This window comes from Phascolarctos cinereus, unplaced genomic scaffold, assembly GCF_003287225.1.
Source record: "Phascolarctos cinereus isolate Bilbo 61053 unplaced genomic scaffold, phaCin_HiC Scaffold_3;HRSCAF=262, whole genome shotgun sequence".
In the NCBI taxonomy this organism is placed as follows: Eukaryota; Metazoa; Chordata; class Mammalia; order Diprotodontia; family Phascolarctidae; genus Phascolarctos; species Phascolarctos cinereus.
Genome location: NW_027555736.1, coordinates 84,722,040 through 84,844,484, shown reverse-complemented (window position 1 = coordinate 84,844,484; position 122,445 = coordinate 84,722,040). Strand labels below are relative to the sequence as shown.

Below are 122,445 nucleotides of genomic sequence, written 5' to 3'. Positions count from 1 at the left end.
TTGTATTTCAGTGCGGGGTCTTTCCGGGTTAATGAGCTGACATCATGATTAAAGCTGACCATTTGTAATGTGTCTCGACCCTGATGCAGAGCCTTGAAAAGGTTAATGTGGTAAAACAGGACAGCACCTGCCCCTCACTGGCCAAAGTCTGGCCTGCACAGACCCCAAAACCCTCATCCCTTCTCCTCCTGCTTCCTTTTCCCAACTCCTAATCAATTAGTCCATTAATGAGTCTATCAAGGAGTTAAGTAGTTAAAGATTATGCCTCTGGTCCAGGCAGCCATCGTCATTTCACTCTGGTAATTATATTATAAGTACTTTATTCAATATCCTAGGCATAACATGGTGGATGGAGTTAATGAAAATGTCATTTTAAAACGTCTTGACATTTGTCTGTATTGATTTGTATTTTTCTCCCCACCCTTGATTTGATTTGGGGGAGTAGGGAGAGTTGTTGGGGAGGTGGTGGAGGGGGAGAGAATCACATTGTTATATGCATAAAAAAAAAGAAACGATGGGCTCTGTTTGGTTTCTACTTGGTTGACTAAGTGATCACATTTTAGCAAATCTCCCTTCTTGCTCGTGGAAGGTATTCTGGTATTCTGATGTCTTCTCTCACTGTCATATTTAAAAAGTAACTCCCCTCCACGGGCCTCAGTTTCCTCTCTGTAAAATGAGGGTGTTGGACTGAATGATCTCTATTCTAAGACCATAGTTCCTTGGGTTGAATTGGGCAGTTAATGTTACTAGGCACAGAGGTGCCTGAAAGAAAATGTTACTGGGATCCTGGGGCACATCTGGAATCCTCTGGGAATGATGCAGATAGCTGCAGGGTTTGCTCTTTGGAACCCTCACTTCTCTATTTTCCAGAAAATTCTTACAAAACTGCAATGCCCTAACAGACCTATTGCTAGTCACTGACTTGGAATTGAGCCTTGGGTATTACAGAAATCAAGTGAATTCACAATAGAATACAGTCTCCTTGGAGAGTGTCTTGTCAAACTCCTTCATTTCGTGAAGAGAAAAACTGAGGCCAAGACAGGGGAAGTCAGAGCCAGGAGAAGTCATATGTAGTTCATAGGAAAAACTTGAAGCTTCTGACCTCTTGTGTTTATCTTGGTATGGAGCCTTTGCTGTTATGAATTCAATTTATATACTTTCATAGGATTAAAGGCCAGAGAGGACTTTAGAGGTCATTTAGTTCAACCCTCTTATTTTACCAAGAAAGAAACTGAGGCCCAGAAACAGAAAACAGACTTAAAGAATCACAGGTAGTAAATGTAAAAACTGAGATAAGAATCCAAAGTTTCTTTCTCCGCATCCAATGAACATTTCCAATATATCATACTAACCCTGCCCAGTGCCAATGAGAGTGGAATTTTCTGACATTAAATGTAGGAGCAGTTTCTAAAGAATAATACCCCCGCCCCCCCCAAAAGCGAATCTGATCTTTTAGCCCACTGTATGTGCTTTAGGCAAATAGCTACCATGTTTACTCTAACAGAATGAAGTGACTAGCCCAAATGGGCCCAGCTAGTTAAGGACAGAGCAGGAACTGGAGCACTGTTCTAATATCCAGCTTACTGTTCTCTCTCTCCCTCTCTCTCTCTCTCTCTCTCTCTCTCTCTCTCTCTCTCTCTCTCTCTCTCTCTCTCTCTCTCTCTTTTTTCTCTCTGTCTCCCTCCCTCCCTATGTCCATCTCTTCATCCCTCCCTCTGACTCTTGGCTTGTCTGTCTCTTTTTTTCTCTTCCTATGTGGCTGCACCCAAGTGAATCCTGTCTGCTTTATGCACCTACCTAGTTCTCTTTCAAGAAAGTTAGGGAAGTGGGCTTTTTTTTTTTTTAAGAGAGGGCAAGAAATAAGGCAGCTAGGTGGTGCAGTGCATAGAACACCAGCCCTGGAGTCAGAAGGAACTGAGTTCAAATCCTGCCTTAGACCGGACACTTGACACTTACTAGCTGTGTGATCATGGGCAAGTCACTTAACCCCAACTGCCGAGAGAGAAAGAGAGAGAGAGAGACAGAGAGACAGAGAGAGACAGAGAGAGAGACAGACAGACAGAGAGAGACAGAGAAACAAAGAGAGACAGAGAGCATGAGCAAGAAAGAGACATTGTGCTCCAAGACCCAGGGGAAACTCCGAAAGTATTTATTAAATATGTTTGGCCTCAATTCAGTGATCATAATGGAAGGAAGGATCCAAGGAGGACATGAGATATGATGATGATAAGGGCAGAGCCTGAAAGACCTGGGTTTGAATCTTGCCTCTGCCATTCCCTGCCATGACCCTTGATACTGTAAAAGACACCAAAATAGTCAATCAACAAACATTTATTAAGGACCTATTTTGGGCTAGGCACAGTGCTAAGCACCAAGGGTACAAAGCAAGGCAAAAATAGTCCCTGCCCTCCAAAAGCTCACATTCTAGTGGGGGTAGACAATATATAAACAACTATATACATTTGTTATTATTGTTGTTGAGTAGTGTCTGACTCTTCATGACCCCATTTGGGGTTTTCTTGGCAAAGGTAGTGAAGTGGTTTGCCATTTCCTTCTCCAGCTCATTGCGCAGTTGAAGAAATGCAGCAAACAGAGCTAAATGACTTGCCCAGGGTCACACAGCTAGTAAGTGTCTGAGGTCATATTTGAACTTAGGTCTTTTGACTCTAGGGCCAGTGCTGTGTTCACTGTGCCATCTAGCTGCCTTTGCTATATACATACAAGATATTTTATATATATATATGAATATGGAATTGGAGGTAATCTCAGTGGAAGGGTACTAGCATTCAAAGGGAAGGCTTCTCAAAATAGATAGGAGTTAGTTGAGCCTTGGAGGAAGCCAAGAGGGAGATGAGGAAGGAGAGAATTCCAGGCATGAGGGACAGCCAGGTGAACAAGAAGGGCTATCCTCTATGACACTCTCATTCACCCCATATATCCAATTCATTGCCCAACGTTTTCACTTCTACCTTCACAACATCTCTCTAATACATTTCTTCTCTCCGCTCTCACAGCCACAACTTTGGCTCTGGCCTTCATCACTTCTTCAGCTCAAGCCTTTTAATTGTCTTCCTTTCTCCACTCTTTCCTCACTCCAATCCATCCTCCATTAAGCTGCTAAGATGATTTTTCTAAGGTACAGGTCTGATTATGTCACCACCCTCACCCAAAAAGAAAAAAACCTCAATGAGCTCTAATGACTTCCTATTAGCCCCAGAATAAAATATAATCTTCTTTGGCATTGTTTGGCATTTAGAGCTCCTCAGAACCTGACTGCTTTCCAGTCTTATTACACTTTCCTCTTCTTCACACACTTCACATTTTAGCAACACTGGCCTATTTGCAATTCCTCAAATGAGACAATCTATTTACTGCTCTCTGGTGCTTTACCCTTTTATTTTTTCTTCGTTTTACTGGTTTGCTTCAGGTCTCAGCTCAAATCCTCTCTATTTTAGCAGGCCTTTCTTAGTCTCCTCCCCCAATTACTCAATGCCATTTTCTCTCAGATTACTTTATGTTGGTTTGTATCTTGTATCTATCTAGTTGTTTACATGTTTTCTTCCTAATGGAATGTAAACTCTTTGAGGTCAGGGACTTTTTTTTTTTGCCTTTTGTTTAGCACAGTGCTTGGCGCAGAGGAAACACCTTAAAAATGCTTGTTGACAAACTCCCTGGCCTTTTGTCCCCTGCAAAATGAAGGGTTGGATTTCATGATTCCTCAGGTCTCTAGAAACTCTAACTCTATTATACTATGACCTGGGTTCAAATCCTGACTCTGATACCCTGGGCAAGTTCCTTAACCTTTTTAACATCCCAAACAACTTTCTAAGACTATAAATTGCATCTTAGGTGCAGAACTGCATTGATAGAGGGAGGTTTCTCAACAGGAATTTACTGCATAAATGAAATCACTGGTACATTTTTTAAAAACGATCATAACACATTCTATAGAGCTTTATGGTTTTTTAAGCTAAACTCTGTGAGGTAAGTTATACAATACTATTTTTCTGTCTCAGTGTTGTGAGGATAGTGTTTTGGAAAAATTAAAATGCTATATAAATGTGATGGTGGCTTTCAATTTATTGATGTGAAAACTGAGGCTCAACTAGGTTAAGGAACTTCTCTCTGCCAGATTCCTAGCTAACACGTCTCAGAGTTGATACTTGTACTTAGATAATGCCAAAGACTAGCTCCAAAGTATACCCCGGTGGTTAGGTCTCCCAGCATGCATGGCAGCATTTCCAATGCCCCCAGCACAACCCTTGTTTTACCTTTTGACACATATCTCAGGAACCAAATAACAAGTCCCTTTTACTAGTTCTCCTTGAAGGAGGAACTGTCTCCTCCAAATTCATGATGAAGGACTGATATTTGAGAAGGAAGAATGGGAAAGGGGTAATTCAAAGGGGTCTCAATGAAGAGCGGTTTTATATCTTTATCTCCTGCTTCCCTCTCCCCATGGTTCCCCTCTCAATACACACACAAATCTACGTGGGCTGAATTGCTTTCAGACTATCCAGACTTCACTCTATGGAGAAGGACTAGCATGCAGGACTGTGAGCTCCCATGCTTTCGCCTCCTCCTCTGGAAGATTACTTTCTTCTCTGCAGAGTCCTGGCCAGGATTTTTGGCACCAGAGAAGACAATTCCCTTTTGCCTTCTTGGCTGCTCCCTGTAATCTGAGTGATTTCTCTGGTCAAGGTGGGACAGACATATTTGCCTAAAGATTGAAACCAACGATTAGGAGCAGTAAGGGGAATTGGTAACTAGGGGAAACCTGGAGGGAACTCCCTTTCCAGCCAAAGCCGGGTTTTCCAGTCTAACTTTCCTTGATCACTTTTTTCCCTCTCCCACTTTAAATCAAGCAAAGAGAAGAGTTTGTTTGCTGGCTGACCTTACAGGCTCCTGCACTCCGGTGGTTCTGAAAAGGGCATGTCATTGTGAAGGCTGGAGATACCATAGGCCATTTAATGAAATCAAGGATGTTTAATTAAGAGCTAGCAGAGCCTGGGGCATCCTCTGGCAGAGGTGATGTCTTTGGTGGGTGGGGGCATCCCAATATATTCTAACCCAGACTGAGCAAAGAAGCAAACTGTTGAGGGTTAGCCCAAATAGAGCACATTATTTTAAAACACTGAACCTTTATAGAAGGTGCTTAATAAATTATTGGTGAATTTGGATTAAATTAATTTCCATTTTCCTTCTGGTTTGAAAGCAAACTCACCCTAAAAGAGACTGTTTGTAAGTTGTAAAAAGTTAGGATAGGTTGGGGTTTTAAAATTCTCCCCCCCCTTTAGATTCATAAATGAACAGAGCTGGAAGGAACCTTAAGACTATCTAGTTCAGGGTTTCAACTTGTTTTGTTCATGAACCCTTTTGGTAAGTCTGTGAAGTCTATGGACTTCTTTTTACAATTTTAAATGCATAAATAAAATATATAGGATTAGAAAGGAAGCCAACTATATTGAAATAGAATTATCAAAATAGTAATAAAACAAGTTCACAGACGCTGATTAAGAATCTCTTATCTAGTTCAACATCTTTATTTTTTTACACACTAGGAAACAGAAATCCAAAGAGGTTCAGGGCAATGTCCAAGGTCATACAGCCAGTAACAGAACGTGAACTAAATCCAGGTTTACAAGCTTCCTACCACATCACATCGACTCCTGGTCATTAGAATTAGGAAATCATGGGGTTTCTTGAGGAGGTGCCGTTTAAGACCATGACCGTGATCTAGTCTGCTCACTCTGTGATCTCCCACTCGCGGGTTTCCTCTTTTTCTTTTCCCGGGATCCCGAGTTCAGTAGTTGTGCCAATACGACAAGGGAGCACGACAGGAACTTTATTTAAAGCCCATTGACTTTCAAGTCTGCACCAGGGTCGAAGATGGGGCAGGGAAAAGGTACAGGGCCTCCGGCTGACTCAGAAATCTGAGTGATACTGGGTACTGTTTTCCGAAAGGAAAGGAAAAAAAACACCTAGAAGATTATGATGCAAGAATTAGTTCAAACCCTCCTTTGCTCTCCCTGCTCCAGATCTGCTGCCCTAGTTAGGAGCAACCCAAGCTGGCCTTCTGAACATACAGTTCCCCCTCCGCCCTACCCCGCCCCCGTTCCCCCCCCCCCCGCCCCTGCCTCCAGAGCCCGAAGATTCGAAAAAGCGGAATAAGGCGGCGCTCAGGACCAAGCAGAAGTGTCCAGCATCCTCTTGGTTCCTATCAGCAACAAGGTTTGGAAACCCAGCTCTTCTGTCACTGAAGGCAAAGAGCCGATTTCTCTGACTCCCTCTATTAGTTGGAAGATTTTCCCCACCTTTCTCTGCCCAGGTCCCAGATTGGAAAGTTGGCAAGGGAAAGATATGGGGGTACATAGGGGGTCTAGAATTTTTTGAAAATTTCCAGGACTTGCTTGCAGCACTGTGATTGGTCACAATAGATGTAACCTTCATGCAAATGAAGCCGCGACGCCACCCAGCTGCCTGGAAATCAATAGAGACTGGAGAGAAGGGGGCATTCGGACTGGGGCAAGCCCAGGGAAAACGTTCGCCAGAACAGAAACGCAAACAACCACGTCTGCCCCTCCCTGCCCCCTTCCCCTTCACCCACCCCACCCCAGCATAGAAAAAGACAGCGTTAACCGACTCCCCCGCCCCCACCCCTTCCCCTCTCCCCCTCCCTTCCCTCCCTCCCTTTCTCCCTCCTTCCCTCCAATACATTCCACCTAGACCATCTCTAAAGGGACTTCTTGATTTCCTGCTATTTCTTATGAACCCAGGATGGGCAGCAAAGAAGACCCTGGCAAATGTTGTCCAGCCACCGCCCCCATCTCCAGCTTCACTATCCAGTCCATCCTGGGCAGCGGGCCCTCTGAGGAGTCCAGGGAGATCGGGGCCAAGGGCGCCGCGGGCTGGGCGAACAGGAAAAGAAGTCTGTCGGTATCCTCGGAGGAAGAGGAGGCAGATGACGGCTGGAAACACTCCGGCTGTTACTGCCCGGACTCGCATGGCCCGAAGGAGTCGGGCCACAAGCACCATCAGCCCCTCACACTAACTTGTCTCAGTAAGTAGCTCTCTGACACCAGCTCTCTTCTGCACAGCAGGAAAGAAAGCCGAGCAGTGGGCGCCTAGGAGAGAGAGGCTGGCAGAATCTCTTTCTTTTCTCTAGGGCTAGGGTTGGCGGTTCCCAGACAGAGTTGGAGGGCGGGGATTGGTCTCGGCAGCCTTTCCCAGTCTTTAACCCTAGCTCTCTCCACCTGTACTGGGCTCTCTGTTCCCACCATCCGAGAGATGGATAAAGAGACAAAAGTGAACACGCTGTGTGACATTTCTGGGAGTTACTTCAAAAGGGGTTGGGGAGGGAAAGGAAGGTCAGGGTAGTAAGATTGATGAGAGGTAAGGGAATGTCTTCTAGAAACAGTTTTCTTTCCTTTATTTTTCCTTTTAGAAAATTAGAACATTCCCCCCCCCCTCGTTCTGGACAGTCATAGACAAAGCCAGCTGAATTCTTTATAGAAAAAGGAGTGTTGCTCTCCTTCCCCTGGTTCTTCGGAGCTATTAGCAATTTGAGGTGATTGACAAGGGTGCGTTTCAAAGATTGGTCTTTACCACGACTGTGTGTGTGTGTGTGTGTGTGGGACAATTGTGAGGAGGCGTCCGTTTTTAGCCTGGCTTCTGAACAAATGCTCTATGAAATGCTGATCTGGACAGAGCCGCAAATCCAGTTATCTTAGAGAAGAAATCTTATTATTAGTATTATCATTATCGTTATTAATAAATTCCATCAGCTGCTCATCTGCCTTAATTGTGGAGTACAGCTGCTACAAATCGTTTAACAAAGACCAGAACAGAGACAGGGAATGTCTTTGGGACCAAGAACCACTGAAAGGAATTTTGTTTTTTCTTTGAATTTTCTTGGGCGTCACATCAAAAATGTTTCTTCACTAGATGCTTATTTCAAAGTAAGAAACCTCCTCGGTTCAGGGCCGCGTGCGTTGTTTAGAAGTGAGTGCTAGAGGAAGAGACGATGTGCTGAAGTGTGAGAAACCTTAGGTAGTCTTGCAAACTCGTAGGCCCATTTTCTATTCCTTGTGCTCTTTGAAGGTCTTTATGGATTTAATGTCCTGAACTTCTTCACAATCGTCATTGTTATTATTGTATTAAAGGTAACTCAAAGGCCGGCGGAGGAGCTGGATCAGTGAGTTCGGACAGGACGCCTTTTCTCTCCCAACCCCAACAAGACTTTAAGGAAGAGAAAGAGAAACACTTCCACTCCGGGTCACCCTCGCCTGGAGCAGAGCGGTCGCGGGATTCTGGAGGAGATCGGCAGGCTGGATCCGCCAAGAAGAAGACCCGCACCGTCTTCTCGCGAAGTCAGGTGTACCAGCTGGAGTCTACATTCGACATGAAGCGCTACCTGAGCAGTTCGGAACGCGCTTGCCTTGCTTCCAGCCTGCAGCTCACCGAAACGCAGGTGAAGACTTGGTTCCAGAACCGGAGGAACAAATGGAAGAGGCAGCTCTCTGCAGAACTGGAGGCGGCCAATATGGCCCACGCCTCGGCCCAGACTCTGGTGGGGATGCCGCTGGTGTTCAGAGACAATTCCCTCTTGCGGGTCCCCGTGCCCCGATCGATAGCCTTCCCGGCCCCTTTGTACTATCCGGGGAGCAACCTGTCAGCCTTACCTCTCTATAATCTGTACAACAAGATTGACTACTGACCAAACGGAACCCCAACGGACCTGACCGCCCCCTTGTAGATTTCAAACCCTTTCTCCATCCCATTTCCTTTCTTTTTTGCTGTTGAAACAGACCTCTGAAATTGACGCATTTCCCCATTTGTATAGGAATGAAGGCAATGTGCTTCTCTAAATATTAATACACCATGTGTATTAATTATTTCTTATTTATGGATTCCTTTCCTTATTTTTATTTGATTATTATAGGGTATTTAAAGGTGCTTCTTATGGCGGATCGCCTGCTTTCTACCCAACCTAATTTTCTTTTAAAATATTGGGGTTTTCTTTGGGAGGGGAGGGAAGAAACTTCCATAGTCTGGGGCAAAGAATCTTGTCCAGATCTACTTCGGCAGAGCAAAAAATTGGAAAGGGAAAAATTAAAGATTTTATATACATATATATCTATAGTCTATATATAAACTTGCATATAGATATATAGATATAGATAATATTTCCAATCAGGATACTTGTTGCCATTTGCCTATTGTATAGATTCCCTTCCTAGTCCCTCTCATCCAGGAATGAGTAGGTACGAAAGGGGGATTTCAAATCTGTAAATATTTTTAAAAGAAAAAAGAAGGCGAAGACAAATAAAACATTTTAAACGTCGTTTGCTAACTTTGGTTTGATTCTAAATGTCACCTTCCTTTATGTTATAAAACTGTGTTGCCTCACACTTCAGGTCCTCTCCCCTCCGTCTCCCCACCAAGAGTAATCCCTCTCCACCTGGAGAAAGACAAAGGTCTCCCGAGCAGATATCCTTCAGAGAGCTGGAAAGGGTATATGCATTATAAACTGCTGCTGGACTGGATCAGAAAACAAACAAGTCAGAAGCTTTATTTTCAACACGTGTGTTGGTGTTTGTAGAGGAATTAGCTGTTTGTATAAACGTGGTGGTGGTGGTGGGGAGAGTGGAAGCGTGGAGGTGCGTTAAGAGAAACAAAACCCATAATTTTACAACCGAACCCGTACAAAGCTGGGAAAAAAATGGAGATAGGGATTTCTGGGCTGAAAGAAGCCAGGTCTCGAGCCGTACGTAGGGGGAGCCAGGATGCTAAGGATTGGGCTACAGGACTTGTAACATCTTCTCAGGGACTTTGAAACCGTGGCATCTCATTTGAATAATAAAAAAAGAAAGAAAGAAAGCTAATTGTCTCTAGCTGAGTTGCCAATTTCATTTCCAAAGCTGGTCTTGTTTTGTCTTGTTTTCAGGGATAAGTTGAACAAGAAGTAGTTTAGCGGAGAGGCAGCTTGCTGTGACTAAGTTTAGCTTTCCGTTTTTCCCTTAGCCCAAAGGATCTCCTTCCCTCTTTGCTATCTTTCTACTCCCCCAGTTCCACCCGAAGTTGCTGGGCTAGCCACCCCACTGCTTCCTTCCTTCTTTACTCACCGCACCTTGACCATATAGCCTTTGAGGGTGAGCGCGGAAGACCCCCCGAGTCTTAGACCGTACCGCCTTACTTCTCTGGACACGGAAAGAGCCCCAGCAAACTCCTCATTGAGTGGCTCAGAATCCCGAGGACTGGCTCAGGGGATAGACAAGAAGGGGAGAGGTGCTTTTTGTTTTTTTAATAGTTTACATTGTGTTCTGTTAAATGCCAAGATGACATGCAAAGCTCTCGGCAACTTGGGTTTAATAGAAATGTGACGTGCGAACTGCGGTTGTGATTGATTTTAGCGCCAAAGCAGCAGCCTGATTTTTCCTCCAGAGTAGGGGACACCTGCAGCCTCCGCCTGGGCAGCCGGGGAGGGGGGTTATGGTGGTGGTGGTGGTGGGGAGGAATCGTTGAAACAAAAAGTAAATACTTCAGTGAATGTTATTCAAACCTCAGACACTCGGGGAGTGTTTTATCACAGCCACCTGTTCCCTGCTTAACACTGAAATCGCCAAACTAGAAGCAGAAGGAGGTGGGGTGAGGTGGGGTGGGGGGTGGAATATTTTTGAAAATGAGCCCCAGCAAACAAGATGAATATTTATACTGGTTTCTTGCTACGGAGTGGGTCTAGGTTTTAAGCAATACTGGCTGGACCAAGGGAAAAATAGGCCAGTGTGAACTGTAGTGGGTGATAATCTGCTTAGATTTCTGGACAGAAAACACAAATGCGACTAATAGGCCTTTGCAAACTGAAACAAATCAGATTTATCTTCCTGATAAATATGGGACAACTTTATGGAACAATAATATTAAACTACATAATATTTGTAAACCTTTTAGTTTTCTGATATTCCTTTTCTAGCACAAGTTCAATAGCTGCCATCTGACACCCCTTCCCTTAAGTCATAGTTCATTTTCCTCTACCAAGTTTTGTAAGATCATAGACTATAGATTTAAGGCTAAAAGAGACCTTAATAGTTCATGTAGTAGTACAACTCCTTCTTTTAAGAGTTAATTAATGAAATGGATCAAAAGGGAGTTTTAAGTAAAGTGTTCAAAAGTGCTATTATACAATAATCAGATCTTAATTAGGGAATTTGGTAGTACACTGGAGAATGTAAATAGGGTTCTTGAACTATACACAAAATCAAACTTCTAGTTAACATTAGGTTTTTCCTTCCTGACTTCTATGGGCCCACAACAAATCAAGATCCAGGAAAATATGGATTTAAGTTTTTCAATTAGATACTCCATCTTTCTTTATTAATCAAGAACTCATCATTCTTTATGCACAAAACTTAAAAATAAATTAATTTTCTGAATATTCCATTGTGTAACAACCAGATGAATAGAAGTAAGCACCCAAATGGTCACCAGCTGCTATTTAATGCTGCATAATATAGCCACCTAATATTTTAGGGTTTTGAGATTATGGAGGGAACCAGACAGATATTAGCATCAATTTATCTTTCCATATGTTTCCCTACCACTCCTTTGGGAAATAACTTTTTACTAAAGGGAAACTATAAAGACATCCGTACTAATAATAACTAGGCTTTTAAATGTAAAGAACTCTTTAAATTTTCCTTTTACATTAAAATTTTAAAACTTGCGCCTAACTATTAATCATGAAACTGGAAGCCCAAGGTGATCTAACAGTGTAAAACTGGTGGAACATTTCTGGGAACACTTGAGTGTTGATCTTACTAAACTTGGATAGTTATGGATTGTCAATTAGTCAATCATCAATGAAAAAAAGCCTAGATTTTTAATAAGTGGTTGGAATTTTTTCTTCAAAATTTTATTATTTCTAAGTTCCCCAACCATCTGTTTATCAGAATATTTGAATAGTCAAAATAATCATCCTCCTCCTAGTTCCAAGTTCTATTCTGAGTTTAAAGGATTTTTAGAGGATTGACATTTCTTAAAACTAAAGTGAAATTCAATTGAAATCCCATTCTCAGAAATAACTGAACAATGTATATACAGTTTAATGAAATTATGCAGTTGCAGCTGAAAAAAATTTATAGTGTCATTCATTCCAAGAATTGCAAAGCAAAGATAGAGCCAAATAAAGAAAAGTGGGGAAAGGACAAAATATCAGGAAATGGAATGATGTAGCCAGAGCCAGTGTAGAGGAAGAGGATTGAAATTTTTTATTCTGCAGTTACCCTCCAGCACACTTGGAGTAAAGAGAAGTAGAGAATCACTGTCCCCCCAGATTTTGTTAGTAATAATTATAATGATAATAATATTAATAAGGATAATGACAGTTGACATTTATTGAACTTTGAATTTTAAAAAGCACTGTAATGCATTATCTCATTTTGATCCTCACAACAGTATTGTGAGATAGGCACTTCACTGTAATGAACAGAAAGGTCTTTTTTAAAAAAAATCTATTTATAGCATGAATTAAAAAAAAGTAAGAGTACCTAACACTATGTGTTTGAATGTAGTATAAACATTACATTTCATTGAATACCCTCGTTCATTTTGACCTCAAACCTTCCCTCCTCCAATAGCTGTTTCTTTGGGTAAGTCTCTTAACTCTTCTAGACCCCAGCTGAATCACTTTGAAAATAAATGGGTGGGACTAGGTGATTTGTAAATACTCTTTCAGCTGTCAGTCCTATGATCTTCATACTACCTTTTGATTAATGATCAGGGGTTAGGAGCCAGGAGATGTGGGATGAATTTTCCCTTTACTAGTCCTGTGTCCTTAGAGGCCAATTCACTTCATTGAGCCTCAGTTTCCTCATCTGTAAAAGGAAAAGACTGAACTAGATGATGTCTATGATTTGATTTGGTCTATCATTCTGATCAATGAAAATAATAAAGCCATCTCCTCAAATCCCTTCCTGACAAACAGAAAAATGGGAAAACCAAGATTGAGATATTGAGGGGAATAAAAATGTTTGTGTTTGTGGAGAAAAGTTTGTTGTTGTTTTTGGTCTTTCATTTTTGAAGAGGACCAATGACATCAACTGTGATGTCTTGACTTTCCTGTGAATTGGATTTAAGCAAGGCAGAGTTGCATAAAGCCTCATTCTTTCTTCCGGAGTCATCAAAGTCTAGTGGCAAGACAAAGGTCAGGATGATTTGCCACAGCCTGGGATGCAGTGGACAACCATGACGCCTTTGATGTATGACTAAGCTCTAAGCCAGAGGTGGGGAACCTGCCACCTTGAAGCCACATGTGGGACCTCTAGGTCCCTTAATAAAAAGTTTTGTTCTGTGAATTTTGGATTCAGTGGAAGGGCCAGACTTGAGGATGTAGAGGGCCACATGTGGCCTTGAAGTTGCACGTTCCCCACCCCTGCAGTCTAAGCCCTCTGCAGTGCCTGCTTCAGCTGCCTTCTTGGCCATTTTGACAAATCATCCTCATCCATCCGTTCTACTGGGGGAAGTCTTCACATGCTTCGGCTAGAAACCCCTTTAACTCACTGATGGGTTTGAGCCTGTCACTTACTCTCAACCTGGTTTAGCTTATCTGCTGAGAAGGTTTACTGGGGAATGGTTGCTGTTCATGCTATAGCTTCTTGGAGCCACAGGTGAGAGTTGGGTGAATCAGATGGACACCAAAGGAGGATGAACAGCCCTGAAAAGGGTCTGGCAAGTCCTCACACCAAATGTGCTAGTCCTCTTGGAAAATCCCATACAGAGAAACAAAAAGAGATACGAGACATGTAGACAGACAGAGGAAAGACAGAGACATAGGAGAAGAGAGAGAGAAGGGGAAGGGGAGAGAGAAAATAAAGCAAGACAGGAGAAGAAAGAGAGGGAGAGAGAGTCTGAATGTAGTGCTGTATGTTCAGGACAAGTTCCAGTGGGATGAAACCAGTTTAATTTAGGCCCAACACAAGAGCTCTGTGAGTTCAGTTTAATGGGGAAGTGGAGACTTCAGAGAATCAATGCAGACCAAAAAGGAGTCTTTCTTAAAATATCCAGGCAGTTGGAATTGGTGGTCTCTCTTCTCTTTACCCACTCCCCCTTCATAAAATAGGATTTATAAATCTAGCAGATTCACACAATCAACAAATATTTATTTTACATTATGTACCAGGCACTGGGAAGACAAAGATAAAAATGAAACAGTCCTTGAATTCATGGAGCTGACATCCTATCACTAAGATATTGTGTTCTTGTATAAGTACACAAACACATGACATATTAAGTGATTTGGGGGAAAGGTGGGCACTAGCAGCTGAGAAGATCAGGCAGGACTATGTAGAAGGTGGCAAGGGCTGAGTTTTAAAGGAAACAAGGGATTCTAAAAGAAGGTGGTGAGGAGGGAGTGCATATCAGGCAAGGTGGACATCTAGGGCAAAGGCAAGGAAACTGTAGAAGAGCAATGTGCTAGAGATTATACTAATTATACTAATATATAATGAAGCATGAAAGATAGCTTGTAGATAGATTATAAAAGGCTTTCAAAATGTCAGACACAGGAGTATACATTTGATCCTAGAAGCAGTAGGGAAAAACTGGAATTTATTGAGTGGGAGAACAGCATGGGAAGATCTGTAGTTTACAGGGGCAGGGAACAAATGTTCTTTGAAGTCTGGTGTCAGTCAAAGGGTCAAACTTGAGGACCTAGAGGGCCACATGTAGGTCCCCATCCCTGGTTAGGATAATCATTTTGGAAGCTGTGTCAACCATAGATTGGAGAAGGGAGTGATTTGGGGAAGAAACACAAAGCTGAAGGCTATTATCATTGTTCAGGGAGAGATGATGAAAGCCTGATCTGAGGTGGTAATCTTGTGAGTAGAGAGAAGACAGACATGAGAAATATTTCAGAAGTAGACATGAGAGGATTTGGCAACCAATCAGTAATATGGAGTGAGAGAGAGAGTGGAGTCAAGGAGAATGAAGCTGGTGATTGGTAAAATGGTGCTGCACTCAAAAGAGATTGTGAAATTTGGAAGAGGATGTGTTTGATGGGAAGGATCCTTGACATGTTTTTGACACAATTGAGATGCCTGTGGGGCATCCATGTCCTATGAGCAGTTGGAGATGTGTGAAAGAAGTTCAGGAGGAAGCTTAGGGCAGGATATATAACTCTGGGAGAGATGATATTTAAAATTAATGACGAGGTCACCTAGTTAAGAGTGTGGAGAGAAGAAAGCCCTTGACAGAGGCTGGTGGGTGCGGGGTGCCTACCTACAGATAAGGGGCATAAAATGGCTGAAAAACCAGCAAAGAAGTCTGAGTGATAATAGTAGCAAGTGAACCAAGAGAAGTGTTACGAAAGAGAGAAAATCGAGAAGGCAGAGAGTTAGAAAACATTGAAGTTTGAAAAAAGGCTGTCATATTTGGTAGTGAAGAGATAACTTGACAATTAAGAAATTAAGTGTGGTTTTCTGGATATTAACAAGGGAAAGGGGGAACCTACAGTAATTTCCACACTTTCACATTTAAGTCCGCGGACAAAACAAGTTGTCTCCACCATCCAAAGACTACATTTCCCAATATGCAACACGCCAAGGGCTGGGGCGCGTGCGCCTGAGATACAATACTGCCTATTGAACGGTGGGAATTGTAGTTTCGACAGCACAGTAGGCGGCGGTTGGGAGCCAGTTTCCTCAACTGTTGTGAATATGAAACCCTGTGACCTGGGGATATTGTGCTTCCTTCTGACCCGGAACAGGATGGTGTTGGTTGAAGGCCATGAGACAGCCTCCCCGGCCAATCGGCGACTTGGAACTAGAAGTTGGCATTTGAAACCGCCCAATCAGAGGCGCACGTTGAGGATTGTTACTTGAAGGGAACGCTGAGGAAGAAGGAGGCGAGGAGCAGCGGACGGTGGCCTGCGAGCGGAAGACAAGGTAGCCGGGGGAGGCGAGGTGGCGGGGCGCCGAGGGGCTACGGTTACGGTCTTTTGGGAGACTTTCGGGGCTTGGAGCTGGTTGAGCCGTCCAGAGGGGAGCCAGTTGGATTCCCACCGCCATCTCTGTGTAGGAGCGGACGAGGAGACGGGCCGCGAGGGGAGAGGGCTGGGGTGAGAGCCCGGGGCTGGATGGTGTCAGAGGAGGCGAGGGGGCGCGAGCTGGGTGCTGGCTGAGGCGGTTTGGATGGTCCCTGGGGTTCGAGGTTCGGCGCAGACTTTGGGGTGGGTGTGTGGAGGGGGAGGGGGCCAAGGCGTGCCTGGCTCCAGCTTTGCGCAGGCGCAGTGGTCTCGCCGCCCGAATCTTTGAAGTTGCCCCAGCGCCCCGGCCCTGCGTTTTCGTCCTCCCTCTTCAGTCCCCCTGCCCTGCTGGGCCCGGATTCGGAGCTGTTACCCCCACCCTCTCCCCGTTAGCTGGGACCCCGTTTGACCTTCCACTGTCTGATTCCACAGATGACTGGGTCTAATGAGTTCAAGCTGAACCAGCCTCCAGAAGATGGCATCTCCTCGGTGAAGTTCAGCCCCAACACATCCCAGTTCCTGCTGGTCTCCTCCTGGGACACTTCGGTCCGGCTCTACGATGTCCCTGCCAACACCATGCGCCTCAAATACCAACACACTGGCGCCGTCCTCGACTGCGCTTTCTATGTAGGTTTTTTAGATAAAGATACTATTTTAAGGGACCCTTTCTGACTCCCTCATCACGGTGAAAATAAGTATCTTTGGGGTTAGTTGATTTAATCTCAAAGATATCATTGTAGAAATTGGGTGTGGGTGTCCACCTTTCTTTCTGTTATTTAATACTGTTTAAGAGTCTCTTAATGCTTTTGGATTAAGGAGACAACCATAAAAACAAAGCAGGTTTGGCTTTGTTTTTTCTTTTTTTGATCATGGACCTCTCTTGCTATCTGGTGAAAATTATATATTCCTCAGAATAGTATTTTTGAATGCATGTAGTAAAATATATAGAATTATAAATAAAATGTATCATATCAAATTGCAGTTATTGAAATATTTCTCTAGAAAAGTTCAGCTATCCCACCATTAGAAACCTTGGTTTTAGTTTTTTAACATGTAAAGTAAAATAATAGGCATATAAATGAAATACATTATATCAAATCATGGTTATCAAAAGATATAAAAAAAGTTTAGAGATCCCACCATAAGAAACCTAGGTTTAGAGTAAGATTTTGGAAGTATTTGTATTTTTCCATTACCCACCCCCCACCCCTAGCCATTTGTAAATAAAGTAAACTATTTTGTTTTATAGTTGACCATATGCTTTCCCATTTGTTTGCTTTGTTACCTTCCATTTTAAAAAAATGGTCAGTTGACAAAGTTTATCTTAATAACATGGTTGATCCTAAAGTTTATAGATTTTAAAACTTGTTGGAAGTGTTATACATTCAAAACTAAAACACAACAAAACATTTTTCAGGATCCAACACATGCTTGGAGTGGGGGATTGGATCATCAGTTGAAAATGCATGATTTGAATACTGATCAAGGTAAGCTGGCAAAATTTTTCATTTTCAGGTACTTGATTTTATAAGCTTTTTAGGATGTAGATGGTTCTTTATTGTAGCAAAATAGCATCCCAAGTAACATGTATTTGTAAAAATAGAATAGCTACAATTAAAGATTATTTTTAAAAAGTTTAAATGGCTTTTAAATTATTGACCATCTTCTGCTTTTTTTCTTCAGTAATAAAATTTGAGTGCCAGCCTAAGTGTTACGTGACTTGCCAAGTATTTGTCTTTGACTCTGTAGTTAGATGGATCTGGATCATTTTTATTGCCTTTCATCCTATTAGAATTTTGAGAAACTTTGCAAATTTTATTTTATTTTCACTAATTCTGATAAAAAAAAGATTTTTGAAATCTTTGAAATGAAAATGTCTTATTCCTTTCCCTATTCTTGATACTTACAGCTTTTTAGAAGCCTAATGTGCCTTAATTATATCTGAGTCACTAAGTGGATAATGCACTAAATTTTACTCTTAAGTGAATAACATAATCTTTTACTTTAGGAAGCTAGGTGGTGCTGTGGATGGAGCTCTGGGCTTGGAGTCAGGATGACTTGAGTTCATATCTTGCCTTAAACACCAGCTGTTTGACCCTGAGGAAGTCATGTCACCTCAGCCTCAGTTTTCTCATCTGTAAAATGAGGATAAAAATAGCAACTACCTTTCAGAGTTGTTTTGAGGATCAAGTGAAATAATATATGTAAAGTGATTTGCAAACCTTAAAAGTGATAATATATGTGATAGTTATTATTAGGAAAACTTAATTTGAGGTCTCTATTTTGAAATATTTGTCTTAAACTTTTAGTGTTGTTAGTAGCAGAGCTTGGCAAGTGCCCCAAAGCTTTTCAGCTTGATGCTTTTTAGAATGTTCTTTGTTTCATACAAATGTACGTATATGTGTGTGTGTGTACATGTACACACACATATATACACACATGCTTACGTGCATAGGTACATGTAATTAAATAGGAAAGATTTTTTGGGTACTTCAAAGAAGGTCCTGGAATAGATAAATGGGAGAGGAGAATAGAGATAGAGACAGTATTTTGACAGAGTAAAATATGAGTAAATACATTATATTTCATGAGTAAATACAAATACATTATGCTTTCTACAAGCATGTGTTGTTGTTGTTTTTCTTTTGGTAGCACTTGATGCTATAGATTATATGTATTCTAGCATATAGCCATACAGATTTGCTTAGACAAGTCTGTGGTCTCAAGATTTGAAAACAATTTAGAAAATATCTAAAGGTTTCAGCCTATGATAAAATGGTATTTTGGGGGGAGTAGGAAAGAAGCTTTCAGTTCATTTAGGATTCATTTCATTTAGAATCAGGAAATTATTGAAACTGATAGCAGCTTTTCTGTTCCCCCTAATTACTTTTGATGTATGATTTGCAAAGCTTACAACTGGAACGGAAGTATATCTTCCAAAGTTGAGCTGTTTTGAAAGCCAAATAAAATCATAGAATGCTGATGACCCAGGCCCCAAAACTTCAAAACTAATAACCACAAAAAATTTAGGTAGAAAACAAAGGATTTTTAAAAAATAGTATTAGTTTAGTATTTGAAACTTCCTTGTGAGAGCCCAGGGGAACCAAGTTATTTCATCCAACAAATATTTGTTGAGAACCAAGTATTTGGTTGGTGTACCTACAGAAGAACACAAAGATAGCCCATTATAGTGTTTATGATTTATAGTTATCGTCTACTGCCATATAGACTGGTGGTGGTGTCACATCAGTAATACAAATTAAATGCTATAGGATTATAGGGAGAGGGAAACAGAGGGAGTTACTTCTGGGCTGGTCTCTGGATTGTAGCAAAATTTACTCTTGAATTCAGACTTCAATGAAATGGTTTTTGCAGCTGATTTATTGGGTACTGTAAATAGCACATTTTATTGTTCTTATGAGAAATCTGTTTAGTGGAGGCAATAAAGCTAGATGTTTCTCCACACCCCCCCCTTTTTTTTTTTAAAAGAAAACCTTGTTGGAACCCATGATGCACCTATTAGATGTGTTGAATATTGTCCAGAAGTGAATGTTATGGTTACTGGAAGTTGGGATCAAACAGTTAAGTTGTGGGATCCTAGAACTCCTTGTAATGCAGGAACCTTTTCTCAGCCAGAAAAGGTAGGTATTTTTTATAGTAATAGAAATTATGATATTTAACTAGGTTAAATTGATTTGATATGTATTTCTTGAAAATGACTTTATATTTAGAGGTTTAATATGTTGTATCTTTTAAAACCCAATTAAACACATTTTTAAATTGATCAGACGACTTTTTATCTCTTGTCTTAGTTTTGTGCTTAAAAAAAAAACCTTGACTTAAACATGCTTCCATATGTTCTTGACATAGCAGCTCAGGGTTGGGATGCAACATGCTGCCATTTGAGTAGAAGCCATTTAGCAAAGACTGCCGATTGTCCTAAATTGAGTTCGACATGCCCAAAGCAGAAAATGAGATGAAACATCACTCATTTTCCTTTATGACCTGAGGTTTCGTTTGAGTTGACTGTTAAAAGGGTAAAATGGGCTACCATTGCAATTTCTGATAAAGGTGTGCTACTGTTCTTGTTCTTTTTTAAATAGTAAAAGATATACTTAGGAAACTAAGGTGTAAGGCTTCTTTAAAATCAAAACTTTTTGTGTAAAATTTAACCCTTTGATGAGGAAGTGAAGCCTGATGAAGAGGATGATTGAACATTCTCTCTACATCCCTGTTAGACTTTATCAGTTAGTAGTTAATTTTAAAGACAGATTGTTTTTAGCAATATAAAGGTATTCTTGAATTGAATCTATTTCCTTAGTGTAAATATACTATTCAGACCATGTTGGCCATCATTATATACTATATTGCATCCAAAGAGCCATTATTTTTGCCACATTGCAGTCAAATCTACTTCTGGCAAGACCTTTGTTCAGAATAAAATAATTGCATTGTTTCTAGTTTTGATTTATAGTTGTATGTAGCATGTTAAGAGCTGTGATAAATTGCTGACAGAATATCATATAATGGACAGCCACACTGAATCAAGCTGCTTATTGGTTCAGCAAGGTTCATTATGTCACTTTTTTTTAATACTTTCTTTGATAAATGTATACACCTATTCAATAGTATGACAGTGGTTTCACTTGATTTATGATCACTGGGGATAGGAAACATAGTTAGAAATGTATGTCACCTGTGTAGTAAAGATTTAAGATAAGATTCCTGATAAGATTTTACCGTTATAAATTGAGCTCTTACTGGATTCTGGATTCATAAACTTTGATATTTCACAGAACTTACTAGATGTTCTGTTATATGTATAACTTTTTTGTTTTAATTTTCTATTGATAAGTCTATGGTAAATTTCTTTTACTAAGGAAATATGAAAACCTCATAGTTCAGCTTTTTAATTTTAAAATTTTTAAATCATATAACTGCTTCAGCTATTTTGACCGAGGTACAAATATTAAGATGCCATTTTAGAGGACCACTGAATTGTTGAACATAGCTTGTTACATATGGCTGATTCATTGACAAGTTATTACCAAGTAATTTTGAACATGGAGTATCCAGAAATATCCATGATTTTTTGGTTCCTTTTTAAAATTATAAATACTGAAGGTTCAAACAGTTGTCATATTAAACTGTATTGACCTGTGAAGTGAGTTTTTGGAAAGAACAGCTAAGTGGCTGAATTCTGTATTTAAAAATAATTTGATTTTACAGAATTATTTATTTCTGTTTGATGTTTGACTTTCGTATAATATTTTAAAATGTGCTACATATTTGCTTTTAGGAAATAAAACATATACAAAACCATCTTAATTAAGGTGGATAGCTTGGGAAGTCCAGGTTTTTAGTAACTTTGTGGAAGAAAATTTCAGATCCAAAGAAAAGTTCATAGAAAAACTTCTGGTTCCTTAAAAAAAATTCAAGCCATCATGAGGCATTTCTGAGCCTGAATTAATGTTTTTTTTTTAAACTATCTTTCCTGGGATATTAGCTTGCATAACTTTCTGTTTTTATGTGTAGAATAATCTGGATGTGAAGGATTTTTTGGGAAGGCAATGTTAGATCAATTAGTTTTAATTTTAAGTGATTTGGTTTTAGTAAATGGTACTTGCTTGGCAAGAGCATATTATATATACTTTATAAGATTACAATAAAGATATGCTATTTTATGAGAATTACTTGCTTTGAAAAGCCAAGAACTGTTGTATGTATGATGTGTTTCATAACTGACTGAAAGCACTTTGCCTCAATTCTTTCAAAATTTGGGGCCTGGTCAGCTGATTTTTAACACTCCGATTAAACGTGTTTAGCTTTGGGATAAAAATATCATGTGCAAAATAACAGCATTTGTAGTAATTTTTGATATCCTTTAAAAGGTTTACACGCTCTCTGTGTCTGGAGACAGATTAATTGTGGGGACAGCTGGTCGGAGAGTGCTGGTATGGGACTTGAGGAATATGGGCTATGTGCAGCAGAGAAGAGAGTCTAGTCTGAAATACCAGACTCGTTGCATACGAGCGTTTCCAAATAAGCAGGTACTGATTTTTTAAATGTCATTAAATATTAAAAATATGTGCATTCTCTTTTAAAATAACATTTTAAAGCAAATACATTGCTTAAACACTTAAAATTTGAGTGTACCTAATAGTGAAATTTCTATAATATTTGAGCTGCAACTCAGGTATTTGGTTTTATTTTATTAGAATTTATGAGTCAGAACTCAGATTGAAACTTGGAATTTTGATTTGTTGGAATTTTGCACGATCTTGCCATCTTAGACTACTTTTGCACTGAAACTGCCTTGACTACTTTCCCTGTACAGTCTTCAAAAGTTTTTGATAAAAAACAAAGGTTGATAACAGGATAGACAAAAACTGTTACTCCTTCCCAACATATACTTCTTATAACATTGCTACAGTTACTGCTATGTGGTACAACCTCCTTCCATTGTTGTTTCTAAGATTGGCTCATTTAATTCATGAAGTCTGGGACTTTAAAATCTTTAGCTTTAGAACTACATGTATGCCAACTAAAAATGTAGCCATAAAGTTTTAAGAGGAATTAGTAATGTGATGAACTTTTTTGGCAATTAGATTGGTCCACTTATTGGAAACTTTTTTTAAGAAGAGTAGCTAGTATAAACCAGCCATCTTTGGATAGACTTTTTAACCAACGGTCCATGACTGTGTCTTTGGTGATGGAGTCTAGAGTTCCCGTATTGTGTCATACACTGGTAGAGTAGACCATGTACCTTCAAATAATGTTTGCCTTCCTTTTTTTAATCAGAAAATGATCATTTTTGATTTTTAAGTATTTGTTCCTTTAACCCAGGATTTTTCTGTAGGAAAATCTCCAGTTTTAGAATTGAAAGCAATAGGAAAACGGATCCACTAAATTTAATTTTTACATTAAACTTTAATTTAGATTAGAATATAACTATATTTTAAAAGATCATTTTGAAAAGCAAAACTTCTTTTTTCTTTCATCTTTGATATTTCCTAATTTGAAAAGGAAGTAGAGGGAAAATTTTGAAAAATGGGACCAACTTTCTTAAGTTTTAAACAAAAAGTTTAAATTTCATGCCATGTTTGGAATTTTGATTGATTATGTACAGAGCTGGATCCCTTGTTAGGGAAAAGGGAATGGGGAAAGAGAAGGGAACAAGCATTTGTTAGCACCTACTGTGTATCATTTAATAAGTGTCTACTATGAGCTCAGTGCCATTTTACAGTTATCACTGGGAAAATCTGTTATATCCAAAATTTTATTCTTTGTATAGGCATTGATGTGATATTACCACTAAAGAAGATTCTCCTACTAATTGAGACTGGTAATATGTGTGTGTTTTCTCAGAAGTGAAGCATTGAGCTTGAAAGATGCTTTCTTTATCAGATTTGAATCTTTGTATCAGTCTGGCTGGCCTTTCCAAGTATCGCAAAGAAGTACTATTAAAGCACTTAATCAGAATTTATATTTGCCTGAGAAATCAACACAGTTGTTGTGTTTACTATGTACAAGGCACTGATGACTGCTCAAATATGTAGAAACCTAATTTTGCTTTGAGCAGAAAGCATTGATATTTAACTTCAGGAATTACATTAACTGGATCACTAGCCTTTCTCAGCATTCCATTTATATCTTTAAATATCTACCTTTTGTTTGTGTTGGATTCAGAAAATAACACTAAGTAAACTAACTAGTTTTTTACACTTTCTCTGTTCTTATTGGCAGGGTTATGTGTTAAGTTCTATTGAAGGCCGAGTGGCAGTTGAATACTTGGACCCAAGTCCTGAGGTGCAGAAGAAGAAATATGCATTCAAATGTCACAGACTAAAAGAAAATAATATTGAGCAGATTTATCCTGTCAATGCCATTTCCTTTCACAACATTCACAACACATTTGCTACAGGTAAGTTACTTATTAAAATATAGTTTGTAATACTGTTATTGTTGTCTTAAGAAATAATTTTCCATTTTTAAAAATATTTTTGATAATTATAGAACATTGAGTATTTAATATTTAAATTTCATTTCTTTGCATTTTATATTATGAAAAGTATTCTGAGACCAAAAAAGCGAAGATAGGAATATTTTCTTGGTTAATTAACTTTTATTCAATAAGTATACTGATCACAAGGAGCATTTCTGTGGTTGACATTCAGAAATAATTTATTTTGAAACTGCTCACAGGTGGATCTGATGGATTTGTTAATATTTGGGATCCATTCAATAAGAAACGATTGTGCCAGTTCCATCGGTATCCCACTAGCATAGCATCACTTGCCTTCAGTAATGATGGGACCACACTTGCAATAGCATCATCATATATGTATGAAATGGATGACACCGAACATCCTGAAGATGGTATCTTCATTCGCCAAGTGACAGATGCAGAAACAAAACCCAAGTGAGTATGCTTCACCTGTGTTTGAGCCTTTTCTTGCATTCATCCTAGAATTTATTAATTTTTCCAAATTCATGAATAGCGTTGTTGATGCCTGATAGATAGTACAGCTGACTGTAGGGTTGAAGTTGATTTTATCTTGTTCTCCCAAGCTTTCAATATCCGTAGGTTGATAGACGTATGATGGATAAAATTGTGCCTAGTTGTTTTGTAGAGAAGAATGTCAAACTCTCATTCTTCTTGAAAAGGCACTATTATTTGAATCTCTGGAGTTAATACTTAGCTCATTGCTGCAAAATTAAGTTGAAGAATTCAAGAATAATTTAGTTAAGTACGTTCTTCTATTTAAGAGACTTAAGAATGTGAAGTGTTAAATCTTTCCTCTCTAGCGATGATTTCCCTATAATATTTATAGAAATTGAATGAATATAGGGCTTACTGAAAATCAGAAAGGTTATTTTCCCTTTCCTGAAATAGTTAATTTTCCTAGTTTTGAAAATCTGACAAAAAAATGCCTTAGTCTTTTCATGATGTCTTAGAGACTGCGTATATTTCAGTGGAGAAAAGCTTTTTATTTGGAATAATTCGATTAGATTAAAAAAGGAAACAACACTTAAGTATGAAATATTAAGTTTAGATATGTGAAACATAGTTCAGTGTGATGCATCTTTGTATTTCCCATAGTACCTAATGTGGGGGCCTGGCTGCATGTAGTAGGTGCTCCACAGATAGTTGTTGAAGTTAATTTTACAGTTTGATTTTTAGTAATTTTATAAATTTTAGTTCTGTCAGGTAAAGTTTATTCTGGCAAGTGGCAAAATAAACACTCTGTGCTTTATTGGGCATGATTTAAAAGCGATAGAATTTGAGGCTTGTTGAGTAAAAGCTGTGTTCTTGCTTAATCAAAACCTGTTCTAATTCTTTTGTTGTGGTTGGCCATTTTGATTTCACAACGTTCTTTCCCTTTTTCAGCTTATAGGAAATTATGTATATAACAGAATTTGACTTTAAATGTCACATTGCTGATGGCAAAACACTTGGCTGCCTCGATTAACAAAGAAGCGAATATCTACTTAAAAATTACAAGAAATTTAAATGGCAAAAAAGCTTTTTTGGTTTGCTATCTAAAGGTCATGAAATTATTTGCTATAGTAAAGGTATTTTGAAGAGCAGAGTTAGAATGGCTGTGCTTTTGATTATATTCCTGTTTGAATTTTGCAAACTGTATGAAATTTGAGTTTTGTGGCACTGTTTGGACAGAAATGTAAACATATAGAAAACTTCCCCACATTTTTAATAGACGTTAAATAATAAAGAGATAGCCTCCTGTGCTATTTGTTTTCCTTGTTACTTATAGTTGCTAATTCTGAAGCTGCTTCACTCTGCCTCATGAGGAGGTTAATCTACAATTAAACAATATTTCCTCTTAGCTCTCCATTATTTTCTGAAGCAGATGGTTCATCATTTCCTGGGCTTTTAAACAAAGCGAGGTTAAGGTTAGACTCTTGGGAATCAGCTAGTTTTCAATCTTATTAGGGTGCAGAAGGAAAACTAATAAGAACCTCATAACATCATTTTGTGACTGTAAACAATTATTTATTAGCAAACAATTGATCCCAGAAGGGCAAATTGTTTGAGTCAGTAATGAGCTGAGAAAAGACAGAGCATATCTGTGTATTTGGAAAATAATTGTAACGTAATTGCAGTACATTTAGACAGGCATCTATTTGGACCTGTTTCTATCTCTAAGTGAATTTTTGAAAACATTAATGAGTTTTGCGTACTGTTCTGACATTTATATGATTCTTATGCCCGTTTCAGTTGCCTAGCCTCTGGTGATTAAGAATTTTTTAAATTGTAGTGAGAATGAAATTCATTTAATTATAATTTTGTTCAAAAATAGGTACTAATTTTGGCTTATTTCTGCTGCCTTCATCTAGTAGCATTTTCATTTATTAAGTTTAGAAGCCAGTTTGGCTTTATTTATTTTTTTAATGTGGGCAAAAAGAATATCTTTTTGAATAGTATTTGGTTCTAACCAAAAATCTACTTGACTCTTGATACATTTTTTTCCTCATAACTTTTTATTAACAGAGAGGTAGTATTCTTTTACTTTACAAGTATTAATTTCAATGGAAAGTTAGTGTAAGCCTTCAAACCATCTATTGAAATGTATTTTCTTCATTGCAGGTCTACCTAATCTAATCATCTTGTGGAAGTGTGGCTTCTCTGTGGAAAGTTTTTGTGTACTTCCTACAAAAGATACTTATCCTTAAGGGATAATTTATAGTAAATACGGATATGAACTCTTTTGTCATTGGATTTGTTTCTTTTCCCTTGTCTTAAAAGAAACCTGTATATGTACTATTTAGTGCTTTTAAAAAAATTTTAGAATCAGGACTCTTGTGTTCTTGTGTTGTAACCTGAAAAGAAATTTCTATTTGGAAATTTTTATCCTCCCCTTTTTCTCTCCCCCTACCCCCCCCCCAGCAGCTTGACTATTTGTAACATGAACTGTGCATCTATTTCCTCTTTAATAAATCAGTTTCAGAAACTATTTTAAAATGTTGCATATTTTAAAATTTTGAAATTAGTGGAATCTACATTATGAGGCTACTAGAAAACAAAATTGCCCTTTTCAAGAGCATGATAGGGCTATATTTTACCCCTTTTTAGAGCTACAATTAATTCCATCTTAATTACGTTTACTTCTGATATACATTTGGGACTTAGTCCTGGAAAAAATAATCCCTTGAAGCTCTACTACTACTACCATCCATGTCTCTTGAACTTTGATATCCTTGTTGTGCAGGTCAGGTGTTCTGCTTTGTACACAGCTGAGCTCTGCAGCCAACTGTTCAGCTTCTGAAACTGGGCTTTGGAACTTGTGGAATCAGTGACCTTTTTATTCACTTCTTTAGTATCTCCAGTGTAGTATGCAAGTAGTAACATAAATCCTTGCATTTGCCTAAAGAGACATATACCTAGCCATCAAATTTTAAGTAAAAAACCTTCAGGGATGGCAAATGTTATAACACATTGATGGGTCTAATTTAATTATATTAATCTTTTGCTGTAATTTAAAATATTTTTGAAACCATTTGAGTAAATATAAAATATAAAACATATATAGGATCTTAGAGTTAACTTTTTTAATCAGCATTTTTTTATCTGTTCCAATTTGAATTTTCTTCTATTTTTGTATGTTTCCTACAGTGATTAGCACAGTGATGTGTCATAGTATAGGTGGTCAATAAATATTGTGAAATTAAAGGTAAATGGCTGTTCCCCTCTGTTCGAAGTCAATAATGTGATGTATAGTTTGAAATACTGGATAATTATATTAACCAAGATGTAATCTACTTCAGGAAAATTCTTTTTTGGAGAGGTTTATAATATCAGCAATATGTTTGGTTGGCCTCCATTGTTATGGTTATTGTTTGGTTTAGTTTTTGTTTTTTGAGTGTAAGAGGTGTGGGTAGGAAGCTGTTTGGAGTGACCGTGGTAAGTCACAACCTCAGAGTCTTTTTCCTAATTTTTAAAATAAAGGGATGAAAGTATTTAATCAGATTAATGAATTATGATATCCCTTCCCTCTATGAGATGCTGAATAATACAGATAATTATATAATTGAAGTGGACATTGTACAGAATTGTGACCCTTAATATAGTGGTGTTTGATACTTTGTAATATTTCATTATCGGTGTACATCGTAAAATGCATTGTAGAAATGCTTTGTATTTCCATGTAGCTGTTTTGCTTTCAAAGGGTTCAGATCTTGAATCTGACACTTATGAACTTGTGGGGGTGTCGTCTGATCTTTCTAGATATTGGTTTTCTTTTTTGGCAAAATGAAGTATTAGACTAGATGATATCTTAAGTTTTCTTCTAACTCTAAATTATTACTATATGAATTCATTATACTTCAACCAGATTTCTTCTCTTCCATAAGTGATATCATTCAGGTCTAGAATCAAAGGATTTTAGACCATGGAGCCATCTTTCATTCTTTGCTGTTTTCCTGTTTCCAGTCAGTCATCAAGTCTTGTTAGTTCTACCCTAAAAACTCATAATATCTTTTCTTCTATTCCTTTTAACCTTGTCAAAGGGTTTATCACTTTTTACCTGGACTATTACAGTATTTTTCTGACTGGTCATCTTTGCCTTTATGTCTCCCAGTCCATTTTACGTATTACATCTGGAGATTGTATGTGGCTACAGCAACTTTTTTTTGGAACTGAGTAAGGGAATCTTTGGACTAGAGAGTTTGCTTCTCTGTTCTAAAACTTTCTAAACTCCAGTTTAGGTTCCTTGAGTTAACTTCCTTAACCATCTTATCTTGTTTCCCTGAGTTCAGAGATCTGTTGTAATTTACTGTGCTCTTGTGTGCTACTGTCACCCACTCTTCTCCAGTATTACCCCTTTCACCACGTACTCTAGAAGAGTATTTTCACACAAGAAAGGAGCATTATATACAAATAACAAGGTTAGGGTTGCTAGGTACTTAAAAATGTCTACAAATATTGCTCATAGACTGGGTGGTATCTGGAACTTGCAAATTTATTTTCTAGCTGAAGTTTCCCAGGCCTAACTTTTCCTTATAATTCTCTTTAGGGTCGCAGGGCTGTATGCTGATCTTTTCTCTCTTTCTGGCCTGCTATGAGATTAATAGACTCTCTCATGTTGAAGATAGATATTTCTTATCTTGGTGCTCTGGACTGAATTTATTTGCTTATTCTAAAATCTTAGGCTCAATTAAGGAGCTTCCTGATAGCTGTACAAATTTTGGTGTTCCATTCCACTCTCCCCCTCCCCCCATTCCTACTTTATCTCTGGCTCAACTAGGTTTCTCTACCTCTCCATACCACGTTAATGCTTCAGATGGAGGAGAAGGTAAAAAACTAAAAAAAATTATGGTTGTGTGTTAATGTCTGGAAATATAATTCAGCCTCCCAAAATGCAGAAGGTAATTCCTTTTCCTTAAACCACATGATTAATCTTTATTATAATAGTTAATAGTAATAACTAACTCTTAGGCTTTATGGCTCAATTATTTTGCTGATCTGTTAGAAATCCTCAAAATGGGCTCTCTTGCCTATCTATATTAGGAGCACCTAACCCTGTTATGGTAAATTCTTTTAATTCCCTCAGAGCTTGAAGATCTGTAGGAGAAGGGAGGGGTTAAAACAGACAGTTCCAGAATAGAAAGGGAAAATAGAGTGTCACTGGGAGCAAAGCATAGTTAAATAGGAAACTGAGCAAACTAAGGCAGAGGACATTGAAATGACATTTGATTTAGAATCTACTGGTATATTCCCTCCCCACTTCTTAGCTCCCTAGTCCATTGAGTAAGGACTCATGGACTATACTATACTTAGCCATTTATGGCTGTCTAAGTATCTTCCACAACTCCCAATATTAAATACTGTTTTTTACTCTTGCTTGAACCATGTCTTCATTCATGAATCTTTAAGTCTTTGCTCAAATTTTTCTTCCTGCCTGGAATATCATTTCCTTCTGTTTCTGTTTATCTCTGCCCATTTTTCAGTGTCTAATTTTATATGAGGCAATAAATAGTAAGTTAGAATATGTTCTTTATTATTAGCAAATCCATAATAAGTTATATACTACTTGACAATTCACCAGGGCACTTCACATAAATTATCTCATTTGATGGTTACCTGTCTCCACAAGGTCATGTTATTATTTCCGTTTTACAGATGTGGAAATTGAGACCCAAGTTTGAATCATAGCCCTTCCACTTAATATCTTTGTCACCTTGGGCAATTCACTTAGCCTCTGTGTCTCACTATCGCTTAGGAATTGTAGGAAGCTGAATAGGATATAGCAGTATCATTAAACCATGTTTTGCAGAACTTTTTTCTGTGTGAGACAATTTTTCATCATGAAAACTGAATTCCCTTTTATCTCAGGAGTATTCCTTATATCTAAGCCTCCTGGACCAGCATTAATGAGTACCCTGAAAATATTTCAAGCCTAAAAGTATTTGGCCAAATTTGTTAGGGAACTCTCATGCTTAACGTTTCTTAGCTCAGCGACCTAGTACTAATAAAGATGAGAAAGCTATGTAGGAAGTATAGTTCTCATTTTGTACTGTTCATTTCTTGCCCTCTTTGTAAGAAAGTTTACTGTTAACTTCTTCCTCCCATACTTTGGTGCTTTTGATTTTCATAAACATTTTTTCTCTAGCCTTTATGGATATTTAATGCTTAAATGTTTGTAGTGTGTTTTCTCTGTAAAAGTAGTAAACAGTGTAGGAAAAGGAAACCAAAGAAGCTAGAGAGTCATTTATTGGGAAAAAAAGATTAAGAATCCTCAAGGCTTTAGAGGAGGCATTGGTTAGATGAGCTACCATTGTTTTCTTCTCGCAAAACTAGCTATCATTAAAAAGATAAAGGTGGAGTTGGGGGTGAAGATTTGATGTTACCCTTTGACATACCAGTTATACCTTGTCTTCAAACCCCCCACAACTTAAATTTTTTTAAGATTTCAAACTTAGTAGCCATCCACAAAGTAAACATTCAAATACACATTACTTCTGGAACGTTACAAGCTTGAAGTTATTCAAAATGTTTTAAAACAGGCATATCAGTTTTAACAAAATAGTGTTCTACTTGCTTATATGTCTACTGTTATTTTTCTTGTAAACATTTTTTTGCTGCTGTTAGTCTTACATATTCTTAGCCTGTTTGTATATTACTTTGTTTTCTTCTGTATTATTTCATAGGTCTTCCTACAGTTATTTGTGTTCTTTATATTTATCATTTATTTTGCTTCAAATTATTGGGGATTCAGATTTGTAGTATTTTGCTATTATAAATAACAGGTCTTCTGTGCTTGTCTTGAAACATAAAATTTGCATAATCCAACAGGTTGTATCCTGTCAGGATAGAAAGGCTTGTCACCAATTCTCAAATGAAATAGCCATATGAGAATATATCTATATTGTCATCTAATATAAACTGGCATCATGGTCCTTCTCTCCCTTGACTTCCCCACCTTATCCTTTGAAATGTCTTTGGGTAGCCAATCTGTTGCTTTGGAAAGTACTAATTTAAGCTGTTAGGGCTAGTTACTGCAGTTTCCTTTAAAAATGACATCATGCAACATTGCTTTGATTGGTACCAGTGCCAAAAGAAATGAAAGCTGCAGAGTTTAGTGGCCACAGGATACCAATTTGCCCATTATGTACAAAGGCCCCTTTTCCTTGATCAGTGGCATGCTTTAACAATGCTTTCATTTTAGAAGGATACCCACAGAACTTGTCCTAGGGTTGTGGCAAAGTACCTGCTTCATTGGGAAGCATTTTGTATACTGGTGGAAAAAGTTTTTGAGGTAGCAACTTTACCGCGATGTATATGTGCAGTAATTGGTGTGGGAGAAGTGGCTCGACTTAGCTTGCTCATTTAATTATTATAACTCATACTTGGAAACAAAAGCTTTGGTACTAAACTTTTTAGTATACAAGGATTTATTTTACTGCAAATCAAATGCACTATTCTATCACGACTTTTAAATGACCTGGATGAAATAACAATAGAGAAGGAAAATTACACTTTGTAGAGGAGACTGTTTCATATTTCTTTCCCCTACCCTTGACCATGGGTACACTAAGCACTATAGTTATCCAGTAATGTGGAGTCCAGGTTGAATATGTGAGAGAATTTATTTTCTTTAATTTTATTTTACTATGTTATTTTATTTCATTATTTCCAAGAAGTATTTTTTCACCTCTAACCATACTTGGCTGTGCAAATTCACAACTTTATATGCAGTTTACACAAGTTGGAGAAGCTGTGTTAATCGTACTTATTGGTCTCAAAACACCTCAGTTTGCTTTTTCAGTGTAACAAAGTGCCTTTCATCTGCTTTATAGGACTTTATTGTAGCCTATTACAGTAATTTAAAACCTGTGTACCTAGACTTCTGACCTTGTTATAACATCACTTTATAATTCTTGAAATAACTTGGCTCATGAAGATTTTCTTGCTGCCAGCTATATGTTCTTAAGGAGCTCAGGGATGATTTGTTTTCATTGTTTCCTTACCCCTATCTCCTGAGCCTGAGAAGAACAACATTCCTTTTGAAGTTTTGGATGATCCATTCATTATTTCACACTGTAATATGGTATCCAAGGTTACTGTTCTTTGCCTAAAGAAAATCCCTTGCACAAGCTAACCTCATAGGCTTGTGAGGGGAGTGCTTTGTAAACCTTCCTCATTTCAACCATGCAGATTATAACCCTCACAAGACAGTTAGGACCCTTATCCCTGTCTTCCTGTCCACCCAGTGTCTAGACTCTTAATGATGTGATGGCCCAACCTCTTCTAGAAGTACACCTCTGGCCTCTTTGCAAACACTCAGGTGCCACATATATGTGAATGGTGGTTTGATAGGTCAAGAGGCAGTGTTGTACAAGAGAAAACACTGGACTTGGAACCGTACGAGCCAGTTCCAATATTGGCTTTGCTTCTGTGTGATATGGGGCAACGAATTTGCCTCCCTGGGCCTCCCTTTCTTTATCTGTAAAATATCAGACTAAGTGATTTTTAAAGATTCTTTCACTCTCCAAATCCTGAGGAACATGGATGATAGAGGTAGAAAAGGGTTTTTTTAGTGGGCATGTGTTTCATCTAGCTTGCTGGTTGAATTTTGGCTGGTTGTGATTTTCTTTCCTGCAAATAGGCAACAATGGAGGTGTCTGTATGGACAGTGAGTTGACACCTAGTCCATGTGCTAGATGACAGAAAATTCAGTGTGTTGCTAGTTTTTTGCTTTTTATCAAATATAAATCAACTTTTTGTTTGCCAGTAGGAATCAAAGGTGCTGTACTTTCGATACATAGTTATCTTTACTGTTAAATCTGCTCAAGGTGGCATGTTAAATTTATTAAATCCGAAACTCTGAATCTGCTTGGCTAGTTTTGTAATATGGCTCATAAGTACTTAATTCAATTAACAAAATTATTAAGTGATGACTATGGGTGAGGCACTGTGGTAGTGCTGGGAATACAAAGACAAAAGCAAAATTGTCCCTGCCTTTAAGGAGTTTTTATTTTACTGGGTGGTCCAACATAGATTCAGTTAAATACAAGGTAATTGAAGAAGGGAGAGAACATTAATGATCAGTGCAGTAGGGAAGGGAGGACTTCATTCATGCAAGTTGGTGGTAGATTTATTCTGCCTAGTCTGAGAAAACAGAATTATAAGAAGTTGTTGGAAATTGCAGAGGTAGATTTCAGCTTGTTGTAATGAATGACTTTCTGATGAGTAGCACTGCCATTACCAGAATGAGCTACTTGAGAGATTACTCCTCAGTGGAAGTCTTATGAGAAGAATAGATGGCCCCTTGTTGGGGATGTTACAGATGGTCTTAACCTTTTTTGTGGTATGGACTCTTGTGGCAGTGTCTGGTAAAACCTCTGGGCCCCTTCTCATAGTAATATTTTTAAATGCATAAAATACATAGGATTATAGTAGAAACCAGTTACATTGAAATAAAATTATCAAAATATTTTTTCAAAAAACCTTGTTCACAGATCCTAGGTTAAGAATCCCTGTTATAGAAAGATTCTTGTTAAGAGATCACAAGCTTCTGAGTTATCTTCCAACTCTGACATTTCTGTGAATAGGTTTAAGAGTAAAACAGAGAGAGAAGGAAGAACACAAAACTATGATCTCAGAAGACATTTTTTCTTCTTTAAAGTATTACTGATGTATTTTTTATACCAATATCTTCCCCCATCATTCTCACTTTCCCCTCCCAACTCTCTTATAAAAAAATAGTTATGCAAAACCAGACATAATAACTTTATATTACTGTATACATGTAACATTTCAACTTCCAAGAGGAAGAACTTGTTTCATTACTAGTTTTCGGACACTAAGATTGACCATTGAATTTAATGACTCCTTATGTCTTCTCGTGTTGTTCAAATTTATATTATTAATAGTCATTATGTATAAATACATCTTCCTGATTCTGCTTTGTTTGCTCTGAATTATTTCATGTCTTCCCATGATTTTCTGAATTTGTAATTGTTTCTTACAGTGCAATAATACTCCATTACATTCCTATACTATAACCTGTTCAATCATTCCCCATTTGATAGGGCCTCAATTTTGTTCCAGTTTTTTGCTCAGATAAAAAGTGCTGCTTTGAATATTTAGTATTTATAGAATCTTTTTTTTTTGGGGGGGTGAGATTGTGTGGTGGAAAGAGCACAGAATTTGGAGCCCAGTTAAAATCTTGACTCCACTACTTATTCTTTCTGTGTGAGATTAGGCATATTACTTCTCTGGGCCTCAGTTTCTTCATCTGTCAAATGAAGGAGTTTGACTAGGTGACTTCTCCATTCTAGCTTTAGATCTATAAGATCCTGTGGCTTTGATGCCCTTGAAGTACATGGCCAGTAATGGGTCAAACATTCCCTAAATAGTTTAACTAGCAGACTTTCATCAGCTCTTTGAATTTTTTTCCTCATTTAATTTACACTAGCTGCATTGATTTTTTTTCTAGTTTTTGTAAAAACTAATTGAAATGAGCTATTTTTACTATTTCGATTGCCTTTGAGCTTCATTTGATAATGAATTCTCTAATCATAGTTGTGAAAGTTATTTCCTAATATCTTCTAATTTTTTTGGTATCAACCTTTTCTATTTAAGTGACTTATCCTTTGGAACTTACATGGTGTGTGGGTAGGTGTGTCTATAGACAGACCATTTTATAACATGTATGAAATGCTAATTGAAATGTAATATTTTGGCACAATTTCCAGTTTTTCCAGCAGTTCTTAAATAGGGAAGTCTTTCTCCTTAGTAGTTTATGTTTTAGGGTTTATTGATCTTTGGGCTACCATGTACCATGAGTCAAGTCAAGTCAGCAAGCATTTTTAAAGCTCTTATGATGTGTCAGGAACTGTAGTGGGTGCTGGGGATAAAAGGGCAAAAAACAGCCATCACATCCAATCCCTCTACATCCCAGTTCTTTCTCAGTCTGTTCCTTCCTTGGCTACATTCTCCTGCCTTCCCCATTTTGACTTCTTAGTCAATTAGTACAATTCTATATTGTCTTCTTCTCTCAAACCCCTTGCTCCCTTATTGTATCACTGATCTTGCCCTACCAAATCTCACCCTTCTATTCATATGCTGTTGAATGAAGGTGAAGAAAATTATGAAACTCTACTGACTGGGTCCACTACAAATTTATGTTAAGTAATCTCAACTGGGCCCTTACTGTATCAGAACAATCCTTTTATACCTCCCTAATCCACTAACCCACTCATCAGCTTTTGGAAACCTATTCCTTCTTGTATCTCCCATCCCTCCTCTTCTCACCCTCTTATCTGAGAATCTTGCTTCATATTTCTTTAAAAATAATGATTTTATTGATATTTTCTGTTTGTTACATTACCATAATTATCCCAAACCCACCCCGTCCTGAAGAGACATCCCATATAACAATTAGTAATTTTTAGAGAGTAAAAAATAACCCAGCAAAACTTATTGATGCATTGAAAAAGTCTGAAAAACATGCAATGTGTAGCACTTGTGGGTCTTCCACCTTCATGAAGGGGTAGATTGAAGCTGTCTTTTCATATCTCTTTGTTTGAGTCCTGCTTGATCTTTATAATCTTGTTATATTTACTTTCAATTTTTTTTTTGGCAGCTTTCCTCAATATTTCCCTGAAAAAAATTGAGGGCATTAATTGAGTTTCTTCTCTTCTCCTCCTCATCTCACATCATTCATATGCTCTCTGCCACTATTTCACCTGTCTCATGTGAAGAAGTGACCATTCTTGACAAGGCAAGCCCCTCTACGTGCACAAATGATCCCATTCCATGTCTTCTCCAGCAGATTGCTCCTTCTGTCATCCCCACTCTTTCACTCATTTTCTGTCTCTTTCTTTGTACTGGTTGCTTCCCTGATGCCTACTGACATGCCTATGTGTTCTATCCCCCATGCTTGAAAAACCCTCACTCGATCGGTCCATTCCTGCTAATTATAGTCCCATCTTTCTTCCCTTTTGTGTCTAAACTTCTTGAGAAAGCTTCCTTCTCAATGCTTCATACATCCATTCCCCCTCTCTTAACTCTGTAGTCTGGTTTCCAACTTCATCATTTAACTTAAATTGCTCTCCCCAAAGTTACCTATGATCCGTGGCATTTTCTCAAACTTTACCAAACTTCTCTGCAACTTTTGATTGTCAGTGAACCTCTTTATTTTTTTTTCCCTCTAGGTTTTCGTGACACTCCTGTCTCCTGAATCTCCTTCTGTCTCTGTTCCTTCTCAGTTTTATTTGCTGGATCTTCTTCCCAGTCACACCCATGGTGGGTGTGCCTCTGGACTTCTGTATTATAGAGCAGTGGCGACAAACTCGGATGGAAACAGAAGCTACTAATCCATACATAAGGATTCCTATAGGCAGTAGATTTACTTAATTTCAAAATGTAATATGAGTAATGTTTTGTTGTATTTTGTTAAATGTTTCCCAATTACATTTTAATCTGGTTTAGGTCATATTGGGGAGTGTTGTGGGCAGTGTGTTTGATATTTCTACTATAGGTGATCCCATCAGTTCCCATGGATTGTTATCATATCTTTGTATTCTCAGATCTAGTTATCTAACCCTAGTTTCTATCCTAGCCTCCAGCCTCTCATTTTCTGCTGCCTGTTATATATCTTGAACTGGCTATATCCCATAGGCATCTTAAACTCAACGTTTCCAAAACTGAACTCATCTTTCCAAACCTTCCAGTCTTCTGAACTTAATTATTGTCAGGGGTGCTACCATCATCTCAGTCACCAAAGTGAAACTTAGGTGCTATCTTTGACTCTGCACTCTTCTCTCGTTTTCTCCATATCCAAACCATTACCATGTTCTGTCGATTTTATCTTTGTATCATCTTTTCTATGTGTTCCTTCTCTCTTCTGACATTGTCAGCACCCTGGTGCAAGTTGTCATCACTTCATGCTTGGACTATTGCAGTAGCCTGCAGATCTCCATGACACAAGTCTCTCCCCTCTGTAGTCCATTTATCACTTAGGTGTCAGATTAATTTTCTTAAAGTGCAAATCTGACCATGTCATCCCTGCGCCCCCCTCAGTAAGCTCCATCGATTATCACCTTTAGGATCAAAAATAAAATCATCTAGTGTTCAATGCCGTTTATAACCTAACCACTTTCTAGTTTTCCTGTCTTCTTACGCCTTACTCCCCATTACCAACTCTGCCATCATGTGACATTGATCTTGTTATTCTTTATACGAGACACTCCATCTCCCAACTATGGGTATTTTCACTGGCTGTCCACCATACCTGGAATACTCTACATCCTTATCTCTGTCTCTTAGATTCCTTGACTTTCTTTAGGTCTCAGCTAAGATGCCATCTTCTGCAAGGAGCCTTTCCTGATGATCTCTGTTAGTGCTAGTGCTTTCTCATTGTTGATTACATACAGTTTATCTTATTTGTATTTTGTTTATACATAGTTGTTTGCATATTGTGTCTTCCCCTCCATTAGACTGATCTCTTTGAGGTCAGGGACTGATTCTCCCCCTGTCCTTCCCAACCCCTTTCTTTGTATCTCCCGGTCTTAGCACAGAGTTGGACACATAATGATGCTTCCTAAATGCTTGTTGAATTCATTTGTCTACAGTATTCATTTGTTTCTTGGTTTTGCTTTTCTGTTTTTTCTTTAATCAGCACAAAATAATTTTGATTACTTTTTTATAAAATGGTTTTATGTCTGGAAATTTTTTCAAACTTTTAAATATTATTTCTCTTGGGATTTTTCAGTTTGGTCCTCCAAACAAATATTGTTATTATTTTGTCTAGTTCTATATAGTAATCTCATAGTAGTGTAGTATAGCACTAAAGCTGTGAATTAATTTAGGTAGTATAATTTTTGATATATTGGCCCATTTACTGTTGCCATATGATTCTATTTACTTTTCCTTGTACATATCTAAAATTGTTTTGTAGTTTTTTTTAGTCTTTGTTTTAAGAGTATATTTGGGGATATTTTTGCATTTTGCTATTACTTTGAATGAAATTTCCTTATTTTTCTTAGCATCATTAACACTATTCTGAAATGCCAATTTTTTTTGTGTGTGTGTGGAGAAATATTGTTCCACTGCTTGATTAAAGCTATTAAGGAAGACTTCTGGTATTCATTAGTTGATTGACCGTGGGTAAGTTACTTAACCTTTCAGTGCTTCAGTTTATTCATTTATAAAATGAGGAAATGATGCTTGTAGTTATATCTTACAGGGTTGTTTTGAGGTACAAATGATAGGGCATATAGAAATTCTTTTGCATATATATATATGTACTTACACATAATTCTTTTAAGACTTTAAGGAGCTACATAAATATTAGTTATTGTTTCAATTTTTGGTTGATTTTAAAATTATTAAACACAGATAATTTTGTTTCCTTTTCACCTGTGCATAATGTATGATGTATATTTCTTTTTTTTTTTTCCTTTTTGGTGAGGTGATTGGGGTTAAGTGACTTTCCCGGGGTCACACAGCTAGTAAGTGTTAAGTGTCTGAGGCTGGATTTGAACTCAGGTCCTCCTAACTCCAAAGCTAGAGCTCTATTCACTGCGCCACCTGGTTGCCACATATGATATATACTTCAGCAGCATTTATCAGATAATACCAGAAGCATTGGGCATCCTTACTTTGCCCTTAACTTTATTGGAAAGTGTTCTGTGCTGTCTGTATTACAAATAGTGTTGGTTCTTTATTTCAGGTAGATAACTTTTGATCTTATTAGGGAAAAAAATTCTTTTATCAAGTGTTCTTGGTTCATTGCGTTTTCTGTATTGATAAAATTATGATTTTATTATTTTTGTTATTAATCTGATTTATAGTCTCCTCATGTTGATCTATCCTTCCATTCTTTGTATGACTCCAAGCTAGTCATACTAAAATTTAAAAAAATATATTGCTGTAGTCCCCTTGTTAATATTTTATTTAATATTTTTGTATTAGTATTCATAAGTGATATTAAATTATAGTTTATTTTTCTCTGTCTCATTCCTCCTGAATTAGGAGAATTTTGGTAATGTTCATTCCTTGTTTTTGCAGTTTGTGTGGCATATGGGCTTTGATACCAAATACCAAATATTTCTGTATTTGTTAGAATTCTTTTATAAGTCCAATAGGCCAGGGCTTTTATGCCTTGCTTCATTTCTTTCTGAGATTATATTTAGATTTTCTGTTTCATTAATTTGGATATTATATTTTTTTGGGAAAATATTCATCCAATCCATTTGTTTTCTTTTTTGTTAGTATATAATTCAGTAAAGCAGTTTCTGATGATTTTCTTTATTTTTTTCTCCATTTGTTGTGAATTCTTTCTCATTTTAATGATTTGGTGAATTTGTTTTTTTTCTGTGGGGGCGTTTGGAATATTACATTTGCTAGTGGCTTGTATATTTTAATGATTAAAAACTGCCCTTAGTTTAATTTTTCAGCTTTTAATATTTTTTCCCCCTTTTTTTCTCCTGTTTTCACCCAAATTTTTAGGGGTTTTGTTTCTGTGCTTACTTTAGGATTATGTCTTCATTTTTACTTTTTCTTTCCAGATATATTCTTAATTTTTTAAAATTTTGTTTTTTAATGTAGATGTTCAGAGATTTTCCTCCCCATAAGTCTACTATTGCTGCATCCCTCAAATTTTGGTGTTTTCTCATTGTCCTTTTTGTTTTTATCATTATATGATTTTTTCTTTTATCTGTTCATTCTTTAAGCTTATTGTTTGTATTTCCTTTATTAATTACAATTTTAATTTCATCATCTATAAAGCATAGTTAATTTTTTCACCTTTCTGCCTTTAGGCACTTGTGTGATCGATTTTATAGAAGTACTGCATGATGTTGAAGATATTTGTGCTTCTTAAAGTTCCTAAGTAGTAATTTCCAAAGACCTGTGTAATTTTTCTAATCTGTACAGATTCTCTTTTGTCATTCTGTTAAATTTGTCTAAATCAGGAAGAAGCAAATCGAAATCTTCAACTATCATTGTATATGCACTATAATTCAGTTTTTCTTTGAAAATAACTATGCCAATTGGTGCATGTGTATATAATATTGATGTTTTGTTAGCTACATACCATTAAGCCTAGTGAAGTTTTCCCATTTGTCTGCTACGTGCATGTGTTTGTCATTGTCTTGTTTGAGATTATGACTATTATTCCTATTTTATTGGATTCATCTGAGGTATAACAAATCCTATTTCAGTAACTCATTTTAACTTTTAATTAATCTTTATGCTTTAATTGTGTTTCCTATATGCAGAAAATGTTGAAGTTTGTTTTTTTACTTGTTTTGCCACTCTCAGTCTTAGGAGCAAGCTATCCTGTTAATATTTATGGTGGTGATGATCATTTATTTTTCCTGTCATTGAATATATGCTAAGATTTTTTCTCTCCTCCCACTTTTGCCCTTTTTTCTTATGTGCCAGTTCATTTTCATCACAGTGGTGAACATACCTTTGGCGAGTACACATTTCTGTTTTATGCCTCATTTTGACTTTTTTGTTAGTAGAGGGCTTATTTCTTGTGTTAAATCTTCCAAGGAATAACGAATGATTTTGATATGTGGGTGGAAGACACTTTGTTGTTGCCTGTAAGAGTGTTTTGTTCATAGTTTTATACAGTTTTGCCCTCGTTTTTATAAAATAATTAACAAACTGTAGCTGCAGTCAGTCTTATAATCTTTACCTCTTTCATTTAAGGATGCCTTCTCATAAAAATTTTGTGTAGATGGGAAAGTATGCATATGCTTTGTTATGTTCTCTTTGTCACCTCTTTTCGTTATTAATAAGGTCTATGACTTTTTCCACAGCTTTAATATTTTGTCTTTTAGATAATTTATATCAGTCCTTTAACGCCCTCACAGTTTTTGGTTCCAGCATGGAGCTTCTTTGTATGCATTTGGTACAGTCTTGCTGCTGTTCCTGTTTTTGATCTCTTTAGTTCCATTTCCACTAGGACTGGTGTTAGGGTCCAGCCGGGGTGATTTCACTGTGCGTTGTGCCTGGACTTTTTTCTATAGCAGTGGCCTGTGGATTCCATTGAACTGCACTTTGCCTTCTGTTTCCAATATTTGTCAATTTTGTTTTGTGATTTAAAAAAAAATGATATTCATGCTTACTTGCTTCATCATGTCTTTTGGGGCTTGATGATTCTTGGCCTGTCTCTCCATATCTTGTTTCCTGGATCAGTTGTTTTTGAAAATAAATAGCTCATTGACTCTTCAGTTTTTCTGAGTTTTTGCTTTGCTGTAGCATGTCTTTTTTTTTTGTGAGGCAGTTGGGGTTAAGTGACTGGCCCACAGTCACACTAGTGAGTGTTATGTTCTGAGGCCGCATTTGAACTCGGGTCCTCCTGACTCCAGGGCCAGTGCTCTATCCGCTGCACCTCCTAGCTGCCCCCATAACATATCTTTTTGTATCATTTAGTTTTTGAGTTCCATTTCCCTCTTCCTTATTTTTTTTTTTTGGTCCTCCAGGGTACCTACTCTTTTGCTAAGTTTTTCCAAATTCTATTGTCATGTTTTCTTCTTGTGATTTTCATTAATAGCTTGAACTTTATTTCTCTCTCTTTTTGGTTCTCTTAGTAGAACTGCCAGTTACTCTGAAAGTTTCAGTGGTCATTATATTTTCCTTTCTTTGGTTCTGATTATAGTTATTCTTGAATCAGCCTCTTCTTCCCTACTTTTATCCCTATAATGTTTGTTCATTGTATTTGGGGTGGTGTGGTGTATAGAGCCTTGTTGCTGGGGTAAAGAAGACCTGAGTTCAAATCCCTTCTCAAAAACTAGCTGTGTAATCTTTGGCAAGTCACTTAACTTACATTTGCTTCAGTTTCCTTATTTATAAAATGAGGGTAATAATAGCACATATTTCCCAGAGTGGCTGTGAGAATCAAAAGAAAATATTTGTAAAGTGCTTTGCAAACCTTAAAGTACTACATAAATGCCAGTTGTCGTTATTGCTTGTTAATATCTCTTTGCTGCCTTTTCTTACCCCCTATGGCATCTTAGCTCCTCAATTTCTGCCTCTTGAGGGACAGAATCTGATTGGTTTGTTGCTGAGAGGAGGCTCCTCTAGATTTACGCTACATTTTGGGGTGGCTTTTGGTGGGAATTTACCTCAACCAGCTGTCTGTTTCTGTAGCTGTTGAGGCTACCATCAGTATTTGGATTGGGGTCCAAAATAAGGTGAGGGCTAGAGCACAGGACTGAAAGAAGTTGAGATATGCAAAAAAAAAAATTCCCTAATAGACAAATAATCACCCTTAATCCAGTATAGCCCCTTTCTGCATCTGTTGTAATGGTGACAGAGTGGTGAAAAGGGGGACAGGGAATCATGATTTTTGGACCTTTTCTGATCATGTAAACAAAATAAAACCCTTATAAACATTAATTTTTCTATTCTACGTGAGATCTTTTTCAAGTAATAGTGAATTGTCATCCTTCTGGAGGAGCTGAATCATATCAGTTTTGATATCTTCTTATAAATGAAACCAGAAGACAAGAAGAAGTTACAGCTAAATGAAAGGATGGATCACAGGTTCTTTTTGAAGAGGCAAATAAAGAATATGGCAGATTTGTACAGATGATTAGGTGTGTTCAAAGGTGACAGGAAGCATTTCTCATAAGTCCCTTGGTAATCTTAGGTTGAAATACTCATGATAAAACACTACCATGAAGATCACTATATCTTATTCACCAGCATAGGTAATGTAGTATGAAGAGGAATGAAAGTTTAATGAAGGATAACATAAAATACTTCAAATTAAATCAATTTATACTTTAGTACTTAGTGATTTCAATGATAAGGTAGGTATGTAGGGGAAAATAATGAAAAATACAGTTTAGGAATGAGAAATGGGAAATGCCAAAGGTTTCTAGAACATTTAGAAATCTCATATGTCATCTATACTCTTTTTAGAGAAGAGGTTTAGGAGAGGCAGGACATAAATATTAAATAAAATAATAAAAAAATGAAATTGATTATTTTAACAGATAAGAAAATATGCATATGGAAATCATTTATAAGTCAGTTGTCTATATTAGTGGTTCTCAAACTTTTTGGCCTTAAGACCCCTTTATACTCTTGAAAATTATTGAGGATTCCTCCAGAGCTTTTGTTTATGTGGTTTCTAGCAATATTTACTGTATTAGGAATGAAAGCATCTTAGTATTGTTATGAAAGTAGTTTTGACTGTGTGGATTTGCTGAGAGAGTCTCAGGAACCCTATGGGTTCCTAAACCACACACTGCAAAAATCTAGCAAAGATAAAAAAGCAGTAACAAAATGAGAGGGAAGGGTGGAGAGTGTGTAATTAAAACCACTCCAACCTGATGCATTAAAATATGTAATTTGTTTGTGGCACTTTTTAGAAAGTGGAAAATGGATGAAAGAACAGATATCATTTTTGACTCTTACCATGTAAATAAATCACCATAACGAAAGGGGCTTAAGAATTGCCTGAGCCAGTGAACATATAATCACTTTTCTAAGCAGAGTGATATGACAGAGGTAACAGCTTGTTTATAAAGTCTAATAGAAGAAAATTGTGGAAGATGGTGGGCAACACTACTTCAAAAACAGTAGAAGGAATTTGAGATTATGGAAAGCTTGATGAAACACCCAATTAGATTAGTTTTTCCAAGAGTTTTAATGTTGACATTGAAGGAGGATAACATCCTGTTGAAAAATGGATAGATTTGTCAGGATTTCTGTGATAAATTCTTCTCTCCAAAAATGAACTATCCTGTAATAGCTGAATAAGCTTCAACTATTCAAGATTCAAGATTCAACTAAGATTCAGTAAGATTTAATTGAATAAGATTCAGCTAAAAATTAATTGAAACAAGTGACAGGATTTAAAATAAACCTACAAAAATAACCAGCCTTGTTGTATATTAACAGTGAAACCCAGGAAGAAAAGATAGAAGAAGAAATTCCATTGAAAATAACAAAATGTCATTATCTAAGAGTCTACATTCAGGTAATACTCAGAAATGATTTGAATAAAACTATAAAACACTATAGAAATAAAGGAAGAGGAGTAATGGAGACATATTTAATTCTTCATGTTTATGTTGTGTTAATATAATAAAAATGTCAAATTTTATAAAACTAGATAAAATATAACAAAATTAACCCAAGAGGAACAAAGTCAAGAATCTCAAAAGAAATAATGAGGAGGGAAAAAAGGTAAGAAGGGAAGGGGCTTAGGAATTTCAGATCTCAAACTGTACAATAAAGTAGTAATCATCAAAATAATTTAATACTGGTTAAAAAGAAAAAACCCAAACGATTTTTAGAACATGTTAGGTAGGCAAGACCCAGAAACAATTAAACAAATGATTAGTATGCAGTAAAGATAATAAGGACATCAACAACTGGAGTAAGACCACCTGTGTAACAAAAACTGAAAAGCATCCTGGTAGAAATTATGTTTAGAGCAATACCTAATACTGTATACCACTGTAAGTTTCAGATTATGTAAATATGAAAGATCATATAAATTTAAGGCAGGTAACCAGTTAATAGGCTATTGACATAATCTAGGTGGAAGGTGATAAAATCCTGAAAGGAAGATTGTGGCTATGAGGATACAGAGAAGCTATTGGAGGCAAAAGGGTGGGGGTGGGGTGTAGAAAGAGCAAGATTTAGCAACTGACTGGATTTATAGGGTAAGAGAGTATAAGTAGTCAAGAATGGGACCAGAAGAATGATGGTGGTTTTGACAGAAATAGGGAAGTTTGAAAGCAGGATGGATTTTGGTGTAAAATAGAGTTCTGTTTTGGACATATTGAATTTGATATGTTTCTTGGACATCCAATTTGAAATATCCAATAGGCAGTTGGCATTGTGGGACTGGAACTCGGTAGAGAGACTGGAGCTGAATCTATAAAGCTACATGTTATTTGAATAGCGATGATGATTGGAATCTGCTGAATGGGATGGAATCTGATAAAGTTATGAAGATAAGAGGGCCCGAGAGAATCATAGCCACGATTCAAAAGGATTCATCCTTACTGTCTTATATAGGAAAATCAGGTGGATGAAGAATATCTGTTGTCGTATGCAGTTGGATGGACAACTACTAGATCTGTTTCCGTTAGTGCATATCTCCTGGACTAACACTTTTGATGAACAGTGAACTAGGTCTAAAGGTGAATAAGAAAGGAAGAGAGAAGCAGACTTTGGAAATAGCTGTCAGAATTATAATATGCATATGTAATATTTCAATAGGTACATTGATGGCTTAACGGAGAAACTGTGAATATCCCACAAACTTAAATTCTGGATTCTTATGCCAAAATAAAAAAAAATAAATTTCAAATAACCTTTGCTTGCTAAATGATAGAAGAATTAGATTTATTTTGCATGGCATTAAAGGGCAGGAATAGGACCAGCATATACAACTTTAGGTTGGCAGATCCATCTTCAATATAAGAAAGAGCTTCACAACAATATTAGCAATCCAAAACTGGAATGAGCAGTCTTGATAAGATAGTAAATTCATTGTCAGTAGAGAAGCATTCAGAATCATAGGATTGCACAATTGGAAGTGACCTCAGAGGCTGTCCAATCACTGTCCAAATAAGAATCCTTTCAGCTTCATCCCACAGTGTTCATCCTGCCTTTTCTTGAAGACCTCCAATAAAAGGAAACCTATAACCTGCCAAACAACACATTGCACTTGAATAGTTCTAATTTTTAGGAATCTTTTTCTTAGTCCTAGACTAAATCTGCTTTATTTACTTCTTAACTTCCATCCATTGTTCCCAGTTCTATCCTTTGAGACTAGGCAGAACAAATCCAATCCTTCTTTCAATGGCAGCCCTCTACACACTTGCAGACAGCTGTGCTATCTTCTCTTCGGGTTAAATCCCTATTTCCTTCGACCAGTTCTCATATGGCAAAAGTTCTAAGCCCTTTCACTATCCTGGTTGCTGTCCTCTTAGATATTCCATCCCAGGCCAAAAACCTGGTCTCCCTTATTTTAAGTTGTAGTCCAAAATACAAATGCCATCCTTAGATAGCTTATTAACCAGCTGTTTATTTCCCAAGTTGTCTTCTCCCTTCTTAAACCTTTCACTTGACTTCACAGCAGAGTTGAAAACAACCTCTGTCCCTTGGACCTTCATTTTCTTGTTCAAGATTTGGTAATACTTAGTAATGCTTTCTAGCATCTTTCTGGTAGTATGGTCTGTGCCCATGCACATCATCAGAAGTAGGTAGTAGTTATCAAATTTGAGAAATCTTTGGAGCATCATTGTTGCATCTCACATATGTGTCTGAAGAAGAAAACAAACCTGTCTATTGTTAATGTGTTTAGTGTGGTCAACTGGTTAACCACTTTTTCAGGGATGTTGAAGAGTTAATTCACACTTGAGGGAATGGATTAGATGACTTTTCAGGTTCCTATTCATTCTCTATTATTTTGATTTCATTATTTGTATCTTCTGCTAATTTCAGAATAAACACATTCCTGGAGGAGAAAGTATTTAGAGCCTGCTTGACTATCACTGTTTCCTTAAGTACAAACTCCAGAATTTCTTTTTCTTTGTTTTTTAATCAGAACTAGTTTCTCTCTTATCAGCACAGGGAATAAGCTTTTACTAGGATGTCAGAACTAGTCTGATGAAGGTGGAGTGTGTTCCTTTGAATATTAGCAATTTTGGAATAACAGACTCTTATGTTGTTTCAGTTAGTAGCTTATGTTCACCTCTAAGGTTCTTCTGTTACTATTTAACAGCTTTACATTTTGAGGGAAATAGGTTCAACAGAAAGATAATTTAGTTGAAACCAGGAAGTAGCTGTGTTAGTATTTGAAACTGAAATATTTGCAAGTAGAATACAGACCTTGCTTTTATGAAAAGATTAATCTTTCTTTTGCGAGCTTTATAGAAATATAGATAAAGGCAAGAGGATTAGAAACTGAAGAAATTATATGAAGCAGGCCTCCTAATCTGTATGAGGACCAACTGAACAAAGGCTATACTGACTTCTCATCAGGAATTGAGATCTAAAAAAGCTTCTTAAGTCATTGCCTTTTACTGAATGTTGAGGCCCTTACAGAAAACATGGAGCCATAGCTGCCTTTCTAATAGAATCATCCATCATTGTTGACTGCTTGTAGGAAAAAAAAATCTCAAGTTGTCCCTCATAGGTGGCTGATAACACTATGGTGTTAGAAGCCAAGTGGCATCGGTGCCCTGAATATTACAATAGTATGCCATTGAGTGGACCTTTTCTCTTGGTCACTGCTTACTGATAATCATGCAGTCTTTATAGTACTGGGACATAGCTTTTTCTTTTTGTCAGTCTCCAAACAATATAGGGTATTTCCCCCATTTTCATTCTTTTCAGATAAAATTCAACTGTTATGGTTCTAACAAAGCATAATGAAAGTTTTGCTTTTTAGTGGTCCGTTTTTACATGTATGCTGCTGCTCTATTGTGTTGTTTGGCATAAAACAGTCCAGTTGTAACCCTGCAGCAATTATTAAACCAGTCTGTTGCATGTGGACAAGGGACAGCTCTGGTTCTGATGCAGTTTGAGTGTACTGTGAAGTAATTGGGCTTTTTGAGTACATGATAAAATAGCGCACTTTAATGTCAGTACATTAAAAAATTAAAATCTGCTCATTTTCGAGTGACTCAGCCAGCCAATTGCTTAGGAAATTGCTCTTAGTCCTGGTATTATTGCACAATTCTGTCCACAGTTTGGCTTGAACTGAATATGCCTCTGGGATTTCAGAGGACTGTGTACATTCAGAATAAGTGTTTTTGTTTTGGCCACACTGGACAATTAAATACATACATATTAATAAGATGATTATAGCAGACTGTTTGGTGTAATAGGTTTTCTAGGTCTTTGGCAAATTTTGAAGAAAAAAAAAGTTTGGAGAAATAAGATCTTATCTCTGCAATAAAAATCAAACCTAATTCATAGCATGACTCAGAATCAGAAAACTTAGGTTCAATATTGGGTTTGTTACCAACTAATGTGATCTTAAGCAGATCACAGGAGGTTTCTGGACCTTAGTTTATTCATGCCAGAAATGTTAATAGCCTGATGTTCTTTTCACTTCTGAAAATCTGTGAGACTATGTATATTTAGTTGTGGTCTTACTTCTGAAATATAATTTGCTTAACTTTGTATTTGTATAGCCTAAAAAATACCAGCTTCCTTCCCTCACTCCCATTTTATAGCTTCTTTTGTAGCCTTACAGTGCTTTTGGAACAGGGCCTAGGACATATTGATGAATTAACATGAATAAGTTGTTATTATTTTCAAGTGACTGATGGGATTATGTAGCTGGAATGTTTCAATTTGAATGTATGTTACACAGACCAAAATAGAATCTACTTTAAGGGTACACTTCTAAGAGAAGGCAATAAATTCATTAAAGGTTATGGAGTCTTCTATTATTATCTTTTTACTTGGCTTATTTTTGGGGGAAAAAAAGAGGAAATTGGGAGTAATTGTGGGACCTTTATCCAGGTTAGTTAACCTCTCTAAGCTTTAGTTTCCTTTATCTATAAAACAAAGGAGCTGGATTAAATGATCCCCAAGGTCTCTTTTAGCCCTAAGATTATATGATTCTCTCTGAAGTATTACATATAACTTTGGACAGCATGACTTTTTTGACTCCCAATAAATTTGGTTTAGTATAATGGCATTTTATTGTGGTAGTGTCTAAGTAATTGTTTCTTTTTCAGTCTTTCAGTAGATTTGGTGCCACTGGGCTGTGGAAATACGAAAGGTTCAGGTTATTTTCAGTAATGCTCTTATTTCTGTTAACTCTTTAAAGTTTCTAAATTTAAAATGTTATGTGATTTCTAACCAGCAGCTATTTTTTTTCCTGAATCTATTTTTTCACCTGTAAAAGAGGTGGCAGCATTGGAAATTCTGTATGGTTGAAGACTAGAGGATCGAACCATTATTATTCCATCTTTCATAAACCATAGTGCAGAAACAGTGTGGTATAGTGGGAAGAACAATGGGATAGGAATCAGAAGAGCTGGGTTTCTGTTTTGTCAGAATGGTGTAGTGGAAAGATTTAAATTTTAAATTAGAGGACCTGGGCTTAAATCTTGGCTCTGCTGCTTGATTCTGAATCTAACTGTGAGCCATTCCTTTTATGTTACTCTTAGCCTCAGTTTCCTAAACTGTAAATTGAGGGGTTAACTTTGTTGATTTTGATTAGGTTGTGAGCTCCTTGAGGGCAAGGACTCTGCCTTTCTTTATATCCCCAGAGCACAGTTCCTGGCACATAGTAAATGCTTGTTGACTTGACTCAAAGGTGTTTTCCTGGTCCAAATCCTATAAATTAATCATCTCATTAGGCTTGCAGGGGTGAGTAGGCACTTATTAGCCATGTGACTTTGGGCAAATCACACAACCTCTGTGAGTTTCTTCATTTGTAAAATTGCACATAATACTTACTTGCACTATACTATGTTACAGGGTTGTATAAATTGTTAAAGGGTACATAGACATGAATTATTGCTTACTTTGTAGGATAGGAGTGGGAACTTTTCAATGAGTTAATCTATCCAATGTTAATTTATTGGATACCTACTATGTGTCTGTCTCTTTGCTAGGGGCTGTGTTGCTAAAGAGGATGATTAATCAGTGAAACCTATCCTTTGTTATGGCCAAAAGTTACTGACTTGGATTTATGTTTTTAAAATTAATAAAAAAACAATTTTGCCTCCTTTTTTCCTTTAAATTTGCTTTGAAAATTTTTATTTTTTCCCTTCAAGATTCAACAAAACAAACTCACTTTGGGCCAATTCAACTTAGAGGTTTTTTTTTTGCTTTCTGAAAGACAACTGAGTTGCAATATATTTCTTTGGAGATCAGGCTTGAGGTCTTTTAGTGTACCCTTTGAACACATTTAAATCATGCCCCTAATCATATTATCTGTGGTTTGAATTATTTAGCATCTTCTGGGGATTACATTTTTTATTCCTAATTATATGACCAAGATATATACCATGAAATATTTATCATGTAATTATGATTAAAATGTACGATTTTCCCAAAGATGTGAATAATAACTTTAAATACCTTATACTTGATTAAGAGGAGGTAGAGGATTAGAAGTAAATGTGAAGGGCTATCTCTTTTTCTTTTTAACAAAAGTATTTAACTGATTTATAAAATTCAATGCTGCAAAAAACAAACAGAAACAAATTACCCATATTATTAAATATTCCTTCATTCTCTGATTAAAAAAAAATTGACCAAGAGAACAGAGTGACTATTGACCTATGTACCTACTTTCCTATCTATACAAAATCCTTTTTTTTTTTTTGAAGTGGGAGTGCTATCTTTCCCTAAGGAGGGTTTCATTCTTTAAAGTTTTTTGCTCTGAAGCTGATGATAAGAGCAAATATTTAAGAGCAACAGAGTGGCAGGGATATGCTTAAATAATAGGCAGTCCTCTTGGATTCCTGTGGGTTCTTTCAGGTTCCTGCAGTATTCAGCGTCTTGATTACATGTGCTCAAACCTTTGTTGTGTTATGTGATGCCTTAGAAGTTACACACTCCTTTGCAAATGAAGCTGACCCATCTGAGCTGCCTTAGTAAGGGCATGTGGTTTTGAGTGGATTTACCAGTGGTGGGAATGGGGGTTATGCTGATTGACATGGCTGTTCATATTTGTTAAACTGAGGTTCTTTGAAGACAGGGACTATTTTATCCCTGAGCCTAGCACAGTGCCTGGCATAGAGTATCTATTAAATAAATGCTTTTTGATGAATTAATTAGGCATATGGCCTCTAGCTGTGGAATAAAGTGAAGTTGACTGGATTAAATCCTTGGCTTCATTTAGTGTCTGAGGCTAGGATATTATCAAAGCTGGAAATAAATGAACAATTGACCGGGCCTTGGAAACTTTTTTAGATTCTAATAAAGAGGTTTGTTGTCACGGGATTTATCCTCATAAGATTCAACTTGTAGCCTGCACAGTTTTTCCGGTATAATTTAATTTCTTTGGGATTTTTTCTCTTTATATAAACTCAATATAATTCCAAGTCCAGATTTCTTTCCATTACATCATGCTACCTGTCATCACCTCTAAGATACTTGCTATTTATTATCTGATAGAATTGAGGGCTTTATATTAGAAGGTACAAACACAATGCAAATGTAACAGGTCATATTCTTTTGTTACTTTTGAGTTTTCAGAGTCTGAGTCTGATCAACTGATATTTAACTGTGCCACTAATCACTAGGGAGATGTGAGATATTGTGTCAATAGTTGTATGCCTGCTTATCCCTGCTTCTAGAAAAATAGCTTAAAGTGCAAGCCTGGCATGGAAGAACAGCACATTTTATGCATGCCACTTTGTACTTTAGGATCTCCTTCAATACATTGAAGAACTTTTTAGATGTAGGTGTTTCCAGTCCCTCTTTAACTTAGGAGGTGGTTGTGAACTTGGGTGAACATACCACTTCATAGACTCAGGAAAGACTCAACTGGAAAGATTCTTAGAAATAGTGTAGTGCAGCTATTTAGAGCCAGAACCAAAACATTAGCCCAAGTGTCCTCTCTATATTCTGGGCTTTAATGGAGAGCTAATAGGTGCCAAATTTAATAATTCCCTGGGTCATGCCTTTTTCCAAAGAACTTAGATTACTGTTACATCCTCCATCCAAAGCCAGATCATCTCAGAAGAGTAAGTTGACCTAGTGAACACATTCTTTAATTTTTAATATTTTAATGAAAATATTTTTTTAAAATGGGAATTCAGGAAATAATATCGAAAACTCATGACTTCTTGATGTAACAAATGTTATACATTAATTACATTTATGCTTTTCTCTGTTATTTTTTAATAACAAAAGCCACATATATGAAACCTCCATTTTTTTTGGTTCTTATGCAGTATTTAATTTAATTTGAAATATTTGAGGTCAGAAATCACCAGAAGAGTTGTGAAATTTCTCCTCCTTATTAATGTGAAAGACACTCATTTTTTCATTTCTCAAATCTAAATTTGAGGATTAAACTACTTGATCTTGTCTCTGAGACAAAAGAAATGGAAACTTGCATTTTTTGTGGATAATGATAATAATGATTATGATATAGTACTTTAAGGTTTGCAAAGTGCTTTACCTATATCTCATTTTATCCTCCCAACAACCCCTGGAAGTTAGGTGCTATTATTATCCCCATTTTACAGATGAAGGATCTGAGGCAGACAGAAGTTAAGTGACTTGCCCTAGGTTACACAGCTATTTGAGAGGGAATTTGAAATCTGGTCTTCCTGGAACTAGTAAATTGTAGCCTGCAGAAATCTTTTTTTCTTCTTAAGGACCACTCCTTAAACCCAAATCACTCTGGCTCTCATTGATTGACCAACAGTAGGTTCCAGGCCGAGTCCTACTTGGTCATTGTGTGGGCCCCATTGGCTCAGAGTGAATGTAAATAACAGTTGTTTCTGTTTTGGCTGGAAACCCTGAGGATCTTCACCTCCCAGATTGATTTTTTTAATTTTATTTTTGACTAGGTAAAGAAGCCATTCTCTGCCTGATTTCTTACTTAGCCTGAATGGGCTTTGCCTCAATCAAACTGAGACCCTTCAAAGACTTTAGTTTAAAAAGGCCAAGGTCTCCCACAGAATCCAGGGCCATCTCCAGTTGTCCTGATCTGTGTCTTGCCCCTGGACCCAGATGGCTCCAGAGGCGAAAGTGAGGCTGGTAACTTCACACAGTCCTCCCTCACTTAAATCCAGTTCACTTGCATGTCATGGCATCCCCTCTCTGATGAGAACGGATAAACAATAACTAGGGCTCTGTGCACTAAGGTGCCACCTAGCCTCTTTCGACACAGTCTTTTTGGTGGTTTCCAGTGTTAATAATGATAGCCTCCTCTTCAGTGCCTATTTCCTTTAAAGAAATTAACTATTCAGGGGATAATATCTTTATAATTAGAATTTATGGTCAGCTAGGTGGCATGGTGAATAAAGTGCTGGGCTTGAAAACTTGTCTTCCTGAGTTCAAATCTTAATAGTTGTATGACCCTGGGCAAGTCACTTAACCTTGTTTGCCTCAGTTCTTCTATAAAATGAGCAGGAGAAGCAAATGACAAACCACTCCAGTTTCTCTACCGAGAAAACCAAGTTGGTCACAACTGAAACAACTCAACAGCAAATTAGAGTTTGATTTATTTTGCATTTGCTCCAATTTACTTATTTGATCTTGAAGCACCCATAATATGTCTTTCAGAACAGCAGAGGGAAATAGGAAAACAGCTTTTTTTCATCTTTTCTAAATTTCCAGTTGAATCTCCTATGTGAAACTAAGTGGTGAGACTAGTTGTACAAAGTTCTTCAGTTTTATACCTAGAAGGAAGCTTTGTCCTTGCATTTCCCCTGGTGTGGCTCTAAGTGGGATAATATTACTGTGTGTGGGTGTTTTCTCCATTCTCTCCTTATACTTTATGGAGGACCTTCTTTTGTGGACTTTTGTGGGTCTTATCTTTGGCCTGCGGATTATAGAATCCAATCCAATCTAATAAACATTTATTAAATATCTACTGTGTGTTGGGCACTTTGCCAAGTGCTGGGGATACAATTAATAAAAAGACAGTGACTGCTTTCAAGGAGCCTACAAGCCAATAGGGAGAGACGACACACAAAAGGGATCAGGAAAGGGGCCAGAAAACCTGGTTTAGTGTAGTCTTGTTCCATGAAAAAACCAGGAAGGGCAGCAGATACAGAATGGAGTGATCAAAAAGTCCAGGTCCTGCCCTCCAATCCTTAGGATCTTTTGCATTTTCTAGGCATTTAATAACTGGCTGTTGAATTGAACTAGATTAAATTAAATTAATGGTTATCAGCCTGTATTACTGGAACTTTATAACTTGGATTTTTCTTCCTCATACTTTTCCCTTCTTTATGCCTCATACACTTTGGAATAAAGAAAGATTTGATAAAGCATTTATTCAGTGTTTACCGTGTGCACTAAAAATGCAAATATAAGCAAGGGATATGGTCCCTGCCCTCAAGGAACTTACATTAAAGTGGGAGAATATTCTGGGTGTTGGCAAGAAAGGAGGGTAAGAAATGGGCCATGGCATGATAAGGCAAAAACTTGTTAATGGTGGATGGGTGGCTACGTGGCCTGAAGAGGTTTAAGTTTTATGGAGATTTCAATAAGTTATAGCTTAAGTCTCTTTATTTTGCGACTTTAAAATGCCTAAGCTGCATTTGTCTGTGGTCAGCCCTTGCCATATTTCATCTTTCAAGTCTTTCATTGCTTTTAGTTCATTCTTTTTCATCTTTTCTCTATAAATAACTGAATGTTTTTTCTTCCTTTGTCTTAGGGAAACTGGGTCTCAGAAAGGTTTGGAGTGACTTGCCCAAGGCCCCAGAAGGAAGAAAAGAAGTCACATATGGCCACAAGGACAGTAGCTCAGGCCTGGCTTCATGTTCCCTACTCTCCTGTTTACCTAACTTGAAACTTTCTAACAATATATTTCTGTTTTGAGCACTACTTATAGTACTATAAAAACTGATATTTAGCATTTAACTGCTATTTCTTGGCTTCAGTCACTTGTTCTAGACTCAGAGTATGTTTCCATCTTCATGACAGAGGAGTACAGAAGAGGTAGGGGGAAGAATAGTCATATAACAGTTTGTATATATGGTGCTTTATGATATATAAATCACTTTTTTCATAGCAACTGTGTGAAGTAGATGGTAGTACAAGAATTATCTTCAGTTCATAGGCTTATAGGAAAGGAGCATAGAGAGATCATTTAGTCCAACCCTTTGTTTTACAAATGCGGAAAAGGAAACCCAGATGGATGAAAGAACTTGACAAAAATCACACAGATGCCAGAGTTGGGATTCAGATTCCATTTTTCTTGCAGCCTGGTAATGCAGATGTTTTTAGATCAGGATAATGAGGTTTGCAGAAGTTAAATGCCTTACTCATGGTCACAGGGTTGACCACTAAGTGCTGGAATCAGGATTTGGACCTAGGTGTTTCTGGCCCCATGTTATCTCTCACACATATTCGTCTTTGACCAGGGCTGAAGTTTAAGGGACATGGGTTTTACAGAAGCTGAACAACATTGTACTCTGTGTGTGAAAAGTATAGAACAATCTAAAAATTACACCCTTCCCCCCCCAGTTACTATCTTTAAAAAAAAATCTCATTTTTTATGGCAAGACCAGCAAAACAGTGGAAACAAATAAATACATTATTGCCATATTAAAAGAAAGTAGCTTTATCTATTGTCTTCCTTTGCCTTAAAGGAAAGTACAATGTATGAGCAACCATGTAGAGGACTTTTAGACTTTCTGAAGTCTTGGTCTCTAGGAATGGAATTGGACCTTCCCTTCTTAATTCTGATTTCATCCATGATAAAGCCTTTTTAGATATTGATCATTGTTAGCTCTGTTTCTCAGTATAGCTAAAGAAAGCCCATTTCTTTCCCCTTCACCTGATTCGTTTCCACATTTCTCTTGTACATTCTTGAGAAAACAGATAATGTTACTAGGATTATGACAGTAACCTCTTTTGAAGGAAGATTTTTATGAATTAGTTACTGTTATAAAAATTGGCAATTAGTAAAAGCAAAAGTAGAAAAAAAAAGCCTGGTATCTGTTTAGTGGCTAGAAAACCATGACATTATATGCCACAATAAAAGCCATTCTGCAGGTATGTCATAATTTTGTTTTTGAGTGAACACTGCATGAAACTATCTTTATAAAAAAAATGGATGTATCATTCTGAGCCTCAGAATCTTTCATCTGTTATCTGTCTTCTATCACAGTCTTGAGGAAGTACAATTAAAAAGGAGTAATTCTTTTTTCGAATCAGTTTCCATTATTATGTGAGATTATGAATCATTCTAAATCTTGGTATCCAGGAGAGACACCCCCGCTCTGCAGCTCCTTTCAACAGTTGTTTGTGGCAGTTTCAGCCCTCTTTCTGCCTCTGAAGCTCTTTATTTTTAAAGCAAGGCAGATGAGGCCTAAAATTATTCCATTAAAGAGGGGCAATTTTTGTAATGGGACTTAGAGTGCTCTGCAGAAGTGCAGGCAAGTTTCTTCAATATCCTGAGCATTATTCACTCATTTAGTTAAATGATGTTTCTAATTCCCTGGTAATTACATGTAATGAGGCACTTTTTCTCTTCTTGATGAGACTTTAGCTTAATATGAGATGGCATATTTTTTTCTTCCTTTTTTTTCATGGGGATAATTACCCCTTCCTAGGAAAAGCAGGGTTTGTTGTGCAGAATATAGCAAATTATTTTATTTCCTGCCATCTTGACTGCCAGTAAATTATAAAATTAAGTTTCAGTGGAACATTAGCACCATTTTGGGAAAGGCTTGAGACTTTTTTTTTTAATTCATGTGCTGCTGTCCTCTGGGATCATAGGGGCCATTATTCATAGAATAGATGTTTTTCTGCCAATTCCAAGTATTCAGATGTATTAAGGCTGCAACATAGATTTAATTTTCTGGATGGTATCCAGTGTAGAATGTTCTTGTAATCTTCTTTGTGCTCAGGTAATTATCATTACAAAGTTAAGTAATTCGTTCCCTCTTTTGACCACCCTCCGCACAACACCCTCCCTTCCCCCATTTATATGTCAAATTATTTTTTTGTGTGTGTGTTGTACTTCAATTACATGCAAAGTAACTATATTTGAATCACGTGAAGGTGGTGACACTGACTGTTAATAGGCAGGAAGTTCAGAGTTAATATAGACACTACTTAACTCTACCTATTGTTAAAAAAAGATGTAAAGAGAAAAATACAAAAAGAACAACATTAATTAAGGACAATGTCATATTGAATTTTCAATTTCCTGGGCTCAATTTTTGTTAGAAATTTTAAAGGTTTTTTTTGGGGGGGAGGGGTTACCTTTTTGTTTTTTTAAGAACAGTATTTCAATAAGAAATAATTTAAAAAGCATGTTTCAAGATAGTCATTCTTTACTATCTATCAAAGGACACATCTGAAGATTTTCTTTAGTATGGTACCTACTTATCTGCATATTTCAGGCTTGTAAATATTTACCAATAATATATCCACTCACAGTTTTTTTTTAAATTAATGTTCCTATTCTCAAGGGGCAATGCAAGTTATTGGAGAAATAAAGTCACTGTGTTATGACTGGTTAATGCACTGGGCTAAGAGTCAAAAGACCTGTTTAGAGCCCTGACATTTATTAGCCATGTGAATTTGGGCAAAGTACTCAAAGGCAGCAACTGTATATAATTCATTTTTCTGTTTCCCCTAGTGCTCAGCAAAATGCCTTCATATAGTTGACCTGCAATAAATGTTTGTTGAATGAATAAACGAGCCCATCTGTGAACTGAGTTAGCTTACAGCAGATAATTCTGTACCTGAGTAGTAATGACCTTTTACATTCGTATAATGCTGAACATTTTTGGGAAATGTTTTCAAATGAATTGTATCATGTGATTCTCAATCTTGTTATTTGTCAGCAGTTGACAGATGTGTGGTTCTAAGCTGAATCGGAGACAAAGATAATCATTATTCCATTCTCCCAGTGATGTGACCTATTTTTGGAGTATGACATGCACAACAGCAAAGTCACAGACCCATATAAACGATCCAAAGAACATATGTGCCCCCTGAAGGAATTGGAGGAAATTTTCAGGGTTCCATTGCTCCCTTCCAGGCGTTCTTTAACCTTGAGTCTTTTGGTAACTGTATTTCATGATAATCAGTTTCCTTTGTCTTCTTTTGTATTTTTAAAAGTGTATTTTAAAACATTAATCTGAGAAGGGGGATAAGTTTCATCACACTGTCAAAGGGGTCCATTAGCACACAAAATGTTATCCTGTGCTTTATACTGATGAACCTACTATCTGATCTAGGTGAGTCAGGCATTTTTGGCAGCTGAGAATGTTGATGCCCTGAAAGAATAACTGATTTTTTTCCCCTTTATTTCACTAATCTTTTTTTCTTTAAAATTTTTTCTTTTCTGTGAAGAGTCATCAAAAAAATAGTTTGCATTCTGTGTTACAGTCCCACCATCCATTCCACTCCTGATGACCTACTCATACAGTCTTTTTGCCAGTATCTTCCTCAAGGTTCCCTGAATGGTACATCAGTGGTTTTGCTGTCTTGGGTGGGGAGCAGAGGAGCTCAGTGTTGGAGACACATTTCAAACAGCAAGATAAGCATAAGTAGGGAAACAACGTGACCTATAAGAGAATTACAGTTGTGGCAATTTTCTTCTATCCGAAGGGAGATGAAGGAAGAATCAGTGGGATTTGGTGATTAGTAGGAGAACTGGATTTCTGAACTTGACTTATTACAAGCTGGCTAAATTTCTGAACTAAGTTCGGAGACAAACATGGATTGGGCAATTTTATAATACATTGGGGGTGATACAGAATAAAATCAGTTATGAAATGGAATGAGAATCATTTGATTTTCTCAATTTCCCCCTTCTGTCGATGGGAGATTTGTCACAATTTTCCCTAACTGGTCAGTGTAAGAGCGACAAGATTGATTAATCACAGTACGAGCCATAGCAAGAATATCTAAAGCCACGGACTAATTTAGAGGGGGAATTCACATGACACCAAGATAACTGAGAAAATTCAGCATATAGATATAGTGGAACAAAAAGACAAAATAATACAATAATGCCCATTAACATTAACTGCCGTCAAAGTCTTTCAATGTCCATTTAATCAATACATTTCATCTTGAATCTCAGATGTCCCCTGTAGTTTTCTGGTCTCTAGAAATGTCGGTCTGGCTCTCGCTCCTCTCAGACTGGAGACATATTTTTTCATTGTGTTTTTGGTTGTCACTGGTGTTGAACAGGGACAAAGTGAGAGCAGCCATGCACCAAAGCCTGTTGTGGTTTGAGCGGCAACAATGTGAGGGCCTCTTCCCCTTCCCTGCTTTGTGTCTGCCCTTCAAGTTACATGAGTGTCTGGTGTTCTCTCCAAGGTCAAACATTCAGTTCAGTATTTCTTTGTATGTAAGCAGTTGCTGTGGAGATTTTTTGGTCCTAACATTAAAGTTTTGGGGGGAAATTTGTAAAATGGGTGATAAAAAGAAACACAAGATTAAATCAGAATATATAGTGTTTAATCCAGAATGGACAAATTGATACTTGTTTACTTGTACCAGAGACAAAATACCGTGCCTTGTTTGCCTAGAAGTAATAGCTTTTTTGAAGGAATACAATCTTCATTATTTCGAATCAAAACATCTTGACTTAAGCAAATTGGACGCCAATGAAAAACAAATTAAAGTGTCCAAATTGTTGAAGAATCTGCGTGGGGAACAATGTTTTTTTCAAGAAAGTAAACTCGGAAAATGAGGCGGCTGCTAAGGTTAGTTTTAACATTTTTTTTTTCCCCTCCCTTCTCTCTCTCCCCCCTCTTCTCTTACCCCCTTCCCCTTCTATTTTTCTGTAGGGCAGGATAGATTTCTGTACCCCATTTCCTGTGTTATTTCCCAGTTGCATGTGAAAACTTTTTTTTAAACATGTGTTTTTAAAACTGGGTTCCAAATTTTCTCCCTCCCTCCCCACCCACCTTCATTGAAAAGGCAAGCAATTCAGTATAGGCTATACATGTGCAGTTATGCAAAACACTTCCATAGTGGTCATGTTGTGAAAAACTAACTCTATTTCCCTTAATCCTATCCTGCCCCTCCATTTATTCTGTTCTTTCTTTTGGCTCTGTCCCTCCTCATACGTGTTTGCTTCTGATTACCCTTTTTCCCTGTCTGCCCTCCTTTCTATCATTCCCCTGCTCTCTTGTCCCTTTCTCCCCCTATTTTCTCATAGGGTAAGACAGATTTCCATATCTAATTGAGTGTGTATGTTATTCCCTCCTTAGGCCAAATCCTATGAGAATAAGATTCATTCATTCCCTCTCACCTTCCCCTGTTTCCCTTCTACTGTAAGAGCCTTTTCTTTTCTGTTTTTTGTGAGATAATTTACCCCATTCTACCTCTCCCTTTCTCCTTCTCCCAGTGTAATCCTCTCTCACCCCTTAATTTTTTCTCCAGATATGACCCCTTCATCTTCAACTCATCCTGTGCCCTCTATCCATCTATCTATCTATCTATCTATCTATCTATCTATCTATCTATCTATCTATCTATCTCTATATCTCTACCTATATACATACACACAATTTTTTCCCTCCAACTACCCTAATACTGGCAAACGTTTCATGAGTTATACGTGTCATTTTTCCATGCAGGAATGTAAACAGTTCAACCTTAATAAGTCTCTTATGATTTCTCTTTCCTGTTTACCTCTTCATGTTCCACTTGAGTCTTGTATTTGAAAGTCAAATTTTCTATTCAGCTCTGGTCTTTTCATCAAGAATGCTTGAAAGTCCTCTATTTCACTGAATGACCATTTTTTCCCTTGAAGGATTATACTCAATTTTGCTGGGTAGGTGATTCTTGGTTGTAATCCTATGTCCTTTGCCCTCTGGAATATTATATTCCATGCCCAGTGGTCCCTTAATGTAGAAGTTGCTAAATCCTGTGTTATCCTGATTGTGTTTCCACAGTACTTGAATTGTTTCTTTCTGGCTGCTTGCAATATTTTCTCCTTGACCTGGGAACTCTGGAATTTGGCTACAATATTCCTAGGAGTTTTCCTTTGGGGATCTCTTTCAGGAGGAGATTGGTGGATTCTTTCAATTTCTATTTTGCCCTCTGGTTCTAAAATATCGGGGCAGTTTTCCTTGATAATTTCTTGAAAGATGTCTAGGTTTCTTTTTTTGATCATGGCTTTCAGATAGACCAATAATTTTTAAATTCTCTCTCCTGGATCTATTTTCCAGGTCAGTTGTTTTTCCAATGAGATATTTAACATTTTCTAATTTTTCATTCTTTTGGATTTGTTTTACAGTGTCTTGATTTCTCATAAAGTCACTAGCTTCCAATTGCTCTATTCTAATTTTTAAGGAAGTATTTTCTTCAGTAATCTTTTGGACTTCCTTTTCCATTTGGCCAATTTTTCTTTTTAGGGCATTTTCTCCTCATTGACTTTTTGGATCTCTTTTGCCATTTGGGTTAGGCTATTTTTTAAGGTGTTATTTTCTTCAGTATTTTTTTGGGTCTCCTTTAGCCAGCTGTTGACTTGTTTCCTCATGATTTTCTTGCATCACTCTCATTTCTCTTCCCAGTTTTTCCTCTGCTTCTCTTACTTGTTTCTCAAAATCCCTTTTGAGCTCCTCCAAGGCCTGGAACTGGTTCATATTTTTCTTGGAGGCTTTGGATGTGGGAGCTTTGACTTTGTTGTCTTCTTCTGGTTGTATGTTTCGATTATCTTTTTCACCAAAGTAAGATAATATAGTCTGACTCTTTTTGTGCTGCTTATTCATGATCCCGGTCAATTACTTGAGCTTTAAACTCTTTGTTAAGGTAAGAGTCTGCTTCGAATGTGGACAGTGTACTGTCCCAAGCTTCAGGGGTTTGTACAGCTGTTTTCAGAGATACTTGCAGGGACCTGTAAATTTTCAGTTCTTCCAAGGGGGGTATAACAGGCGAGGTGTTTACTCCTTTCCTGGACTGTGCTCTGATCTCTTAAGTGACCACAAGCACTGCTTTCTATCCTGGAACTCTGAGGAGGATTTTCTCTCTACTGCCACTATGAGCTCCACCAAGCCAGTGCTCCTCCTTGCCCCAGGACCGCCCCTCAGAATTGTGACCCAGATCCAAACACAGGCAAAGAAAGAGAATCCTGCCATCCCCTTCTGTTCAGCCACTCAATTCCCCCTCAGTCTGTGGGCCAGAAACTCAGGAGGCAGCCACCTCCCTGGGGCCATACTAGCTCAGGAACTGAGGCTGAGACGTAGCTCCTCTTTCACAGCAGAAACAGACTTTTCTCACTGACCTCCTAAGTTGTCTTTGGCATTCATGGGTTGAGAAGTCTGGAAACCACCACAGCTGCCAGTGATTCAGTCTTCTGAGGCCTGCTCCAGGTTCACTGCGGCCTGTTAGCCCACACCAAACTGAGCTCCTCTCCCAGCCTGGCGTGATATACCTTTCTGATCAACCATCCAGCTTGTCTTGGGCTGGAAATTTGTTTCACTCTGTCTTTTTGTGGGTTCTGCTGCTCTAGAATTTGTTTAGAGCCATTTTTTATAGGTATTTGGAGAGGTTTGGGGAAGTGCTCAAGCAAGTCACTGCTCTGACTCCCTAGTTTTGACATTTCTAAAGAAATTGATTTCAAATATGATTCTGGAGTACAATAAACTGATTGCTGACAAGAAGTGTAATACATCCCATTAACTAAATGGAAACAATAAAAAACCCTGAAAAATGTATTAAAACTTATATTTAGCAAAGTAAGTTTTTAGACATTATTGTGATTTCATGATAAATAAAAATAAGTGTAATTAATGTTAATTGAAATTTCCCACTTTTTAAATGTGGTTTATTTTCAAATTAGTTCAATCATCAGTTATACCTTTACTTGGAAAATGAGCCACTAAAAGCCTGTCTGCAACCTGAAGACGTTTAGCCTATTTTAATTATGACCCCTACCTACTGCCAAGTTGTGCAGATTTGGAATAGAGCATCCTTAACTCTGTTTGATTTCAAGTAAAAGTCACAGTTGACTCCCATTCATGCAGTAACAATTCCACCTCATAGCCAGACTCAGGATAACCATGTGGGAAACATTCTTGTGTAGATTTAAGTAAAACAGTGGGGAAATGAGTGAAGAGGATCCTGCCTTCGGCCATGGCTAGGTCATCCCCTCAATCTTTTTTCTCCAGATACAGACTGCTACTTGCCAAAGTTCAGAATCTGACTCCCTCTGAGTGGCTTGTGGCATCTTGTGTGGTGGATTACTGACCTGATGATCCTTCAGGTAACTATACTTGAATTCAGAACTCAAAACAATGTTAGATTACAGTCCTAAGAGATTTTACCTCAAATAGCAAGTTTCACTAATCACAGTTTAGGGCTGGATACAATTATTTTCACTGTCGTAGTGTTGCAATAAGCAATAAAAATTTACCAGAATTCACATACATACATAAGCGATTTCCCTTAACATCCATAATTTGTTTTCTACTCCTTGAGTTTTGACTCATCCTGCAGCAGAGATCATTATTAGAAATCACTTCTATAATACAAGCAAACTTGTGAATTCTCAGTAACCCAATTCATTGTTTAGAAATTCCATAATCTGTAACAAACTCTTTTCCCAGGGGAAATAAGATGTATGACCTTTCTTAAACAGTGATTTCAAGAAACCTGGCACATTTACAAATTAAGGGAAGTCTACAAGGTTTTTTCTTTGTACTTTTTCACAAATAGTAATTACCAGATTTTCCCTTTTTTCCAGTGTTTTTACTGAGCCTCATCACTAGTAATTGACCACTGTGGCAGGATTTTTCCCAAGTTATTTCAGCCCATCTGTAATTCTCAGGAGGGCTCAGCCTTGCTTCTCTGGCTCTCTTAAACAAGCTTCTCTTTTTTGTAGGGAGGAAGCAAGACAGTTCTTAAAATTGAGATTGAACATAATCTATGACAGAAATGGATAGGAGTCTCATATAATTTATAGCAAAGTTTACAATTCCACACAACTTAAAAGTTTATTTTTAAATTGATCTGTATTTTAGTTTTTAAGAATCCCTAAGTATCTAACTAGATGTTCTAATTAAATCCAATTACCTTTTTGTTGTTTCCCAATTACACCAACTTTTTTTTTCCTGTGAACTACAAAGGATTAATAATATAGGCAGGCAGTTTCTAAGTGCCAGGTATAAATTTTTTCCCCCCTAAAACTTAGCCAAACTCATCTATAATCAGCGAGATTACCTGCAGCTGTAAAAATAAATCTGTCATTCTAGGAGTGGGGCTGGGAAAACGCTCTTGGTTCCCATAAAACAAATTCTAAAGAATGTTAGCCCAGAACTTGCTAGCATTTATAAAAATATTTAGACCACAATTAGGGATTCACAGAGAATTTACATTTTAGTGTGCACAATTACAGATTCTGAGAGACACAAACACATGGACAGAAAAACACAGCCCTCAAAAGTTGCTACTTGTCTGACTTTCAAGTCCCTTGCTCACACTTTCGGTGCCTTTCTTTAACTTTCTACCAATTCTCCTCACGTTCTTACTTGCTTACACTCTTTCCATATACATATCCTTCCAGTAGACTTTGATTAAAGCCCTTTTAAAACAGTACCTGTCTTGTTTCGTATTCTGATCTGACACTTATTATATCTCAAATACTCTCCCCTTCACATTGTTTCTTCCTCTGTCTCTCTCCTGCCCCTCTGACCAAGCAGCCAGAAAGGGAGGGGAGGCGGGAGAGAGAGAGAACTTGTTTGCCTCAGTTTCTTCATCTGTAAAATGAGGATAACAATAGCACTTATCTTCCAGGGTTGTTGTGAGGGTCAGATGGAATGATAATTGTAAAATGCTTAGCATAGTACGTGGCACATAGTAAACACTATATTTTATCATTACTATTAGTATTGTTAGCTGTGTGACCTTGAGCAAGTCATATGGCTTTGCCTCAGTTTCCTCAACTATAAAATGAAGATAACAACACCTACTTGGCAGGGTTATGAGGATCAAGTGTGATAATATTTGTAATGCACTTAGCCTAATACCTGGCACATAGCAGGTGATATATAAATACTTATTATTTCCTTCTCTTTCTCTTTTATGATAGTGGTTAGTGTATCTGACATGTTCCCTAAAAAGTTAGAAGCTCTTTGGTGGTAGCAGCTATATTTAATTCATCATCTCATGTCTCCTAGTGACTAATAATGCTTTTACATCAGTATGATATACTCCACTGGTATAGGTAACCCAATCATACTTTTTCATTCTTTGTGATTTTTGTCTCTATTTTGACATGAGATCTCCAAGAAGAATCTATTTAGTGTTCTGGAGGCATTTTTTTTTGATTCTTTTGATATTTCATGGATACTAGCACTCAGGCTCTTTGGCTGTTATCCCTCAGTCTTGCTATCTAATTAGCCTGTCTCCTTTTTCAGTTACATTCTTGATATCCTTCACTGTCTCCAGTATGCCTAGTCATTAGTTATATCCTGTAGCCTAGTTATATCCACCATGGCCTCATGGCTTTTTGGCACATAATAGGTATTACATAAATATTTGTTGAATACTTGAATGGATAGCCAAAATGGAGCATTTGCATTGAGGTGGCCTTTTGTTTTTTCCTTTCTGGGAGGTACCTATTGTTAAATTTTTATTATTAGACTTTGAAGATAGCACTTTATAAGAGTTTGTCTTTCAAGAGTTGTCTTCAAATATGCATGTCATAGGTTATTATGAAAAAAGCAGCAAGCCTTCTGGTGAAGAGTTTTGTTATACTTACTGATTTTTTTTTAGCTATCTAATCAATCAATGGAAATAGCCAGTTGCAATATAAAATATTTACTTTTCAACTGTCTAATGACAGTTGAACTAAATGATAAATGTACTTAGAGTTAAACTGCATTTGTTGTTTCATTTTTAACAATGTTTATATATAAACTAATCTTTATAGACATTTTCTTCTCTTCTGCCACTGGCACACTTGATTACAGTCTTACAGAAACTCTACTAAATGGCTGACCAGTGTTACTTGACAGTTCATTTGAAAATCCACCAGATAGAATTGTAATCTAGCTTGTGTTAAGGTGGTAGCTATGTGATTAGGGAGCAGAGTCAATTGTGAAAGTTGTGAGTGCAGAAAAGACTTAAGATTTAACCATTGGAATTGGATATATTGGGTCAAGAGTAAGGCTGATGTGAATAAACCAAATGGAATGGAAGGCTGGGTGGTGCCCTTAACAGAAACAGTGAAATTTGGAAGAAGGAGTGGTAGGTTTTGTGGAGAAAGATGAGGTCTATTTTGGACATACTAAGTTTAAGGGGATAGGCAGTTTGTATGGAACTGGAACACAGGCAAGAGATTGGCTGGTTATAAATTGGAAATGTTTTGCATAGAAATAAGTCCATGGGAGTCAATGAAGTCACCAAGTGAGATAGTGTAGAGAGAAAAGAAAAGAAGGTTCAGGACATAACTTGAGGTTCAGCCACAGTTAGGGGACATGACATGGATGATTGGCCAGTAAAGGAGATTAAGAAGAAGCATTTGAGATCAGCAGAATGAAAATCAGGAGAGTAGTGACATGGCAACACAGCAGACAGTATCTTTGTGAAGATTGTGAATAAACCATGTCCAATGCTGCAGAGGTCAAAAAGAATAAGGATTGAGAAAAGACCATCCAATTTAGGTTATTGGTAATTTTAGAGAGAGCAGGTTCAGGTGAGTGATGTAGTTGGGACCTGGTTTGCAAAGTGCTGAGGGAGAGCAAGTGGAGACAGCTAAAAAGCTAACTCCCCTAGGAGTTCAACTGTGAAAGGGAGATATTCCTAGGATGAGAGTTTAAGGGTTTGGGGAAAGAAGTGAAATTTTGGAATAGTCTCTCTGGGGAGTGAGAGAAATCAAGTTGAGGAAAAGAAAGTGGATTTCCTTGTTCCAATGAGGGCTCAGTTTTGTTTAGATAACAGATGTGTAGTGGATTTAGAAGTTAGTTGTGACTTCTGCCAAGTCTTTTCAGTATTATGTGAGCAGAAGTGGAGATAGTGGGAGTAATCCACCATTAGAGTTTGTCAGAGTATGTGCAGTAGCAATGGATTATAGAGTGGGGTACTGGAATTGCAAGAGTCAACTATGGGGTCATGATTGGGAAGGGGGAAAGTAAAGTCAGCAGAAATGATGGCCTGAAAGGTGGAGGGATCGAGGTCAGAATGAGGATGAAGGCTAGCTTTAGAAGGGATAAGGACAGAGAGCAATAGAATGATAGAAGGCCATGAACAAAAAAAGAAATTTAAGAATTTTGATCAAGGAAGTTGAATACTTGTGAATGATGATGAGGTTAAGTGTATAATCATTTCTGTGTATAGCTTAAGTGGAATGGGAGAACAGGTGATAGAATTCGAGGAAATGGAGGAACTGGGAAGTTTAAGGTTATTTGTTTGAGGAAACCTCAGCATGTATGTTGAACCTCTTGTTCTTTGCAGGAGTGGAAGAACTCGGTCATGGCCTGTGAAGCATCAGAATACTTCTGAGGAGGATCTGATTAAGCTGTCAGAATACTGCAGTGATATCTATGGTCATTGCAAAGAGATTAGTCAAACAGTTCACATAGGAAAAGAAATGAAACCTTTTCGTTGCCTATACTCTCATATGTGGCTGGATGGGTAGACCATTACTTTCATCAGTATCTTGGACGGGCACTGACAATTCACATTGAGCTAGGCCCAGAATTGACTAGGAAGAAAAAAACAGGGTGGATTACAGTTGTGCTGCATTTGCTGCATGATCTTTAGTTATTCCTTGAAACAAAAATCCAGTTCTTGTTTTTTAAGTTAGCCTCTTTTCATTTTAAATTTATTCATTGATTTTTTTTTCTATCCCTCTAATCTCTCAATGATTTCCCTAACACCAGTAAAATCATTGTAACAGGTAAGTGCAGTTGAGCAAAATGGATCAGCATATAGGTCGTGTATGGAAATGTATGCTTCTTTCCAAAAGTATGGTCCACTACCTCCCTGTGCAAAGTAGGAGCCCCAAATGGAAGGTGAGGTTTTTAACTGGTACTTGAGAGAAGGTAGGAGGAAGAGATGAGGAAAGAGCATTCTAGGCATGGAGGACATTCAAGTTAGCAACGTTATCTTCCTAAAGCACAGATTTGACCATGTTACCCTCCTACTTAGTAAACTCCCTATTGCTTCGATCATCAAATCTGAAATCCTTTGTTTGACTTTTAGAGCCCTTCATATTTGGCTCCTTCTTGCCTTTTCAGTGTTCTTACTTTTTACTCCTTTCCATATACTCTGTGGAGCACACTAGCCTCCTTGCATTTCTGCACACAAAATAATGCATTCCCTAGCTGCGTTTTCACTGGCTGTCATCATGCCTGGAATGCCTTCCCTCCTCATCTCTCCTTCCTGGCTTTCTTGGCTTCTCTCAAGTCTCAGCTAACATTTTACCTTTTGTAAGAGGCCTTTCCCAATCCCTCCTAATTTAGTGACTTCCTTCTGTTGATTATTTCTTATTTAGCCTTCCTTCTGAAATTATCTTTAGTATTGGAGAAGGTGAGCTCCTTGAGGACTGGCACTGTTTGCCTTTCTTTGTATCCTCAGCACCTAGCAATGCATGAACATAGTATCTGCATAATAAATACCTTTAGTTGACTGACAATATTCCTTTACATTTATTTACCACAGTTTCTTCGGCTGTTTGCCCATCACCGGACACCCACTTCCTTTACAATTCTTTGTTACTCCAAAGAGTGTTGCTTTAAATATTTTTTTTTTTCGTATATGGGACTTTTTTTTTCTGTGTTTGATCTTGGCATGCATGTGTTGTGATGGTATAGCTGTGCCAATGGTTATGTACCATTCAACAAAGTTTTTCTTGTATTGCAAAATTGTTTTTTAGAATGTCAGACCATTTCACAGCTCCACCAACAGTATGTTAGTCTTCCCACAGCCCTTGTAACATTTCCATTTTTTTCTTGTAAGGGAGCTAGGTGCCACAGTGGAGAGAGAATTGGCTCTTGAATCAAAAAGACTTGAGTTCAAATCCAACAAGAGACACTAATTGTGTGACCGTGGGCATGTCACACAACCCTTTTTTTGGCCTCAGTTTCCTCATCTGTAAAATGGGAATAATGGCACCTACCTTGCAGGGTGATTGTGAGGATCAAATGAGATAGTATTTGTAAAACAATTAACACAGTGCCTGGCACATAGTTGGTGCTATGTAAATTCTATGTATTATCATTATCATTATTATTATTATTATTGTTATTATCATCATCATCATTATTAATTATTATCTTGCCAGTAACAGTAATATTCTCTTGGTGATGCTGTATACCAGTGTAAATAGAGGAACGCTACAATCTCTAAAGACTCAAAATTATGGATATCAGTGTACAAATGTTTGGGGTTTACGAGTAGACTGTATATTGCCAATAATGGCTCTCATGTAACAAACAATGTAAGGCAATGTGTAATTCATTGGAAAAAGAAACATATTTATCTTGTAGCCTGAGTGATGGATAATAATTGATGGCCCGAATTCTGTACAAGTAACTGAAATATTAGAAGACCTACAACAAGGTTCCCAATGCCATTGGGGAGATCTTCTGTGGAAGTTTTATAAATGGATATGGATGGGAATCATATCTCATGAGGTGTGTGTGAGTCTGTGATTTTACAGATTCATTGAAGAAAGTATGAAATAAATTATAAAAATATGAGGTATACTGTTGAGATATGAATGAATCAATTTAATGCACGAAAAAGAATTTACTAAGTACTTTGTATGTACCCTATATGGTGTTAAATGAAAAGAATGCAAATATAAGCACAACAGTCTTTGCCCTCAAGGAGATTGTATTCTATTGGGAGAAGATAACATATATCTCCAAGAAGAGATTGGAAATTCCTTGAAAGTGATGTAGAGGCCCACTTCTAGGCAAAATAAAGCAAAATGCTTATCTGTCAGAGCCCTGGGTCCCAGGCACAGATTTTGGTGGGAGGAGGGTGAGGAGGACGGCCAAAGTGCAGATGGCATAGTTTGGAAATGGTTAGAAGGTGAAGAAAACGTACAGTCTTCTTCAACCCTACAAGGAACATGAACTTGGAGTCAGAAGACCTGAGTTCAAGTCTCACCTGTGCCACTTGGATTCATAGGAATTAGAAAGAACTTCAGAGATTACCTACTCTAGTCCTCTCATTTTCAGATAGAGTTGAAGCCCAGAAAGGCTGACTTGCTCACACTGGTAGTCATTGTGGTATAATAGAAGGTGCAAGGGACTTGGGCTCAGGAAAGACTTGGAATCAGTCAAATTCTGGTTTTGCCACTTAGAAGCATTATGACCTTGGGCCCATCTCTTAACTTTTCCAAGCCTCAGTTTCCTCATCTGAAAGGTAGGGATAGTAACACTTGAATGACTACCTTATAGGCATAACGTGGGGAGGAATGTAGTTTGTAACTTTAGAGCCCGCATAAAGGTAAACTATCAGATATATATAACTCGGGTTTTCTGACTCCCAATCCAGGGTTCTTTCCATTCTGGCATAATGTCAATCTACACCCTATGTGTAGAGATCCCTGTAGAGCAGGGTTGTGAAATGTTTTTTAGGGATACAGTATTCACTGACCCTGGATCTGTATTATAGCCCTTCCATCTAGTTGTAACCATGATTAGCAGACGGCATCAGCAGAAGGTACACTTGATGCTTCAGGGATAGAGACACCACAGTCCCTCTTACTTATGCTCTTATAAAATTTTTCTTAATCTGAATTTAACAAATGCCAAGTAAAGTGGCATTTCCATATACATAGTAGGGAAAAAAAAGTCATACATGGAACTGAGAATCTCTTACATCCTTCTTGCTTTTCTTTTAAAATGTATAATAAATTTAGCATGTAACTTTCAAAGCTATCTTGCTTGTCTGATTCTGGCCTTCTCTTCTGTACATTAAAAAATCTTTCCTTCCTCCCTCCCTTCCTTCCCTACCTTCCTACCTCTACCTTCCTTCCCGTCCTTGGGCAAGTATCTGCCTCAGTTTCCCCAGTGTTAAATAGCACCTACCTCACAGGTTGTTATGAGGATTAAATGAGATAATATTTGTAAAGTGCTTACCACAGTGCCTGGCACATATTAGGCACTTAATAAATGCCTGTCCCCTTCCTCCACCCCCTTCCCACCAGTGCTTTATCCCTGCTGCTCTTCTTTCTCCTTACTTTATTGGCATACTTCCTCTTTTATTTTGGGCACTTGCCTTAGTTTTCTCCTTTGTAAAATGGAGGCAATAGGCATACTACGTACCTCGAAGTTTTATGACAAAGGTATTTTGTAAACATTAAGGCACCACATCAGTGTGATTAATAATTAAAATTTCAACAATTTAGTAATATTTATTAAATGCCTACTATTAATCAACACGCATTTATTGATTGCTAGCTAAGTGGCAGACACTATGCTCACTGCTGGGGATACAAAGACCAAAAAATGAAACGATCTATGCACTCAGGAAGCTTACATTCTATCAGAAGAGACAACATGTACACATATAGTATAAATATAGACAGTAGATGCAAGGTAGTTAAATACAAGAGAGATAAGGAGGGAGGTCACTAGCACTTGGGGTCAGGAAGGGCTCTCTGTAGAAGGACAGGGCTGGGTGTGGGCATATAAAGATGAATAACAAAAGTCACTCCCTTTATGAAGCTTATATTTTTACTGGAGAAGTTTACACTATTGAATCAGATGTGAAAGTGTTTTGTAAAGTGTTAAGCAGTGCACAAATACATTTCAGCACTTGAAGGATCTGCATTTTTATCAGTGTGGATGTTTCTTCCAGGGAAGCAGGTTGCAACTCCACTAGTGCCTTAAGCTGTGGCCAAAACATTTATTAATTTGCAGCCAAATTGGTGATAAGCCTTCTCATCTTAACTAGGCTAGGATCTTCAGATGATACATATACAAACCATCAGTAAACATATGAAACACTTGGTAGGACCTACTGGGATTTGGGTTCTTGCCAGGTTGTTGTTATTGTTCAATAGTTTTTAGTTGTGTCCGACTTTTGTGACCCCATTTGGAGTTTTCTTGGCAGAGATACTGAAGTGGCTTGCCATTTCCTTCTCCAACTCATTTTATGGATGAGGAAACTGAGGCAAACAGGGTTCAGTGACTTGGCCAGAGTCACACAGCTAGTAAGTATCTGAGGCCAGATTTGAACTCAGGAAGATGAGTCTTCTTGACTTAAGGCCCATGCTCTATCCTTTGTGCCACCTCTCTGAAAAAGCCCCATGAAGATGGTTGTAGTAACATCATTGTCTCTTTGAGTGCCCAAGGAAACTTGCCTGGCATGGGTTTGGATTTGAGGTTAAAGTGAGATTAGCAACATGGAGGGTAATGTTTCACTAAGATTACTTGTGGGAAAGAGAGTTAGGAATCAGCTTGATTAGTAAACAGCTATTAACAGGGAAGATTTAGGTGTTTTATACATGTGTATATATACGTGTAATACACACACTATATATGCATACATAATACACTATGTATGTATATGTATGTGTGTATATACGTGTGTATGTATGTATATGAATAAAATTACTTAACAGTGAAGAATATCAAGTGTTAGAATGGATTGTTGAAGAAGAAATAGCCTTTGAAAGTCTTTAGAGAGAAAGGGCAGATTCTGACCTTGTCATAGCTCAGATGTAATTATTGCCTGGATATAGAGATATAGGTTAGGTGACTTCTGTTTGTAAAAAATTGGTTTTTTTTCAATCATCAAAGGTGTTTTTCTTCTTCCCTCTCACCAATTTAGGAAGACAAACAAAACCCCTATTACAGAATGTACAGTTAAGCAAAACAAATTTCCATATTGTCCATGTCCAAAAAAAGTCTCATTCTGGACTCTGAGTCCTTCTTCTCTTTATCAGGAAGTAGGTATCATATTTCATCATGAGTTCTCTGGAATCATGATTGGGCATTTTGTTGATCAGATTGCCTAAGGCTTTCAAAATTGTGTATCTTTAAAATATTGTTGTCATAAATTGTTCTCCTGGTTTTGCTTTGATTTTAATCAGTTCATACAGATTTTCCCAAGTTTCTCTGAAATCATCCATGTCATCATTTCTTACAGCACAATAGTATTCCATCACCTTTATATACCATAATTTGTTCAGCCATTACCCAATTTATGGAGGGAATTTTCAGTTTCCAGTTCTTTGTCACCACAAAAAGAGGTGCTATAAATATTTTTGTACATCTTTAGATAAACTTTGCTTTGCTTAGTATGAATCCCTCTCTTAATCTATCTTTCCTCTTATCCCTATTTAGTGAAATGTATTTCTGTATTAACTCTGTGCATGTATGCATGTAATCTTCCCTCTTTTGACCAATCCAGATGAGAGTGAGTTTCTAGTGTCACTTCTCCCACCCCTTCCTCCTTGTTTGCGTGGACTTCTATTTTTCCACCTAATTATGTGAGATAAATTTCCCTAACCTTTTTCCCCTCCTCCCCCCTACTGCCCTGATGAATATTATTCTTCCTTTCCCTCCCAGGCTCTCTGTCTAATTAGACTGTCTCTATAACATAGGGTTCAGAAGGGACACATGGATCATCTACCCATATTAGAATGTAAACAATATCCTCATTTAGACCATTATGATTGTTCATTCATGTTTACCTTTTTATGTATCTCTTGACTCCTGTGTTTCTACTTCAGAGTTTCTATGCTGATCTGCTCTGTTCATCAGGAATGCTTAAAATAAATCTCTTTCATTAAAAATCCATTCCCCACCCCGCAAGATTATACTTGGTTTTTCTGGTTAAGTTATTCTTTGTTGTAAATCTATATTTTTTTCACTTTCTGAGATATTGTATTCCAAGTGCTCCATTCTTTTAGAGTGGTGCTTGCTAAATTATGTGTGATCCTGGCCTTTTCTCCTTGGTACGTGAATTCTTTCTTTCTGGCTGCTTGCAGTTTTTTCTCTTGACCTGGAAGCTCTGAATTTTGGCTATAGTAATCTTGGAACTTTTCATTTTGATGTTTCTTCTGCTGCCCCCCTCCTCCTCCCCGACTGGTAGATCTTATTTCCATTTTGTCTTTCTGGTGGTTCTAAATGATTTGTTCAGTTTTATGATTTTTAAAAAAAATATGTTTAAGGCTTTTTTTTTGATCAGGGCTTTCAGGTAGGCCAATGAGTCTTATATTATCTCTCTTTAATCTCTTTTCCAGGTCAGTTGTTTTTGCTCTGAAACTTTTCATTTTCTTCCATATTTAAGTCTTTTGACTTTGTTTTAGTATTTCTTGTCTCTTGGCATCAGTTTTCATATGGTCAATTCTAATTTTTAGAGAGTTCATTACTTTGGCAAGGTTCCGTACTTTTTATACTAAGCTTAATTCTACTTTCTATTTCTTCTATCACTTTAATTTCATTTATATTTAAAAAAATTAACGTTTTAAAAACTCTTGCTTCATCTCTTGTAAGAATTCTAGTTGAAATTGTGCCCAAGTTGTGTTTTTCTTTGAGGTTTTGCTTGTAGATGTTTTGGAGCCATTCTCTTCTTCTGGGTTTATGTCTTGAGTGTGTCTATCACCATAATAACTTTTAATGTTAGGATTATTTCCCCTCTTCCCATTATTCCAGCCTATTTTCTGATTTCATACTTTGTATTAGGGCCAGAATCTGTGATCTATAGGAGGAAATATCTGGGCTGGTCCTGCTACTACTTTCTTGGAGTGTTAAATGTTGTGTTATTCCAAGATTTCAGGGACAGCTCAGGCTGAGGACCTGAAAGCTTTCAGTGTGCCTAAAATGCTCTAATTCATGGCAAAGTCTGATCACTCTTTCTGTGGTCTGAATTCTTCAGTTCCTGACCTGAGTTTGAGCCTAAGCTTGTGGACTTTGCCCTGTTTGGAGTTCCAGTAGATTGCTTCCAGACTCAACCACTGTCAGCCAGCTGGAAAGCTCTTCTGGCTCAGAGTAATAGGTAAACTAGGTTTGTCTTTGATTCCTGTTCTGGTTATTCTTCTTCAGGCTTCAGAATAGGCTGGAAGCTGGAACTGAGATCTTGGGTTCTGAGCTGGTTAGCTGTATTTTGCTTCTGAACTTGTTCCTTGTTTAGTATGCATGCCATAACCATGCCTTTCCTTGGAATGCCACACCTAGGCACAGCTCCCCTCCTCAGTGACTCAGAACTTGTAGTGAATGATAGAGCTGCCAGTTGATATTTCTTCCTGTACTCTACACAGGTTTAGACTCTTCTGGGCTGGATCTGGGAGCATATACCATCATTCCTGTATTTTAAGCTACCATCCAAAAAACCAAATCCCATTGTTACACTACTTTCTTAACCAATTATCCCCTTCCCAAATCTGTTTTTTTCTTCTGAAGTCTCTGCTTTTGGCAGCAGTGATAAAAAAACTGTCCATGAGAATAATAATAATAATAATAATAATATTTATATAACATTTATAATAACATTTATATAATGCCTGTTATGTGCTAAGCGATTTACACATATTATGTCATTTGAGGCTAAGGTCTTCATTGTCTCATTCAAGACTTCACAGTCTTTAGTTAAGCTTACCAGATATCTTTTTGGCATTATCATTTGTGTTCATGTAAATCACCAAATAGATAGAGGTTGCCTGGTTTGAGGACTGTTGGGAAACTCTTTGTTACATTTGGGCTGTCTACTCTCCCTTCCCTCCCATCCTCCCCAAGACATTAGAAGTCTGTTGACAGTTTTCTTAGTATTCCCTTATTAGTTACATATTAATCTTTTTCTGTAGACTAAAAGGTAGTGAATCCAAAAATCAGAGTGAAGAACTATATTGGTGGCAATTAGCCTAAGCTAGATTCTATAAAACGTGGCAAGGCCTAGTTTGGAGTAATGACCTGCTTCTCCTCTAACTTGTGGACTGATCTTCTTATTCCACCGTTAAGGGTAGTATATTCTTCAGGGACTTGGTGGAGGTTGTAAGTGTTGAATATTAGGGGAGAGACCTTGACATTTCCTTTTAGCATGAGATTAAACACACTGATTGGAGTACTCATTTCTGAGGGTTATAAATAACTTTTTGCATTTTCATTGACACCTAAATACATGGTGATATATCTTGTAAAATAATTAGTTATTTGATTACCTTTGTTTTAGCCTGAAGTAGAAGACAATTGACAAATATAAATACCTTTGAGACTGATATGCTGCAGTAAACTAACTTTATTTATTACAAAATGGAATTTTATTAATATGAATTGACAATAATTAATTTGCTAATGTTGATATTGCTAATAATTGCATGTAATTCATGAAATATTTATGCTAGAACACTGGAAATGATGTAAGTTTCTCTAGTTAGTAATTCTCTGAACATCTCATTAAAGACTTAACTGTGTATATTCTTAGTGTAGTGATTTTGAAACCCATATAAGTATTCTGTTAAGTTCAAACAAAGTTAAATCTAATATTGGGTTTTTTAAAGAATGAAAGTATGGACTGTTTCCTCATCATAATTCATTTTGCCCTTCTTGTGCACAGTAAAAGATTATAATTAGAGATAAGCAAAACTGAATCTAGTTAATGTGATCAGTAAGATGTAGTATCTCTCAATAGGAAGGCCTGTGGACACAACTCTGTTAATTAAGCTTCATTTTGTTGGCTTTTCTTTAAAAACAATACCCTTCTCTTTCTCTCCACTCTGCCAGTTGCTAATTAGTAACTATAGACATAAACAGGAAAAAGGACATATGTCTCTGGATTATGTGGATAATGTAGAGGTTTTTGGCTTCTTCCACAACACCCCAAATCTTTTGCCTGGGCTACTTTTATGCAGTGCTGTGGGCCTACTCAGAGAAATAAGTGGATGAGAAAACCTGATTAATTCAAATGATTTTTATTAAGTACCTACCATGTACATAACACTATTCTAATGGCTGGAGTAAATATAAATATTTCTCTTGAGTTTGTTATCCGATAGGAAGACAGAAACGTAATTATAATATATAGAATATAGTAAATGAATGAGTAATAGTTCAAAGGTGAGAGAGAATACTTTCATCCAGAACAGTAAGAAAAATTCTTTTCAATAAAAAGAGTGACCTTTTCAGTAAAGACCTCTAGCATTTCATTATGCTGTGGGGGAGAGAGTATAGATTACTGAAAGCTGTTGTCCAGCAGGTCCAATCCAACCCATCAAACCCTTGTTAAGTACCTTCTTAAGCAAGGCACTGTGCTAGGTACTGCTGGATGTACAGAAAGAAAATCTAATTCATTCCTTACTTTCAGGACTCATGCTTTCTACTAGGATTGTAAGTACAGATTTGGCCATGATCTCTTGTCCAAGGACCAGCCTAATTAAGACAAGATAGGTTTACTACCAGAAAGCTGACTACAGGGGATGAATTTGGGTCTGTAGTAATTTATAAAAACCCTTTTCCGAGGCACTAGAAAGGTTTGTGATTTGTGTCAGTGGAGGAAGGACTCATACTAATGAAGTTGTGGATCTTTAAGGCTGAAGTAGGTAAGTAACCAAAAAGTTCTGTACACCTGGTCTCAATCTACCCTCAAACAACTATTTGCTAAGTCCTATAATTGTAGCCAGGAAATGGCCCCACCTATACAACTGCCCTATGGAATTCAAATTTTCCTTCTTGGTTTTTCCTAACCTAATCTATCATGTAAGAAAAGTGGAAAATTAAAACCATACAGTAACCTAAATCTAATTCTAAAACATGGTCACAACGGTGTGCTTGTATGCCATTAATATGTGGGATGTCTCTATGTGTACTGTAGTAGGCTGTGCACTTTGAGAAAATAATTTAGATTTATATAGTGCTTAAAGTAAAAGACTTCAGATTTCTCCCCCATGTAATGATCTATCTTTTCAGTACAAATGTTCATCAGTGATGCTATATGATTGCACCCCTAATCTGGTGGGGGAGATGAGCAGTCATGTCTTTGGGCTGAGATTATTTTATTCTGAACCATATTTCAATCAACAAATATTAAGCACTTGCAGTTTGCAAAGTACAGTGCCAGCATTGGGAGAGCAAAGACAAAAATGAAATAATCCCTGTTCTCAAATAATATGAGGTAATTGTAGGAGGAAGAGAGGAGTAGTAAGTGGGAGGGGAGGGAGGAGGTAGGTCAGGAATAGCATCAGGTAGGAGATGGCCTCTGAGCTTAGCCTTGAATGAAATGAGGGATTTTTTTAAGTAGCAGAAAAGAAATTACTGCATTTGAGACAAGGGAGACAGAAATGGAATGTTGAGTTCAGGAAATATCCAATGGACCATTTTGACTGGATCATATATTGTGTGTATAAGGGAATAATGTAAAATGCCCAGAAAATAAATGGAAGCTGGATTGTGTAGAACTTTTCATGCCAGGTTGAGAATTTTGTATTTTATCCTTTAGGCACTAGGGAGCCACTGAAATTTTTTGAGCAGGGGGGTAACATGGGTAAAAGTGTCTCAGCAATAATAATTTGATACCTGTGGGGACAATGGATTGGAGAGAGGAGAGATGGAAATCAGGAGATCAATTAAGGGTAAGGGGTGATTAGAACCTGAAATAGGGTGGTGGTTGGATGAGTAGAGAGAGTAATTTCAAGAGATTCTGTAAAAATAGAATTGACAAGACTAAACACCTGATTGAATAGGAAGGGGTGATCAAGGAGACTGTGCACCATGCTGGATGGCGGGGAAGATGGTGCTGCTCTTAATAGAAAGAGGGAAGCATTGTGGAGGCTGGACAGAGATAGAGTTCTGTCTTAGACTTGTTGAGGATGAGATGCCAATAAGACATCTAGAAGATGTCTAGCAAGCAGCTGGCAGTGTGGGATTCAGGAGAAAGAAACATTCAGGAGAAAGACTAGGATGGGTTTATAGATTTGTGAGTCTTCTGCAGAGATGAGTTAAAAGAAAGGAAATCCTCAAAGTCAGTGACTTGCAAGTTATTTCCCCTCCACCTTTTAACAAATCCCCTGCTATTAATACATAGGGAGCCTCGATGTAGTCAGTCTTTCATTCAAAGCAGCAAAGCATTGCTAAAGAAAGAGAAATTTTGAGAGACCTTGAATATAATTTTGCTACTGCTTTTGGCATAATTCCAGCAGATTTCCATTCTTTGGAAAATGAAAATGATAGGCCCAGTGATACTGTAGATTTCCATAGGTGGTTGAAGATCTATACCCATATGCTTAATTAATATACACTATTATCTTTCCATCTTCTCTGCTCAATTTTTGGACAACATAACATGGTGAAGAGGAAGAGGAAATTATGCAAATAAATGTAATTTATTATGTGAGTACAAACACTGAAATACTCTGTATTCTCACTTCCTTAATATTGACTACATTGTGTCTCACTGTGTGTGTGTGTGTGTGTGTGTGTGTGTGTGTATCCCGTTGGATAGAGTACCTAAATAGAAGATATTATAGATCCATTAAAGTATTAATTGTGTTTGTATGTGTATAACACTATATTCTGATCTGGTAGCTCCAAGTAGTAAGCCATTGTCTTCACAGGCAGGAAGCTTAGGGGGTCATAAATGTAGGGAAGGTATAGGTGTGATCAAAATACTTGCCAAAGAGCCATTATTTTAAATTCTGTAATAACATCCTAAATGTTTATAGCTACCTGTATGTTACATGTGACAGAGTGTCATTTAAAATTGCTTCCCACAAATTTATTTATGTAGTCCTGTGGACTGAGGGAAATCTTTATAGTGGCTTAGCTACAGATGTGACAGGGCAATTCATAGCTTAAATGAGTATATATTCTAAGAAGTATCAGAGAAGGATAGCATTGGACAAGGCCAGGAACATGATTCTCTACATTAAGCTGAAATGGTAAAAATATAGCAAGTGTTTATTCTTTGGCTAAAACATACCAGAGACAGTGAGAGAATTGTTAACATGAGATTCTAGCCATTCTCATCCTTTTGATGAAGTTCTTCCTCATTTTCCCTTCCCCCCCCCCACATGGGTGGTAATGACCTTCTATCCTTGGACCATGCAAAGTATTTTCTCTTTTGTAGTTATCTTGTCTTATTTGGAACGTCTTTCGCATATCTCTCAACTCTGGTTTCAGATATGTTAGGGCTTCAGTGTGAACATATTTTATCCTATATAATTTCTCTCAATTCTCTGTCAACTTTCGTTGACTTCTTTTGTTTTAATGTAGCCCACGTTTCCCAATGTATTCTTCCCTCCTCTCCCTCTCACAGAGCCATTCTCTGTAATAAAGAATTCAAAAAGAGAGAAAAAAATTCTCAGAACTAACCAGCATGTCAAAAAAAGCTAATATTTTATACCCATAGTCACCCAGCTCTACAAAGAAGCTGGGAGAGGTGCATTTTCCTATCTTCTTTGGGACCAGCCTGAGTCATCATAATTTTGCAGCATTTGATTTTGTTATTGTCCTCTCCATTTACATGGTAGTAGTCATTATGGTTCAGGCAGCTAGATTGTTGGGCCTGGAGTCAGGAAGACCTGAGTTCAAAAATGGCCTCAGATACTTACTAGCTGTGTGACACTGGACAAGTCACTTCAATTCTGTTTGCCTTAATCCACTGGAGAAAGAAATGGTTAAACCACTTCAGAACCTTTGTCAAGAAAACCCCATGAGCGGTATGGTCCACGGGATCATGAGGAGTCCAACACGACTGCACAACAAGAAGCCGTCGTTTATGTTTTTTGTTTTCTGCTTTCTTCTCTTTGCATCAGGTCAGATAAGTTTTCCTGTGCTTCTCTGTATTCATCATGTTAATTTTTTCTTGCGGCATAGTAATATTCAGTTATATTACCACAATTTAGCCATTCCCCAATTAATGAGCATTTACTTTGTTTCCATATCTTCGCTACTTCAAAAAGGGCTGTTATAAATATTTTGGTGTATTTTGGGCTTTTTTTTGTTGTTGCTGGTCTCCTTGGGGTGTGTACCTACCTGTAGAATCTCTATTCAAAAGTTATGGATAGTGTATTCACTCCAGAATGATTAGATGAAACAACAATGCATTACTGTGTCTGTCTTTCTGTAGCTTCTCCAACATTGATCGTTCCAATCTTTTGTCATATTTTCTGATTTTTCTAGGAGTGAGATGAAATCTTAGAGTTGTTTTGATATAAATTTCTCTCATTATTAGTTATTTGGAGCAGTCTTTCATATGGCTAGTAATTTGTAATTATTCTTTTGAAAACTGTTAATGTCCTTTGGTTATTTAGTGGAGAATGGTTTTTGGACTTTATATGTTTCTCTTAGTTGTCTTTGTATCTTGGATGTCCGACTATTATTATTATATTTGATACAAAGATTTTTCCCTCGTTGAATTTCAAATTCTGGTCAACCTCAAATTCTGGTCCACATCCTGAGTAGCCAATGTATGAACATGACTCAGGCAAAAGGGAATTATAGAGTAAAAATTGGCCCTTCCCCCCTGCACTTACCTCGAGGGGATTCTTGAAGCCAAAGTGTACTCGGGAACTATTGGATCAAATGTGGCTCTATTAAAGAACCTGGAGCATTTTTTTTCAACCCTGAGATAAGTTTGGAGACCCATGTTCTATTTGTAAGATGTTTGCCTTTTATCTAGATGCCTCTCCTGCTGAAAGCAGTTAATCAGTTCAAAAATTGAAAGTAAGGTAACAGGGAAAGACATTCCTGAGCAAGTACAATCTCCTTCTCCTCCCCGCTCCCCACCCCCCCCAGACACCGTGAGAAACAAACACCTATAAGACTCATGCTCCAGTTTGGGAAGGAATTTTAGCCTTCGGTGCAGTCAGTTGTGCGGTTGCTGATAGAAATTGCTATTGTCTTTGTACCTTTGCTGCTGTGGCTTGTTTCTCTGTTCTCAGCAGCTAGTCTTAGCAGCTAGCTACTTGAGATCCAAGTTAAAGCCCTTCCTATGCCATACACATCTCAGGTCTTTCCATGGGGTCTTGGTGAAGACATTAGGTTTTTTTTTTTCCCTCTATCTTCCACTGTACTTAATGTGCTTTCCATGGGCAACGAGAAATCTTTGTCACTGCTAGATTTGTTTTGGCACCAGAGAATGCCATTTCTCTTTATATGATCTTAGGATCTTGGGGTCTGGGCCACCCAGAAGAGAACCTTTTAAAAATATCTTCCCGGAAATATCATAGCACTCAGAATCCACTCACTCCTTGGCTACATAGCACTTTGAGAATTGATAGCCTTTCATTTCCAAACAGGCCTAGTGCCCATTGCACTTCTTTTTCTACATGTACTGGAGTTGTGTAGGGATTGTATCTTTGTAATAGATTGTTAGCTCTTTGAAAGTTTGATGAGTCATTACTTTTTATACCTCTTTGTTCTTCCCCTCTGTGTACTCCTTTGCCCATCACAGTTCTTGTCATATAGTAGGTTCTTAACATGGAATGGAATGCATGGTCAAAGTGACAAAGAACAGGATGAAATGGGTTAACTATAGATGGGGTGCTTTTTGTATCAAGACCAAAAGTGAGGAAGCTGCTATAAAAACTTTAGCATGAAGATAAATTTCAAGGCAAAGAGGAAGAAGAGAATGCTGAGTTTTAGAGCCACTCCCCCAAAATGATATCTTTATGAAATCCAAAAAAAAAAAGGCATTACAATTGACAAGTCTAAATTAACCTAAAAGCTCTCAGCAGGAGAGTCATCTAGATAAAAGGCAAACTGTCTTACAAATAGAACTGGAGGTAAGTGCAGGGGGGAAGGGCCAATTTTTTAATTTGCAGAAAATTGCTGCTTCTCCAACTGTGAATGGCTGAAAGACAGGCAGAGAGCTAATAGAGTCTCAGGGTTAGGAGGCCTTCCTAGACTGAGACCCCGAGCAGCTTTACCAGTGGGATCTGGACCTGAAACAGCAACAAAAGAGAAACAGGCTACTGGACCAGAGAAGAGATCCCTAGATCTTTTTCTGAGACCTGGCCAGCCCCAAAGAGGGAGTCAGTAAATCATGATGTAGAATATGACTCAAGTTCAAAACTCATTCTGCCACTTACTAGGTATGTGACTTTGGTCAAGTCACATGACCCCACTAGGTCTTCATTTTCTCATCTGTAAAACTAGATGTCCCTTCCAGCTCTAGATCTATGAAGATGCTATGATAAAAGGCGTAAGTTGACAGGAACCAAAGTAATCAGCAGATATTTGCTGAATGCCTAATATTCATTAACTCTTATTCAAAAAATTTATGAAACACCAACCATTAAACAACCAAAATAATCAATAGATATTTGTTGAACAGCTAATCTTCATTAATTCCTTTATTCAAAAAATATTTATAGAATACCAGCTGTTAAATAACTCACACATTTGTATATTAATTTAAAATTTGCAAGGTTCTTTATTCAGAACGACCCTGTGGGGGGAGATTGTACAAGTGTTATTATTTCTGCTTTATAGTTCAGAAAACTGAGGCTTGTAGAGATTGAATGTCTTACCTAGTCATACAACTAAGTTAAGTGTCCAAGCTGGGGTCTGAAATCCAGTTTTCTGACTGCCTATCTAATGTTATTTCCACTTGCAGTACCACACATTGTTTCCTATGTGTAAGGACCCAGTTTGGGAAGCTATGGGAATTACAAAGGAAAACACAGACCTTGCCCTCACATAGCTTCCAGTTGAGTAAGGAAAATAAAATGTGTACACAGATACAGAGTGCTGAGAGGTTCATAGAAGGTACTATAGAAGTTCAGAGGAAGGAGATCATTTCTGGTTGGGATAATCAGAGAAAAAAAATGGAAGTAAAATCATTTGAGCTGGACCCAGAGCAGTGGATGAAAGGGAATGGTATAACCAAGGTTTGTTTGTGAAAAAGAAGATTCAGCAAAATAGTCCAATTTGACTGAAAAGTAAAGTGTACAAAGTAGGGAATATAGCAGCTAAAGCTAAAAAAAAATGTTGGTTAGGGTCAAATTGCGGAGAATGTTGGATGCTAGACTAAGAATTCTGGATTTTTTTCTGGTCAGTAGAAGCTATGTATTTTTTTTGTGGTTGGTGTTGGTTTTTTTTGGTAGAGGAGAGTCATGCATTAGGACTATTTTTCTGGCAACAGTATATAGAATGAATTGGAGTTGGAAGAGACTGGAAACAGTGAGGCCAGTTAGGAAACGACAGCAATCCAGCCAAGAGGTAACCAGAACCCACGTAGAGAAGGAATGGAAAGTAGGGGACAGTTATGAAAGCCACTATGAAGGAGGATTCACAAACCTTGGTGACTGGTCGGAATGAAGGAGAGGAAAGATTAAAAAATGATTTTTATTTTTATCCTGATTGATTGGGAAGATGAGGGTGCCATTAACTCAAAGAGGAACTTTAGCAACATAGCCACCAAAGCACTGCTCACAAATTGCTCTTAAAAATAGATTTCTTAATGCACCGGTATTCATAAAGAGAGAGTGGCACCAAATCTCTTCCATTCTCACGGTGTAAGTAGTGACTGTGTTGGGAACGTGCTTTAATGAGGTTGTTTGGTTAGGAACTTGCAGGATGGGAGTGAGGTATTGATGAGGGGTAGTGGGAAGTATGCTGTAAGTCATAAAATTATAGAGTTGGAAGGGACCTCAGAAGTGACTAATCCAATCTGTACCTGACCTCAAGAGGCCCTTCCACAATGTACTTGACAAGCCACTTAGTCTTTGCTCGGAGACCCCCAGCAAGAGAGAACTTGCTGTCCCCTGAGAACGTTCATTCCCATTCTGCAGAGCTCTAAGCCTGAATCTGGCTTTCTACAACCTCCATACTCTGTTTCTGGGGCCAAGAATGAGTCTAATGACTTTCCCACATGTCAGCCTTTCATAAACTTGAAAACTTATATTGACACTGTCTTCTCTAGCCTAAATATATCAAAATCCCCATGCAGCATAATCCTGAGGCCTTTTATCATTCTGGTAGTCCTCTGTATATACTCTCTAGCTTATCAGTGTCCTTAAAATATGCTTGGAAACTGAGCACAAGACCACAAAACTGAACAGGGCATAGTATCACTTCTATAGCTCTGGAAACTCTGTCTTTAACTCCTACCCAAGAATGCCTTTTTCTTGGCTATGGTGACTCATTGGGCTTGAAGTCCACAAAAACCATTATGACTGGCGCAGTTAGGTGGCGCAGTGGATAGAGCACTGACTGAAGTCAGGAGGACCTGAGTTCAAATATGGCCTCAGATCAAACACTTGACACTTACTAGCTGTGTGACCCTAAGCAAGTCACTTAATCCCAATTGCCTAAAAAAAAAAAAGGTGGAATCAAAAACCATTATGACTCAGCTCAAGTGCTGCCTGCATCCTACAAAAGACCTTTCCTGATTTCTCTAATTATTAGTGTCTCCAGATCCCCATGTTACTTTTTTATTTATTTTGTATATAGTTTGCATTTAATTAGCTGTGTATGTATTATTTTCCTCTTGGAAAATGTAAGCTCTTTTAAGGTAAGAACTATGTAATTTTTGTCCCGCTCTTGTGCATATAGTAGTGTGTGGCAACAGGAGGTGCTTAAATAAAGGCTTGTTGAATTATTTTTTTTTAAATTTAACATTTTATCTGGCTTCCCTAGCTTGTACTTGAGAAGCTGATTTCTTTTTAACCCAGCTATAAGACTTTAAATTTATCCCTGCTGAAGTTAATTAATTGGATTCAGTCCCGCTTGCTAGCCTGTAGAGATCTTTCTGAGATCCTGTCATTCTACCTATTTCTTCTAGCCCTGGGTCAGCAGGAAAATGGATAAGCATGTTATCTTTGTCTTTATCTCAGTTGTCAATATCAGGGCTGTGCACAAATCCCTGGGGTTCTCCACTAGATACCCGTTTCCAAGATTCTATCAAGTCCACATGCAAAGATGACAACCCACATCTCTCCACCTTTCCCCCAAGGAAAGCAGGGGAGAATTTGCCAAATGTTTTTCTAAAGTCAGATGAACTATACTCACAGTGTACTCCTATTTTCACAGTCTAGTACAGTAGCACTATCAGAAAAGGACAGGTGTTTTCTTTGGACTTGAGCTGATCTTGATGAAGCTATATGGATCCATTGTGATTCAGGTATCTTTTTTTTTAATTGCACCAACAATCAACTTCTTTTTCTTTGAAGAATAACATTTGCACTTACACAGGGCAGCAGCTTCACTGCCACAAACATTAGCTCAGCAATCACATCTGTCAGATCTTTCTATACCTTGAGATGTGGTTAATTTGTGCCTGGTGGCTTGAACTGATGAAGGGCAATGAAGCACCGTTGCTCCCTTTCCCCCATTTTTCTTCTATCTGTCCTGATTCCAAAGACTCTTCTCCCCGGGAGAATAAACAGAAGCAAGAGAAGGTGAGAAGTTTTGTCTTTAGCCTCCATTATTGTCCTGTCCACCCTGAGTAGTGTTTCTGTCCCTTCATTTTGAATCTCCTCTTTTGTAGTTTAAACAAACAAACCCTTTTAGTTGTACTTAGTACTACTTGCCAGCCTCAGCGAATTCTGAACTTTGGCACTCTTTATACAGTTATTTATAGGATTGTGTCACATTTATGTTTTTATTCACTATTACCTGCTCTTGTTTCCATTTTCTGTACATGTCTTTTAAAAACCTAAATTAGTTGAGTTCCATGTGTATCCATATGGATCCTTCCAGGCAGCTTCCCTCTTTTCTTCCTCATCAGAATTGTTTTTCTTTGTATCTTTAGAATTTCAGTCCTGAGAATCTCCCATCCGTACTGGGCTGACTTCCTGTGAAAAATTTTAGTCCATGGGATTCTACCTTGGGATTCTCTGAACCTTTTAAAATCTCTTATTCCCTAAATTCAGGGCACATGTCAGCCTGTGCCCACCTTTCTTTCCTCTGTCAAAAAATTCTAAATTGATCTTGTCATTTCTCTGCAAGATTCCCTTTTTTAAAATTTCAATAACCAGTTATTCCTTGTTAGTGACAACCAGGTTCAGAATAATAGTTCTTCTTGCTACTTTTTTGAGAACAAGAGTCATTGTTAAGATTAGTGGAGAAATTATTAATTTCTGATTTTTGAGAGAGAGCAAAAGGGAGGGGAAGGTATAGGAGAGAGAGACAAAGAGACAGAGAGATTGAGAAAAGAGAGAGAGAACATTCTAGTCAATTTCAGGATAGTTGAAGCCCCATACATCTGTGCCATGCTTGTGCTATTTTCTGAACTCATTTCTTCTCTCTGTCCATATGGTCAGTGTCCACTGATTTTAACTCAGATCCTTCCCACCATGCTTCCCTCTCTAGTTCTAGATTTTCTCACATGAGTATATTTTCTCAATATATAATGCTACTCAGTCCCTTTAAGGCTCCCACCTTTCCCCTACCCTGTTCCTTATGAATAAAGTATACCTTTTTGGAGCCATGTTCTAGTGGTTGATTCCCATCTCACCAAGTCTCAGTGATAATGAGATTAAATTGTCTCTTTCATTCACCTTGCTTGTTATCCATACTCTGTACGTTCATGTAGATATCTCAGGCAATGGTTTTTACTGCTGGCTTCTTTCTTGGATTCTAAATTCTTGTGAATTTCTAGGTGTCTCAACTATTTTTATGTTTTTCTACATTGTAGCTACTCTAGAGCTTGGCTGATACACACATATAGTTTTCTTTTTCCCCTTTCCTTTTCAGTTTCAAGCCTATTAAAAATTAGATTTTGAAGATTTCAAGAAAATACTGTTAAATATACTTTATACCTGATGAAGAGACCATTGTTATTTATATTGTAAGAAAAAGTACATTCTCAGAACCATATTCTTAAACAGCTGTTCACTTCTGAAATTTGCTTTCTCTTTCTAAATTCCTTTCCTTTGATTGGCAGCAGCCATAGAAACACCATCTGTGCCTCTAAGTTTCTTGCCCAGGATTTCACAGTCCTTAGCAATACATCTAACATCCCTCTGGCAGTAAATCTCCTGCCCACGTGAATCATCGTAAGTGGGTCCTGGTCATCTTACCTGAGGATTACTGGAAGAGCCTCTGCTGCGTTCTGCACACACGTCCTGCAAAGACAGCAGGCTTTCCCTGTCGTTAAGGCCATGTCAACACATTGCTCCCTTAGTACCTGACAGATGATTTTGCACCTGTTGATTTGTGTTATCCTTCCTTGGGTGACAAACAGTGGCTTCCTCCTCAGAGGGTCCATTTTCCTCTCCTTCAGGCAGAGCCTCATTCAAATACTTTTAACTCCAATTTCCTTCTCACTTCCTAACACAGGTCCACCATCCCCTCTGTTTTTTCAGGTCTTTTTTCTTTTCTTTTACTTTTAAATCCACCCCCCCCACCCCATCTTCTTCATAAGGAACATGGCATTCTCTTTGATAACCTGGAAAGTGGAGAAACATTCTTCCCCACCTCCTTTCCCCCCATTTACCCTCTCTTCTAGGAGGTTGAATGGCCCCCTGCAAGTTGAAGAAGGGGGAGGAGAGGAAGACTATTAAAAACAACATCAACATATATAATCCTGGCCACATCCAGAGAGAATATTAAATGAAGGCAAACAGAAAAGCTAATAAATTTCCTAAGATAAAAATATGAATAAAATAAAACCTAATGCAGCATAGATGTAGGGGATGATGTGGGTGGATATTTCATTTCCCCTTTTTCTTCCTTCTCCCAGTTTTTAGCCAGGGTCTTTTGTCTCACAGGAGTTTCCACCGTGTGCTAATATGAATATTAATAACACCTGTTAGATTAAAACTGAAACTTGAGATGGCTAGCCTAAGGGGAATCCTTTGGTTTACTAGAATTAAGCTGGAAAAAAGATGCCAGGGAGAGAGAAGTAGCCAAGAGAAATCAGAAGTGACGAGTTAAAGGTAACCATTTCATAACTTCTTTGGCCCTAGAAATGAAAATCACCTTTTCAGTCTACAGGCAGCGGCCTCCTGTATTCTTTTTCTGTGTTTAGGCAGGCCTGTGATTTTAAGATAGGTCAAATCCCAATTCCTTGTAGGCAAAGAAGAGAATGGTTAGGTGAGACCATACTGCAAAGAAAAATTTTAGCACAAAATGCCATTCAGATATTGAGTGGGAACAAGCAGGCAAAAAAGGGTAGTTGAGGTTAGGCCTTCCTGCCATAGGTGACAGGCAGTAGGGACTTTTGATCAGGACTGGAGAAATTTGTTTCTTTACACATTCAGGAAAAAAGAAAGAGAAGGTGGATATGGTTTTTTATGTTTTAGAGTCAAGACACCTGCATTCTAACCCTGCTTGTGCAGTTTGCAAGCTGACTTGGACAAGTCATTCAATTTCTATGGGTCTTAGTTTCTTCAGCTGAGAAAATGAAAAAAAAAAGTTAAGGCGTGATATTCAATTATCAACCCCTTCTCTACCTACCTTGTGGTTTTTTGAGACACAAGATAACATATGGAGGGAAAAAAAGCTCTTTGAAATGTCAAAAGCTCATTAGAATGTGAGCTACTTGAGGACAGGGGCTGTCTTTTTATATTTGTATCTCCAGAGCTTACCACAGTGCTTGGCACATAGTAAGCAAGTGATAAATACTTGTTGACCGCAGAAAGCCTTTTCATTATCCCACCATTATGTTTAGTTTCAGCTCAGACAGAACCAAAAGGCTCTGTGGTTGCTATGCTGCTCATAACTTTTCCTTAGCTTGCCCCGGCATGGACCCTGTGAGGATTCAATCTCTTTATAAGCCACTTTGCTCTGTCCCATCATCACTGACTATCCTTCATCCTGGCCCACCCTCACCAATATGTCATTGGTACCTGGATGCACGGTCATGGGTAGGTAGACTGGCATCATTCCTTCCAGGTTAGTAACCAAAACAAATCTAAGCACATGGATCAGCAGCATCATATGCTTAGCCAAAGGAGATTCTTCTGCAGAGCCTCACTGTACCTTCTAGCTTGAGATAAGCCAATTTGAAGAAATCCTGGTGTACTTCAGGCAGTCTCCTTCACTTTTATGCAGTCTTGGCCTCTACTTGGTAATATCATCCTTCTGTTTCATACTCACCCTGTCAGAAAGGTTGGTAAAGAATATTTGAGGAACATCCAGAGCAAATGTGAGCAAATTGACCTATTTTTGATAAAGCAACATCAGGAAGATGATGTAAGATGTTTGTAAGAGATAATGAAAACAGTAAAACTTAGTTTTTGTAAAGCTGGCAACAGGGACAATACTAAAACCCACCTTTCACCTCCAATCACTCCCAAACAAATCCTCTGTTTCAGTCAGGCCCACTGTACTTCTTGCATATTCTATATTTGCTCGCCTTTGCCCAGGCTGTTCCCCAAAGCCCCAGAATGACTTCAGTGGTCTCATTTGCCTATCCAGAGCCTTCCCAGACAACCTTCAGGATGCAGTTCAAATCCACTTTCTCCTTGAAGCCTTGTCTAATTGGCCTACACGGATCTCTCCTTTCTTTGATCACTTGTAGCCTCATTGTCTGTACCACACATTTTAACATTTATTTCATTCATTTTCCCACATTGTTTTTGAAAGCCTGCTATGTATAAGGCATTGTGCTTGGTTTTGGGGCTACAAAGAGGAATGAGATATGGCCTCTGCCCTCTTGGAGCTGATAGTCTAGTAGGGGAGAAAACACACACACACACACACACACATTCAGTCAGTCAATAAGTATTTAAGTGCCTACTATGTGCCAGGCATTGTACTAAGTGCTGGGGAAACAAAGAAAGGTATATGACCAATCCCTGATTTTGAGCTTACTGTGATATAAGATAGAATGTGATAGGACAATGTGATATGTAAAAAGTACAGTGGGAATTTGGAGAAGGGAGAGATGACCTTTGGTTGGGTGGGCCAGGAGAACCTTCATAACAAAGGGAGGAATTTGTCCAAGGGTAGGGTGAATTTAGTCCCTTTTCATGTGTAATTCCAAATCAAAATCTGGAATGGGTAGATGACTTTACAGTCATACCAACAATGCAACATCTTCTCCAATAGTGACTATTCCTATCTTTTAAAAAAATTTTTTTTGTTGGACTGTGAGATAAAATCAGTCTTTCCCAACTTTCTGAGCTTTTTCTGTGGTTTACCTTTAGATCTTGAGTAGAAATGTGAAGACTAGGGGGAAGAGGAACAATTCAGAGAGAGAAAGTAGGGGTAGCCATGGTGACTGAGGAAAAGGAAGGTATTACAAGAAGAGTGAACAGAAGGCACAGAAGGCAGAGCTATCAGCTGAGAAAGAAGTTTGTTCTACTAAAAAGTCAGAGGCTTAAAGAATGAGAAGTTTGAGGTGGATAAAACCACAAATACGCCCTTAAAACCATCCCTTTCTCCAATAACTTTCCTATGTTTTGTCCCCATTTCCTTCAGAGCTCTATTTCTTTGATGCTATGTTTATCTCTGACCAAGGGGCAGAAGATGGAAATGGTGGAAGCCATGATGATGAGAAAAGATAGGGAGGTTGGGGTGTTTCAGTGTGTGTGGGAGTAGAAATGATGCGTACAGATATATAGAGAAGGCTGTGTGAGGCTGCAAAGGGATAGATAGTATCTCCCTGCCTGTCCTAGCAGTCCGTCAGACATGTGCCACATTTAAAATTTGAGCAACATTTCATGGGATCATAGATTTAGGTCTGGAAGTGACCTTAGAAACTATTGTTTACAGATGAAAAAATTGAGACTATAAAAGTTAAATGACTTGCCCAGGGTCATACAGCTAATAAGTATTTGGAGTGAGATTTGAACCTAAGGCTTGGTGACTCCAAGTCCTGTGCCTTATCCGTTATCGCCCATGCTGCTGCTCAGAAACAGTTTTAAATTAAGTTTAAGCTGACCTCATGACCCTTGTCCATTTCTGAGTTCTACACCCCTAGGTGTACTAGATCAGGAAATTCATGAATAGGGGTTGTGACATTACATGGCTAGCAGAGGTCCATTCCGTATCTTTTCCAAGTGTAATCCCTGCCCATTATGGCATTAGCATGCTTCCAAGCTTAGCCAAGCTTCCAAGAGATGCTCTTGTAGCAGTGGCTGAGACAGTGGAATAGTGAGAGCTACCATACAAAAGCCATATGTTGCAGACACCATAGGAGAAAAGGAACCTATAACAAGGTGAGGACCCTTGTACTGTAGATTCAAATACAGACTGCACTGTTATTCCCTCCTCTCCCAGGGCTCTTTCAGTGGTAGATGATGCACAAAGAAGCCCGAGGAGCACAATTCCAAAAGAGGCCAGAGGCAAACAAAGGGGACACATTTTCTGTTATTAAGACACAAAATCCTTACATTTAATTAAAACTTACCATGGCAACCACCAAAATACAGGGCAAGGAGGCTGCAACTTCTGAGATAAAAAGCTCTTGTGAGGAGGGAGACTACCGCTAAGGGGCAATGTCAACTTTCTTTGATTTTCTTTTCATACCTTCAATTTTAAAAGAATTATTACTCTACTTGAATTTTTTAAAGGTTTGTCTTTATTGGGGCTTTTAGTCCAAAGTAAATATAAAAGTGCTAAGTTCTTAGAGTCACCCATATATTATAAATCAGTCCTGCATAAACTTTTCTTTCTCATTCTTTCTGGTCATGTTCTGTGCCTAGAAATGTGTGCCCAAATTTCAGATCAGTACAGCTGAAGTGATGCCATTTTCTAGGATATCACATACATCTAAGTTTTTGATGTGGGATTTCTGCTTAATTTGCAGCTATAACTGGGTAACTGAATTGGTTAGAATATGATGCCCGTGGCTCCAGATTTGTAGGCTGTGAGTCTCTATGCTTATGCCTTGGGAACTTGTATTGGGATCTTGATCAACTCTTGCTATTGATGCCAAGGAGTATTAGGTAGGAAAATGGAGGAGGCACAGGGGAAACTGGGTGGTACAATAGGTGGGGCATTGGACTTGGAGTCAGGAAGACCTAAATTTGAATCTTGCTTCCTATCCTTACTAGCTTTGTGACCCTAGGCAAGTCATTGGACCTCTCCATACCTCAGTGTTCTCATCTCTAGAATAACGGGATTAGACTCAGTTGTCTCCAAGTGCCTTTACAGCTGTAAATCTATAGTTCTGCAAAACCTATTCCCATTCAAAGCTAAGTAAAAGTATGTTTTACTAATGCTCAATAGTGCATTCTTGTTACTTCCAAGCTAGAACAGGTGAATGGAACCAAATAAGGAAGACAGTTGAAATTATACTAATATATTTCAAATGATTCATAACTTCATTGGTATAGGTATGCCCTCCAGTGGGGCACCATTCACATCTTGGAGTAAGCCATTTTTTATGAATTTCTGGGACAAAAACATTGGTTTCCAGTAGTCAAATTTCTTGTGAAGTTTTCCACGTTTGAAACTTAGGGGAATGACACATTGTCTTGCTGCTGATCTCATACTTGAAATCTTTCCAGCTTAGTTAGATCTACCAGAATTTGGGCTCTACTCGTATAACCTCCAAGTGTACCACTACACCATGGTGAGGCCTTGGAGCAGGACCTTAAGGGAAGTGCTGAAATTATTTTCTTCCCTTCTCTTTTTAAAAAAAATAATTTTTTAAAATTCTGGATTTAACAAACTCCAAATAAAACAGACATTTCTGTCTACACAGGAGAACAGAAAAAGAGGACTGTACATGAAATTGCTGATATGTATAATGTAAGCTTGCTTTTCTTTTAAAGTATGTAAGTTCAACCTGTCGCTTTCAAAGCTGTCTAACTTGTCTTTGCTTCCTTCTGTTCTCTGCATTTAAAAAAATGCTCCAATTACTCTTTTTTTCCCTTTTATTATTGTCAAGCTGTCACTTTTGTGCCCACCCCACTTTAATCCTCCTCTGTTGGAAAAAGAAAAACAGCCCTTGCAACAAATAGGCAAAGTCAAGCAAAATAAATTCCTATACTGTGTCTGAAAACATTAATCTCTGTCTTATTCTGCATCTGGAGCCAATTGTCTCTCATCAGGAGATGTGCAACATATTTTATTGTTAGTCTTCTGGAATCATAGTTGGTCCCTGCATCAGTCAAGTTTTCAAGTCTTTTTTTTTTATTATTATTAATTTATTTATTTTTGGCTAGGCAGTGGAGTTAAGTGACCTGTCCAGGGTCACATAGCTAGTAAGTATTATGTGTCTGAAGCCAGATTTGAATTCAAGTCCTTCTGATTCCAGGGCCAGTACTCTATGCACTGCGCCACCTAGCTGCCCTTTTATTTTCTTTTACAATGTTTTGTATAAATTGTTCTCTTATTTAGTTCACTTAGTTTATAGAAATCTTCCCACCCATTCCCTGAAACCATCCATCTTATTTTTTCTTAAGGTACAATGATATTCCATTACATGAGCATCTCTTAGTTTTCAGTCCTTGCTACTAGAAAAAGAGCTGTTTTTTATACACACACACACACACACACACACACACACATACACACACACATATATACATATACACATACATATATATATATATACATATATATATATATATGTATGTATATGTGTGTATGTATTTGCATATAGATCTTTTCCTTATTCGGGATCTCTTTGGGGTGTAGGCCTCATAGCTGGGTCCTAAGGTATTCAGTGTTTGGTGACTTCTTAGACATTGCTTTCCAGAATGACCAGACCACTTCATTAATGAGCCTATTTCCCATAGCTATTCTAACAAGTCTCATTTTTCTTTTATTTGTTATCTTTGCCAATCAAATGAATGTGAGACGGACCATCAGAGTCGATTTCATTTGCATTTCTCTGATTAATAATGATTTGGAGCATTTTTTCTTATGACTATTAAAAGCTTGAATTTCTTCCTTTGAAAACTACTTGTTTATCTTTTGACAGTCTGTCTATTGGGGATGGCTCTTGTTCTTATACATTTGAATTAATTCCTTGTTGATCTTGGGATAGATGACCTTCATCAGAGAAATTTCTTGCAAAGATTACCCCCTCCCCCCACCAATTTCCTTTTCGCTTCTAATTTTAACTTCATTTGTAATGTTTGTGGGAAAGCATTTTAATTTTATGTAATCAAAATTGTCCATTTTAAATTCTGTAATCCTTTCTATCCCCTCTTATTTGTCATGAGCTCTTTTCCTGTCCACAGAGCCAAAAGGTCTTCCTTACTCCTATTGTTTGTAATTTCACCCTATATAACTAAGCCATGTATCCATTTGGAACTTATCTTGGTGTACAGTTTGAAATGTTGGTCTGTGTCTGATTTCTCCCAGACTACTTTCCAGTTTACCATTTTTGTTCAAGTGAGCTTTCCCCTCAGTAACTAGGGTACCAAGGTTTATAAAATGCTTGCTTCAATGTGTTGTGTACCTAGTCTATTTCACTGACCCACTTTTAAACCAGTATCAAGTCATTTTGATGATTACTACTTTGTAGTGTAGTTTGAAATTTGGTACTGCTAGGCCCTTTTCTTTCTCATTTGAAATTAATTTCTATAAACTTATTATTTCTCCCAAATTCTAAACAGATCTGGAGTTGGCAATGTAGAAGAAGAGATTTTTTTTTTTTAAAGAGATGTGCCTACTCTAGAGACAGCATCTTTGGTTATGCTGTCCTACCCAAACTTACTGGGTGACCATGGCCAAGTTCCTTAATCCTTCTGTGCTTTAGTGTTACCATCTTCAAGAAATAGACTTTTCTTTTGGTCTTCATGATGTGATTTTCACAAGTTTCTAATTTCTGTTTTCCCTCAAAACTCAGTTTCCTTCTTATACTCAGGGGACTTTTGTATTGACCTACTAGTGTCTCAAATTTCCTAAGCCTGATGTCGTGCCCTGTAGTAAAAAACTGCCATATCAGAGGTGAAAAGTGTTAGCTGTGTCCAAAATACCCATTTGAAGTTGATTTACTAGGCTAGTAATTGTGAGGTAACATCCAGCTGCCTTATTACCCTAAATTAAATGCATATTAAGGACACTTAAAATTAAGTGTTACAGATGCTACTTGGTTACATATGAGCTGTCACATGGCAAATAGGGTCAGGAGATATGGAGGCTATTTATCCTTGGATTTTTCTGACAGTAGGCTATGTGCACAGTCTTTGCCATAAAAGCCACAGATGTGACCAGTCTCTGGAGCAAACTGATGCAGGGGACCGGCTAATTCTTCTTTTATGGTAATGAAAGACATTTTTCGATCCCGGGGAGAGATTGAACTTCAGTTCAAAAAGCTGATGCTCTGGTGCAGCGATTAAGTAGGGGCTCTTCAGAGGCTGTAAATGAAGAGGGTTATGTTTTAAGAGCCTGAGGTCCAAATGCATAATGATTTCTTAGGTCATTTAAACACCATGACTTTCCCTGAGGGTTTTTTTCCTTTTAAAATTTCACACCTTGCCCTGTCTAGGGCCAAGGTAGGTAAGGAGCCAGAAACTGGACCCAGTTCAAAGATGATTCTGAAGCATGTTGTTCCTTTTTCTGACTCTATGAAAGGAGAAGAATTTAAAAATATAGTAAAGGCAGACAAACTTAGAGATGTGATGTAGTCATGTAGTATCCTAGAATTTCAAAGCAAAAGAGACCTTTAACTCAGGAAATCTACCCTCTTCTTGGAAACTGAGGTCCAGAGAAAGGAAGTTACTTTGCCCAAGTTAACACAGCTAGTGGCCAACACAGTTAGTGGCCATGTCAGAGTATGAGAATTTTAGGCCTTCCTGAAAAGAAATGGATGTTCTTTCTCCCTGCCCTCCTCTTCCTTGATGCATGCACCTTCCCAATTTGTCTTCTTTCTCATTGCCTCTCTAAAGGCAACATCAGAGCTGCAACTGAGTCATAAAGGCCACATGTCTACATTTGACAGTGAGTTTTGGCTACAAAGAAGTTTCTCAGCAAAGTGCTGAGATGTCACTGACAGCTCCAGGTGAGTCTGTTATATGACTGGACAGGTAGAGGCAGCTATGCTGTAGTGGAAAGGAACAAAGTAGGAGTGGAGTGATCTGAGTTCTGTTGCCAACTAAGTCAGAAAGCTTCACTGATATCAATGGTCCAGGTCCCCAGAGGGCAAATGACTACTACTTCTTCTGATTTCTAGGAGTAACTGAGGAGTTGGGATTTCAGAGACTGGTGAGTTCTTCATTAACAATTAGCCAGTTAACATCAACCTATCTTTACAAAAAGGATATTGATTGAGAATCTATAGCAAGAAGAATAGTTGGGAAATTTTCCTCCTAACTTGGGGCACACTCTCTCCTTGTACACCCAAGGTCCCTGGGGAGCCTACACTCAAACAAAGTTTAATGTTAGTGAGGCACATGTGTAGAGATTATGCGTGGCCAAGGGTATATCTCTTAATTATTAGTTCTTATCTCCTTTTGTGGAGAAATTCCCCTTAGGGGAACCTCTGTTGAACTCTGAGGATCAATGTCTTTCTAAAGTCCATAGCCTGCATTTCTCTTCATTATAAGGGAGTCACAATCCCTGAAACCACTACTATCCTCAGGGGACTGTCTTGCTCTATCTATGCCCAGGTACTTCCTCTCTCATCAGCTACTACCACTCAAGTGCCACTAGAGTGCTACCCTGTCCAGGTGGACTCTGTTACCAACTCTGGTTGCCAGTGGGATCTCTGATGGCTTTGATGGATCTTTTGAACTCATGTGGTTGCCTGGGTACTTCTATCTCAGAATACTCATTTACTTGATATTAAGAAAGAATAAATACAAAGGGAACACAAGTTCTATGTGTCTTTGAATGCACGGCAGCCAGGTGGGAGATGTCAGCTACCCTCCCCACACCTAGCAACTCATGACAGGTCTTGCTTACTACCAGGAAGGAAAAGAGACTGAATTTTAGTTCCTTTTGCATGGAAATTTGGTTTTATCTCAGTTCCTGCTGAGTCATCAATATTTCCAGCTCTGTAGTTAGTTAGAAGACTTTTCATCATCACACAGTTCTAGCCCTTTAGTCATTCTTGGCTGGAATGATGTTTCTGGTTTCATATGTTGGGTTGGAACCAGGCATGGAATATCTACACATACTTTGCATAACCTACCAAGAAGGGCAAATCTGAACAGAGTAGGCTACCAGGCTAATCTCCCTACTAAAAAAGTCTAGGTTTGCAGCTATCCTAATCTCATGGGACGGTAAGGAAAGAGATCTTAAAGTAATGTGATCAGTAAAAATACCCTTTCATTCCTAGTATTCAGATAATGTGACCAGTGGAGAACTCGTTCTTTTTAAAATATTTTTTTTCCAATTACATGTAATTTTAAAAAAATATTCATTTTTAACAATTTTGAATTCAAAATTCTCTCCCTCCCTCTCTCCCCTCCCCCATCATTGAGAAGTCAAGCGATTTGATATAGGTTATATATGTGCAGTCATGCAAAACATTTTTTAAAATAAACTTTTATTGACATATTGGTTTTACATTCCCTAAATTAAACCTGTACTTCCCAGAGAGCCATCCCATATAAAAAAGGCTTTTTTTTTTTAATAATGAGGAGGAGCAAAAATAAGCAAAACTGATCAGCACATCAGTAAAAAAATTGACAGTATATGCAATATTCTGCACTTAATGGCCACCTCCCCACACTGCAGAAGGGGTGGGGAAAGTGTCTTTGCAGTTAAGCCTGTCCTTTGTAATTTTGCAGCATTCTTTTTGGATTATTTTGTGGTCGTTCTTTCCATTTCCTTTGCACGTAGCTATTGTGCATATTGCTTTCTTGGCTCTGATTACTTCAGTTTGTATTAGTTCATGTAAATCTTTTCATGCTTCTCTGCATTTTTCATATCTTTACAGTATAGTAATATTCCATTGCATTAATGATCCACAATTTGTTTAGCTACTTCTCAATCTATGGTCACTACTTATTTCCCAATTTTTTGCTGTTGCAAAGAAGTATTATTGTAAATATTTTTGTTTCTATGAGGCCTTTTAAAAAAAATCAAAAACCTCTTTGGGATATTGCCTAGCAGTGAAATCTTTGTGTCAAAGTATATTGACATTTTGGCTACTTTATTTGCATAATTCCAAATTGCTTTCCAAAATGGTTGTACTGATTGACACAGCTCTACCACCAATGTATTAGTATGCCTATCTCCTGCAGCCAGGTGGTGCAGTGGATACGGTGCTGGGCCTTGTGTCAGGAAGACAACTTTCTGGCTGTGTGAGCCTAGGCAAGTCACTTAATCCTGTTTGCCTCAGTTTGCTCATCTGCAAAATGAGCCAGAGAAAGAAATGGCAAATCACTCCAGTGTGTGTGTGTGTGTGTGTGTGTGTGTGTGTGTGTTGTGTGTGTGTGTGTGTGTGTGTGTGTGTTGGCCAAGAAAACCCCAAGTGGGGTCATAGAGTCAAACATGACTGAAAATGACTGAACAATAACCATCTTCCTTGATTTGCATGTTTTATTACCTTTTATAATTTGCTGGGTATGAGATAAAAGATGAGAGTTGTTTTATTTTACATTTCTCTTATTAGTAATTTGGGGTATTTTTTAAAGTTTATTAATAGTTTTTAAAGCTGTTCATATCCTTCGACCACTTATCTTTTAGGGAATGGCTTTTAGCATATATTTTTGTTAGATGTTATATATCTTGGAAACTAAACCTTTATCTGAGAAATCTGATACAAAGATTTTCTTCTCCTTCTATCACTTCTAATCTTATCTTAGATGTATTAATTTGTTTCTACAGAAACCTTTCAATTTCCTGTAATCAAAATTATTTATTTTATCTTTTGCAATTGCCTCTATCGCTTGTTTGGTTAAGAATAAATCTCCTGGGGAGACAAGCCAACATGAAGGAAATAGAAAAAAGTAGTACGTTTTAGCTTTCCTCCCCACACCCATTCCCACTACTCCAACAAAAATTTAAGAACACTGAGAACTGAACAGAAATCTGAGGAGAAACTATGTAATAACAGCTTTCTAGCTGAAGATCACAAAATCGATGTGCAGGCAAGTGATGAGGGAAGGAACCATGTGACAGGTGGGCTGGGATCATGTATTAAGCCCCCTAGAGCTGTGAGTCAGGGATGCCCAGAGCTGAACACAGAGTTAGCCTCGCTCAGTCCCCTGGCCCAAGCCAACAGTAAGGGTAGCCTAGAAGGGTTGGCAGAGCTTCAAGTTAGGCCATCCCAGAGCACCATCAAGGAATCGGCACCTGTCCAGGCTAGCAAGCTTGGTGGGGAGTACAGACTCAATTCCCAGAGCTCTGAGCTAGGAAGTGGCTGATCACTCAGCTCCCAGAAGGTCCAGGAGAACAAACCCAGTGCCCAGAGCTCTGAGTTAGCCCAGAAGGGCAGTGGTCATCCAGAACTCAGGGCCGGAGAACAGATTCAGCTCTAGTCCAGGCTAGCAGTTCAGGGTCTAGAGCACAGACTTAGCAGAGACTCAGTGTTCAAAGCAAATCTTGAACTCTGCACTGAAAAGCAGTGTAAAGTTGTCTGCCTGCATGGAATAGTTTACCTGTCAGCATTATGGATAAGGGAAGAATCTATGACCAAAAAAGAGATAGGGAGCATTATGGGATATGAAATGAATCATTTTGATTAAATTAAAAAAGCTTTTGCACAAACAAAATCAATGTAGTCATGATTGATGAGAAAGAGATGGGAGGAGCAGGCATCACTTGAACCTAACTTTTAATCAATTCAGAGCGAAGTGAGTAGAGGGAAAACAATTTATACTATAACAACACTGTAAAAATGAATAGTTTTGAACTTAAGAAGTCTATCAATGCAATGATCAATCATTATTCAGAGGATGGATAATTTAGAATAACATCCACCTCCTGACAAAAAGGTGATGGACTAGATATACGGAACTGAGGCATGTTATTGGACATGACCAAAGTGAGAATGTATTGTTGTTGCAGAAATTTTGTTTTTCTTTTTTTCTAGAACAGGGAGCGGAGGAGTGAGTGAGAGGGAGAGAGGGTAGATGGTTGTTAATTAAAAAATAAAATTTAATAAAACAAAACAGTCTTTTAATTGTAGTTGTGAAAAGGATCAATTCTTTATAATTCACTAATATACCAAGAAGAAGGCTTTCAGGATAACAAAAAAACAAATGCATTATTTATATGTAATTTTGTGATTACAAAGCATTTTCGCATTATTTTATTTGAGCCTTAAAATGTCCCGCCAAGGCAGGTATTGTTAATATTTCCATTTTCCAGATGAGATAATTAAGGCTAAGTTGATTTTTCAGTGTGATAGAGCTAAGTTAAAAAAGCATAAGTGCAGGGGAAAAGAACCTGTGATCAAATCCCAGTTTTGTTGCTTATTGCTTGTGTAACTTTGGGCAAGTCGTAATGCTTTTTTGAATCTCAGTTTCCTCACATATAAGGCAAAAATGTTGGACCAGGGGTATGCTTGTAAATGTTTAACAACTTTCAAAAAAATGGACACATGACATACTTTTAAGTTTAATCTGCATTATTAACATTTTCTTCATTTTCTTAAATCTAGACAATTAGCAAAAAAATAAATGCAACCCTGATTTATAATGTTGGTTGATTTTCAGGGTATAAATGCTCACACTGAAAATTTAACAATCACCTCTACCCATCTGAGCTGATTCCACCACACCCCTAGGTTGGAATAGATGAATTCTAAGATAAACTTACAACATGAGGATCACACCCCTGAAGCTTCCTTAGGAAGACCTTAGGAGATCCCTTAGGGAGATCCTCCCTTAGGTTTCTCTGCACCTGTATCTACTCTAGATGTGTGTTTCTGCTCCCAGCTGGACACATTATATTCTATTTGGTTGATAGTTCCAGTGACATGTTTCAAGGGTGGTGGGGAGATGGACTTGACCATATGGTACAAGCTCCTGAGTCTAAACTCACCTATGTGAATTTTTTTTTAATACTATAAAGGCCAAAGGGGCATGACCCATTCTCTTAATCACAAGACATTTCCTGTATGGTGTCACATGTCTTCATATAATGTCTGTGACCCTGTTTATTTAGGCATTTGCTGTAGGGTTGTAGGAAAATTCCATAACACCTCCTTTAAACTTTGTGATTACATTTGGGTTCTTCTGAGAGTATATTAATCTGAGCTGGAAGGGAAACTCTTCTTAGATGAATCTTTCATATTTCTTTGTATTCTGAATATTTGTATTTTCTTAGCGTACATACTCTTTTGTCTTTGTATACCACATTCTGTTCAACTATTCCCCAATCATTGGATATAAGAGATAGTTATAATTTTTTTTTTTTTACTATTTTGAAAAATAGTGCTGGAATTGTTTTTGAAAAAAAGAAAAAGACTCCCTCCCAGCCCCACTGCTTCCCTTTTCCATCATTAACTTAATTAGGATAAAGATGTATTACTGGCATCATTGGGTCAAATGATTTTGTAGCTCTTATCACATAGTACCATATTGCTTTTCAAAAAGACTGGAAGAATTTACAGCTCTGACAGCAGTATAGTAGTGTCCATATCTCTCCATGGTCCCATCACAGAGCCGCCAATTATAAAAGCCAATAAATTTCTGATCTCTAGAAAGTGTAATTCATACAAATCAAATGGATTACCCCATTCATAGTTTTGTAACAACAGCATTAAAATTAGGACATAATGCAAACATTTTCAAGCCACAAGGCAAATTTAAAGTTGTGTTGGTGGTCATGCTTACTCACAGTTCTTGGATTGTAAGTTAAAAAAGGATTTTAGGCCACAAATTATAAAATGCTAATACCACAAAATTGCTTTGAATCTCTGAAGGAATTCATGGAGGGGAGGTGGGACAGGAAAGACTCAAAGAGGATTCTAAAAGGAAGTCACCATCAAACAAACTCTGCATTGATACTAGCAACATGAAGTTGGATAAACTCAGTCACAACTCAGAAATGTGATAGCTAAGTAAATACCCAATATTTGTGCTGTATTAGAATATATCTTAGGTCGAATGGAGTTATGTCCCTTTACTTTTTACCTTTCTAACCTTAGCACACTGGGCCAATGTCTTCAGGAAAGAATTCTAATTCATTAATGCATTCAACAAACATTTATGGCTAATGTTTGTTAAGATCATAATAAGCAAGAAAAATATTTAATAAAGAAAAGACATGCACTTGAAAAAGCATGCACTATATAAACATGGATAGATGAAAAACTAAATAAGGCTTTATCTTTGCTGTCAAGGAGATTGTGGTCTAGTACATGGAGAGGTCATATACACAGATAAATATAATACAGATTAGAATATAAATACATAAGAGAAAACAGTTCTATGCAATCATAGGAAAAAGAAATCATTTCCATTATCTTATTTCATTTACATCATAATGAGACTATCCTTCCTGATTTTTAGAACTCTTTTGGGGGGTTGTAACTAATGGGCAGCTAGGTGGCACAGTGGATAGATGGCGAGTTGTGAAGTCAGGAAGACTCATCTCCCTGAGTTCAAATCTGGCTTCAGATACTTCCTAGCTGTGTGACCCTGAACAGGTCACTTAACCCTATTTTCCTTAGTTTGCTAATCTCTAAAATGAACTGGAGAAGGAAACAGCAAACCCCTCCGGTATTTTTGTCAAGAAAGCCCCAAATGGGGTCACAAAGAGTTGTATGTGACTGAAATGACTGAAAAACAACTGATAGGCCAGTGTGTCAGATCTTTTAAGTTTAATTTGTGTTCTTTTCTTTTATTCAGTAGGTTGAATTGGCTACTGGAAGCCATTCTAAGGAGTGTGCACTCATAAATCCCCTGGAAACTTCTAGAGACAATGTGTGACTTAGTATTTGGGTGTGTACACTCTGGCTGCTTCTGCCCATGTGATGACCCAGTGCCAAAAGGACTTGGCCTTTTGATATAATGTGGTAAACCTGAGTGGCCCCTGGTCTTACTCCCTATCTTGATAGCTGCAGGGGTAGGCTGCTACGTCAGTTAAAAGAAAAGACCTTATTGGCTGCCTCTTTCTTCTTTCAACCCCAGGTAACACCAATCTGAGACTCTCAAGAAGGGGTGGGGAAGAGCTGACCCTTTTCCACACATCATGATGACCTTGTCTGTGTGGCAGCTAGTGCAAGGGGATGCTACTAGACAAGCTTGCATATGGGCCACTGCTGCCTTTTCTATGTTTGTGTTTGTTCTTACCTGTTATTAGGCAAATGAGTATGCATCCGGAGATGATTATGTCCATGCTTGAAGGTGGCTTTGAGAGTTTGGACAGTCTAGATTTTTGGGGTCTGTCAAGTAAATCTGATTGGTATCAAAGGAAGCTTCTTAGAGAAGATGACAGCCTTCAAGAAGGCCCACGTTTAGCCTGTTTTACCAGTTAAATTATTTGGGAATTATTTGGACAGTGCAGAGCTAAGGTGAAATATGAAATGCCTCATCAGCAGTACCAAGAACTACTTACGTTCTGATGAAGTTTAAACATTAGCCTCCCATCATAGTATAAGAGTAATTACAAGTAATAGAATCTTGTTTTAATTCATTCTGTCAATAAAAACTGTGAGGTCTTTTATGTTTCACATTTCTCTTGTGCATAGGAATAAAATACTTATCCCATACCTGATTCATCAGTATCTTTTTACTCCCTCCCCACCTCCACCCCCCTTTTGGGGAAACAATATCCATGAGCCTAAACCTAAACCTTAAGCTATTTGACCTTGGGGCACTGGGGTGGGAGTTTAGCAAGCCTGAGAATGTCAGAAAAGGGAGCCTCCACTTCTCCCATTAGAGGGCAGGCTCCTCAAGATGGAAACCAGTTGGATTTCATTTCTGGGTCCAGAGTAGAGGGGCCCCTTAGCGGAGAAGGAAGTGGCACAGTATCACATCCCCTCAGTCCTCTCGTCCCAGAAGCTCTTTCTCATTTTAGAGTTGATGTTTTTTCGAATATAACTTGAATGGAGTTTTCTTCCTTTACTTATGACACTTTCTAGCCTCAGTAGCACACTAGGCTCATGTCTTTGGGAAATTATTACAATTCATTAATTCTTTTAACAAACATTTAAGGTTAATGTTAAGATCATAATAAAAAAGAAAAAAATTAACCCCCCTTCATATACCTTTTTAAAAATAAAAAGAGCCCTCTGTGTTCATTGAGTGAGATGCAAAGATGACACATTATCTTTAATGGGATTTATAATCTTGTGAAAGGAGGTGAATACAATACAAATTACAATGAATACATATGAGAAACATGGAGCTGTATGAGATCACAGGAAGGAGAAGTCACTTCAATTATCTCATTTGATTCAACAAAGAGAATCTGCCCTACCGATTCCTAAATCCCCTCTGGGGATTGTAACTGATAGGCCAATGCTCCAAATCCTTTATATTAGTTAGGATTTTTTTTTCTCTGAATGCCCAATCTGTTGTACTTGATTACAATGAAGCTCGTCTGTGTCCTTTGTACACACTCACCCAGCCTCATGAAATTTCCAAGCAATGTATCCCCTTAGCTGATGGGCATTTCTCTACCTAGAAGAGCTAACCTCATGATTTCACTGTGTATTGGCTCTTTCATATTATTTATCCGGATGTTAAATAAGACCAGTCAGGTCAAAGAAGCCAATTGTTTAAGCATCTGAATTTGGAGAAGTAACCCATTTTTTCCTATCTTAAATAAATTTTCTTTTTATTGATCTTTCATTTTTACATCCTTCTATACTTTGCAATAAATTTATCCTCTTTTCCTCAATCCGATTGTAATAAAGAATAAAATACACTTTTTTTTTTTTAGTTTTAATATGAATCAAAATCTTCTGAAGGAAGAAGAAACTGTTTTGGAGAGAGTTTCTTTAGTTAGTTGGGTAGGGTTAGCAGGGTTGGAAGGTCTAAATTTTCTATATATTATTCCAGTTATCAGTTCATGAAATCTTTCTGCTTTGATTTGCCTGCCTAGGAAATAGAAGTTTCTTTAGAAGTAATACTCTTTAATTAAAGTGCTCAGCCCACTTACAAAACTGTGTGTCCAGAAAGTGCTCAATAAATATTAATTGAAGATAATGCTATGTTGTCCTGGTCAGTAATTAGCACAGGACAACTTCTATTAGGTCAATAAATCCAACTTGGATGGGGTAAAAAAACTAGTTCCAAGGGGGAAGGATATAACACTTAATCTTCTCATCTGTGAAACCCTCAGAAGGAAGATGAAGTATATTATATGGTGATAAGTAGCAGGTTTGCTCTTTATATAGTATATAAAATTTTCCAGATGGACTGTTGGTTTGACAGGAGACTTAAAGATAATGAACTGAAGGAAAGAAGGAAAACATTGACACAGCCCAGTTAGATAGAAAATATGCAATTTGCTCCATGGGATTGCTTTCCCCAGATGAATCATGCTGGCCTGCACTTCAGTTACAAACAGCCTTCAAGTTGGACAATTGCCAGAGAGAGAGAGAGAGGGAGAGAGAGAGAGAGGAACAGCTTTCAATTGTCTGGAATGAGCTTCAAAACAGGCAACTGGTCCTGATGGAACGATTTTAAACTGCCAGTCTCCTTATCTGATGTCGACATCATTTTTCAGAGGGGGCAACCAGTTCAAATTAAATAGTTTTGCTGCAGACAGTCTGTCTGTCTGTCTTCTTCTTCTTCCCACCCCTTCTCCGTTGAGCTGTTTGGTGGAAACAGTGTGCTCATTTTGGGGAGATTGGTCCCCAGAGGACAGATGGGAAGTAGACTAAAAAACATGATGAGAAAAACAGTTTAAAAATAGAACATTTAAAAATGTATACCTACATATAGAGGCATTATTTCTTAGCAAAAGCAAAACAAAAATGTAGCCAGTGGATAGTTTTATAGGAGGGTGCCCAATTCCTACACATAGTGAATTGCATGACAAGCCCTCTTGAAATTCTTTGCCTTATTTGCAAATGATCCTCCCTGTGGACTAAAAGTTTGACAGGAAAAATAATGAGCATAAACATATGAGTTGGCTCAAGTCAAAGAGGGCTGCCTCGTAGCTGTGTAGAGAGATGGGAGAGAGCATCAACGATCACATGTTGATCCAATTGAAATGGGTAAGGTAGAGTTCTTAGGGGGTGGGGTGGGTTATCTTATTGTCCCCAGTATTTTTTAGAGCCTTCCTTTTTCACTGGCTTAGAGCTCTGGTGATAATTTAATGCTTGTGGCTCTGTCCCAGTGGAGGCTCTGGGAGAACTCATTAGAAAAAAGGAAGCAAAATGCAAATGATTGGGCACTTGAGTCTGGAGACTAGGAAAGCCCTGCACAAAATAGGTGGATCAGAGTGATTGGGTGACTGGAGAGGCAGCTAAGAGCCTTCCCTAAGATTGGCCAGTATTTTCAATCTTTTCCATAGAGTCTTCTATTCCTAGGCTCCAGTGGACTCCTTTAAAAATATGACAGAGCATCTGTATTTTTGAAGCAATAAATGTTACCCTAGAGGTGGTGGGTGGTATTTCCAAACACCTGATATTAGAGACAAAAAGGAGTGGGGATAGGAATCTAGGTTTTGTGTATTTTTGAGGTCTTTGATATGCTTAAGGCCAGTGGGGTATAAATGGGAAGAAGGCTAATAACTGGCAATCATAAGCCTCTCCCTTGCCCAGCCCCATCTACTAGATATCTGTCAAAATTATTTTGCTAAGGCATGTCTGACTTTGAGAGACAGTGTAGTGTAGAGGAGAGAGATCTGACATCAAAGTAAAGAAGGATTCAAGTCCTATCTTTGACGCATCCTGGAAATAGAACCCTGAGCATGTCTCTAAGACTATAGGTTGCATTCCTGGAATAGTCAATCTTTATCTCTGTCTTTCAGACCCCGTATTTTCTTTTCTTTTCTTTTTCTTTATTTTATTAATTTCTTTTGATTTATCAACAATCACTTCCATATGCTTTTGAGTGTAAAATTTTTCTCCCCCTTCTTCCCCACCACCCTCCCCAAGACAGCACACAATCTGATATAGGCTATACATTTACATTCCTATTAAACATATTTTCACATTAGTGATGTTGTAAGTAAAAATTAAAACCAAAAGGAGGAACCATCAGAAAGATGAAACAAAACTCAACAGAAGAGGAAAAAAATTAGCAATTCAACTTCCATAGTTCTTTCTTTGGATGTGGATTGCATTTTCCATCACGAGGCCTCTGGAGATGTCATAGATCCTTGTATTGCTGAGAAGGGTTATGTTTATCAATATTAGTCATTGCACAATGTGGCTGTTATTGTGTACAACGCTCTCCTGGTTCTGCTTGCTTTACTCAGCATCAGACCATATAAGTCTTTCCAGGTTTTTCTGAAGTCAGCCTGTTCATTGTTTCTTATAGCACAATAGTATTCCATTACATTCATATACCACAACTTGTTCAGCCATTCCCCAATTAATGGGTGTCCTCTCAATTTCCAGTTCTTAGCCGCCACAAAAAGAGCTGCTTTGAATATTTTTGTACATGTGGTCCTTTTCCCATTTGTATGATCTCTTTGGGATATAGCCCAAGAAGTGCTATTGCTGGGTCAAAGGGTATGCACATTTTTATAGGCTTTGGGGCATAATTCCAAATTGTTCTCCAAAATGGTTGGATCATTTCACAACTCCACCAACAATGCGTTAGTGTTCCAATTTTCCCACATCTTCTCCAACATTCATCATTTTCCTATTTTGTCATGTTGGCCAATCTGGTAGGTGTGATGTGGTAACAGACCCCGTGTTTTCTTGAGCATGGATGTCACTTCCCCTGTGAAACCTTCTCTGATCCCTCCAGTTAAGTGATTTCTCTCTTTTCAAAATTTCCAATAACACTTTATCTGCATTCCTACTTTGCTCAGGCACATCTTAGCACATCTGATAGTTTCCTGTGTATGTGTCCCATTCTTCTAATAGAAAGGAAACTCCTTGAGGTCAGTGATTCTGTCATTAAAAAAAAAATCTTTGTATCTCCAGGACCTAGTACAGGGCCTTGCACATAGTAGGTGCTTAATACAAGTTTTTGCAATGGAAGTCATGTCTTCAGATAAATGTGGTTTCCTGCTTTGACCCTTAGATACCCTTGAACTAACTTCGCAAAGCTTCAATTCCACACCCTCCCCCCACCATAAAATGAAATTAATGATACCTTTTTAATATAATAATAATAATAATAACCCTCTTTTCATAGGGTTGTTGTGAGGGTTGAATGAGATAATATACAGAAAATATTTTCTAAGCCTTAAAGTGCTACTTACATGTTAGTTATAATTAACATTTTTGCTTCATTCAGTTTCTCCTTACCATTCAATTTAATAGCCTCATCATTGGCCTCATCCTTCACTCCTCTCTGAGTCTTTTTTCCTGTGCTAGAGCTTCCATCCTCTAGACTTCTCTCTCTCCCCCTTTTTTTTGCCATGGACATACAATGCTCTCATGCTGACCCTGGCTACCCAGAATATCTTTTTATAGAATCCTACTTGCATTGTATCCACAGATAAAAGTTATCCTTCCCTCCCAATTTATCTAGAGCTCCACCAAAAACTCCCACTTCCTAATGGAACCTGAGTTACAGAGCAAAAGCTTTAGTATGGAACTCTTTCCTCATCGGTGGAGATCAATGCCCTCTGTCTTTCGAGGGGCAGGGCAGGGTTGGTAAGAGTGGGAGAGAGGAGAGCTCTGCTTTCTTCTGATCTTTGGGCTCTGCAGTCACCTCAGGTGCTCCTGGCTTCCATCTTTGAGAGAGAAATTGGACGATTCCAACCCTACTTCAGGTTGCTGAAGGGAAAATAAGCCTGGGAAGAAGATGAGAGGATCTAGCAGTCTCCATCATGTCCTTTCCCAGGCTTGATCCCCTAGAGACTTCAGGGAAATTCCCCTTCAGTGAGATCTGGGACTCTCCTGGTTGATCTAAGTTACATTGCTCGCTGTGGGAGAGGCCTTTTACTCTGTATTGTCTGTTATATATTCTATGTATATCCTTCTCTGTTTTCTGTTTTGCTATCAACTTTTGTAAAGGGGTTTCTTTGCTATTTACTATAGGTGTTGCTACTTAATTATGGGTGTTCATTGTGGAAATGGTATTTGGTGAGAAGGAAGTCAAGTCTGCCTTTTCCCATTAATGAACAGAAACAGAAGTTTAGCTTAAACCTGAAAACTACATCTCCTAGACTAATAACATTTAAGGGAACAGATAGATGTAATTCTAGCCTGATATCCTAGCTGCAGTTAATTGGACTTCTCATTATACTACCAAGTGCCCTGACTGGTACTACCCATTCCTCCACTCCATCCCCACTATTTTTCACCTTCCTTTTGTATGTGGTCTTACAGCATTAGATTGTAAATTCTATGAGTTAAGGCACTATCTTTTTTGTATTTCTATCCCTAGGATTTAGCACAGGAAGCACTAAATCAATGTTTTTTGACTGATTGGTCTCAGGGCACACAAAGTGAATGCTTTACATTACTCTGGCTGATATTCCTTACTTTGCCATTTCTGCACCTCCATTACCCTTCATCCCAAACCCCCAGTAGAGATGATGGGTTGGGCTTTGAGTTTGAACCATGAAAATTACTATCACTTCTGCTGCTGCTGCCACCCCTTCCCCCACCACCTGAATTCTAATCTTGGCTCTTCAATTGCTTTGTTGTGTAACCTCAGGCAAGTCACCTGCCCTCACTGAACTTCAGTTTCCTGCTTTGTAAAATGAGATGATCTTCAAAGCTCCTTCCAGCTCTCATGTTAGATGAGTCTACAAAATAATGCCGAGTTTCATAACTGAGAAAGCAAACATAGCTTTTGTTTTTGTATTGCAAAGATGCTTCAGTGTACTCTGATTTTTTTTTTTAAGAAATCTACATGGATAAGTACTTTGGGAAATTTTTTTTTTTCCTGTGAGCCTGATGCGTTCCAAATTTGAAAATGCATTTTGGAAAGGGAAAACTGTTATCATAACTATTAAACTACATATTATTATTAAAACTGTCTATAATAAACCTGCTACCTTCTGAAAGGTTTCCAGATTCTGTTTTGGGTTTGGATTACACATTTTCATTTGCCTCCCTACTAACCAATGGCTCAACATGCTTAGTGTCTTGTCAAAGCAAGACATAGTGTCAATTTAACCCAATTGCTCAGATCCTATAGCCACATCCCAACTGCCTGAGAACAAATGAGAAGATGAGACTGCCAGCTGAAAATAATGTGCTGCTTCTATTAACCCTCAGACTATTGAACTTGACGCAAAATAATGGGTCTTAACACAGATCTTGTGACAAATGGAACGAGTTTAATTTGCTTGAAGTTACACTTCATGGAAGCTTTATCACTCCAGCTGTCACATCGTTTAATCTATTTTCTTGGATGTGCCTGGGAAGTATTTCAACTTCACGTGGAATGTCTTAGATTTTCAGGTCTCTCAAATTTGCTATTTGGACTGGAAATCAGGAGGCCATTTGGTATTGTAGAGAGTACACTGGAGATTGGAGTTCTGAGTTCTGGTCCTGTGTGTTCTTGAGTGGGTTGATTATCTCTCTGGGCCTTAGTTTCTTCATTTATAAAGTGAGTGAGATGGACTGGAAAATCACCAAGGTTATTTCTAATTCAAAATTAATTATATGTAAAAAGAATTTAGATGTGCTTATATGAAGATTTATATTAAAATGCATTTATTTATAAATATTTTAAATTAAAGGATACATAATATGTGGCTATATTTAGCATAGACCTTTATATGTATTTACCAAACATTTTGTTATATATAAATTTAGGTATTAAATTATATCTATTATACTATATACAGTTATATGTGATTATAATTATGTCTACATACTATTCCTATATGTATTATATTGGCATTTTTATCTGTGTCTATATGCATTTCTGTGTTTTGTGTGTATGTATACATACACACAAATACATAGACACACATGCAGAGGCAGAGCGGAATAGTGGAGAGAGAGCTGGTCTTGAAGCCAAGAAAACCTGGATTCAAGTTCTGTGTCTGACACATCCTGGTTGTGTGAACCTGGACACAGGTCATGTAACCTCTTAGTTCTCTAAGAAACTCTCTGAGTCTATGAGTTTTGGAAGAAATGCTGACCTGTATTGGCCCAGGGAGTTTTTTCACCTGAGAGTTTCTTTTATCAGTGAAATCACAGGTCAAATTTCCTATAGGTGTCCAGAAACACACACACATGGACTAAACATGTACTAAATAAAGTTTCCACCAATGCCTTATAATATCATGAGTGAGTTGCAGTTATTAAAAGTCAGATCTGTTCAGTGGAACCCAAGCTCTGTCAGGTCCTACAAAGCTGAAAAGACTCTGACAGATGAATTGTGGTTCCATCATCTGACAACCAGGCTCAGAGAGGCTAATTTCTAGAAGTTTGATTGTTGGGTGATGAATTTTTCTTGCTCATAACAAGTCATGAAGATTGACTCCTAAGGCATGGAGTAGTTGCAGTCTACAAAAGTGAAAGATGTAGAAACATTAGAAGATGTTCAGTCTAAATGTAGCCCACTCTTTTTACTTCCTGGTAGTTCTAGAAATCAGCTAACTAACACAACCATCATTTGGAATTTGAAGAATATAATTTGCTCCATGTAATCTGCCACACACATTGCCCAACACAATTGAATGACCCATGTAGCTAGATGTGCCTGCAAAGCCCTCTCCTCAATACCAAGATTATCAGGATGTATTTACCATGGTCAAGACAAAAAAGTTGGACCATTTGATTGTACAGTCCCCCTGGCTTCCAGGGCCAGATCTATTCATTAATCAGATCAGAGCTGGTGGTCCTACAGGAGTTCTTTAAAAAAGTCTAAAAGACTTCAGCCACACTCTCCACCCTACATTGCACCAGAGCTCCAGCATGTTTCTTCAAAAATAAAAGTGGAAAGCTGGGGCTCTGCCACCACTATAAACCTGTTTATCTGGGACTGGTATCATCTGTTACCAATAGCTAACTTGATAAGTCAGTTGACAGAGGTGCCAGGATTGATATCTAATTCAATTCAAACCAATACAGTGAGCATTTATTATGTGATTAATAGTTAGAGAAGTTGGGATTTTTTTGGTCTAGAGAAGAGGAGAATTGTTGGGAAGGTTTTACCTGATTTTTTTTTTTATGATTGTCTCAGTGAGGCATTCTTTTGTGGAGGCAGTATTAATTATAATTGGGAGTCAGGAGGCTTGGATTATAGTTTCATATCTACCACCAGCTAGACCTTGAACAAATCATTTTACCTCTTTCTCTCTCTCTCTCTCTCTCTCTCTTCTCTCTCTCTCTCTCTTCTCTCTCTCTCTCTCCTCTCTCTCTCTCTCCCCCCCCCAACTTTCCTTTCAGCCAGCAACAGTTTATTTGAAAACTACCCTAAAATTTCAATGAACTCTCATTACAAATGGCACATGGCAAAAATAAATAAAGAAGGAAAGAAAGAGAGAGAGAGAGAAAGAAAGAAAGAAAGAAAATCCTGTAACCCCAAAACAAAACTCCTAGGATGTTAGACCATATTGAAAGGATCTGGGTTTAGACATGAGAAGGCCTAGATGATTTCTAAGGTCCTTTCTAGCTCTAATGTTTGGTAATTCTATACCTTTGGAAGGTAAGTTTATTGCCCTTCACTTAGAGTTTTTCAAGCTGAGGCTGGATGATCCACTTGTTAAGTATTGGTGTAGGGGCTGACACCTATCAGATTGGCTAATATGACAGAAAAGGAAAATGATAAATGCTAGAGAATATGTGAGAAAATTGGAACACTAATACATTGTTGGTGGGAGTTGTGAACTGATCCAGCCATTCTGGAGAGCAATTTGGAATTATGCCCAAAGGGCTATAAAATTGCATATCCAGCAATACCACTACTAGATCTGTATCCTAGCGGTCATAAAAAAGGGAAAAAGACCCACACGTACAAAAATATTCATAGCAGCTCTTTTTATGGTAGCAAAGAATTGGAAATCGTGGAGATGCCCATCAATTGGAGAATGGCTGAACAAGTTGTTGTATTTGAATGCAATGGAATACTATCGTGCTATAAGAAATGATGAGCAGACAGATTTCAGAAAAACCTGGAAAGACTTAAATGAACTGATGCTGAGTGAAGTAACAGAACCAGAGAACATTGTACACAGTAACAGAAACATTGTGTGATGATGAACTATGATGGACTTAGCTCTTCTCAGTAATACAGTGATCCAAGACAATTCCAAAAGACTCATGATGGAAAATGCTGTCCACGTTGAGAGAAAGAACTATGGAGTATGAATGCAGATCAAAGCTTACTTGTTTGTTTTTTCTTTCTTGTGGTTTTTCCCTTTTGTTCTGATTCTTCTTTCACAACATGACCAATGTGGAAATATGTTTAACATGATTGTGTATGTATAACCTATATCAGATTGCTTGCTGTCTTGGGGAGTGGGGCAGGAAGGGGGGGGAAGGAGAAAAATTTGGAGCTCAAAATCTTACAAAAAAGAATGTTGAAAACTGTCTTTACATGTAATTGGAAAGATAACATACTACTAAGTGCAAAAAGAAAAAGGTACGGCATATGTGTGTGTGGCTCTTGCTTATGTGTTTATTAGACTACATACCCTTCTGAAGTCTCTTTCAACTCTGAGATTCAGAGATACTGTGAAATATGTACGTTAGAGTCTAATTTGTGCTTCATCCTTCTGGAGTGAGCCCTCTGAATATTGCAGGAGAGGATTGGTGAATTGTCAGAATTGGAAACCATTTTCTTTCTGGCCCGGGGAAAGATCATCAGTGTTCAAGCCTTTTCCTGGGCTTCCTCATGCACTTATTAATAAGTGGCTTCAGTCAAGCCTGAGTAATAGAAGAACATGAAAATAAAAACATTTTAATGTGGGGACCCAGGAGGACTCCTCCTTTACTTCACAAAGAGTCTATCCTTGACAAACTGTTCTCATATAATGAGGAAGAAGGAAGTCATCATCTCCCCTTGGTCTAAATTGCTAGTGCTCTCTTTTGGAATCTCTCATCTGAAAATTATAACATACTCTGATGGATTACTGTCAAGTACCATTCCATCATCTGGAAATGGAGAGAAAAAAGGACTTTGTTTATGTCTGATGAGAAAAGTAAAATATTGTTAGTTTTTGTATCTCCATGAGACATATTTTTATTTTCTCTAAGGGTAGCTTCGGGTGAGCAAAAATGAAATATTTTTATAGCAATGCTAAACATTTGGAAGCTTAGAATTTTTCTGAAATTCATTGAGACGAATTTAGTGTTTTAATACATTTCTTTCCCTGGTCTACTTGTAACCGATATTTCCCATCAGTTTTTCACTGTGTGGCCAATTAGACCCATAATGAATCAATTACATCTAAGCTAACGTTTTTTATGGGTGCTGCTGTCAGGACTTTGGAGCTATTGAGTCCTTCAGCACTCTCTGTGGTAAATATCGATTGCCTCCTTGTCATTTCACAAAGCAAAAAACTGAAATCAAAGATACATCAAAATGAAGCTGAAAGATGGTTGGAGATGCATTGTGGGAAAAGCAACTGAAGATGCAGGAAACCTACAAATTCTGGTCCCCAGCACTGTGAACTCATCTCTGGAAAGTCACTCAATCTCTTCCCTGGTTCTTGTTTCTCTCTCTCTCTCTCTCTCTCTCTCTCTCTCTCTCTCTCTCTCTCTCTCTCTCTCTCTCTCTCTCTCTCTCTCTCTCTCTCTCTCTCTCTCTCTCCCTCTCCCCTCTCTCCCTCTCTCCCTCTCTCTTCTCTCTCTCTCTCTCTCTCTCTTCTCTCTCTTTCTCTCTCTCTCTCTCTCTCCTGAAGAAGTCAAATGTTTCTGTTCCAGGCAACAAAACTAACTTTTATCTCTTTCATATTTCAAATACTGCAACTGAAAATATCTTTATGTCTGTTATACAAACAAAAGAATAAACAAATAAAGCTGAAGCAACTGCTTAAGCAGGGGAAAAAAGAGCTTTCAGATGCTGTCAGAGTGGATCCTTTGGTAAATCCCCCTCCCAGCATTTCCTTCTCCCTTCCCCCTTCCTTGAAAACACATTTGTAACCATTAGTTTGATGTCGTAACTGTGATGAAGTGTGGTGGTACTTTCACCTCAGTGGCTGCGTGCTAGTAGAACGTAGCTGGCCAGGCAGCCGGGAAGTTGAGGCCCTTTTTAGACTGGAGACCATGAATCATGTCAGGCTGGCTAGTAACCCAAGTTCCTCATGGGCCCTTTCTCCTCACACCTCCTCAATACTCCTTCCAACTTAATTTCAGCCTAAGGGATACTTTTAAGAAGATTTTTAAGGAGCAAAACATCTCTTCAAAAGAATTGTAGTTACATTAGAAACTAATTAGCAGTGCTTAGGGCTATAGATCCACTGCCATACTTCACACTGAGGGCAATTCATCTCTCAAACACTGAAATGTCATTACATAATAGGTTAAGAACACAAACTAAGGGATGCCGGGGGAAAATGGAGTAAAATCCTGATTCTAGAAGTAAAGGAATAAATCAAATGTTCCTGACCTCTTCATGTAGCAATTTTTAATAGCATGTGGAATTTACATAAAAAAATCTTACAGTATCTCATGCATAAAAATTCATCACTGTGGTTCATTGAATGGAACTCAGGTTAACTGTGACATTTATCTTTGAAAAACTTATTTTTGGATTTTTTTTTTATCTTTTGCCAAAGCAGATTGTGATGGCATACTGCCACCCTTCTACTCCCAGGAATCCCTCATGTCCTGTCCCTGCTTCTGGATGTTGTTAGATCTGTCTTCCATAACTCCTTGATTGAGAGATTCAATATTGCACCTTGCAGGTTGGAATCCAATATTTCTGTGTCCTTGATGACATTTCATAAGTAGCATGACACATTGGATAGTGCAGTGTATCAGGAGCTAAGAGATGTGGATTCTAGACTCGGTTCTCTTTTGTTCATTAGATGTATAACTATGAACAAATGACATACTGTTAAACCTGTCTTCCATTGTGAAGTGACTGGGCAGATAGATTTTATTTCAACTTTTTAATAATATCTTTGCATCATCAAAACTCAAGATGGAAAGTACGTATCGTGAGTACACATCATGGGTATAGCTAGATGGCCCAGTGGATAGAGTGCCTGGTCTGAAGTCAGGAAGATTCATCTTCCTCAGACACTTACTAGCTGTGTAACATTGCCTCAGTTTCCTTAACTGTAAAATAAGCTGGAGAAGGAAATGGCAAACCACTCCAGTATCTTGGCCAAGAAAAACCCAGATGGGGTCACAACGAGTTGGACATGATTGAAATGACTGAACAACAACATCATGGGTGCATATCATATTATTTACCATAAGGGATAGAACCACAGAATATCAAATGTACCTTAGAGAGCATCTGCTTCAACCCCTTCATTTTGTAGGTGGAGAAACTAAGGCATATAGTGGGGAAGAGATTACCCAAAGTCACTCATCTAGTGAGTAATGAGCCACATCTGAGACCCCAGTCTTATGATACCAGATTCAAAGCCCTTTTCACTATACTTGTGTGATTGGTTTCCTAAAATGTATCTTCCACTGTTTTGGCTGGGATCATGGACACTAGAAACTTCATTAAAACATATATATATATATATGTATATACACATATAAAATTTTCTTAAGAGCATAAGAATATAATAAATAGCATAGTAGCTCTCACTCATAATCTGTCCGATCCAATAATTTGTATCTGTGAAAGTATGGCTGGCCTTTATGATATTATCCCTTTTTTTCTGAATAAAGAATACCTATCCTACAAACAAAACAAAAAAGTGAACAGATTCTTTCCTGATACTAAAGGGAGAATTTTCCCTCAGTAGATCTGTGAACCACTTGGAGTCCTTGAAAAGAAGGGGCTATAAGTGTGTAGTGGTAGAAAGGCATGATAAATGTGTTGCAGTGGGCTGAAGACCCTTACACTCATTGGCAAAAATGTATTTGGAGGCCTACTATATGGCTAGATTGGAATTAAAGCTGGTGTCTGTGGGGCCATTTTCTCCTAAGTGTAATGCTGTCAATTCAGGTGGCTACCACCTGGGGGAATAGTGCCTGGGTTTTATTCAAAGAATTGGGCTTCCCATTGGAATGGATAACTCAGACCATAGATTGGAGAAGGATCACAGTCATTAATGCCTTTTTCTATATAAATAAGAGTCTTCTGTTAAAATAACAAAACATGACAATGAATAGAGAGGCAGCATGGATAGTGATAGCATGGATAGAGAAGTAATCTCAGGATGATCTAGGTTTAAGTCCCAGTTCTAAGAGCAAGCACTGGCGTACGTTGGTAGGAGTTTGCTCACTGATAGTTCCCTGTATCAGTCAATAAAAACATACTATGTACCAGGCACTGTGCTCAGCACTGGGAATAAATGTAAACAAAAAGAAAGTCATTTCCCTCAAGGAGCTTCTAGTCTAATGGTAAGACAACACATAAAAGGAAGATAGGTCCGGAGGAATAAGGTCTCATAAGAAATGAAGAGACCTTTATCTGAGAAGCTGTCTATAAAAATTTCCCCCAGTTTTCCTTCTGGTCTTGGCTACATGTGTTTTATTTGTATAAACCTTTTTTAATATAATGTAATCTAAATTATTCATTTTTATACTTCACACTGCTATCTCTTGTTTATTTATAAGTTGTTTGCCTATCCATAAGTGTAATAGGTAATATGTTCTATGTTCTTCATGTTAATTGGGGGATGACAGAACAGATTATGGTATATGATTGTGATGGAATACCACTGGTATAAGAAATCGTGAGCTCAGGGTGGAATCAAGATGGCAGAGTAAAGGCAGGGACTTGCCTGAACTTTCCCCCAGACCCTTCCAAACACCTTAAAGTAGTTATTCTAAACAAATTCTGGAGTGGTAGAACCTACAGAAAGATGAATGAAACAATTTTCTAGCCAACTTAGAAAGTCAGCAGGAAAGGTCTGTTGCACTAAGATGAGAGAGGAATACAGTCCAGCGCATACCACCCCAGCAAACCAAGAGCAGGCCTTGAGGCAGCTGAATCAGTGGCAGCACTGGTAGCTTCCAGGCCTCTCCAGGCCTGTACTTGGATCTGGGTGGGCCTCAGTTCCAGTGCAAGGAGGAGCACTAGTATAGCACAGCTTGTGGCTGCAGGGGGAGCAGAGTCCCTGGTCACAGTTCCAGGGTTGAAAAAAGTGCTTGTGGTCACTCACAGACTAGCTCACAGTACAGGAGAGTAGTAAAGACATCTCTCCCTGGATCATACCACCTTGGAAAAGCCAAGAACTTACAGGTCCCCAGAATTACCTCTGAAAACAGCTATACAAAAACCCAAAGCTTGGGACTGTGCCCCCTCCACTTGGGGAGCAGAGCCCCATTTTAGCATAGAGTTTAAAGTCAAGAAATAGGCTGGAAAATAAGCAAACAACAGACTCTGACCATAGAAAGTTACTTTAGTGACAAGGAAGATCAAAACACACACCCAGAAGAAAAAACAAAGTCTCCAAAGAAAAATATGAATGGGCTCTCAGGCCGTGGAAGAGCTCAAAAAGATTTTAAAAATCAAGGAAGAGTGGTAGAGGAAAAAATTGGGAAGAGAAATGAGAGTGATGCAAGAAAATAATGAAAAAAGTGTCAACAACTTGGTAAAGAAAGCACAAAAAATGGAAGAAAATAACACCTTAAAAAATAGGATAGGTTAAATGGTAGAAGAGGCACAAAAATCCAGTGAAGAGAAGAATGCCTTGAAAAGCAGAATTGGCCAAATGGAAAAATTCAGTGAAGAGAGGAACTCTTTAAAAAGTAGAATTGGCCAAATAGAAAAGGAGGTACAAAAGCTCACTGAAGAAAATAATTCCTTAAAAGTTTGAATTGGGCAAATGGAAGCTAATGACTTTATGAGACATCAAGAAACAATCAAACACAGTTAACAGAATGAGAAAATAGAAGAAAATGTGAAATATCTCATTGAAAAAGCAACTGACCTGGAGGGGCAGCTAGGTGGTGCAGTGAATAGAGCTCAGGCCTTGGAGTCAGAGAAGGACCTGAGTTGAAATCCAGTCTCAGACACTTAACACTTACTAGCTGTGTGACCTTGGGCAAGTCACTTAACCCCGATTGCCTCACCAAAAAAAAAAAAAGGCAACTGACCTGGAAAATAAATCTAGGAGAGGTAATTTTAAAATTGTTGGACTACCTGGAAGTCATGATTAAAAAAAAGAGCCTAGACATCATTTTTCAAGAAATTATCAAAGAAAACTGCTCTGATATTCTAAAAGAAGACGGTAAAATATAAATTGAAAGAATCCACCGATCACCTCCTAAAAGAGATCCCCAAAGGAAACTCCTAGGAATATTGTAGCCAAATTCTAGATCTCCCAGATCAAGGAGAAAATATTGCAAGCAGCCAAAAAGAAATAATTAAGTTATCATGGAACCACAGTTAGGATAACACAAGATTTAGCAGCTTCTGCATTAAAGGATTGGAGGACTTGGAATATGATATTCCAGAGCGCAAAAGAGCTAGAATTACAACCAAGAACTACCCAGCAAAACTGACTATAATCCTTTAGGGGAAAAAATGGACATTCAATGAAATAGAGGATTTTCAAGTATTCCTGATGAAAAGACCAGAGCTGAATAGAAAATTTGACTTTCAAACACATGATGCAAAAGAAGTGTAAAAAGCTAAACAGAAAAGAGAAATCATAAGGGGTTTGATAGGGTTAAACTGCTTGGCAGAAAAAAAACCTCAATTTCTTATTATTAGAGCAGTTAGAAGGACTATACATAGACAGAAAGCAGAGGTGTGAGTTGAATGTGATGGTACAATTATCTAAAAAAAAAATTAAGGGATGAGAAAGAAGAATTCACTGGGAGAGGGAAAAGGAAGAGGTAGAATGACATAAAAGAGACCTGTAAGATATTTTATAGTGGATTGGAAAATGGAGGAAGTGGGGAGAGGAGCATATGAACTTTCATCTTATTTGAATTGGCTCAAAGAGGGCATAATGTACACCTTCAGTTGGCTGTAGAAATCTATCTTCTTATACAGGAAAATAGGGAAGAGGGTAAGAGAAATGGGTGGGGGGAGCTGATGAAAATGAGGACAGTTTGAGGAAGGTAAAAGTCAGAAGAAAACGCTTTTGAGACTGGATGGGGTAAAGGGAGAGAGAATAGGATAAACAGGGAAAACAGGATGGAGAGAAATATAGTTGGTAATCATTACTGTAAATGTTTTTTACAGTGAGTTTCTCTGATAAAGATTTCATTTCTCAAACATAGAAAACTGAGTCAAATTTATAGAAATAAGAGCCATTCTTTAATTGATAAATGGTAAAAGGATATAAGCAGGAAGGTTTCAGACAAAGTAATCAGTTATCTATAGTCAGGAAAAAATGCTCTAAGTCACTGTTGATGAGAGAAATGCAGATTAAAACAACCCCAAGGTACTACTTCACATCTGTCAGATTGGCTAATATTACAGAAAAGGAAAATGACAAATGTTGGAGGGGATGTGGGAAAATTAAAACACTAATGTACTATTGGTGAAGTTTTATACCGATTCAGCCATTCTGGAGAGCAGTTTGGAACTATGCCCAAAGGGCTATAAAGCCCTTTGGCCAAGCAATACCACTACTAAGTCTGTGTCTCAAAGAGATAAAAAACAAAAATGGAAAAGAACTTATGTGTACAAAAATATTTATAGCAGTTCTTTTAGTGGTGGCAAAGAATTGGAAATTGAGGGGATGTCCATCAATTGGGGAATGGCTAAACAAGTTGCTGTGTATGATTATGATGGAATACTATTGTGCTTTAAGAAATTATGAGCAGGATGGTCTCAGAAAAAACATGGACAAACTTACATGAACTGAGGCAAAGTGAAATGAGCAAAACAAACAGAACATCAGTAATAACAATATTGTATGATTATCTACTATGAATAATTAACTATTCTCAGCAATACAGTGATCCAAGACAATTCTGTAGGACTTCTGATAAAAAGCACTGTCCATCTCCAGAGAAAGAATTGGTATAGCCTGAATGCATATCAAAGATACTTTTGTTCATTTTTCTTTTTCTTTTTTTGTTTGGTCTGTTTTTTCTTTTACAGAATGATTGATATAGAAATGTGTTTTACATGATTATACATGTATAACCATGTCAAATTGCTTGCCTTTCAATGGGGGGGAGGGGAGAGAGGGAGAGAATTTGGAACTCAAAATTTAAAGAAAAGAATGTTAAAATTGTTTTTGCATGTAATTAGGAAAAAATAAAATATTAAATAAGAAAAAAATGATGAGCTCTATTATCTTAGAAAAACATGGATAGACCTGCACAAAATAATGAAGAGCAAAATGAGCAGAAACAAGAGAACCTTGTATACGGTAACAGCAATATTGTTTTTAAAATAACCTTGAGCAGCTAAGTCATTTCGACTATTATAAATACCCAAATTCACTACAAATGACCTATGTAGTAAGATGTTATATGCATCCAGAGAAAGAACTAATAAATAGAAGTATATACAGAATGATTTTGCATGCACATGCACACATAGAGACAAATTTATGTCTAATGGCAGGGTGGAGGGGAGAAGAAAAGAGGGAGGAAAAGAAAATTACATGAA

The 122,445-nt window shown here is 37.7% G+C and overlaps 2 protein-coding genes across 6 annotated transcripts; both read left to right on the top strand.

The window, feature by feature from the left end:
• Nucleotides 1-6,777: 6,777 nt before the first annotated feature.
• HMX2 (H6 family homeobox 2) lies at nt 6,778-8,825 on the top strand. The gene is made up of 2 exons (XM_020964064.2): nt 6,778-7,060; nt 8,163-8,825. Exons 1-2 carry the CDS (start codon nt 6,778-6,780, stop codon nt 8,714-8,716), a joined length of 837 nt encoding a protein of 278 aa, XP_020819723.1. The 3' UTR covers nt 8,717-8,825.
• Nucleotides 8,826-15,832: 7,007 nt separating this feature from the next.
• Nucleotides 15,833-58,924, top strand: BUB3 (BUB3 mitotic checkpoint protein). 5 transcript variants are annotated; one of them, XM_020964092.2, is made up of 9 exons: nt 15,833-15,938; nt 16,451-16,645; nt 17,436-17,505; nt 19,508-19,659; nt 21,910-22,068; nt 23,765-23,942; nt 24,224-24,440; nt 44,409-44,487; nt 54,838-58,924. In XM_020964092.2, exons 2-9 carry the CDS (start codon nt 16,451-16,453, stop codon nt 54,970-54,972), a joined length of 1,185 nt encoding a protein of 394 aa, XP_020819751.1. In that variant the 5' UTR covers nt 15,833-15,938; the 3' UTR covers nt 54,973-58,924. The 5 variants fall into 5 exon arrangements, with proteins under 5 accessions (XP_020819751.1, XP_020819752.1, XP_020819753.1 ...); XM_078151011.1 differs by lacking the exon at nt 15,833-15,938 and adding an exon at nt 16,001-16,111; XM_020964093.2 differs by lacking the exon at nt 44,409-44,487 and having other exon boundaries at nt 54,838-55,043.
• Nucleotides 58,925-122,445: the final 63,521 nt, after the last annotated feature.

What these genes read in the sequence shown, in the direction of transcription:
- HMX2 (XM_020964064.2), top strand. Translation starts at nt 6,778, where the DNA reads ATGGGCAGCAAAGAAGACCCTGGCAAATGTTGTCCAGCCACCGCCCCC. An exon ending in CCTCACACTAACTTGTCTCA is followed by an intron (nt 7,061 to 8,162) that starts GTAAGTAGCTCT and finishes ATTGTATTAAAG; the next exon opens with GTAACTCAAAGGCCGGCGGA.
- BUB3 (XM_020964092.2), top strand. Translation starts at nt 16,451, where the DNA reads ATGACTGGGTCTAATGAGTTCAAGCTGAACCAGCCTCCAGAAGATGGC. An exon ending in TCCTCGACTGCGCTTTCTAT is followed by an intron (nt 16,646 to 17,435) that starts GTAGGTTTTTTA and finishes AACATTTTTCAG; the next exon opens with GATCCAACACATGCTTGGAG. An exon ending in GATGCAGAAACAAAACCCAA is followed by an intron (nt 24,441 to 44,408) that starts GTGAGTATGCTT and finishes GTATATTAACAG; the next exon opens with TGAAACCCAGGAAGAAAAGA.